At 48.3% G+C, this 139,375-nt stretch overlaps 8 protein-coding genes and 1 long non-coding RNA gene across 17 annotated transcripts in view; 3 read left to right on the top strand and 6 right to left on the bottom strand.

Moving 5' to 3' along the window:
* Positions 1-3,477, bottom strand: part of KAZALD1 (Kazal type serine peptidase inhibitor domain 1) — a 4,741-nt gene extending 1,264 nt beyond the window's left edge. For 2 of the 3 annotated variants that reach the window (XM_054728835.1, XM_008144197.3), the window contains exons 1-3: positions 2,141-2,293; positions 1,179-1,728; positions 1-112 (exon numbers count right to left, since the gene is read on the bottom strand). The exon at positions 1-112 is cut by the window's left edge and continues 49 nt beyond it. In XM_054728835.1, coding sequence (XP_054584810.1) covers positions 1-112; positions 1,179-1,677 — 611 coding nt within the window. In that variant the 5' untranslated portion in view covers positions 1,678-1,728; positions 2,141-2,293. Of the gene's footprint in view, positions 113-1,178; positions 1,729-2,140; positions 2,294-3,423 lie in introns of those variants that run through there. The other variant, XM_054728834.1, reaches the window with a different exon arrangement.
* Positions 3,478-21,583: 18,106 nt separating this feature from the next.
* Positions 21,584-28,762, bottom strand: SFXN3 (sideroflexin 3). Its single transcript, XM_028149257.2, has 11 exons — positions 28,630-28,762; positions 27,223-27,386; positions 26,457-26,627; positions 26,013-26,111; positions 25,581-25,656; positions 25,336-25,421; positions 24,942-25,069; positions 24,712-24,761; positions 23,770-23,819; positions 23,267-23,314; positions 21,584-22,994 (listed from the first exon to the last, which is right to left on the bottom strand). The coding sequence occupies exons 1-11, from the start codon at positions 28,687-28,689 to the stop codon at positions 22,898-22,900; spliced, it is 1,029 nt and encodes a 342-aa protein (XP_028005058.1). The 5' UTR covers positions 28,690-28,762; the 3' UTR covers positions 21,584-22,897.
* A 2,118-nt stretch (positions 28,763-30,880) lies between these two features.
* On the top strand, positions 30,881-47,298 carry PDZD7 (PDZ domain containing 7). Of its 2 annotated transcripts, XM_054728978.1 has the most exons (17): positions 30,881-31,103; positions 33,843-33,983; positions 34,306-34,480; positions 34,963-35,139; positions 35,422-35,569; positions 36,759-36,819; positions 37,224-37,631; positions 38,110-38,304; positions 39,828-39,878; positions 40,460-40,635; positions 43,861-43,952; positions 44,091-44,182; positions 44,336-44,407; positions 44,900-45,505; positions 45,824-45,924; positions 46,315-46,440; positions 46,743-47,298. In XM_054728978.1, the coding sequence occupies exons 1-17, from the start codon at positions 30,881-30,883 to the stop codon at positions 47,235-47,237; spliced, it is 3,339 nt and encodes a 1,112-aa protein (XP_054584953.1). In that variant the 3' UTR covers positions 47,238-47,298. The 2 variants fall into 2 exon arrangements, with proteins under 2 accessions (XP_054584953.1, XP_008142627.2); XM_008144405.3 differs by having other exon boundaries at positions 46,315-46,831.
* Positions 47,299-47,316: 18 nt separating this feature from the next.
* LZTS2 (leucine zipper tumor suppressor 2) lies at positions 47,317-57,274 on the bottom strand. Of its 3 annotated transcripts, none has more exons than XM_054728980.1 (5): positions 57,112-57,274; positions 51,380-51,829; positions 50,130-50,777; positions 49,351-49,608; positions 47,405-48,654 (listed from the first exon to the last, which is right to left on the bottom strand). In XM_054728980.1, the coding sequence occupies exons 2-5, from the start codon at positions 51,785-51,787 to the stop codon at positions 47,971-47,973; spliced, it is 1,998 nt and encodes a 665-aa protein (XP_054584955.1). In that variant the 5' UTR covers positions 51,788-51,829; positions 57,112-57,274; the 3' UTR covers positions 47,405-47,970. The 3 variants fall into 3 exon arrangements, with proteins under 3 accessions (XP_054584956.1, XP_054584955.1, XP_054584954.1); XM_054728979.1 differs by lacking the exon at positions 57,112-57,274 and adding an exon at positions 54,386-54,498; XM_054728981.1 differs by lacking the exons at positions 50,130-50,777; positions 57,112-57,274 and adding an exon at positions 54,386-54,498 and having other exon boundaries at positions 47,317-48,654.
* A 2,344-nt stretch (positions 57,275-59,618) lies between these two features.
* On the bottom strand, positions 59,619-64,575 carry TWNK (twinkle mtDNA helicase). The gene is made up of 5 exons (XM_008144192.3): positions 62,818-64,575; positions 62,399-62,639; positions 62,130-62,237; positions 61,723-61,864; positions 59,619-60,819 (listed from the first exon to the last, which is right to left on the bottom strand). Exons 1-5 carry the CDS (start codon positions 64,058-64,060, stop codon positions 60,505-60,507), a joined length of 2,049 nt encoding a protein of 682 aa, XP_008142414.1. The 5' UTR covers positions 64,061-64,575; the 3' UTR covers positions 59,619-60,504.
* Positions 64,576-64,643: 68 nt separating this feature from the next.
* Positions 64,644-65,862, top strand: MRPL43 (mitochondrial ribosomal protein L43). The gene is made up of 3 exons (XM_008144404.3): positions 64,644-64,833; positions 64,941-65,047; positions 65,172-65,862. The coding sequence occupies exons 1-3, from the start codon at positions 64,703-64,705 to the stop codon at positions 65,411-65,413; spliced, it is 480 nt and encodes a 159-aa protein (XP_008142626.2). The 5' UTR covers positions 64,644-64,702; the 3' UTR covers positions 65,414-65,862.
* Positions 65,863-66,365: 503 nt separating this feature from the next.
* SEMA4G (semaphorin 4G) lies at positions 66,366-76,786 on the bottom strand. Of its 4 annotated transcripts, none has more exons than XR_008558702.1 (16): positions 76,332-76,786; positions 76,089-76,237; positions 75,746-75,808; positions 73,031-73,129; positions 72,827-72,920; positions 72,567-72,680; positions 72,194-72,363; positions 71,941-72,110; positions 71,500-71,644; positions 71,115-71,337; positions 70,602-70,717; positions 70,304-70,464; positions 70,042-70,103; positions 68,403-68,662; positions 67,156-67,693; positions 66,366-66,454 (listed from the first exon to the last, which is right to left on the bottom strand). XR_008558702.1 is itself a non-coding variant. In XM_054728747.1 (16 exons), exons 1-16 carry the CDS (start codon positions 76,453-76,455, stop codon positions 67,371-67,373), a joined length of 2,148 nt encoding a protein of 715 aa, XP_054584722.1. In that variant the 5' UTR covers positions 76,456-76,786; the 3' UTR covers positions 67,099-67,370. The 4 variants fall into 4 exon arrangements, 3 of the variants coding, with proteins under 3 accessions (XP_054584722.1, XP_054584721.1, XP_054584719.1); XM_054728747.1 differs by lacking the exon at positions 66,366-66,454 and having other exon boundaries at positions 67,099-67,480; positions 67,606-67,693; XM_054728746.1 differs by lacking the exon at positions 66,366-66,454 and having other exon boundaries at positions 67,099-67,693.
* Positions 76,787-76,868: 82 nt separating this feature from the next.
* On the top strand, positions 76,869-80,691 carry LOC129151992 (uncharacterized). The gene is made up of 4 exons (XR_008558703.1): positions 76,869-77,017; positions 77,785-77,874; positions 79,388-79,502; positions 80,455-80,691. It is a non-coding gene; the product is annotated as an uncharacterized LOC129151992 (long non-coding RNA).
* Positions 80,692-84,319: 3,628 nt separating this feature from the next.
* Positions 84,320-129,723, bottom strand: SLF2 (SMC5-SMC6 complex localization factor 2). The gene is made up of 20 exons (XM_008144190.3): positions 129,451-129,723; positions 126,608-126,651; positions 125,386-126,125; positions 123,544-123,601; positions 118,025-118,980; positions 116,978-117,048; positions 113,973-114,095; positions 113,414-113,581; positions 111,492-111,594; positions 104,061-104,136; positions 103,136-103,277; positions 101,165-101,267; positions 100,176-100,352; positions 98,315-98,412; positions 97,681-97,768; positions 96,180-96,311; positions 95,675-95,752; positions 91,892-91,978; positions 89,568-89,636; positions 84,320-87,617 (listed from the first exon to the last, which is right to left on the bottom strand). The coding sequence occupies exons 1-20, from the start codon at positions 129,588-129,590 to the stop codon at positions 87,582-87,584; spliced, it is 3,489 nt and encodes a 1,162-aa protein (XP_008142412.2). The 5' UTR covers positions 129,591-129,723; the 3' UTR covers positions 84,320-87,581.
* Positions 129,724-139,375: the final 9,652 nt, after the last annotated feature.

Here is a 139,375-nt window from a genome sequence, read left to right as displayed (position 1 = left end):
TCCTTCCTCCACTCGATGGCGGCCATGGGGTAGGCAAACACCTCACAGCCAAAGATCACATCCTTCCCTGTCACATTCCAGATGTCGTAGGGGTGCAACACGATCTGGGGCTCTGGGGATGGAGGTGGGAGGCCTGAGAACAGGATGGCACAGCCCGCCCAGCAAGGATCCCATATATACAAACCACTGTGACCGTGTTTGTGGGGGGACACAATGTATGCAGAGGTAAACACACCTCCATGACCACAACATGACACCTACACTAATGTGGCTGCAGGTACACAAAGAGTGCAAACACAGAGATGGAGACGTACCTGCAAACAAGATGCACAGACAAGCACGTGCACGCGCACGCGCACACACACATGCAAACCTCAGCTTGGCAGCCACACTCTGTCCCTGATTGCTCCCCTGTCCTCATTCCACCCTCTAGGCCCCCATCCCAGTATCTGTAACCAACACTTCCCTCTTCCACCCTCCCCTTTTTCTAGCCAGGTCTGGTTGCCAAAGGCCCAAAAAGCAGCCCTTCCCCCTCCTCACTCTGGGGGAGTGGGAGAGGCGTCCCAAACCGTGCAGGCAGAGAACCTGACACCATCCCAGGCAGCAGGCAGAAAGCCTGGGGTTGGAGAAAGTGGGACCCCCGCAGGGTGTTTGTTTTCCTGGCAGCCTCAGCCCAGTCAGACCCATCAAAGGGGCTCCGGAAGTGAATGTTACTAAAGCCGCCAAGTAAAACTTGAGACTTGAATGGCCCTGAGCTCCCTGGAATGGGGGGAGGGGTTAGAAGTGCCCCCTCCTCCACTAATCCCTCAGCACAGAGGGGGGTTGGGGATGGGGAGGTGGGGAGCCTGGGGTAACAGCTTGCTATACTAGCGCAAATGGAACCTGATTTCATCACAGGAACCCAAGTCTCCCTGCCCGGCTCCAGCGGTCTAGGGGAAAGTCTGGGAGCCTCCCACTTTCTCAGCTTTGAGGCCAACAACTGGCTATGTGTCTGCTCCCCCAGAGAGCTGGTCCCTGCAGGTGGGTCTGGAACCTTCAGGCGAGTCGGCCTCAGCGGACCCGCAGCGAGAATGGGCTCTATTACTGGACTCCAGGCCTCACTTTTTCACTCCGCGGGCCAAGAACAAATGCCGTCGGGGGTCAGGGAGAAGTGCCTCACGTGAGGAGGAGACCCGTACCCGATTCGCAGGGCCCTGGATGCACCACAGTGAGGTTGGCGTCCGGCCGAGCGAGGGCCGCCTCCTGCAGACGGCAGACCTGCGAGTAGGTGCGGCCATCGGAGCCGCAGAGCGGGTGCTGCGAGCGGCACACACACAGCGGCTCTGGCACCTCTCCGCGGCTCAGGTCACCGCCTGTGTCCAACCGGCACTCGAGCTGCTCGCCGCAGCGCCCGTAGAAGTGGGCGCTGGGGTCCAGGTCGCAGAGCTGGCCCTCGAGGTTGGCGCATTCCCAGCAGCAGCCGCAAGCGTCGAGCACGCGGCCGGCCAGACAGCCCCGCGGCGCGGCGCACTCCTCCGACCTGCAGGGAGCGCAGCCCTCGCCCTCCGCCAGCAGCCGCAGCCAGCCGCGGCGCAGGTAATCCGGGCCCGGCGACGGCCTCGCACCAGTCGGGAGCGGCGTGCGCACCACCAGCAGTAGCAGGGGCAGCGCCAAGGTAGCTGCGAGCGGCGGCGGCATGGTTAGCTGGAAGCCCTGCGAGCACTTGGGGCGTCAGCGGGTTCGTGCGCCCTGCCAGGGAGGGAAGCCAGGTCAGGAGGTCAGAAGCAACCTCGCTGTTCCTCGTACCAAAGTTTGACTCTAGCACTGTCCCCTCCACTGCTAGCCTGGGGTCCAGTAGACCCTCAATGCCGAGGCACAAGGGTCATCCAGTTATAGTGGGTAGTAACTGATTGGGCTGTTCTTGGGGGGATTAGGGAGAGGTAAGAGGATGGGGTGATAACGCTCAGGCGTGCATGTACACGCATGTACACACACACACACACACACCACACACCAGCACCACCAATACACACCATCCAACTCTGAAGCTTCCTGCCCTAGAACTGGATGGGAATGGATGGCCCCACATGAAGTGAGGAGTTATTAATAAGGGGGGGGGAGGAGGGAGGAAGGGGGATGTCCTGCGGTCCAGAGCGCTCACCTAGTGTCCGGGACTAAGTGCTTCGGAGCAGCCGTGACTCCAGTCCAGAGGAGCAGACAGTGGGAGTAAAGCGGTGGAGAACTGGCTGGGCGCGCCGGCCACCTCTGCTCCGGCTTACGGATCTCTGAGAGAGCCACGGACTTGGACTGGGAGAGCTGCTCCCCCGCCTCTCTCCCCGCCCCTAGACGCCGCACCCCACCTCCCCACCCCCAAGCTACCCCCTATTTCTGAAGCTGCCAATTTTATGCGGCTGCACGGGATCCTCCTGGACCACTTCCCTCAGCCTGGACCAAAGTCACAGTGAAAACAGAGGAGCCGTAACCAGACACCAAAGCTGGGAGACGGCCAGAGACCGGGGGTGGGGTGGGGTGGGGTGGGGGGCGGTGTAGGGGTGGCTGCGAAGCTCGCTGTTGGCTGGCCGGCTAGGCCCTGTCCCATCTGACTTTACAGTCCATGGGGTGGAGGTTCGGGTGCCATGTGGGGCGCTCCTGTGTAGAGCAGGGCCTCGCAACGTCGTGTCCCCGCAGCCCCAAACCGGCTTCCCGGGGGTGATTGAAGGCTTGTCCGTCCAGCTCCCTCACCAAGGCGCCGACCAGAGACTGGGCGCTTACATCAGCCTCCCCACATCTGGCCTTCTCCTCCCTCCCTACATCCGGCAGGTGTTTGAATCGCGGATGGGCATGGTGATTAGAGGTTCCAGCGACTAGACTAGCGGCCGCAGGAAGCGGTGGGCGGGGCGCCTCCCAGGTCGGGATTACAGGTTGTGGCTGCGAAGCCAGCAGGGCCGGAGGCTTACGGTTCTCTAGCCGCCACCGGCGCCACCGTGGCACTCTGGGCTCGGGACAGGGAGGAGAGCATTTCTGGAGGCCCGCCCGCCCGCCTAACCGGGGGTCTGCCAGGCCCCGCCCCCCCGGCCCCAGGCGCTTTACAGAAGCCTGGCTGAAGTTCTGTTCCCCGGGACGAAAACTGAGGTCTGCAGGGGGAGGGGACTGCATTTAGTCAGGCTCCGCCCCGAAGGACCTGGCCAGGGCGGAGCCACTGGAGCTGGGGCCTCCAGACCAACCCCGAAGTTCGGGGCAGGTCTGCGGCCTCGAGACCGCCCAGGGGATCGGCTCCGCACGCGCACTAGCGGCCCCGAGAGTCACGTTCCCGAGTGCGGCCGGAACTGTCCCTCCCGGCCTGGGCTCGTGCAAGCCCTTCCGCTTAGGGGCTCCCTAGCAGCGTGCAGGCCACTCCTGGCCGGAAGGGTCTGACACGGTGTGCGAGGGCCAGTACCCTGTTACCTGGTCTCAAACTCAGAAGAGGGACCAGGAGCGAACTTCACGTGTTGTCTCGAAACTGTCGCGAGAATTCAAACAGGAAGTCTAGAAATTCAAAACAGGAAAAGCCCGCGGGTTTTAAACCGGAACAAGAATGGGCGGAGCCAGCTTTGGTTGGTACTTGTGGGTAATTCCTTATTTTTGGCCTTAGGGCAACTGAAGTGTGGACTTGGGGCAGAAGTGAACTGTAGAACTGCAGGAACCCCTCTGGGGGGGGGGGTGGGGGGGGGTGAAGGGTGGGGGGGTGGGAGAGATTGAAATTGCGGAGGCGGCTAATGGAGCCATTCACCCAAGGAGACGCCTCTGGCTCTGACTTACACAAAATACTTTGAGACGGAGATCGTTGCCCGGGATACCGAGCAGAAGCAGTCCGGCCTCTTAATGAATGGTTACCCGCTTCTAACGCTTGGCGCCAGTATTTAAACCACAAACTTTACAGACCTTGAACCTCTTCCCTTACCGCACTTTATTGTAGCCGGTTGTTTACTTTCAGTCTTCGCTATGCTCCAAGCGTCTGGTATTAGGAATCGTGCCTAACTCACCACTGTATCTTGAGAACCTGGCCCCGCACCTGACAGCCCAGAAAGTTCTTGGTAAATATTTGTGGATTAAATGTGAACGACTTCCGGAGTGTGAAAGTCAAGGTTAACCAGGATTTTCTGTGTCGCTGATGAGGACTGGATAGACAGGGACCGAGCGCCCTCTGGTGGGCTTGCGGTTAGTGACGAGAACATTATCTTGCATACAGTAGGCACCAAAGATGTTGATTGAGTAAATAGGAAATCTGTTTTTCTTAAGTAGAGATTTTGTTCCAGGAAAACACCACATGTTGTGGAAATACTTTTAGAAGGGAATTATTTGCTTAAGACACAATTCAAAAGTTTAGATACGTTCTCAGATCCTCATTATCTCTCACTATCCATTAAGGCTCCAAAACACATTCAGGAACATCTATTTACATCATAAAGTTACTAAACATTTTGCATATTCATATTTTGAGAATGTTGAATCAGTTTGACCGGGTCATGCAAAATTGTAGGGCCACAAAGAAAGGATTCTGTAATCTAGACGATGTAAGTACTGCAAGGAGGGAAGCCAGATGGCAGTATCCTTTGAGTGTCTGCATGAGGGAGACTAGATTCAGACTTAAAACTAGAGGGTGAAGTTAAAGTTTGTTGAAGAACAGATGGTCTTGCCTCTCTTCCCTCCGCACCCTTTCCTGTAGATGCTTGTACTGAAAAAGGAGTGAGGTATAGAGTGTAGTTTGCTTTCCACTGTGAATCATAACCTGGAGTTCACAGGTTTTCATACCTGCACTTTCTTTCAGCTACTGAAATATGACAGATTGAAATGGGTCCTGTAAAAATGAACAATATAAGATGAAACAAGGCATAAAGAATCAGTGTGTAGATTGACCCATTAGAAATGGATACAGAGGAATTGTGCTTCCTCTGAACATAAGAATCAGTTAAGTAAAAAAACAAAAAGGCTCAACTAGATAATTAAGACAGAATACCTTATAGCTACCTACTATGACAAATAGTTGAACTCAGTCAAAGTGAAAAATACTAGTATGTGTAGGAAAATAAGGTTAAGTGAAAAGGAGAAGTATATGGATATTGATCACAACCATGTAAATATTTATCATATATATCATCAATAAGCACCCTAAGAGAATTTGGAATGAGGCATATGGTTGAGTATAATATTCACTGTTATTTTGTAAAATTATTTTTCATAATAAAGTAGATGATGTTTTATAGGTAAATTAGGATGTTGAGATAAATGTAGAAAGTTGGAACAGCCAGGTAGGAAGATAAGCATTATAATTCAGTTATATGTTACTAAATGAAAGCTGGAATACCCAGGAGACTAACTCTCTGGAATACCTAGGCATTAAGTTGAACAAGCTTTAAAACATGCATAAAGAAATCAGGTAAAAATTTCCTCAGTTTACTTTTCTTATATCCCAGGAGGCAGCTTCCCCCTTTACCCCCAGTTTCCCATTCACCTTTGAGATGGAGACTTGTAGATCCATCTGACCTAATTACTTGGCCACATTTTGTATTGATAAACTTAAAAAGGATGTTTATATCATTTAGACTCTTTCTACATTTCGTTTTGAACTATAACAGACAAGCAGAAAATTGCACAAAATTGCTTTATAGCTCAATTAATCATTATAAATGAACACTCATGTGATCATCACCCAGGTCAAGAAACAGAACATTGCTAACACCTCCAAAAGTTCCCATCATGCCTCCTCCCAATTATTAATCCTTTCTCTTTATTAATTAATTCACTTCTAATTCTATAATTTTACCTTCTTTTAACTTTTATATAAATTGAGATACACCTAGGAGTAGAATTACTGCTTCATGTAATATGTGTACATTCAACATTAGTTATTAGTATATCATAGATACAGAGAACATACAAACAAACGTAGGGTATAGCCAAAATGCAGAGACAAACACACACACACACACACACACACACACACACACAGGTCCCAAATGAAATAGGAGAAATCTCCAGAAAAGAACTAAATGAAATGGAGTCAATCAAACTGTCAGATACAGAGTTCAAAACAATGGTTATAAGGATGCTCAAGAACTTACTAAGAACTTCAACAGCATGAAAAAAGACATAGAAACCAGTCAGAAATGAAGGATACATATAACTGAAACAATGAATAATTTACAGGGAATCAAGAGTAGAATAGAGGACGCTGAGAATCAAAGCAGTGATTTGGAATATAAGGAAGAAAAAACACCCAATCAGCACAGCAAAAAGAAAAAAATCCAAAAAATAAAGATACTGTAAGGAGCCTCTAGGACAACTTCAAGTATACCAACATTTGCATCATGGGGGTACCAGCAGGCAAAGAGAGCAAGAAATTGAAAACCTATTTGAAAAAAATAATGACAGAAAACTTTCCTAACCTGGTGAAGGACATAGACATACAAGTCCAAGAATCACAGAGAGTCCCAAACAAGATGAACTCAAAGAGGCCCACACAAGACACATCATAATTAAAATGCAAAAAGTTAAAGAATCTTAAAAGCAGCAAGAGAAAAGCAGTTATCTACAAGGAAGCCCCTATAAAACTGTTAGCTGATTTCTCAACAGAAACTTTGCAGGCCAGGTGGAAGTAGCAAGAAATATTCAAAGTGATGAAAAGTAAGGACCTACAACCAAGATCACTCTACCCAGCAAAGCTATTGTTTAGAATTGAAAAATGTATAAGGAGTTTTCTAGACAAGAAATAGATAAAGGAGTTCATCACCATCAAAGAAGAAATAATGAATAAAATGGCAATAAATACATATCTATCAACAATTGAATCTAAAAAACAAAATAAACAAGTAGAACAGAAATAGACTTATAGATACAGAGAACGTTTTGATGGTTGCTAGATGGAAGGGGGTTGAGGGGATGGATGCAAAAGGTGAAGGGATTAAGAACTACAAATTGGTTGTTACAGAATAGTCATGTGGATGTAAAGAACAGCATAGGACCCTAGCTGGTTTGGCTCAGTGGATAGAGTGCTGGCCTGCAGACTGGGTTCAATTCCAGTCAAGGGCACATGCAGGGGTTGCGGGCTCGATCCCCAGTGGGGGACATGCAAGAGGCAGCCAATTGATGATTCTCATCATTGATGTTCTATCCCTCTCCCTTCCTTTCTGAAATCGATAAATACATATATATAAATTATTTTTAAAGCTCAGAAATATTATCTTTTAAAAAAAGAACAGCATAGGAACTATATTCTAATAACTACATATGGTGTCAGATAGGTATGATATTTCTCAGGATGATCACTTAGTAAGTTATATAATGTCTAATCACTACAGTGTACACCTAAAACTAATATAATATTGTATGTCAACTGTAATTGTTTTTAAAAAATGGTTTTTAAATGAAAGGAGGGAGAATTATATACTATGTAGTACAAAGGGGGAATAAAAAAAGAAAATAGATCTTTAAATTAGGAGTTGAGATCTCCAGGGTCCTGGGACTTGACTGGCTGTTACAGTGCCCTCTACAACATTTTAAAAGAATTTGGATTTGCCCTGGCCAGTTTGGTTCATTAGATAGAACTTCGGACTGAAGGGTCCCAGGTTTGATTCCGGTCAAAGGCACGTCCCTTGGTTGCAGGCTCCTCCCCAGCCTGGGCCCTGCTCAGGGTTTGTGCAAGAGGCAACCAATCGATGTGCTTTTCACAAACCAATATTTCTGTCTTTCCCTCTCTCTTCCACTATCTCTAAAATTCAATGGAAAAATATCCTCGGATGAGGATTTAAAAAAAAAAAAAAAAGAATTTGGATGTATCAACAGAGAAAAGGTTGCCATGACCCAGGACTTGTGCTTTGGTAGCTGCCAAATACTAACACTGGGCACTGTGGGCAGAGCAAGCAGCATCTGCAGTGGATGGCAGCTGAAAAAGCCCATGGTCTAGGAAGGGCCTCTTAGGAGTTCTTATTTGAATAGAATCCAGGCTTCTAGTTAGTTTTGCCAGCAGCCGTGACATATCAGCACCTCAGTTTTCTGAGTAACAAAGGGTGAATTCTGCCTTCAGACATCTTGTATTTGGCAGTGTTTTAAATTTTTTACTTAATTGCCAACATTTAAATTGTGTGAAATTTTATAGAAAAATCCAGAATTTGGGGCCAGAGTTATCAAGCCAGGATGTTCAGAGCGGCTTTGAGAGAACCCCCAGCTGCTCCTGATGCTGAGATAGGGAGGTGAGAGGTAGGAAAAGTCAGAGCTAATATCTAAGCTGCCAAATTTTCTTAAGAAAATAAAAATAAAAATCAGGAATCTGACTGCCTAGCAACAATCAAAGATGTACTGGTTGCTGTTTTAGGTGGGGCTGGCACTATCCAGCTTACCACAGTCCTGGCCTGGCCTAGTTCCCTCATTTAGGATTCCTGCCTGCTCCTGTAGTCTTTGAGTTTATGATCCTTGAATTAGATGATTCCTTCAGCTCTAACATGCAATAATAACAATAATAGCTACTACTTATCAAATGGCTCTAGTGTGCCAAGCACTGTGGCAAGCAATTTACATACATTATCCTATTTTAGACTTACAAAGGTAACATTATGAACCTTATTTTCTTTTTCTTTTTTAAATATATTTTTACTGATTTCAGAGAGGAAGGGAGGAGAGAGATAGAAACATCAATGGTGAGAATCATTGATCAGCTGCCTCCTGCACGCCCCCTACTGGGGATGGAGCCCGCAACCCAGGCATGTGCCCTTGACTGGAATCAAACCCGGACCCTTCAGTCCCCAGGCCGACACTCTATCTCCTGAACCAAACTGGCTAGGGTGAACCTTATTTTCTTAAATGAGAAAACGGAGGTTCAGACCTGTAGGTAAGTTTGCCCCCCGTCACACTGACCGGTAAGAAACAGAGGCAAGATTTAAACCTGGGGCTGCCTAGGTCCAAGGCCTGATTCTAACCATTACACTATTCTAACACTATCGCTGTGTTTGTCAGCCCAACTTCAGTGCAACTGAAGCCAGAACTGCAGCTGGTGTTTTATAAACTTAAATACCGCAGATTCAGGAGCCAAGCAGGATTGAGGGTTCGATTCCGGTCAAGGCACGTACGTACCTCGGTTGCAGGCGGGATCCCTGGCCCTGGTCGGGGAGCATGAGGTAGGGGAGGCAACCAATCGCTATGTCTCTCTCACATCGATGTTTTTCTCTGTCTCTCCCCTTCCCACTCTCTAAAAATCAATGGAAAAATAAATCCTCGGGTGAGAATTAACAACAATTTTTTAAAAAGAGAGAGAAGAGGAGAGATGCCATGGGGCTATGGGGTTGGCCATGGGGGCTGGCAGGTTAGTCCTCTGTGAGGCTAGGACGTTTGGGAGGCCTTGTGGGGACCCTCCAGCTGCTCCTAGTGCTGAGCCAGGCAGGTGGGCGGTGAGAGCAGTTAGGGCTAATATCAGTTGCTGGTGTTGGCAGGAACTCTCCTGGCCATGGGGGTTTGGGGAAGTGGTGAGTTGGAAATCAGGTGGCTCTCTGAGCTGGGGGGCAGTGTGAGCCTCTGAGCAGGAGACCTAGGTGTCCCACCCCAGCCTTCCTTATTCTTGACCCTCTCCCCTCCTTGCCTGGGGGGTCTGCAGTGGTCAGCCAAGTTCCTTTGCAGGAGGCAGCTCAGCTACCTCACAGGGAACAATATGATCCCAGCTCTTCTTAGGTTCATAAACACAGCACTTTACCTAAGACCTCGGGGCCACGTCAGAAGGGAAAGGAGAGAGAGCTTGTCCAGAGGCCCTTCACCTTGGCTAGGAGGCTCAGACAGATCCTACTTGCCTGGCTGGCTCCGTTGGATGGAAAGAAGGATGAGGCGCCATCAGGGGGCGAGGGCACCGCGGGGTTCTGAGGTTCGGTCGGATGGATGACCCGGAGCCCAGAACCCAGAGCCTTGGCTGGGATCCGGCATCCCAGGCCTGGAGCGTCCCCTGCGGGGCCCAACACCACCTCGGGCACCTGGCGGCGGCCGGGCGAGGAGACCGCGGAGGGAGCTCCAGCCGCCCGGCCCGGGAGTGGGGTGAGCCCCGGCCCGGGAGTGGGGTGAGCCCCAGCCCACCTGTGTGAGGGCACTCCGCCCAGGGAGGAGGGGCGGGAGTCCGAGGCAGGTCGGATTCCCAGCCAGCTCTCTCCTCACAGGAGGCGGCCCATTATCCGGCGTCGTTAAAGAGCAATTAGATGGAAATTAAGCCGAGAACAAGTATTGATTATCTCATTAAGGCCGGGGGAGCCCTCTCAGTCGGTGAGAGTTTACCAACGCTCACCCCATTATCTGCAAGGTGAAAGCCTGCGGTCATCAAAGCCCAGTGAAGTATCGATCTTACCCTCATCCCCCAAACCAAGTCTCCTCCCACCCCCCTAGAGTAAGTGGGTTCTAAAGAGGTAACACCAGGGGTGTGATGACGTGGAGGGAAGAGCTTATGCCCCCACTGTCTCCTCTCAGCAGTTCCTCTGTAGTTCCCCACATTTTCTGCTCCCAAATCATTATTTTTTTCCTGATGCTACTGGAAGTGGGGAGGGGGGTGTGGAGAGGGATCAGAGACAGTTCACATCCCTCTGGGGCTGGAGAGCTGGGGCTCCCCTGGTTTTACATCCAAGGAAGAGAAACTAGAGTTGAGACTTAATGGAATCTACCCCTATGGACACAGAGTATAGGGCACCCCTGGGCCCCAAGTTCCTGGAGGGAGGGGGAAAGGTTTAGTTCTGGGTGACCACCATCACCAAAGAAAAAGATACCTGGGACCACCACACACATTTCCCAAGGTTTAGCAACCTCAGAGTTCATCATCTGTTTCCTCAGGGTCTCAGATGATGAGACCTTTGGAGAAAAATCACAGTGTGTTGGAAGAGAAAAGTTATTTTCATCCTGGCTTTGCTTCTAGCTGGCTGTGTGACCTCAGGCAAGTCATTTTGCCTCTCCAGGCCAGAAATCCTCAAAAGAATGGTGTTGGAAGAGTTACAAGGCTCCTGAGCCCTCGCACGCTATCATCTGTTGGACTAAGTGCTGCACTTCCTGATGGCAGTCTGAATGCAGCTGTGTGCCCAGCCCTGGCCTGCCTTCCTGGAGCTTCTGGCTTCAAGGGGGAGAAGACATCAAACTGATAATCAGAGAAATAATGTTACAATTATGATATGAATGCAGGTGCTCTGAGGGTGCTGAAGAAGGGGGTGGGAGAAGCTAGCACAGGAAGCAGTTATTGCAATAAAAACAAAACAGGGCCGAAGCCGGTTTGGCTCAGTGGATAGAGCATCGGCCTGCGAACTGAAAGGTCCCAGGTTTGATTCCGGTCAGGGGCATGTACCTTGGTTGCGGGCACATCCCCAGTGGGGAGTGTGCAGGAGGCAGCTGATCGATGTTTCTCTCTCATCGATGTTTCTACTCTCTATCCCTCTCTCTTCCTCTCTGTAAAAAAAAAAAATAAAATAAACTATATTTAAAAAAAAAAAAAACAGGTAACAAGCCTGTTGCCCACTCATTCATTCAATTCACAATTACTGTAGGTGCTGCAGAGCCGTGGTGAACAAAACGGTGGTCCCTAACCCTGGAGCCCACAGTCCAGTGGGGGAGACAGAGATCAATGATACAACCACACAGATAAAGGCAAAAGCACGTCTATGGGACATGTACTGAAAATATGACAGAAGCAATGAGCGAGAATAAGAGAAGTGACTTGGAGGAAAGGGGGTTAAGGATGCTTCTCCATGGCTTTCACAGTCATTCCCTCAATTAAGATCAGTTCTTCAGTGGAGCCCGTGGGAACGCTGGGAGTGTATCCTAGAGAGGGCGTACCTTCCTCCCCCACTCGCCTCGCCTCAACAGGGAATAGGGTTCCGGTCTCTGACACTCCGGACCCCACTGTGGGGCTCACCTGAGACACTCGGGTGCGCCGGAGGCCGGAAAAGGAGGCGGAGGTTGGCGTGGCGGCAGCAAACGGTGCGTCCGGCCCGCACCAGCTTGGCCTGGGCGGAGTGAGAGACGCTGCAGCGCTATCTGGGCTCCTCGCCCTGCCCCGGAGCCAGGCAACTATTAATCTTGGTTGACGGTTTCTCAGGTCCTAATTGGGAGGTGGGGAGAGAGGCCCGGTCCGCCCTAAAGGTAGCAGCGGCTAATGGGCCTCTTCATCACCGCCAGGAGTAAGTCCCTGGCGGGGCGCGAGGGGCGCTGCAGCAGGTGAGGCGCGGAGCAGGCGGCCGCCCTTAATGAAGCCGCGGGGCCGGGCGGACCGAGAGGCGAGCTCAGGGGAGGAGGCGGTTCCAGGGGCGAGAGGATGGTTCTGACAGCCCAGTTCGGGGGAGGGGGGGGGAGGTGCGGGGGGCTCACCTGGGCGCCCTTTACCTGGGGTGTGGGGGTGGGGAGGGTGCTGGGTTAGACCAGCATGGGTATGGATTTTTTCAGAGGTAACCAGAGATAGGGGGAGAGAGGGAGTGTCAGAGTCCGACTTTATGTCGAGGGCATAACGTGGGCGCTCCGATGTTTGCAGACCTACAAGGCCTGTGCCCGACGTGTGCTGGGCCGCGATGTTGGGAGCAAATGTGAATTCGTGGGCCTCCGAGACCCCAGTGAATGCAGAGCGCCTGGTCATTTCAGAGCCGGGTCGTTCCAGCTCTTAAGCATCATCCCCTCCAGCAAAGGCTAGGCGGACCTTTCGCTAACCCCCCCACTTTCAAGGCATCCCCCTCGCTCCCCATCCTGGCCCAAACTGCCGGGGACGGGGGGAGGGGTGCTGGGCCGCTCCTCTGCCCTCCCCTGGGATCCACTGCGTCCCGGAGCCCCCACTTCCCTGCGGGCTTCGCTGTCTTTCTCTCCCGCCCCCGCCCCCTTGCAGCCGCCTCGGAAATATATTGTATTCTCACCTAATCCTGTTCAATTACAGCATAATAAAACACATAATAAAAACCTAATTCATTTTTCTCCCGCGCCCCCATCTCCCGGCATCTTCTGGCTCGGGATTAAAAATTTGTCTTCATGTTTGTGGCACCAGAGTCCCGGCGCCTCCACATCTTTAATGTATGAGCCGGGGAGCTGGGGACCGGCCGCTTCTGCCCGTCTTAGCGTCGCGAAGGCGCCCGCCAGTCACCTGAGGATGCGGGCGGGGAAGGAGGGAGAAGCGTGGACCTGCGGGGGGCTCCAGCGGTGGCCACCCCCTCCCTTCCACAGGATGGGATTTCAAAGGCCCCTAGATTTCCAGCGGCGGGGAGAGAGCACTTGGGTCCAGTTCAGAAGACCCAGTGTGGCCTCCAGGGGGCGCAGCGTGGGGCAGTTCTCTGCGGATGGCGTTTACTAAGGAAAGTCAGGTCCTAGTGCAGCCCAGGCTGAGAGGTAGAGCAGAGCAGGGCAGGGAGGGGGGCCCACTGTCCTCAGCCTCCATTCTCTCTTTTGCTTCTGATCTTCAGAACAGGACCAGTCAATGCAGCTCTGGTTTCCAAGTTACCACCACCATTTCCAGTCCCTAGCTCTACCACCCTCTGATCACGTGAAAAACCTGGATCACTGAAACAAAATTAGAACTTCCCAGAGGGAAATATTAAGAATTTAGCCCTGCCGAAACTGGTTTGGCTCAGTGGATAGAGCGTCGGCCTGCGGACTGAAAGGTCTCCAGGTTCGATTCCGGTCAAGGGCATGTACCTTGGTTGTGGGCACATCCCCAGTAGGAGGTGTGCAGGAGGCAGCTGATCGATGTTTCTCTCTCATCCATGTTTCTAACTCTCTATCCCTCTCTCTTCCTCTCTGTAAAAAATCAATAAAATATATTAAATAAAAAAAAAAAGAATTTAGCCCTGCCTCTGTGGTTCAGTGGTTGTGCATGGACCCAGGAACCAGAAGGTCACGGTTTGATTCAGGTCAGGGCACATGCCCAAGTTGTGGGCTCGATCCCCAGTAGGGGGCATACAAGAAGCAGCTGATCAATGATTCTCTCTCATCACTGATGTTTCTATCTCTCTCTCCCTCTCCCTTCTTCTCTCTGATATCAATAAAAACATTTTTAAAAAGAATTTAACAAAAGAAAATTTCTTACAAAGGCATAGAACCTGGTGAATTTACAGAGGGTTGGTCTGAGACCCAAATACAACCCAGTGGTATTCCCTCATTCCTTCACTTCTTTCTTCATTCATTTAGGGCAGGGAATCCCAAACTCTCTACATTCATGGAACCCTCAATTTTTCAGTAATTTTGTCACAGTACCCCAGGACATACTCAAAAAAATCTAACAGTCCCCTTTAAGTACTTAATAAGTATTTATATCCTAACTGTGTTGTAGCTGTTTGAAAAACTAATACACATAAACTGGAAGAAAAAAAAGAATATTTTTATGTCATTCTTAACCTCAATTATTTACTAACTAGAGGCCTGGTGCATGAATTCGTGCATGGGTGGGTTTTCTCGGCCTGGCCCACGATGGAGGCCTATGGGGGGCCGGCCAGCTGGGGGAGGGGCCACGGGAGGTTGGCTGTGGGAGTGCACTGATCACCAGGAGGCAGCTCCTGCATTGAGCGTCTGGCCCCTGGTGGCCAGTGCGCATCAAAGTGACTGGTCAACAGGTCATGGTTGTTCTGGTCATTCGGTCGTAATGGCCACTTAATCTTTTATATATATAGATGAGATGTGTGCGCCTGTTGGGCTCTGCTTAACTTCTCAAAACTGGGAATCAGCCTGGATACTGTCATCCTCATTTCCTGCCCCACATGACTTCTATGTAGCTCTTGCTTTTTTGTCACAGAAACCATAAAAAATAACAGGTTTGCAAAGACATTGAGAGTAAGGCATCACAAACTAATTTTGAAACTGTGAGCTCAAGCTAGTAGCTTATGCAGTATCCAACAGATGTCAAGTATTGCTGGACTGGATTTCCCTCAAAAACTTAAAATGTCCTCTCAGGTCACTCTGGGGTGCCTCAGTACATAGTTTGGAAATTGCAGATTTGGGGAGTCTGCCTGTTTTCCTGTAGCAACAATCCTCCTTAGTGGTCTTGGAAAGTTTGGGACAATTGAATAGAGGTCATCTGATATGGCGTAAGGAAAATGATGAATCTTACCCACAACTCGGGGATCAGATATAAGCAAGGGAGTCTGAGAGCTTGGGGTCAGGTGTTAGAGGCCAGCTAGCAGAAATGAGGCCCTGAAAGAAAATCACTAGCAGTGATTAGCAAGTCCAGCAGGATGAACCAGACGCAGCAGAAGTATCATAAAAAGCAAGGCTTCCAGGTATATTATAGGGTGATGCTTAATCTTACATCAGCACCACTTTCCACTTCACTGTGCTCTAGAAAGGAGGTCACGCAAATGAAATTATATCACTAGAGGCCCAAGCAACTCTGTTGTGGGACCACTTGATAGGAACTGGACTAGAATAAGGTAAAGGTGTCTCCTTTCTAGCATGCCTTAAATGATTATAGCTCAGGGCCAGCCCCAAGAAGCTGCAGAGAGGGAGGGTAGGTCAGCACCACAGGGAACTAACTGCCAAAGGGAAAAGGCATTGACATGTGCGGGGAGGCAGACAGACATCAGAGTTAGAGACAGTAGCTCTGATTACAGGTGAGACACTCTCCCTCATCCCCCTGCATTGGGGACTCCTAGAGAGACACAGAGAGGAAAGACTGAGCTGTGGGAACATATCTAGGGCCAAGCTTCACTTTGCCTGAGGCACTTTTCAAGGCACACTACCCCAAATTCTTTTTTTAAAACATCACCTGAGGACAACACACTTAGAGAGAGGAAGGGAGAGAGAGAGAGAGAGAGAGAGAGAGAGAGAGAGAGAGAGATTGATCGCTTGCCTTCTGTACATGCCCTGACTGGGGATGGAACCCACAACCCAGGTATGTGCCCTGACTGGGAATTAAACCAAGAACCTTTCAGTGCACAGGACGACACTCGACCAACTGAGTTCCTCCGGCGGGGCCTTTCCCCAAGATTCTGAAATGCCTTCCTAGGAGGATATGCTCCCCATCCTCCAAGCTGATTATCACTAAAGCTGTCAGCCATTGTTTTTGTTGTGAATATGTCACAATTTTTTTTGTTTGTTTGCTGAGGAGTAAAACAGATTGAGAACCTGTGTTAGTGACCTTACAAGATAGGACCAACAAATGAGTGGGGTTTAGGGCACTTTGGATTCCACATCCATTTATTCAGCAAGTATGTATTGAGTAACTACTGTGGGCCAGCCACTATTATAGGTGCTATGGGCATAAAAGTGAAGATAAGAGTTCTTGTTTAATGGGTATAGAGTTTCAGATGTGCAAGATGAAAAAGTTATGGAGATCTATTTCTCAACAATGTGAATACACTTAATACCACTGAGCTGTGCACTTAACCATTGGTTTAGATGGTGAATTTTATGTTAGGTGGTAGGTGTTATTTATCACAATTAGTAAAAAAAGTGAAGATACGGTGCCTGCCCTCAGGGGTTTTCATTTAAACCAGAGAGACTTATCTTTATAGGACCAATAATAACACATGCAATAAACACCAATCAGGGTGATTCCCAGCTCACAATGATTGTCTTACTTTGGGAACAGCCCCAACCACGGAGGTGTATCTGAAGTAATGATGTCCCATGTCCTTGTGACTTGACCCTGGCCTCTGGCTACCTCCGAGGGGCAGACAACTAATCTAAGCTTTACCAATTTTTGAAACTTGAATGGGGAGATCAGGGACTGCAGTTGGTTAAAGCTGTACCTTAGTGGCAGTGCCCATAAACTCCAGTTACTGAGGCCCCCAGAACTGCCCAGTTTTCTGCCCTTTCAGAGGCCAAGTTGGTTAACTCCATCTTTGGTCCTTAGAGCTACGGACAAATCCTTACAATACATCCCCCTGTTTACTGAAGCTGGCCACAATTATTGTCTGCTGTTTTCCACAAAATAACTTCAATTAAAACCAAACCAGAAGGACTCCTTCTGGGAAATAAAAGTTGTCAATTTCCACAAAGCAAGTTTAACAGAGTGTGGAGAGAAAGAATAAAATTATTTTCATTATTTGCCACCACCCCCATAAAGAAATAAATAAGATGGAGAACTGGCTGGTGATAGAGGAGGGGAGGTCTTCAGTCAGAAATAATATAGGTGGCCCTGGCTGGGGAGCTCAGTTGGTTAGAGCATCATCCTGATATGCCAAGGTTGCATGTTCAATCCCTGGTCAGGGCACATAATCAATCAATGATGGCATAAATCAATGTTTCTCTTGCTTTCTTTTTTACACATTTTCTCTCAAATCAATAAAAAATTCCAACTTTAAAATAAATAAAAATAAAATCTTTTTCCAGTAATTATTTTTAAAAATAATAACATATGTGGTATTGGTTAATCTATAGAATAACATAGCAAAGTCTTGCTCCATAAGCAAGCGTCACTCTGAAGCTTGTTGTTTGGGTTATTTTCCTACTGGATGTATGAAGTAGCGGGGAGGAAGGGGTGTTGTGTGTAGCCCAAGTTACGCAGGGTTCCTCCCACATTCTCCTTGTCGTTAATTCAGTTGCAAAACCTCCCTTGTCTGAGAAGACTGAAAAAAGGAAGCTGAAAGAGGCTGTGGCCAGAAGCTGAGGGTGCCATTATCCCTCTGGCAGCCACTGCTGGGGCTGCCTGCAGGTAAAAAGACATTGTGTACATAGGAAGAGAGAAGGAAGCTCCCTTTTGGGAAATGATCCAACTAGATAAAGATTCCCCCACAATTTCTAGCAAAAGGTTGCCCCCCCATGAGGACCCGAGGTCACTGCAACGTGTGGGGAGATTGACATAGAGGGGAGAGGGAGAGGCGCCCTAAGGACTACTGGGTACAGGCTGTGTACCTGCAGACGGGAAGGGAATCTGTTCACCCAGCAGGTCATTTCTACCCAGCGCCGGGCACAAAGGCCCTCTCTTAACAGCGTTCAGTAAACGTTTCCTGAACTTGGGACGCAAGGGCGAAGAGAAGGAGGCGGGATGGACGACGCAAAAGACAGGACCAATAGTCGGAGGCCGCAGGCTTGGGACCCAGGAGAGGCCTCGCGTGATTCCTTGAAAACCTCGAAGATTACCGGGCAGGAAGTCAAAGGGCGGGCGCTGAGGCGCTTCTGGCAAGGAGAAAGGGGACTTGTTGGATTTTCGGTGCAGGACCGAGGTCACCTGGGACGTTGATCTGAGACGTAGGATCCAGGCTCAGGTAGAGAAGATGAATTGTATTTGAGGCCTACGACGCTAAAGCCGTTGCCCGGGAAACGGGAAGAAGGTGGAGTCAAGCCTAACTTTGACTGACAGGCTCCACCGCAGGGGCGGGACTCTGCTCCTGATTGGCTATGTACTAGAGGTGTGGCTTTTACCGATGACTGACAGACTCCCGGGGCGGGGCTGGCTTGAGATTGACAAGCTTGACTGGGAGGAAACGGGGGCGCGAGGGAGGCTTGGCTTGAACCCGTAGGGCACCGAACCCCGCGGGACTAGGCTAGTCTGACTCACATGAGCCCACGGGGCCCTGAGTTAAAGCTGGCCCTAACCAGTAGGGACTAATCTTGGGGATTAACCTCTCCCTAAAATGCCGGTCTCATTAGTCCCAGTGACCGGGGAAGATAGCAGGATACATGGCCCCCTTCCTATGGCCAGGCTAAACCAGGGCTCCAGAACCAAGCTATTTTTCCCCTTAGACCTTGGGTTGGGAGAGAGAGAGGTGGACTTTTGTTGTTGTTGTTAATCCTCACCTGAGGATTTTTTTTCCGTTGATTTTTAGACAGTGGAAGGGAGGGGGAGAGACAGAGAGAAAGAGAGAGAAACATCAATGTGAGAGAGAGACATGGATTGGTTGCCTCCTGCACATGCGCAGACCCCAGACAGGGTTCAAGCCTGCAACCAAAGTACAAGCTCTTGACCAGACTCGAACCTGGGACCCTTCATTTGGCTCAATGGTTGGAGCAGGCCGACGCTCCAACCATTGAACCAAACCAGCTAGGGCTGGACTTTCTTTTTTCTTTTTTTTTAATATATTTTATTGATTTTTTACAGAGAGGAAGGAAGAGGGATAGAGAGCTAGAAACATCGATGAGAGAGAAACATGAGAGAGAAACATCGACCAGCTGCCCCCCGCACACCCCGCACTGGGGATGTGCCCGCAACCAATGTACATGCCCTTGAGCGGAATCGAACCTGGGACCTTTCAGTCCGCAGACCGACGCTCTATCCACTGAGCCAAACCAGTTTTGGCTGGACTTTCTTAATAATGGGCTGGGTGGGGGCTCTGAAGCAGATGAGGCCAGGCCAGGGAAAGAAGGCAGGGGAGGGAGGCCAAGGCCACAGATGTGGGCTCCCATCGGAGTCTGAGCACAAGGAGGAAGAGGGGAGGCCCAAGAACGGGGAGATTACTTTCCAGTGAGAAAAGTGCCTCCTCTGCCCAAATGCTGACTTCCATGGAAAAGTCTAAGTAAGCGGAGGCAGTTTGGAAAAGGTACCTGGCTTGGATTTGCCCCTGGAGAGCCTGTGAAGTTAGCCTACAGCTAGTTTTTTGCTTTGAGAAGCTGGTGTGGATTTAGGAACGACGGCAGGAAAGCATTCCTTCCTGACTGGTGCCCTGGTCAGTCTTCTCTCTGAGAGGGTGTGGTGTTATCTGCAGAGCACAGGTCATTCTGTCATAAAATGTCCTTAATGATTTTGTTTTACAGATTCCTGCACCTCACTCCCCAAGTGGGTTTATATTACATAGAATTTCCAGTAAAAGCGCAAGGCCTCTTTTTAAGGGGATTACCAAAGGCCAGAATGGAAACTGCAGAGATTTCAAGAACTGACCCAGGGCTCCAGTAGGCTTGGTGGGAGGTGCTGACAAAACAGAATGGAATTGAACTGGTTCTCCATTTAATCAAGAATAGGAATCTTGCCCTGGCCAGTGTGTCCAGTGGTTAGAACGTCAGCCCACACACTGAAGTGTCTCGAGTTCGATTCCGGTCAAGGACATGTACCTGGGTTGTGGGTTCACTCCCTGCCCCAGTCAGGGCACCGGTGGGAGGCAACCAGTCGATATGTCTCTCGTATAGATGTTTCTCTCTCCCTCCCTCCCTCCCTCCCTCCCTCCCTCCCTCCCTCCCTTCTACTCTCTCTAAAAAGCAATGGAAAAAAATATCCTCAGATGAGGATTAACAACAAAAGAAAATTAAAATAAAGAATGGGAAGCTTTGCTTATGCTACTTCAGGTATAAAACCCTCAAACTTGGAAACCCCTCAGTGGCTTTTCAGTAAAAAGCTCCATGTACACTTGTGGGCCTATCAGTTTTGCTGGCCTGGAATGTCAAAGGGACCAGGAAAATGACTTCACGTTTGGCTAGCAGCTGGCAGGTAAAGAAGCATAGCACAGTGGGTTCAGTCACACAGCTCGGCTTGCATTCTGCCTCCACCACCTCCTAGTTGTGCAGCTGTAGGCACCTTTCTTAACTTTGCTAAGAATGGACACAATGTGTCTGGCCTCACAGGAGTGGTAGTGAAGACTGAACGCAATAATGGACTTTTACTTCATTAAGCCTGTCACCACACAGTGGGACTCAATGACCAGTAAGCAGCTGGTGTCACTCCCACTGCCCATACAAGTAAACTTCCCAGGAGGAGTGAGCGAGCCCAGGCCAAGATAACAAGTTCACTGCAGGCTGCTAAGGGACCATTCAGCCCTAAAGATGTCTCCCCACCACCTAGTTTGAGCTTTGGGCTGAAAAAAGGGAGATGAGAGGTATTTCGTACAGTGAATAGGGAATGGATTTTAATATAGATTCATTCATGTTTATTCTTTTGAATCTTCCAAAGCCAAGGCTTAGGGTAAAAGAGGCAACTATAAACTGTTTAATAGTAGCTCTCACCAGCTGTACATTGGCATGAACTTTTAGCCTCATATATCCCAGGGGGAAAAAGGGGGGAAGGGGGATTACAGAAGCAGGGAGGGAGAAGAGGGCCCTGGGGTGCTAAGTGGCTAATGGTCCCTGTCAGATTTGTTTCCCTGTTGTATCAATGGGGGCAAGGAGGGGTCTGGAGGGTGTGTCAGTGCACTATTTCTATCTGATGATGCTGGGCAGTCCTTAGCTCTCTAGCCTTCCTCTATGCAGGGGCCTCCCTGGGGCCAGATGCTACCGCCCCATACCAAATGCCTGAAGGGAACCCAGGTGTGATCAGCACCCCTAGCAAAGAAGAAAACGAAGCCAGGACTCCATCTGCTGAGGGAATAGGAGAGCATCTACTGCCTGTATTCCCCCTCCTTTAGTACTCAGGGTGCTGATGGAAGACTGATTTTCTAATCTCAGAGTGCCCTCTGCTGGGAGCTGAGGCTCCCTACAGGAGGGGAGGGAAGAGACCAAGACCTGGACTTTGTGGGGAGAGAAGGAAAGGCTCTTCCTAGGTACTCAGGGCCTAGAATCAAGTGAAGATCAAGAAGTAAGAGTCTGGCCAGCGTGGCTCATTGGTTGGGCATCCACCTTTGAACCAGGAGGTCGCAGTTCTATTCCCAGGTTGCGGGCTCGATCCCCAGTGTGGAGCGTGCAGGAGGCAGCCGATCAATGATTCTCTCTCATTGATATTTCTGTCTCTCTCTCTCTCCCTCTCCCTTCCTCTCTGAAATCAATAAAAACATATATTTAAAAAAAGAAGTATACAAGTTTTCAGTTTATTGAGTAACAACAGCATCATAGCTTTTGTTATTGGTGGCAGCTGGTTGGGGGAGCAGGAAAATGCTCTTAGAGGATCCTGCTGGGGCCTTCACCCTACCACTTCACCAGAGGTCATGGGAGTGGGAGTCAAGATCCAACTCTGTACTCTTAGTTCACTAGCACCTAGCACATACCCCACCCCCAAGCCCACTTCACCCTTGGACTAGCCATTGATGCTTGGGCCCCTCCTCCTCTTGGGAATTATGGGTGGGAGCAGGGCCAAGCCTTCAGAAAGAAAAGGAGCTAAGGTGGGGGGGTCCTACTGAATGTCTAACAAGGGTCAAAGGAACACAAAATTCCCTGTCTTAAGATCGTACGCTTGTGGCCTTAGTTGCCCTTGAGAGTGTACTAGTTACACCCATTCAGATACCTGTGGAGTTTAAGCACTTCCCACAGCCGTGTCCCTCTGTAAGAAGGTGCGATGGGAGCTCTGGAATGCTTCTCTGCCTTGGTGACTTTTTGGTTGAGGGTTTGGGAGAGGGTTGGGGTTGTAGGTTTAGATTTGAGGTTATAATGTAGAGGGGACCAAGAACTCCCAGCATTATGCCCGAAGATGGCCACACTGCAGCGGAGGGGGGAAGGGAAGCTGGCAAGAACAGTACAGGATGCTGGCATTCCTTTGTTCTGGTAGAGCAGCAGAGAGGAAGTGATCTATTCCAGGATGTGGGGATAGTATAAGCCCCCTGCCTCCCTGAGCCTGGCAGGTCTTCCTCTGCCAGCCCAGTTCCCGAGTCAGCTTTGGGAGCCAGGAAGCAGAAACCTGGAGGATTCAACCCAGTTAGTTTGGTTTGCTAATGTCCCTCAGTCTGTCCTGAGATCCTGGGGCTTCTCCTATGTCCAGAAGGAGTGAGGTGCTGTGAGAAATGACTTGGCCAGTGGAACTGTCTAAGTCCCATAGCCTGGCTGGCTGGCTGGTGGCAGGAGGCCAAGAGGAGAAGCCAGACCAGGACATCCCAGGACAGCATGTCTGCTCCTAGCTTCCAGGACAGCGTGTACACACATATCACATGTGCATATACGAAGACACACTAGTGCAGCAGAAAGGGGTTATGTGAACCTGCTCTTTGGAATCAGAGAGGAGAGAAAAAGACTTATTAGGTACCTTTCCCAGCCTAGTGGATTGCTGGTCTCAATGGCTGCTCCCCACCAAGCCCCTTGCTTAATATCAGGCAGAAGAGAAAGTGGCAGGATGGCAAGGCTCCAGAAATGCAGCAGCCCAAGGAGATGAGGGAGGGCCAGGGCTGACTCTCCTTCAGAGCCCCTTGTTGTAGTAGACCACTTCGATGCTGGGGTTTTGCTGACGGATCTGTGCTCTCAGCTCTGGCTCCAGCCTGCTCACGTGTATGGAGCTGCAACAGAACAGCACAGCCAGGCTGAGTGTCCTCTCAACCCAACCGCCCTCAAGCTAAGGGATCACCATCCCTCCTCTTCCCAAGCTGAAGAATCTCCATCAAAGGGCAGAAGGCCCAGATCACTGCCACTCCCCCTCCCCCAGAATAAGCTGAGTGCCTGCCAGGCCTCTTCCTGGAACACGATGAAGGACCCTAAGGTCAGCTTGTTCCAGAGATATGGAGACCATACAGAGCTCCCAGCCAAGCCAGGGTAGGGGGAGAGCACTTACCTTCTCTGGGGGAACAGGGCACAACACAGGGGGGTGGCAAATACCAGGCTGGAGAGAAGAATGTTGGAAAGGTTTGTGAAGCTTTGACCTAAGGGTGTTCCCTCCCTGCACCCCACCCCATTTCTGGACACTGCCCCTAGGGGTGGTGACTGAGAAAAGCCAACACTGACAGGTTCTGGCTGAGGAAAGAACCCAGAGTTCCACAGCCAGAGAGCGAGAATCAGAAATTCAATGTGCATGAAACTCCTGGATGGTACCAACATGTATATTCCCATGGTTTCCTCTCAGAGAGGAAGACTGGAACCCTTTCAACTAAACTCTTGACCTTCAAGGACAGGGATCAACCCCTCACACACACAGTATGCCCTATGGGTGTCCAACACCCCTACCTTCACAATGTATGAATGAATGATGTATATATAAACATCTTAAAAGCAACACCCACCCACATCCACCATGGAAAGGACACTCCCACACCCCTAGCTAACTCCCTGAGCACTTACCAGAAGCCCACCAGTCCCACCTGCAGGGGCGCCCCCAGCCAGGGGCGGCGCTGTGGGAGACAGAGACAATGGAATGACAGGAGCCCCCTGCCCTCGCTGCCCCCACCCCATTTCACCCACCATGGCTCTATCCCATCAGCCCTGCCTTTCAGCCACTGATACATGGTCTTTTTCTTTCTCCCAAACGTATGACAGGGTTGGGTCCTTTAGATCACCGCCTTCCACTCCAGCCAGGCCTGTTTGCTAACACCCCTCCTAGTGTCCCCTCACCCAGTCTGGCCTCAGAATTAGATCCCATGGTACTCGCAGCCCCTCTTTCTCTTCCCTCACTTCCTCCAGGAGCTGCCATCTTTAGGTGGCCTCCTCTGACCCTCCACGCATTTCCTCCCATCTCACTGGCATGAATTTGTCCCTTTTCAAACATCTCCTGCTCTGCACACTCTTCTCCATTTGCTCCAGCCACATGGATCCTATTCTGTTACTCAAATGTGCATAGTTGGTGTTACTCAAATGTGCATACTTGTCAATAAATGATCCACTGAATGAGCCAGAGCGTGTATTCCTGTGCCTTGCTTCTCTGTCCTGTCTGTGCGTGTGCACGTCTCGTTGTTGTCATTATGTGACAGCATGAGTGCGATAGCAAGTGTGACTATGATAGTCCATCCTTGGTGTGTGTCAGAGGCTCCGAGTGACACCAGTTTCCTTCTGGATAGAAACCATTTCCCTCCTTCCCTTATCTTCTCCTCTAGTTCGCTCAATGCTCCTTCACTCCAGCGCAATCCGTTCTTGCTGAATGAATGAGGGTGGAGGAGGCAGCCCAAGGGTGGAGCAAACAGGTGGCAAGTCTTAGACTCAGGCCAGGCTGGAGAGGGGGTTAGGGATTGGTCACTGCTGCTCCCAGTCACCACTACTTCCAGGACAGGAGAGGTGAGAGTGACCTACCTTCAGGAAGTCTTTCTTCTCCAAAGTGTTCATGATCACAGGGGGAATGGCTGAGGGGAGAGCAGGGCAGGGAGGGAAAGAGTAAGCAAAGTGACAGAAGGGACCCTAAGAAAGGGGGAGCCCCCTTCACAGTTCTTCCCACTACCACCAGGAATCCTCAAAACCCTGGAGGAACTACACCCCCTTTCTCCCACAGCCTCCCGTGCCCCACCCAGCCACCTCTGCCTCACCCATGGCAGGAATCGCCATGCCGATTCTCGATATCACCACCTGGAATATTCCCTGTTTGGCCGCAGTCACTGACTGGCCAAGCTTCTGGCCCGCCTCATCAGTCACGGGGATGCCCACCTGCAGCTCCCTGAGAAGAGAAGGGGGTGAGGGTCAGATCGCAGGCCCCACATCCCTCCCCCAGTGTCCTCATGGGCAGCTGTTCCCAGGGCCCCCTCAGACATCCTAGATGGAAAGGCTGGTTCTCTCCTCCCAGATCCTAGGGTCAGACTGAGAGTAGGCCCAGCAGCTCAGGCTCAGGGGGAAGACAGCCCCCACTCAGGCTGGTGTGCACCACTAGATGGTGTGCCCACACCCATGCTGGGCGTGCACAGGCCAGGAGTCGGAGCCACTCACCTCTGCCTCATCAGAGGGATGTTGATGCAATTTGCAGCTGCCACAGCTGCAAAGGGCACAAATCTGCCAATCAGGGGGGGCAGGTGCTGGGGGAGGAAAGATGCCCGTTAGTGGCCCTAAGGGCCATGGGGTGGTGAGGAACTCTGGGAAGAGATACATGAAGCCTGTCGGGTGGTGTAGAAGGGTAATAGGGAAGGAGGTGGATAAAAGATGATTGGGGACCAGTGGAATGGGGGGTCATTTACCTTGGTGAGGGATTTGAGTCCCAGGGCCGTGGCCACAGCCCCGGTGGTGGCGCTCACGTAAGCTGTTCCCAGCTGCCTGTGGGTGGAAAAGCCAGGACATAAGAGGGGAGGTGAACAGTCCAGCATGTGGTTTTTTTCCTTCAGGGACATGCCAAATCCTCAACCCATGAGGCGTGGGAAGGTGGCCTCACTGCAGAGAAATGCCTCCCATGCTCCAGTGTAGCCCCAACCCCTCTCCCCCTGAAGAAGAGTGGGCCCCCCAAAGCATACACAGGAGGACCTCATGTCCTCAGGCCAGGAAAGTGGGAAGGAGGGCAGGCTGAGAGGAGGCCACGGAGACACTGGCTGCACAGGCCCTTGGTGAACAGGATCAAACAGGAGAGAGCAATGGTGGGCGGGGAGAAGAGTCCCCAGATACGGACGAGTTCTCACCCCACCGTGATGGGAGCATCGCCACTGCGGTTGGAGTAGTTAACGATGGCATTGAAGGACTGGTTCACCCACTGCCAGAACACCACAGTTGGGGTCTTCCTGAGGGAACAAAGACACTTACTTCTTTCCCCTCTATCGGGTCCCTCATCCTTAGACCCTGATAATGAAACCCCAAAGGCTATTCCCAAACCTTCAGGAGGGAGCCAGCTGATGAGCCTAAATCCTGCTCTGGTGACCCCTCCCCACTTATACAAACACACCGACTGTCTCTGGGGTGGCAGGGCCCCGGGGCTGAGTTCTGCGGAATGGAAGGGATTCTAACACAAGCTGGCACCCACCTACTATTCTCTGCCCACACGGGCCCAGAGAGGAAGCACCTCGTCATCAAGCTACGCTCTAGTTTGGACAGAGTGCTCAGGGAGGGAGCCCTAGCACAGGACCTACCTATAGAAGGTGAGCATGCAGCCGGTGATGGTCATGTTCATGGGCACCTGGGCTGACATGCGGCCAATCAGGACCACCTTCTCCCCCGTGTCGGGATGGAAGGCAGAGTCGTACACATACTTGGCCCTCCACAGCTGGTCTTCGGTGAGCCCTGGAATCACCACGCCAGCCCTGCGAAGGTCATCAGGGGACATACAGACAATGCTAGGGGGCAGATATGCCCTCCCCAGCCCACCTGGCTCAGGGGAAGACTTTGGTCCCCCATCTCGGAATAAAGGACAGAACCAGGTGTGTAGAAGAGAATCTAATCTTCCTGAAGTGGGAGCTCCTATTCCTTTTTCCCTTCTCGCCACACAAAGAGGCTACCCTGCATTTCTGCCCAAATACTGGTGGTTTCCAATGGGTCAAAAACGGCTAGGGGTACTGCAAGGGTTTTTCCTCCTGGAGACAAAGGGGATGCCCTCCTACCTCCTTGGGACTCAACTTTGAGCCCCTCTGTTCTTGCAGAGGGTGGCCCAGCAGTGGGATGGGTCCCTGTAGAGGTTTATGGGGCATAAATATCAAGGCCACTTCCTCAACCCAAACACCCTAAAATCTTTTGGGTTAAAGCTCTGTGCCATAGTTGTCTGTGATTCCAACAGATAGGGACAGGGAGTGAGGGCTGGGACAGGGTCACTCTCAAGCATGGGGGACAGGTGCAAAAGGTTCTGTATTAACGGCAGGGAATGAGACCTGAGGTATAGGATCAGATGGGGAAGGGGGTCACCTGTAGTTCTGCACGATGTTCCGGGAAGCTTCCAGCTGTGCCCCAGACAGCAGCAGATTTCGGGGGTCAGTAACAGTGAAGAAGTGCCGGGCTCTGCCCAGGAAAGTGCTTTGATCCCAGCGAGGTTCCTGGATGTTGATATCTAGAGGCAACTCACCCATTTTCTGCAGGGCAGGGAGCAGGGTCAGAGGACTCCAAGGAGGGGGTTCAAGGGCTCCACCTGGGGGAGCCTTTGGTGGCCCTGCTCTGGTCTCTGGGCCTCTGGCCAATCCCTTCTGGAGCTCAAGGTGACTCCAGGTCTGTAAGCAACCGTGGGGGGAGGAGCTGTTTTCTAGGCAATGTCCTGGCCCAGGGACCTGCCACCACTGGAGGAGGCTGAGGGTGGAGGGAGGTGGGTGGGGGCAGAACCAGGAAAACAGATTGTGTGCTCTGGCCTAGTGCAGATTTTCATGAGTGAGAATTTACATGTGTGTGGTTGATGCATGAGCAACAACTAATCCCATGCAGCTACTCTTGTGCTCTGTTTGCGCAAAAGTGCATATTATATGCATCCCACATTTAAGTTCACATCAGCTTCAGGCCCCAGCTGCCCTGAGACCTGGATACAAACTCCCAAGGCTGCTTGGGAAGGTAGCATAAGCCAGCCCACAACCCAGACCCAGACTGGAAGAGAGCAGGAGCTCATTGGCCATCCTAGGGCTTATCTATCTTAGATCTCAAACAGGAACTCCGATGCCAGCTGGGTGGGTGGGTGTGTATGTGTGTGTAAACCACACTGAATGGCCCAAGGCTCTCCTTGTTCCCTAGCTGGGCAGGGCTGGCACAGAAAGCCACCCCCTCTATCCCAAAGCCACCTGCCTCGGGAAAGAGGTGAGATTCTGTAAGTGCCCCCTCCTCCAGCACAGAGAGGAAAGCCTGAACCAGCCATCTGGCTGCGTTTGAGCAGAATCCGACAGAATGACTAATCCTCATTACCCACACTTCCTCCCCCACAGGCAGACACACCCTCCCCTCTCCACACACTCACACTCACATACCCACACACAAAGGCACCGTCCTACTCGCCCTACACAGACATACAAACAGGGTGGACACACCCTGCATGCACTGGCCCACAAAGACCGTTACTTGCACGACACCACCCCCCACCCCCACAACACACACACACACACACACACACACACACACGCACGCACCTACAGCCCATATCCATCAGTTGCAGACACTTGAATGTGTGGCCACACAGAGCCCCACCCAGACATTTTCCTCCCAATTAACCTCTCCTCCTGCCCCATGGGCTTTCCTACAGACGAATAAACTGAATCCGGAAAGGACAGGCCTTCATCTCCTACTCCCAGCCTTCAACCCCCTACTCGCCGCACCCCGAAACCCTGCCCAAACACTCACATTTTCCTGGGCTCCTGGCCTCTGCAGCTCTCCGCGCTTCACCCCCGCCTTCCCACCCATCACGTGTAACGTCACGCGTGACGCTAACCATCAGGAGGGGCGGGGGCTACCCCCGGCGCGTCCGCCCTGCGTGCCCAGGGATTGGCAGAACCTGAGAGCAGTGGGTGTCGTTTGGGGCGACGCCCCCAGACTGGGCCACCGGGATCCGGCCCCACGCTACCTCCCAGAGCCAATCCGGGCTCAGGGATCGGTTCTGGCCGCGTCCGCAGCCAGAAAGAGGAGGGGAGGAGCCGTGGGTGCTTGCAATCCCCTGGCTGGCCTCAGGAGGCTCCTGGCCTCGGCAGCAAGGGGTCTAGGTGTCCAGGGCGAACCCTTTGCAGGGTGCAGGCGGGCGGCGTGGAGGGGCCGTCCTCTGATGGTGCACCCAGAGGGGCTCGGGTTACCGCCCGGTCTGTTTACTGGTTGGCAGCCTTGGCAGTGGCTTCTGTCTCCCCGGTCTCCTGGGCTCCTTCCTCGAAGCATCTCGGCATCCACACCCCTCACAGTCCTGTTCCGTTCGTGCCTGTGCCCCTTCTTTGCACCCAGTCCTTTCCCCATCCCCATCCTCGTTCTCCTCTGTGACACCAGGCCTCACTAGGTCCCCAGTTTCCTTATGCCCCCAATCCCTATCCCTTGGCCTTAGCCACAGACCTTAGCCCTGGCTGGGGAGGGACAGAAGTCTCAAGGTTCTGTCTGCATCAAGCAAGTAGATCAGAAAGATTATTCCTCCCCCTAGAGTCCTGGAACCAGCTGCCGCTCCCTGCCACCTTGCCATATAACTGGGTGGCCAGAGAGACACTTTCTGGCATAGAAGGAGGATGCATGTGAAGAAAGCAGCTCTCAGACACACACACACACACACACACACACACACTCACTCACACACAAACACTCACACTCACAACTCACCCAGTCACAGGACAGAGCCCCACACCCAGGCTCCAGTCCACTCCTGCCCACCGCGGCTCACGCCCCGCTCTGCCCAGGTGACATTCCCTCCCTGAGGCCTCGGGGCTGACCGCAGAGAGCTGGCAATTCCATGAGCCCTGGTAGCTGGCTTGGCCTGGAGAAGTCAAGGTTCTGGGCTCCCCTGTGCTGAACCGCTAGTGGGAGCCGACCCCCGCCCTGAGTTCGCGGTCGAGGTGGACATCAGAACTCCAACTGGAGTGTCTTGAGCCCAGCAGCCCCAGCCCCGGAGAAAAAACGGCTGTCCTGGGTGCCTGAGAGAGGTGGCGGGAGGGAGTGACTGGCGGTGCCCTCAGCCAATGGGAGCGCGGGACTGCTCAGGCCCGCCCCGCTCCTGCAGCCTGGCCGAGGCGTGGGCGGGGTCCCCTGCTGCTGCAGTCGCTCGCGCCCGCGGGCGGGCGAGGCCGGCGGCCGCGCACACACTAGCAGGTGAGGGGCTCCGGGGGCTGAGAAAAGAGAGGTGGGGGCACCAGGAGGACCGATCCGGGGGTGGTGCGCTGAGATCTGCTCCGGGTTTGCGGGGGATGTTGTGGGGCTCTCGCCAGCAGGTCCTTTACAAAGCCTGGGAGAGGGCCATGCAACTTCTTAAGACGGGAGAGGAGGGGGACAGAGGGGACAGCACTCTGGGCCAGGGGGTGTGGAGGGCGGGGGTCTTTGGGCCGGGAAATCTCTGCGGTACTTGGCTGCAGCTGTCCCAGGTCCTGAAGCCCAGCCCTTGAGGCCTGAGCACCAACTACTGGCTGACCCCCTACTCCCAGACACAAGAGAGGTGTGCAATAAACTGCCTAGCCCCAGTTTCTCTCACACCGCTTGAAGCCCCAGGGCCTGCAGTAATCCCGTCTTCTCCGCTCAACCTCCTACGAGGATAGAGGACCGAGTAGATGACTCAGCTGAGAGCAGGAGTGAGGGGTGAAGGAGGGGTTCCCACCCGCCTTGTGTGAAGAGCTCCCAAAGTCCATGGTGGTGCCTGGACTGGGCAGTTCTCTGGCCTAAGGCAAGGGAGAGCAGGATGCTCAAACCGGGGGGAGGAGTGGAAATGCGGGGGTGGGGGGCAGCATTCACACCCCTCCTCCATTCCCTCTCTCTTCCTGCGCAGGCCTAGTGCACACTCCAGAGAGGCAGCGGAGGTGAGGGGTCCCGTTCCCTGGGAACCCAGTCCTGCCCAGAAGGCCCATGGAGCCCGGCGCACGCAGAGCCCTCCCCTCGAGGGCTAGCAGGTTCCTTCTGGACCTGTAGTCTAGCCGCCATGGCGCACGGTTTCTCGGTGGGTTTCGACCCGCTGGGCCTTGGAGACCTAAGCTCTGGCTCTCTGAGCTCCCTCTCTTCCCGAGGCCACCTGGGCAGCGACACGGGCTCCGCAACGCGATACCTGCTGAGGAAGCAACAGCGGCTGCTGAATGGGCCCTCCCGCGGAATCCGAGCCTCCTCTCCCATGGGCCGTGTCATCCTCATCAACTCCCCCATCGAAGGTGGGGGTGGGGCCCAGCCACAGGCCGGAGCGGAGGGTGGGGGTTGAGGACATATGGCACTAAGTAGAAAGAGGCAGAGCCAATATGGGTGGGGGAACTCAAGAGATGGGAGCCTCAAGGATGGAGGGTGGGGCTTCTGGGAACCCATACACTCTTCCTCATCTACTTCTTTGCTCCTTTAGGCCAATCCTTTAGGACTCCAGGATTGCAGAGAGGTCAGAGGTGGGAAATAGGGCATAGCCACCGGGACAGTGGGAGTGTGTGTGTGTGTGTGTGTGTGTGTGTGTGTGTGTGTGTGATGCTAGCCCCAAGTGAGCTAGGCAGAGTCTGAAAAGTCCAGTCTAGGATTCAGCCAGGGCGCTGGCTGAGGGACAGAAGAGGAGCTGGAGATATCTAGTCCTGCCTATAGGAAGCCCAGGCCCAGGGAGCCCTCACTTCCCTGCTGTCATTCAAGGTCCTGCTTTGCTCATCCGCTGGTTTTATTTTTGTTTTTTCATAGACGCTACCTTTGTCCAAACCCATTTGTGTATGCCTTTGGGGCCTGTGCAGGATGGAGGGCATCCTCCATCCACCAGCCTTTTGTGTGTCCAGTTCTGTGTTGAGCTGGGAGGAACCAGGGCCCAGTTGGGCAGACGGAATGAAAGGCTCCACATGCAAAAGGAAGGAAATGAAGATAGAGTAGCAAATGTTTAGAAGAGTGTGGAGAAAAGGAAGGTGGGGGTAAGGGAAGGAGCCCCAGGGCTGGGCCCTGAAGGAGAGGGGGAGGCCTAAGCTTATGTAGATGCTTAATGCCACTTCATTGCACCCCCGTTCTGTACCAGCCCTGGTTAGGTCCTGCAGGGAACCTAGAGAGAAAGCAGGCTCAGTCTTCCCTTTCAGAAATTTACAGTGTAGCAGGGCTTAGAGACGGCAAGGAGAACAGCTGGTGATGGGGTGGAGGCATCCAGACAAAGGATGGACGTAGAAAGCATGGAGCATGATGGGGCGGCACTGAAGAGACAGCCTGGCTGCAGTGACAGGTGTGAGACAACAAAGAGCAGAAGAGCAAAGCAGGACCTTGAATGACAGCAGGGAAGTGGGGGCTCTCTGGGGCTGGGCTTTCTGCAGATAGGACCAGATAACTATCTCCAGCTCCCCTCCTGCCCCTCAGCCAGCAGAGTGCCCTGGCTGGATCCTAGACTGAACTTTTCCGACCCTGATCCTCCGCCCTGACCCATCTGGGCATCCCTGTTCCTCTACCCGGGCCTCTGGGGCAGGGGTGGAGCATGTAACTCGGGGATCAGTCTTTCCTCCACCAGTGGTCCAGCACACCCATCATCCACACACTCAGCCTCACCCTAGGTGAGCAGCAGGGCACTGGTGAGGGTCACCACTATCATTCTGGTCATGGAGCAGAAGTCCCCAGAGGGGCTACAAGACATGGGGGCGGGGGGCACTGTGGCACTGCCCTGGAAGTCCCAGGATCCCCCACGTCTCTGTACTGCACCACCCCTGCCCACAGGCTGCCCTTGGGGATTTCTCCCTGAGCTGCGCTGGTTTCTCTTAGATGAAACAGAAGTGTGTGTGTGTGTGTGTGTGTGTGTGTGTGTGTGTGTGAGAGAGAGAGAGAGAGAGAGAGAGAGAGAGAGAGAGAGAGAGATTGATTTAGAGTGCTGGAGTAAGCCCCAAGAAGAAATCTCACCTTCTCACCCTTCCAGTCTTCTCACTTTTCTCCAACAAAAAGGCCTTCTCAAGGACCCACCTCTGAGCCTTTGCTCACTCCATCCCGTCATCAATGTCTTCCCTTCCCTCCACCCACCCAAATTCCACCCATCTGAGTCCTCCAAGAATCCTTCCCTGACAGCTCCAGCCCCTGGGGACCCTCCTCCTCTGGCTTCCCCAGCACTGATGGAGAGGACCACTCTGGGATCTGGGCACATGCTGCACATGGTGCTGTTTTGGGTTTCTCTCTTCAGATAGTCAGGTAGCTCTTAGAGCCCTCACTTCCAGAATCACAGAGTGTGAGAGACAGAAGGCACCTCAGGGATCCTTCCACAACATCCTAGACAGGGATTTACCACGTGTCAGCGGAGGCACCACTTGTATGCCTCCAAAAATGAGGAACTCGCTCTCCCTCCTGGAAAACTCATTCCATGTCTGACAGCTGAAAGTATCAGAAAGTTTTCCCCTGCTCAGTGGGCCTCCGTATAATCCCGCTATGTGGGTTTTGTTCTGTCCTCTGGGTTGCACAGTCAGAAACATCTAATGCCTTGCACAGAACAGTTCTTCAACTATTTAAAGATGGAGCTGACATACTTTCTTCCACTGCAAGCTGAAGAGCCCAGACTCCCTCAGCTGTGAGCCATAGAACAGATTCTTAAACCTCTTTTCTATCTCTCTGATCCTCAGAATACCAATATTTTTAGGTCTTTGGCCTATCCTAGGCCTGTGGGCATGGGAAGCTGAAGCTTGCTAAGTATCAGACACACACACACACACACACACACACACACACACACCTGTATTATGAGAACAGTGTCTTCCCACATGGAGTCCTGTCCTGTCTACTCCCATCCCCTCCCTAGCCCACAGTCTCAAAGTCACCCAGAGGAAACTCAGAAATTGGCTGCCCCCCTCATGTAGGTCCCTAGATGCCTGTGACCAGCAACCCAGCTTCTGCAGGCCCCAAGTTGGGGAACCCAGGGGTCCACTGTGCTCAGAATAGGCATGGGAGTCATGCCTGTGTCCCCATCCCCACAGCCAACAGTGATGAGAGCGACATCATCCATGCAGTCCGGGTGGAGAAGAGTCCAGCAGGGAGGCTGGGTTTCAGCGTGCGTGGAGGCTCTGAGCATGGCCTGGGCATCTTCGTCAGCAAGGTGGAGGAGGGGAGCAGTGCAGGTGAGCAGGATCCCTGGGGGTGAGGTCCTGGGATGTATGTGACCCCACCTTAGTGAGGCGCAGAGGTTCTATTGTCAGGGATGGGAGGAAGAATCCTGGGCTTTGGAGGACCTGATCTAATGGGGAGATGGGGCCCCCTCTCAGAGCAGAGTGGACTACTGGACAGGTCCCTAGTCTAATATGGAACACACAGACCCGACCTGGGATCCCACATCTCAGGGAAGCAGTTTCAGCCCGGGGAGCCTGGTCTGATGGGGCTCAGCCTCACGCTGGAGGACTTCTCCCAAGTGGCCCACACCAGCCGCCCCTCTCCCTGGTGCAGAGCGAGCTGGCCTGTGTGTGGGGGACAAGATCACGGAGGTGAACGGGCTGAGCCTGGAGAGCACCACCATGGGCAGTGCCGTGAAGGTCCTGACGGGCAGCAGCCGCCTGCACATGATGGTGAGGCGCATGGGCCGTGTGCCCGGCATCAAATTCTCCAAGGAGAAGACCACGTGGTGAGAAGGCCTGCCCTGCCTGCCCCTGCACCCCGACCCAGAGCCACGGCAGGAGAGGCTGAGGGCACAGGGCTCTGCGCAGGTCTGGCTGGAGTGGCTCCTGCTTCTCCCAACCCCTGGGGCTGGGTCACAGAGACCGTAAGGCCTGACCCTGAAATGAGAAAAGGCCCTGTCTCTCCCCTCCTCGCCGCAGCTCTGCTATCCCAGACCCCAGCGGCCCTGCCCCCTAGCTGCTGCTGCTGCTGCTGCTGCTGAGTTTAAGATAATAACAGCGCCTCTTCCTCCTGGGCCTATGAGGATTCGAGAAAATTAGGATGATTTCTCAGATTTGATTAATCCTTGTCCCACTGAAGATCTTAGACCTGGGAAGTCCCCCAAAGGCAGCCCCACTTTTCCCCTGCAGTTATGGGGGCTGCTGGGAGGTGTGGGGGGGGTGGTGGCAGATGGGGGCCCAGGCTGAAGGCTCCTTGCTGCTGCCCCAGGGTGGACGTGGTGAATCGGCGGCTGGTAGTGGAGAAGTGCAGTTCCACGCCGTCAGAGAGCAGCTCAGAGGACGGGGTGCGGCGCATCGTCCACCTCTACACGACCTCCGATGACTTCTGCCTGGGCTTCAACATCCGAGGGGGCAAGGAGTTTGGCCTGGGCATCTACGTGTCCAAGTGAGGAACGGGCAGGGAATGGAATGGGTAGGGTAGGGAATGGGGCTTGGAGTTTGACCTGGGCTGGGACCTGGGGATGGGTTAGCAAGGGAGGCCCGGCCAACTACAAGTTCAAATGAGGGCTTAGGTCAGGGGTGGGATCAGCAGAGGGGGGCTGGGTCACCAAGAGGAGGGTCAAGGAGTTTGACTGGGGCCTCCCTGTATCCAAGTGAGGAGGGTCTGGACTGGGGTGAGGGAGGGCAGGCCTGGGGGCCCACCAGACTGCTGCCTGTCTGCCCCTAGAGTGGATCATGGTGGGCTGGCCGAGGAGAACGGGATCAAGGTGGGAGACCAGGTCCTGGCGGCCAACGGTGTCAGGTTCGATGACATCAGCCACAGCCAGGCCGTGGAGGTGCTGAAGGGCCAAACGCACATCATGTTGACCATCAAGGTGGGCAGAACTGTGGGAGTCGGGGAGAGGCCAGACTTCCTAGAGCACTCTAGTTCTTAACTACGCCCATTGCTCTGCAATTGGACTTTTTCACGGCCACATGAGAGGTAGGGCAGGCATTGTCCTCTTTTGCAGAAGAAAGTAAGGCTCAGAGAGGCAAAGTAACTGAGGCACCACAGGCAATTACTCGGGTGGTCAGTAGCAGGGCCTGTTCCAGGCCTGCTCCCCAGGTGTCTAGGGCAGTGTGCCCCTTTGTATGAGTGGTGGAGGCCTAGGACTAAAGGGGGGGGGGAATGTCCTGCTCAGAAAGGTGGGGTGGTAGCTGTGGCTTTGGGTAGGACCTAGGTGGTGGGCATCCTCAGGGTACAGGGCAAGAAGGGCTGCGCTGAGCCAGAGATTGGGTTTCAGGGGAGGTGGCTGGATCCATTATTCATGTGGGTCTCACACTTGCCTGAGGATCAGGTCCTTCTCACTCTGGCTCCTGGAGGATGTGATGCCTCACTCTGCCTAGTGCCTCGTCCTGGCCCCTGCTCCACCCTTCTCCCTTCTCCAAGCCTTTCACCCATTTCACCATCCAGTGCCTCCTCCACCATTCCCCGCCCCCACTGCCTTTATTCCCCACCTCTCCCACATTCCACCCTTCCTTTCCTTCCTCTCAAATTATCCCAAAAGCTCCTCCTTACTCCCACTCAGCCCCTCATTCATCCATCCATCCATTCATTCAATATCTTTTAGTACCTACTATCGGATGGCCAGTGTGCAAGGTACAACAATGAACAAGACAAGGTCTTTGCTATTGGCAGAGGCAGATAAATAAACTAGATCCGTGCAGATTGTGACAGATGCTATAGGAAATTAACAGAGAGAGGGGCTGAGGTGATTTAGGAAGACACTTTTAGTCAGGGGATGTCAGAGGGGGCCTCTCTGAGGAGGTGACACCTGAAGAGGGGGAAGGAGCGGGCCACAAGATGAGCTGAAGGAAGAGAATCCAATCCGAAGGAACAGCAAGTGCAAAGGCCCTGGAGTGTGGAGAAACTTGGCACGCGCCGAAATACAGTGGCTTGTGTGGTTAGAGCAGGATGGAGAGTAATAGGGGTGAAAAGTTTACTCCTGTCCCATCACTCCTCATTGTTACTCTCCCTTGTGACCCCCTCCCGATGCCCTCCTCTGCCCACCACGCCCGCCCCAGGAGACTGGCCGGTACCCTGCCTACAAGGAGATGGTTTCTGAGTACTGTTGGCTGGACCGACGTAAGTGGCTCAGGCCTCCAAGGTTGAAGGGAAAGAGCGGGGCCCGAGGGTGGGGCCAGAATATCTGAGGAATAAATGGGCAGGGGGACCAAGATCGTACTGGGATTTTCACACTGCCCAGAGCTGTTTTGGGGCCCTCCTCTGAGAAGTTGCAGGTTCTGTTTCAGGCTCTCCTAGGATCCGGAGTCCCACGGGGGTGGGTGGAGGAGAAGTGACTTCCTCAAGGTCTCATCCTACTGGCAGGATGCTGAGCAGCCGGGTGCCCAGATCCTGAGCTTCCAACCTTGGCTGCTACCAAATCCTCCCCAAACCCCTCAAGCCCAGGGGTAGTCTGCAAGCCTGGCAGGGCCCTGAAGCAACCTGCCAGTCCCCCCGAAATGCCCCTGCCTTCCCCATGCCCGCAGTGAGCAACGGGGTGCTGCAGCAGCTGTCCCAGGCCTCTGAGAGCAGCTCCAGCGTCTCCTCATACGCCTCCAGCGCCCCCTACAGCTCGGCGGAGGGCTCCAGCTCCCTGCCCTCTGACCGCATGGATGTCTGCCTGGGGCCGGAGGAGCCGAGCGGCCGAGGCCCAGGCTGGGGGCGAGCAGACACAGCCATGCAGACGGACCCCGATGTGGGGGGCCGCGTGGAGACCTGGTGCAGCGTGCGGCCCACAGTCATCCTCAGGGACACAGCCATCCGCTCCGACGGACCCTCACCCGCCCGCCGCGTTGGCTCTGCTCTCTCTGAGTCCCCCAAGACTGCTCTGCTGCTGGCCCTCAGCCGACCCCGGCCCCCCATTACACGCTCCCAGAGCCACCTGACCTTGTGGGGTACGTGGGGGATGGGTGGCTGCTGCTCTTTAAAGCCCCTGTTCCAAGACCTCCCTTAGACCCCATCCTGGGCCCCAAACCTCCCTTTGCCCCAGGCCTTGACCCAGCCTCAGCCCCAGAATACACTCAGACCCAGACCCAGCTCCAGTCCCTCTGAGCCCCAGAAGTGCCCTAACAAGCCCCCTCCAGCCTGGAGTTCCCAGACCTGTACATACACACACACACACACACACACACACACACACACACACTCCAGTCCTCATGGCTTCCTCACATAGCTGTGGCTGTGGGTAAAGGAGGGGTGAAAAATTGGAGGAGGGCCCCTGCCCCCCCCCGCCCCCATCCCCACCTCCCCTCATGGCTGCAGACCCTGTCTGTCCCCTACTCTCCCTTCTCTCTGCCCCTCCCCACACCCCTGCCCCTGGTCCTTCCCTTCTGCCCGCCCTCCAGCCTCCCGGGTGCTCCCTCGTGTCTGCAGAAGAGAAGAAGCAGCGGAAGAAGGAGAAGTCGGGGTCCTCTGGGGAGAAGGGGGCCCTGCAACGCTCCAAGACACTGATGAACCTCTTCTTCAAGGGAGGGCGGCAGGGGCGGCTGGGGGACGGGCGCAGAGAGGCCTGGACACTGGAGAGAGGGAGCCCGGCCAAGCCCCGCCCTCGCCTGGACATGGAGAAAGGTGAGTGCTGGGCTGGTGAGACAGGGAGGAAAAGTCCACTTTGCCATCCGGCCCCACATGGCCTCTTACTTGCCGTGAGTCACCGCTCCACCCTGTGAGCCTCAGCTTCCCCAGGAGTAAAACTGAAGTAATAATACCTATCTCTTTAGGAATAGTGAAGAATAAGTGAATTAGTGTATGTTCATCACTTAGGACATCATCTGCCACACAGGTGCCCAGAAAATGTAGTGGTCATTCTTATACCACCTCATCTGCCCATTTTACAGAAGGGAAAACTGATAGAGTCACAGCACAGACGGAAGTGGAGGAGCTAGGGTCTGAGGGGAGGGAAGGGCATTCTTTTCCTAGAATATTTGGCATCACCTCCCCTGGCCAAAACTCCACAGGCCCTACCCACTTCTAGAACCATCCCCGAGCACAGCCGTTTCTAGATCAGGGCCCCGGTGGAAGGGCCAAGGCAGGCTTCCCTCGTGTCAGGGGCCTCCTAAGGATCCTCACAGAGGGCCCCTCCTCTCCCATGTGAGGTTCAGAGACTGGACCAAGAGTGGATGGCTTGACTGCTGAGGTTGCCTGTGACAGAAACTCAACTCAAAGTAGCTTTAAAAAGCACCTCTTGGCTCAACTGCTGATTGAAGCTGGACCTAAAGATGTAAACAGTCTCATCGGACATCTGCCCCTCTCATCTCTGGTTCCCTTTCCCTGGATTGGCTTCATTGTCCCGCAGGCTTTGGCCACTGGAGCTAAGATGGCCACTGTCGCTTAGCAACACAAAGAAAAGAGAGCTTCTCCTCAAAGGGTCTCCACTGAAGTCTCGGGCTCTCACTGGCCCCACAGATCACTGTGATGTGGGAGAGAGATGCTGTCATCACCTCCCCTGGGGAACGTGCACTGAGGATGCGGGTCCCTGGGTGAAATCAGAGTGTGTTCCAGAGGGGAGAGTGGATGTTGGGTAGGCAAAAACAACCAGAGGATGAGGAGCGGGGCCCTGCACACACACACACACCCCGCCCCCTGCCCCGGGGGTTTCAAGGTGACAGTCCCATGGGAGAGACAATCCCTTCAAATAAGAGCAGGCCAGCCCCCCTCCCTCAACTCATCTCTCTCTCCACAGCCCCCAGGGCCCTGCTCTCTCCTGGTTCTCCTCCCACCTCTCAGGCCTCTCCTCTCTCTCCTTCAAAGGCTGTCCCTTTTCTCTTGGTTCCCTCAAGGTAAGTGCTCCCCCAGACTGTGTCCCTAGGGTTCTTGCCTCCATCCATTTGCTTCCAAATGAATCTCTATAAGCAGAGCTCGGACTGTACCCTCTCTTGACCCAAAACCTTCCCTGACTCACCACTGCCTGTAAACAAAGTTCTTGGCCTGAGCATGGCCTTCAAGACCCTCCTGGCCTGGCCCCTTGCCTCCCCATCCCACCGCCTTCCAGCCTGAACTCTCCATACCAGCCAGTGATCCATCCAGTCCTGAACCCCCCAATCCCCATTTTCAGATTGGGGACAGGGCCTGCTGCTGAGCCTTTTTCTTCTTAGCAGGGGGAGTGGGACCTGTGCAGAAGTTTGTCACCTGGAGGCTGAGACGCGGTAATTCATGCATCTCTTTACCAAAGAGATTTACAGCAGAGCTGCTGATGGGGTGGGGTGCATGCTGGGGGCAGCTAAGGGTCTTTGGGCTAAACTCAGTTGAGATCAAGCACAAGGGGCCAGGCAGATACGGAGGTACATATTGGGGGCAGCTAAAAGAACTGGACTAGGAAAAATAGGGTTGCAGACAGATACTGCGGTACAGTTTTAGGTCTCTGGAGTTTGAGTTGGGACTCCCAAATACAGATTTGGGGGATATGAGGAAGGCTTGTGAGAGCTCCAATGAGAACCTCGACAGTGTATGTTCAGGGAATCCCAGGGCCACTGGGCCAGGACTCCATTAAGGAACAGACTGGTAGAGGGGTCTGTGATGTGGGGCAGAGGGGCCTGGGGTAGAGCTCCATTGGCGGGCAGATCACTATGGGAGACTATGTTGGGGTGCATGGCTGGGACTCCATCAGGGGCACCTGGGCCTCTCAGCCAGAATGTCCAGGGGTTTGACCCCCCTTTAGGGAAGCCCCTACCTCCTCTCCGGATGGCTCCAGGCTCCTTCATCATATCCCTTTGCTCCTGCCCTGCAGACCGGGAGAGGGGCCGGGCCCTGCTCTCTGCCAGGTCTGGGAGCCCCTCCAGCCAGCTGCCCAATGTGGATGAGCAGGTGCAGGCCTGGGAGAGCCGTCGGCCCCTTATTCAGGACCTGGCCCGGCGGCTGCTGACTGACGATGAGGTGCTGGCCGTCACCCGCCACTGCTCCCGGGTGAGCCTCCAGCCGGCCCCCAGCCCCAGCACATGGTCACTCAGTCACCCAGGCCCTCATTCATGCAGGCTACTGTCTGCTGACCGGTATCTGGGCTCAACACTGTGAGGCCAGTGGTCATTAAAAGCGGAAGTCACCCCTGTCACATGCACACACCTGCACACATACTGAGCTCACAACCAGAAAGGGGAGCTGGACACTAGAGCCTAAACACCCACAGTGACAACTCGTGTGAAGTGCTGTGAAGGAAAAGGACATGAAAAAGGAACCCAAGAGCACAAATCAGATGTGGCCTTGGAGGGCCTCTCTGAGGAGGTGATATTTAAGCTGAGGAGAGAAGGAGCCAGGCAGGTGATGAATTGGGGTACAGGAGTCCCTGCAGTCACCTGCCTCTGTTCTCCTCTAAACCCCAGCCCATCCCCATGCCTCCTTCTGCTCCTGGGTCAGCCAACAGGCCTGGCACAGGTAAGTAATCCCTTGTCCCTTCCCCCACCTCCCAGCCCAAACCTCTCAACACCTACACGGCTATTCTGTGTTCCCTTCCACTTCAAACAGCCCAGAGGGTCCAGAGTGGCAAAGAGGTTAGGTGTGAGGGATCTTTGTAGCCTGAATGTTGGTGAGACTACAGAAGGCACATGTCACCCCCTCTAGGGGGACTGGAAGGCCCTCTCCAGTAGCTAGGCTTCCCGCTGTCTCGGCCTTCAGGTTTCCGTGATGGGTTCCCTGCGATGAATCTGGGAACTCGAGCCTGTGTCCAAGGGCTGTCTGAGGAGTTTTAGGAAACCGTTTGTGGATCCCCCCGACTCCGACACCTTGGTCAGGGTGGGGCTGTGTTGTATGTCTGGGTGATGCGTGCATTTGTCTGTCTGTGGAATACCTGGATTTGTGTTGACTTAGCCGTACGATTGTATCTGTGTGAGTGTGCATGTGTCTGGCTAAGGCATGTGTCACCTGGAGACTGAGGCGTGGTAACTCATGCATCCCCTTACCAAGGCCTGGTTTACAGCAGGGCCCCCTGTGATCTGGTGCATCATGTTGGGGGCAGCTAATGGCTTTCGCTAAATTCAAGTGTCATCCTCATCTCAGCGCTAAGTGGGGCTGGCTGTTGAACCAGCCTCTGTAAGCATGCAATTCTGGGCTGTGGCCACTAGGTGGGCCTCCGTTCCTTTATTCGCTCCTTTTTCCTAAACCCTCGCTTCTCTCTCCCCACCTCAACGAGGATGCCTCTCACTGTGTCCCCACAGCACCTGGGGAGCTCCCAATACTACCCAGACCTGACCCAAGCCCTACCCACACCAAGAGATCGGACCCTCTGGGGTGGCCTGAGAGATGAGTAAAGCTCCCCTAGTGATTCTGATGTGTGTCCCTGAACCCCTTCTCTCTCCCCCTCTTAGCCACCTCCTCACAGCCTCCAGGCCAGGCATTGTAAACCACCTCTCTGATCACTTGACACTCCCCAAGCCCCTGGTAACCTCTTTGACAGGATGGAGTGCAAGTTCCTTGTTCTCACCGTCAAGGTCCTCCCTGATTTAACTCCCCAACCCACTAACCTCAGCTTTCCCATAGCCACCACATCACCCCTGGTTTCCACATAGCTTGGTACAGGTTTTGAATTGCACAGCTCTAGAGCTACTACTCACACTGCTGTCACAACCTGCACAGCCTACATGGAGGCCCTTTATGTAACTCACGATCAAGTCAAACTTCTGTCTGCCCATTAGTCCACATCACCCTTGGAGCACTTTCCTCCCAACACTCATGCTGATCCCTGAATTTATCCTTAAGAGTCGGTGTAAATGCCACCGCTCCCATGAAGCCCACTCTGACCTTCCCACCCTCCTCCGAGACTCCCTCTGTGAGTGGTTTATAGTTCACTGGGGCATGTGGCTCATCCTGCCCCTCGATCCGACTACACTGAGTTCTTGAAGATCTGGAACAGGATTTTTATTCTTGTGCCCCCACTGCCACCCTCCAGCACATAGCCTGGCACTTAGTGGGTGCTGAATGCAGGTGTGTGAACTTGAGGCTTGTGCACATCTGTGACTATTTGGGGGTATATTGTCCATATATGTGGGTGTGTGTGTGTGAGTCCCTATAACTTGGTGTGTGGTTTAGAGCCACACACATAGTTTATCTTTCATTTATTTCCAGATACGTGTGAATGCCTTGCTCTGACCACCAGAGCATGCTGTTTCTCTGTGTCTGTGCCCATACCGGATGCTCTGTGTTTGTGTCCCTGACTCAGTACGTGTCTCCCTTTCACCACCAGGGAGCGCTATGTGTCCACTAGGGTGGCTCCCAGGGTTCCGTTTGCCAGTTTGTCTGCGTAGGTGGGTGTGGTCGGTGACATCCGGGCAGTGCCAGGCAGAAGGGCCTCCTCCGTCCTGAGTACTGACTGGAGAAGCTTTCTGCAGGGCCACCCCGTCCCCAAGGTCCTCATTCCGGCCCTGGACAAAGGCTAATTTGTAGGTCTGCGTGCAGACAAATGATGGGCCAGCCAGGCCCACGGCCTAGCGTGTGGCTCAAATTCCTTCCTTCTGCTTGGAAGGAGGGGGCGGGGAGGAGAGTCCACTCACGGCACATCCTTTTCCCGTACAGCGCAGGCCAGAGCCAGACCTCTCAGGTTTCAGTCCCTCTTCGTACTTCCTCATCTGTGTGGCGTCGGCAAGGTCCTTTTCTCTGAGCCTCAGTTTCTTCATCTGCAAACCAGGAATAGATAATGTCATCGCTCAGGGTGGTTGGTGGCTAAATGAGAGACATGTGTGAAAGGCTCAGAAAAGTGCCTGCCCCGTAGCTGTCTTCACTATTACAAGTCTGTTGTTATTTTTTTTAATATATTTTATTGATTTTTTACAGAGAGGAAGGGAGAGGGATAGAGAGCTAGAAACATCGATGAGAGAGAAACATTGACCAGCTGCTTCCTGCACACCCCCTACCGGGGATGTGCCCGCATCCAATGTACATGCCCCTGACCGGAATCGAACCCGGGACCTTTTAGTCCGCAGACCGACTCTCTATCCACTGAGCCAAACCGGTTTCGGCCAAGTCTGTTGTTATTGTTGCAGGCTTTCACCTAGTCACCAAGATAAGACATCCTGTGGACAGCCCGGGGATGGGGAGAGCCCTTCCTAACATGGGGGCCCCCCCTGACATGCCCAGGCATCGCCCCGGGCCCAGCTCGGGAAGTCCCCGCTGCTCTCTGACCTGTGGTGCCTGTCTCTGCAGTACGTGCACGAGGGCGGCGTGGAGGACCTGGTGAGGCCCCTGCTGGCCATTCTGGACAAGCCCGCAAAGCTGCTGCTGCTGCGGGACATCAGGTGGGGAGGGGCTGTAGGAAGGAATCTGGGCAGGAGGGGGACCCCTGATACCTCCCCCAACCACCCCAGGGCCGAGGCCCCCACCCCCGGCACCTTCAGAACCGAACCCTCGCCCACCCCCATCTCGCCCTCTCCCAGGAGCGTGGTGGCCCCCACAGACCTGGGCCGCTTCGACAGCATGGTGATGCCTGTGGAGCTGGAGGCGTTTGAGGCCCTCAAGAGCCGGGCAGGTCAGCAGCTGGGGGGCAGGACTTGTGGCTCCTGAGCCCCAGGTGGGGATGGGGGTGGCCTATCCCAACGGAAAGGGGGCAGAGCCCTTCCAGCGGTGTCCACCGGGGAGCCTGTCAGCCCGTCCCTGCCGCTGACCTCTTCTCTCCAACCAGTACGGCCCCCGGCTCTGCGACCAGCCCGGCAAGACACACCACCCAAGCGTCACCTCATCACCCCTGTGCCTGGTCAGTCAGAGTCCCAGGGCCGGGGAGGGGGCACTCCCAGGGGGGACTGGGGGAGGGAGGACAGGCCTCCTTTCGTCCCTGCCCCAGGGACTGTGGGTGTTGTGGTTTCAGAGGTGTGTGTGGCTCCCGAAGGAAAGCCCTCATCCACCAGAACCATTTCTGCCACATCCGCTCACCACTATTACTTACCTAATAATTGGTTTTAAACCCACTTGCTTTTTAAATCAGTCTGTGCAGTAACCTCCAAGAAATTACCAGTTTGGTGTGTGAGTCATATTTTTTCTTAGACACATTAAAAAAAGCTGTAACTATTACAATAGAAAGTATGAAAGTACTCTTACAATGGCACACGGGCAGTGGCCCTCACTGCGGGGAATTGTTTCCAACAAACCCAGGCCTGGTCTCCTAGGCCTTAGAAAGGCAAGGACTGGGGGTTGGCAGGGTGGCCTGGGCTGATGAGGGGGGCAGCCTGACCTTGGCCGTCTTCCCCAGACAGCCGTGGAGGCTTCTACCTGCTGCCTGCAAATGGCTTCTCTGAGGAGGAAGAGGATGGGGAGCTGAGGGAGCGGCTGGGGGACCTCAAGGTCTCCCTGGGTACCTCTGCCTCCTGCCACCCTCACAAAGGGATCCCCCCTCTCCAAGACGTGCCAGTAGATGCCTTTGCCCCACGCCGAAGCACCTGCACACCCCCTCCCCAGCCACCCCCCGTTGCTCCCCGGCCCCCGAGGCCTAACTGGCTGCTGACAGAGCCCCTGACCCCAGAAGGCCCTCGCCAGAGCCAGGGCCAGAGCCAGGGACCGGCCCAGAGCCGCAGCCGCAGCCGCAGCCGCAGCCGGGGCCGAGGCAAATCACCTGGACGCAGGCGTTCCCCATCCCCAGCGCCTATCCTCACCCCCAGCATGGCCAACGGGCGCTACCATAAGCCTCGGAAGGCCAGGCCCCCTCTGCCACGACCTCTAGATGGGCAGGTAGCCAAGGTGAGAGGCAGTCAAGGGTCCAGCGAGAATGGAACTGGCAGGACAGCTGAGCAGGCAGCCACGAAGGCCCCCAGTGGGGAGCTGAGGACAGTCACGCTGTCCAAGATGAAACAGTCCTTGGGTGAGTCCGGGTGGGACTGGGCCTGGCAGGGGCTCCTGGGTTTGGGTAAGGTTGGTGGGTTTGGTTTGGGGATGTGACTAGGGGCCTGGGCCTAGGAAAATAATCTGAGTGTTGGGGTACAGTTGGGGGAATCGATAGATTTGGGGGCTTTGAGATCTAGAGGATTTTGGAGTGAGTTGAGGATTGAGTAGTAACAGAATTGGAGTTTGGGGAAAGTTGGGGGCCCCGGATTTGGGGATGGGGTCCTGGGTCTATCCTGGGAGCTCTGGGCTGTAGGGGTATGGCACACTCTTCTCCTGTGTTCCTCACTCTCTCTAGGCATCAGCATCTCGGGGGGCATCGAGTCCAAGGTGCAGCCCATGGTGAAGATAGAAAAGATCTTCCCTGGGGGGGCCGCCTTCCTCAGCGGGGCCCTGCAGGTGGGTGAAGCCAGCCCCGTCCACTCCCTCAGCCTGGAGCTGATCTGGCCTCTGGCCGGGGCAGGCTGGTTCATGCGCATCTGCCAGCCAGGCATGTTCAGACCAGGTCGTGGGAGGAGAGGGGTCAGGGTGAGCTGGCCAAGGGAAAAATCTGTCCCCTCATGCCAGCCTGGGCCTGAGGGCGGCCCATCCTGTTCCACCCCTTGCCCCAAGGGACAAAGGGCCATTGTCTGTGCCCCACCCAGCCCCCAACAGCTCCAGGCACAAAAGTCCCATTGTCCATCCCCTCCACCCAGAAGGAGAGTGTCCTCGCTGGTGGAGGTGGAGGTTGGATGCTGGAGTAGGGGGTGACCTGAGGAGCAGGGCTGTGATCTCCCACTCCCATCCTAGGCTGGCTTCGAGCTGGTGGCAGTGGATGGAGAGAGTCTGGAGCAGGTGACCCACCAGCGAGCAGTGGATACCATCCGCCGGGCGTATCGAAACAAAGCTCGGGAGCCCATGGAGCTCGTGGTCCGGGTCCCCTGGCCTGACCCGCCACCCTTGCCCTCTGACGCATCAGCACCCAGCGGTCAGCTCCTTCCTCCAGACCATTCCCCTGCCCGCTGACCCCTGGGTGGTACGCCCATTGGCTGCCAGAACCTCACAGAGCCCTTCCCCACCATATCCAGACCTCTCCCACTGTCGCCACACCCCCAGCCCAGTCCCCTCTACAACCTTCCAGACTCCAGATTCTAACCCGGCTCTCCCCGCCTATCCCGTGACCCTTCCCACTGACCTCCGATCCTCCCACTGACCCCAGAATCCTCCTGCTCTCCCAGACCTCGCCTACTGACCTTCTGACTCAGGAACCTCCCAGGCCTGCTTGCCTTGCCTACTCCCAAAGCTCCACGCCGGTGGCTCAGATCTCCCTGCTTTCTTCCCTCCCCCGAGGCTCTGCCCTTTCCAGACAAACTTGGTGTCAAGGACAAGGTGCTACTGGGCAGCCTGTGTCCCCTACTCACTGCTCTAACCTCCCAAGACAGGAAGGTCGAGAAGCCCAAGGTCTGGAACTTGGGATTAGAGGGTACTTTCTCAAGATGCCCCCTTCGATTCTCCCAAGCACTGGGGGGCATGGACTCTCAGAGGTAGCCCTCAAGCAGTCATTGCATCCACCTCCCAGCCCCACGCAGTGTTCTATGCAAGGAACAGGATGGAAGTCTTTTCTAATTTCTCAGACCCAGAGAGACATTTCATGTTGCGGTCCACTAGCTGCAGACTTTCTGCTGGATTCGTCCTTTCCCAGCTCCCTTTCTCCCCCCAGAACACCTCCATGAGGGGTAGGGGAACAGCCAGCAAATAAAGAGGGGTCGGGTTCGGGTCAAACAAGTTCCCATAATCTTTATCCAACACACTCACCTTTTTTTTTAAAAATCAAAAAAAATTTTTTAATTTTTTTCTTTGGGTTTGTACAAGAAATTTACAGTGTGAAAAATATACAAGTGAAAACGAGGCCATACCCCAGGGTGTAGGGAGGGGCAACTTGGTCACAAACACAAATAAACGAGACATTTCTGAGTTCTTCCTTTGGTCTGACTATAGCCCCCCTCACCACAGGTGAGAGGCTGCAGAGCTGGAAGCTGGGGATCAGACCCCGTCCCAGCCCTGTCCCCCAACATGGGCAGGGTAGGGCAGGCACATCTGGAGCAGCTGGCGCTGTCTGGCTCTCTCTGGCTTTGGAGTGTGGAGACGAGGGAGCTCCTTCCTCTCCCCAGTCCCCTGGCTGGTTGAGCTGGTGAGCGTTTGGGGTGAATGGGGTGGGCAGAGTGGCGCTGGCAACAGGTGGGGAGTGAAACAGGTTGAGTGAGCAGGAGCCTCTGGGTGACAGTGAATACAGGGACCTCCAAGGGGTCTGATCTTGCTCATCCAAGTCACGGGGCAGCCCTGGGTTCTCGGCAGAGGCCCGGAGGCCTGGATCCCAGGGGACGAGTGGCTCTGGGGCCCTCAGTGGACCTGAGGCAGCTGTTCCCTTTCAGTAGAGCTCCCTGCAGAGCTGGGACCCCAAGGGCCCTAGATTTCCGTGGCAGTGATCTCCTCCAGGCAGATGCAGGGGGCTGGCTCCGCCAGGCCCAGGTCAGCGAGCTCCCGGGCCTCCAGCTCCAGGCTGAGCTGCTGCAGCTCCTGCTCCAGCTGCCGGTTCCGCCGGTACATCTGGATGTAGTTGTGCTGCAGCTGCTTCTGATAGCGGATCACCTGCTCCTTCTCCGCCTGCCAGGCCAGCCGTTCTCCCTCGAAGCTGTCCCTCTGCTCCTCGCCTCGCCGCCGCTCCTGCTGTAGTTCGGCCCGCAGCCGCTCCACCTGGGCCCGCAGGCTGCCCCCAACCCCGGCTGCCACACGCTGTGCCTTGGCCTCATCACTCTCTGCCAGAAGGAACGGGTCAGCAGTGGCAGCTGGCACAGGGGGTTCCCGGAGCCCAGCTGCCTCGGTGTCCAACTGCCCAGCTTTCTCCCGAAGCCGCTCAGCCTCCTGGCGGTGCCGCTGCAGCTCCTGGGAACAGGCCTCCAGCTCCAGCTCCCGGGCCCGGGCTGCCTCCTGGAGACCCCGCACCCAGCCCTCACTGACCCGCAGTGCTGCCCGTGCCTCCCGCAGGGCCACCCGCAGGGCCACCAGCTCACTGCCCTTCTGCACCAGCTCTGCCTGAGATTCCTTCAGTTGTTGCTTCAGCAGGGAGATCTCGCCCGACTTCTGGCACACCTGGTGGTGGGAGGCAGGCAGGAAGGATGGTGAGAAGGGGTCTCCCAGGGGGTCAGGCCCTGACAGCATGCTGGCCATTGTGGAGAGGAGGCTTGATCCTTATACCCATTTTACAGATGAAGATACTGAGGCAAGCCTAGCGACTTGACCAAGGTCATACAGTTAGTCAGCGGCTAAAGTGGATACAGACCCCGATTTTTTCCCTTCAAAGTGGTGTCTTTAAACCACTTTGGTTAAAAGCATACACAAAGGAGTCAGATTGACTTGATTCAAATCTCAACTCTGCCACAGCCTGGGTATAATTTTGGGCTCCAGCCTTTCTGGGCCTCAGTTTCTGCATCTCTAAAATAGGGGTATTGACAGGACCCACCTCTTAGGACTGTTAATGAAGACTGGATGATATATAGTCCATGTAACATGCTGTGAGCAGTGCCTGGTGCATAGCAAGCACTACATTCTTATCACTGGCTGGAAGGCAGTGGGTGGGAAATGCCAACGGCTATGGGCACCGGACCAGGCTAATGAGGAGGCCACACACGGAAGCCCAAGGAGGCTCCCTCCCAGCAAGGGAGGTCAGAGGGGGATCTTCAGCTCACAGAGGTGAGGAAGGGGAGGCCCTCCTGGGGTGTTCCTGGGCCCCTCTTTCCAGGGCTTGTTCCTGCAGGACCCCGCTCCTTCCCCCCGGGTCTGACCCACCTCCCACTTGGTCTCCTCGAGCCGGGGCCCGAGCTCCCGCTGCTCTCGCTCAAAGGTAGCGCAGCGCCGCTCCAGCTGCTCCCGTTCCTGCAGCAGCTGTGCAAAGTCATCCTGCAGCTGCCGCTTCTCCTGCTGCAGCTGGAACACCTGCAGCTGCAGCAGCTGCTGAGCTCGCTGGGCCCGCTGCGCCTGGGCCGCGCCGTCCTCTCGCAGGGCCTCGCGCTCCCGCTGCCAGTGCCGCTGCCGGTCCTCGTACACCTGTGGGCGAGAAGGCAGGCCTGGGTCCTGCAGCTCCCCCAGGCTTCGAGCCCTAGCTGCCCCCAATCCCTGACTGCCCTGGTGGCCTACTGGGGCTTGAGGCGGCTAGATTACACTAAACAACTGTAATAATTTGACAACAGTGACAAGTACTTTTAGGATAATAGAAACAACAACAATAGCAAGCACTTATGTGGCACTTCCTAAGTGCCGGGCATTATTCTAAACACTTCCCACCCTTTGCCTTACTCATTAACGCTGAGAGAATAAAGATATCCCCATTTATAGCTGAGGAAACTGAGGCTTAGTACTGATAGGTAAAGGGTAGTGCTGGGTTTGAATCCTCACCACGCTACAGTTAAGCCAGATAACTGGGCGGGAATGGGGTCACGAGTACAACTGCCCCCCCACTTGCCCCCACCCTGAAACACACGGAAATGCTCCTTGGATTCCCAGCACCTCTGGGTGTCCTGCCATGCCACCCCCACGATCACCACTGACGACACCTGGCACACGGTCACCTCACTCTCATCCAGACTGTCCCGCAGCTGCTGCAGCTCTGCTTCGCGGTCACGGAGCTTCCCTTCCAGGGCACAGTGCAGCAGGGCCTCGTCCGAAGGGGGTGGAGGGGGTGGGGGCGGTGGTGGGGAGCGCTCCCCACAGGAGCTGCTGTCAGGGGAGGCCCGGGGACCGCTGCCCAAGAGGCCTCCGGCCATGCGGCCTCCCAGGGAGCCTGTGCTCTTGCTGGAGGAAGACCGGCCACTGTCCGAGTGGGAGGGCCCAGTAGGGGCTCCTCGGGCTGGCCCTGGCAGGACTCCCCGCCCAGGGCCGTGGGAGGGCAGGTGCCCGCCTGGGGAGCTGGTGGCTGGCTCGGCACCCCCAGTGCTGTAAGTGGGTAGGCTGGACAGTGAGTTTCGGCCGGAGTCGGACAGCGTCCCTGATGGGCAGCCGCTGGCCCAGCCACTCAGTGCCAAAGGTTTGTCAGCAGCTGAGGAGGAGGAGGAAGAGGAGGAGGAGGCAGCGCCCCCGAACAGCTGCGTTAGGCTGCCCTGGCTCCCAGACAGTCCGGTGGCCCGAGGACCCAGGAAGCTGGGGAGAGACGGCGCCCCTCGAGGTTTGGGCAGGACTGGCTTGAAGGCTGTTGGGCGGATCAGGATTTTCTCCATGTTCTGAAATGAGGTGCCACGAGACACTGGGGATGAGCTACTCAATCTTTCAAAGCCCTTGTCACACTCCCTGTCTTCCCATCTGGGGTCCCCCATCCCCATATATTAATAATTGCTACCGAGAGCCTCCTGCGTGTCAGCTTTATGTCAAGTAATTTAAAAGGTTCATCTCTAGTCATTACAGAAGCCACATGAGTAAAACATTATCACTATCCGCATATTACAGGTGAGAAAATGGAGGCTGAGCACAGTTTTGCTCAAAGTCAATCACACTGCCGTTGTACAACAACAGCAATTTCAAATAGCTAACATTTATCGAGTGCGTAGTATATGCCAGGTACTAGGCTAAGCACTTTACATATATTAATTTTCACAACAAACTTATGAGAGCTGACCTATCACCTCCATGCCACATATATGGAAACAGGCTCAGGACAGGTAAGTGACTTCCTTGAGGTCATATAGCCAGAATGAGGCAGAGCTGGGATTAGAACTCAGGTCTGGTGAATCTGGAGCCCACACTCTTACATAGACCTCCGAATTCCTCCAGCTTCTCCGGGGGGCTCCCGATTCCACCCAGGCCCTAAAGGAAGGCTGGTCCTCACCTTCTCCAGCTTCCCGGAGACAGGAATGAGTTTTGGTGGGGGGCCACGGAGGTGGGCATTGCGCGCCCGCTGCTCTCGGGCATCCTCGATGTCACTGCTGGGGGTGGATGGTGACTCTGTCCGGAAGTCCTCGTTAATGTAGGTGAAGGTGGTGCCAGGAACGGTCTTCCTGGGGGGCACAGCTGGGCACAGTGGCTCCTGTGCTTCATAGCCACCCCGCAGCAGTCCGTCCTGCTGGCGGAAGAAGGTGGGCCCGGGGGGGCCGTGGTGGCGGGAAGGAGCTGGCCCCCCAGGGCAGGGCCGGCCTGAGATGAGGCTGCTCACGCTGCCCATGGCTGGAGCTTGTGGGGTCGTGGTGGCCTCAGGAGCGGGCTCCAGCGGCACCGGCAGAGTCTGCACAATGGCCATGGCGGCAGCACCTCTGGCCTGGCCGTGGGCCTCCGGGGGAACCTGCAAGCAGGGCAGCGGTGTCAGAGTCCCTCCATCTTGAGCCCCCTCCCTATGAAAGGTTCCAAGTCCCGCTCCTGACCCCTCATCTCAGGTCGAACAGCGCCCTGATATCAATAATGTTAGCTACTTGGTGCCCCCAAGGCTCCCCCTCCGAGCACTGGCACGAACCGTGGTTCTCCCTGCACCCCAGACCACTGCCCAGCTTGGCTCTGAACAGGGCAGAGGACTGAGTCTACTGAGCAGGGGTGAGGGGAGGGGAGGCCTAGTGGTTCTGCAGGGCCCAGCCCCAAACGGCATCCCCCACAGAGGCCAGGACTCAAGTGAGGAAGGCTGTTGGGCGGATCAAGTCCCCTGGGACAGGTGGCCTCATTAGAGGGCAATTTGGGCAGAAGTAACCTCAGGGACGAAGTCAGCAACTCAGATGGTAATTAGGGAACAAAGAGCCAAGGCCAGGCCGTGCCCAGCCTCCCCCAGCTGGGCCTCAGTTTCTCCCAGACACAGAGGCGGCAAGGGTGAAGCTGGCCAAACAAGAAACTCAGAGCTCTTAGGGAAGCCCAGAGGTGCCCTCTGGGATCTCCTGACTCCATGCAGGTGCATGCTTGTTGCCATGACAACTTCCAGCCTCACCATACCCAATCAGTTGGGCCTAAAGGAATCCACACAGGCCTGCTGCCAGCTTCTATGAAACCTTCCAGCGTCAGGTGGTCCCCAGCGTGATCCCAAAGGGATGAGGGTAGAAGCCCTCCCATCACCTCTGGCAGCGGCTTCAAGATCTCACTTCCCCGAAGCCCAGGGAAGAGGGCTCCACCTCCCAGGCCCTCCTCCTTCCTGGAAGGGGCCAGCGAGTCTCCACCCGGAACTCCCTCCATCCTGAGGCGAGGACGAAGACCAGGACTCAGGCATCTGCTGAAGTCATCATGCAGAGCGGGGGCCAAGAGGTGGACAGAGAACTGCGTAGGAGCAGGAGCGTGTGCCTTTATTTGTGTGTGTGGGGCTGGATGCGCAGCAGGAAAACGAGCACTGTGTATATGAGAAGGTGTGTGAGGACATCATGAATGAGGGAACGTGATTAGACATGGGTAGGAAGATACATTCATATATACCTGAGTACATGTGTGAATTCATATGGGTGTATTTTACAAGAGTAAGTATGTGCGTGAAGAGGGGGGTCACTCTTAGAAAGTATGTGAACGTTACAAATGCACACAGAGTAAGTGAATTTGTGGCGTATGAGTGTGACTACATGAGAGAATATGTTTGGACAGATGTCCACGCATATATACCTGAGTTTGTATGTACACTCACATTATTTTACACAAGTGTGTGAACAGGAAAGTGAGTGTGTATAAGTGTGTACAAAGGAGTGTGTGTGTGTGAATAGGAGCATGTGTGAGAGGGGGTGGGGGCCTGGGTGGCATGCAGGCAGGGCCAACTGGGTGAGTGGGAGCTTGGTTTTTGTCACTCACTGGAATGTGGGAGAGGAGAGAGGTTATCTGACTCCTTTGCCTGATCTGCTCCCCTTCTTTCTTGCTTGTGTTCCATTAAGTCCACCCCCACCTCCCTACTCAAGTCAAAGACCCTGAGACCCTGGAAGATGTCCAGACGGAGGCAGGAGGAGCTGGGGGGAGGGGGGGGGGGGGTGGTGAGCACTGTCTCCCACACAAGTGCCAGCCCTGAGCAAAGTGAATGGAATACCCCCTCCTCTGCCCTCTCCCAGACGGCTCCAGAGCATGAGAAAACCGTGGGGAAGGGGCTGCTTAGGGGGCAGCAGGGGCTGGCACCTCTGTCTGCATGTCCCCACTTCAGTGAGCACTGAGAACGTGAAAACTGAGGGGAGGAGACTCAGAGACAGGGCCCCAAAAGACCAGAGACAAAGACTCAGAGGCCCCAGGGTGTCAGGTAGACAAGGAGACAGACAGACTCAGTGAGGCCAGAGCCCTGAACCCCACGGAGCCAGGGGCCCCTAAATCCAGAAGAGACATAAAGTTGGGCCCTGCGAACCAGACACCCACGGAGCTGGAGCCAGAGCCAGGCGTCTGGAAAGCCAGGCCCAGCCAGCCAGGCTCCCGCTCTTGGAGCCTGAGAGAGAAGGAGGGGCAAGTAGAGGCTCCATTTTGAGAAACGCGTCTCTGGCTGTGGGAATGGGAACCCCCACTCTCCCCAGCACTCCTGGAGTGACCCCTCTGGCACAGCAACCCACCTTGGTGGGCCGGGGGGAGCAGAGGGCAGCGTTCAGCCACGGCCCTGGAGAGGTCTGGCCCAGGTCTGAAGGCCCACAGACCCGATTTGGGGGTGGAAGAGTTGGGGAAAGTCTCCCCTCACCAAATTCCAAGGAGCAGTCAAGTGGGAACGCGTTTGGGATCACGAGTTCCCATTCTGCAACAGGAAGCCGGAGCCCCCATTCCACCCTTCGGAGCCCCCCCCCCCCCGCACTCCGCCACCGCCTCCGCTTCCATAAAGTGGGGGCCGCTGTGGAATGCTCCCTTCCCACTGGCCCTCCGCCACGCAGAAGTTGGGGGCGCCCCCAGATCACCTCCCCGCCTCGGCCCCCCTCACCTCCACCGCTCTGCTCCATGCTCAGCCCCGGGCCGCCCCCCGCGCTCCTCCGGCGAGCCGCCCGGCTTCAGCCCGCGCGCGGCCACTCGCAGCCGCCGGGCCCAACCCGCCCCGCCTCCGCGGCGCCCCCTGCGGGGCAACCCCCGCCCGACCGGAGTGGGCGGTGCAGCGCGGGGGTGGGGTCCCAGGGGCGTCCCCGCCCCCGGGGCGCGGCCACGCGCTAACACTGCGCGTCACGCGTGTCCGGGCGCACGCGGGGGCTGCAAAGCCGGGCCCCCTCTCCCCCAAGCCGGTGGCGGTGTATCTGGGGGTTCGATCGGCCTAAGACTCGGCGGCGGCGGCGGGTCACTCTCTCTCTCAACCCCGACCGCGGGGCCAGCGGCAGCTGGTCATTGTTCAAGCACAAAGGGCCCGGAGCCGCGGCGGCCGCCCTGCCCCCTTCGCTCCTCCAGTCGAAGCGTTCCCCTCGCCCCACCTCCCCCCCGCCAGACACACTCTCCGATTCAGAGTCCAGAGGGGGAGGCTGAGGGTCAGCTGCCGCCCACTCTCAACAGCGACCCGGGCCCTGCGCCCCAGCGCCCGCCGGGGACCAAGGCTCGGTCGGTGCCTGCCCCACCCCCAGCGGCCAGGAGGAGGCACACTTGGCTTGGCGGAGGCGGCGCCACCTGGTGGCAGGTTCGGAAAACACACCCAGTAATCCCGCCCCCGGACCTCGGCGTGGCCCCTACTCGACTCCACCGCACTGTACCCTCCCCACCTTGAGCCCAGGCCTGCCCCAGGGGCGGCTCTGTGCTCTTCAGCCTTCCCACAGACTCATCTGCTAGGAGGACGGTCATTGCTCGGAGAGGTAGCCCCTGGCCCTTCAACAATCACCGGGGTAATTACTGGACCAAACCCACACCAGCCTCACAACATTCCACTGTCTTGTCGGGGTCACCAATATTCTCAACCTCTGGCAAAGAACACAACCTTTCCCACCTTCGGTTTCACGCGGCCACAAATCAGAGCCCATTCATCTCCTGGTGCCACGCTCCGACTCTCCGTCATCTTTCAGGCCGACTCACACAGAGATGCTCGGAGTCACACAGCTACTTGTGCACAGGCTTTCACAACTCGCAGTCCTTGCACCCAGTCACCATCTTAAACACACTTCCTCTCCTAAGCATCTTTCACACACCGACGGTCTTATTCAGTCACAACTTCTTACACGTACACGTTTCTCAAACATTCTACCACACATACTTCCCTGTAGGGGTCTCTGTGACCTGGGCAGGTCAGCTGATGCCAGCATCCCTGGGCAAGGACAGCCTCCTGCCCCCAGCCCCCCACCCCCCTCAGGGCCAGGCCTGCCAGAGCTCCTCTGCCCCAGGAAGGAGCATTTGCCCCCACCCTCCCCTTCCAGGCCACAGACCTGGCCGACTCTCAGCTCTATTTTTAGCTCTATGGAAAGGGTTGTTTTTCTTTCTTTTTCCCTGGAAAGGGAAACATAGCCCAGCCACCCTCAGGCTCACCCCAGATCCTCAGCCTCACAAGAACAGACGGGAGCCCCTCTCTCCAGGAGAGACCCCCTCCTCTGGTCTTGCCCAGATCCCAGCCTCCTGGGGCACCAGGAGCCTCCTCCCCTTTCTGGCAGCAGGCCCAGAAGCTCCAGCCGCAGCTGGGCTCGGCGTGTGCGTAGGGGTGGGGGGTGGGGCAAGGAGGGAGGCTGGTGGCCCCTGCCCCCTCCCTCATGGGGGCGGAGGACTCGTCCTCCCTCGACCTGAGGGGTATAGGCCCACTCCAGTACTGAGGGGAGGATTATGCTCCTGCGTGCTTTGGGGGAGGGGGACTCCCACGCTTGCGTGAGTGGGTTTTCTGCTCCTACCTTGGGGGGAGGAGCTCCCAGCTCTGCTACCCAGGCTGGAGGTATGGGACCGGGAAAGGGGGGCAGGTTGCTGTCCTCTGCCATCAGTAGTGCCCGGCCTCCATACCTTCAGGGTTGAGTGCACCATGAATGTGTTCGCGGGAAGGAAGGCAGGAGCCCAGGTAACCCCACCCCAGTCCGTCTCCCGCTCTCCTGCGCTACCCCGACTCCAGGGGGCATAGTGCTCCAGTTTCTGGAGGAGGGCTGATCACCTCTCTAGGCGGAGAATGGAATACAGCCCCCCGCAAGGGACCCGGAGAACTCGCCCTAGACTGGGGAGGGACGTCCTCGCTTGGCCGGGGGCGGGCGGGGGGGCGGGGGGGGAGAGCAGCCCACGTGTCCGTAAAGTGATCACGTGCTCGGCGCCTGTTTACGTCTTAGTCTTCACCTGCAGGCCTCGGGGAAGTAGGAACCGTGTGAGGTGTCCCACCCGGCCCACCCCCTTCCGTGACCGGCCGGCCCTTTTCTCCCACCCCCGTCAATTGTCAATTACGGGACAACAGAGGTCCCTGTCCGCTGGGGTCCGTGCGGGCCGGTAACGCTGCTCCAAGAACTGCAAGAGGGACCCACTGGGCGCGTCCTTTCCGGAGTGCACGTGTGTTCGCGTGTCCCAAGTGCGTGCATGGGTCTGAGTGCACGCGTGTGTGGGCCCCGTGTGTCAGTTTCCGTGTCGGTTTCCTGTTCAGACACTTCGCCTGCGTCCCGGCGTGGGGAACCCCCCTCCTCATCCCAACCCCCAGCTTCGCCAGACGGGAAAGTTTACTCCGGAGCCGGGATGTGTGGGAGGCGCGAGTTCCTACACCCCTGCGGCCCCACCACTCACCCAATGCCACCTGCGTCGCCGCTCCAGCTCCTGCCCGGCTCCAGCTCCAGCGCGGGGGGCACCTTCTCGCTGCAGATTCGCCGGCTTTCAAGCCCGCTCCGGGCTCCGGGCGCCCGCCAGGTCCGGCCTGGTGGAGTGGGGCGGGGCCGCTGAGGCCGCGCCCCCGACCCAAGGAAGGGAGTGGTCTGCCCGGCACCCCCTCCACAGCCGACCCAGAACCCAGCCCAGCAGTAGCTCGAGGTGGCCCGAGGCTGCCCTCTGGCTTCACAACTTAACTGGATTTGGCTTTAGACCTGGGGAAGGGGCCAGTAGTACGTGTTTGAGAGCTAAGCTACCCACTTGGCTGTCCTAGCCAAGCTGGCTACAGGGCTTTCCTGCCGCCAATCCCTGCTCTGCCAAACCTGGTCCACGCTCGGCCCACTCCCCAGACACAGGGAAAACCCCTGGGAAGCAGACAAAGAAGGCTCGGGTTACGCCAAGACAGACCTGCCTCTCCTCCCCCCACAGCTCGGGTTGGGACTGCCTAAGCAGAACCAGCACCGAGCTCGCCCTTGGTGTAGGTGTCTGCCCCGGTGAGCAAGCCTGCCAGTTCTGGTTCCTTACAGAGCATAGCCTGGCTTCCCTTAAACTCATAAAGTTCCACCCACAGGCACAAACAGGAAATTGGCCTGTATTTCAGGGAGGCACCTAGGGCTCCCTCCCTCCATGGCACCCAAGGCAGCCCGTGGGAAGGCACGCTGTGATGTCTACAGGTACCGGGGCCATATTCATAGCCTTAGTGCTTGGACAGCAAGAATCCAGTGAGTTTAGTCCCTTCTCAAACACAGCCACAGGAAAGAAGCTGCTGGAGGACCAAAACGGCCCCCTCACAGCCAAGTCTGATACTGAAGCTGAAGAAAGGGCCGCAGAGCCCCTGACCCTGCTTGGCCAGGCCCTTCGGGAGCTCTCAGGGAGATGCTTAACCTCCAATTGGATAAGGGCGGAGGACTTGGCCTCAGTGCACTTGGGCTGGGTACAGGGACAGTGGCTCCCAGGGATCCCTCCCACTGCTTTCCAGGCTCCAAGCACTCCTGAACGCATTGTGGGCTCACCTTGATGTGAAGAGTTTGACAGTTGTGAAATGCAATGTGTTTGTGTAAAGTGTGGGGTCAGGGGAGCATTAGCTTCCCCTCCCTACCCACCATTCTGGTTTGTGCTATGTGGGGGTGTCTGCTAGAAGAATGGGGCAAGACAAACAGACAAGTCCTCTATCCCCAATTCACAGAGATCTCACAAAGTTCCCTTAATGCAAACCCCTAGAGGATTTCCTGAGAACACGTCAGGCATTCTAGGGAGACCAGAATGTGGAACCCATGTCCTTATAGGTAGGACTGACCTGGTAGTGTACATCTGGAAGGCATGGCTGACATTCAGTGTTAGAGACCTTGGATGAGGCCTAGACCAGCCAGCGGCGGCTGGGAATGATTACCGCAGGATTAGGAGGCCTGGCTCCAGCCAGTCTGGGAGAGACCCCCAAGAAGGGAGGCCCTGGAGGAGCTCTCTCCTCCCTTCCCCCTGGTTCTTCCCCCACAGAAAACAGCTTTGCTCTGTCTGTTTCAGGAGACAATTGTAGCCATAGTTCTCACACATAAAAGACCAGAGACCCCAGGGTTCCTTCTACAGGGTTCCAGAAGCCCCTTCTTAGGTTGACAGGGAAACCTTGATAAGGCAGCCCTGCTTCAGAGAGGGAACCAGTCTCCCAACCTTACAAAAGGATTCTTTCTCCCCAGACCCTTCAGAACGTCTTGCATTCTCACACTTGCAGGCAAATCTAAAGGGAAACTGGGACTTTAGGGTATCAGAGGAAATGAGATGCAGGTGTCATCATTTAGGAATATTTCTGACAGGGTCTCTCATATTTTCCCATCTCCTTGTTAAAAATGAGGAATCCTATACCTCTCCTCGAACTTCTATAATTAGAAATGTCTGTGTGTGTGTGTGTGTGTGTGTGTGTGTGTGTGTGTGGACTGGGATGAGAGAATGGCCAAGTTTCCGCTTTTTCAAACAAGAGCCCTATGTGTTTCAACACACACTAACAAGAGATACGCTAAGAAGGTACAGGAGGGTGAAAATGGACGGGGGCCAGATAAGAATACGTTGAGCCTGAGTCCACATTGAGAGGTCAGTGAGTGGCTCATGTCAGGGAGAGACAGCAGGTCAGGCAGAGCCCAGGCATATGTTCTGGTGACCTACACCTCTGAGAGGGATATGAAGATCCTCAGGGGAAATAGGGATAAAGAGGCACCATCCTGTCTTCCCTAGGCCAAGAAGAGGTGGAAAGGAGTGTGTGTGTGTGAAGGCCCTTTCATGCTTTTGCTTCCTTGGGAGCACACAGCTCAGACAGGAGGGGACCCATCCACTCCCAATTCAGAGTGAGAAAATCCAGTTGACTGGGGAGACACCTAGTGGACAAATAAGAAGTACAGAAACAAAGGCAATGAGAAAAAAAAAAATTATTTTTTTTTTTTTTCAGTAAAACTGGGCAAGGTTCTACAAAAAGTTAAGCCTGCATCCACTCAAGTGGTCAGAGGCAGCATCCCATACGATCAGTGTCCAGGCGGCAGGCGCTCTGGGCTCACAGCTTCCTTCCATGGCTCTCTGGCCAAGCTTCCCCTTCCATTACAGGGCCCTGAGGTTACAGAGCCAAGGACCTGGGATCCAATGATAGTGAGTGCACCACACAGCAGGCTCCAGAGGGGGAGCAGAGGAGCTTGGCACCCACCATGTCACCCTTTGGCTCCGAGAGCCTAAGCTGGAATTTTGGCAAGACGTCTCCTATTCTCCAGGTTCAGGGGGCCTGACTTCACTGCTTTGAACTCAACTTGCTCATTCCCAGCTCAGGGCCTCTATATTTACTTTTCCTTCTACCTGGGTCCCTCTTTCTCCAGATGTCCACAGGCTCAATACGAGTTCTTTAGGCCCCAGCTCAACTGTCTTCTGTTCAGAGACACCTTTTCAGACCTTAATCTAAACAGCCTGTAAGCACTCTCGCATTACTATTTTATTTCTCAGATCGCATTTTTCACTACCTGAAATGATGTTTTGTGTTTATTTGCCCATTAACTTATCTTGTCCTCTCACCAGATTGCATTCTCAATGGAAGGAGGGACTTCATCTCTCTTGTCAGTGCTGTATTCCCGGGATCTAGAACAAAGCCTGGCACACAGTAGTTTCTCAAATATCTGCTGAACTGAATTCTCACTAGGGGACCCTGCCCTAGGCTAGGCCCCGCACACTGAGAAGGGCCCATAGTTTAGGACCACAGGACAGGCAGTCCTAGCAGAGGGCCAAGACAGAGTCTATGCCCCAGCCTGTCCTGTCAGGCTCGCTCCAGTGTCCTGCTCTGTACCTCCTTCATCTTGAGAGTTTGGAGGGGTCTGGCTGGTTGGGGGCCTCACCCGAGCAAGTTTCAGAGTTCTGGGGGACAGCCCCCTTTTTACCAGAAGAGGACTTTTTGGCCACCAGGCCGTTGTCATCCTTGATCTTCTTGAGCCGGGCCTTGCTCTTTGGTGGTATGGAGAAGGTGAGAGAGCTCTTGTTGAACTCAAGTGGGAAGACACCTACATCTCCATCAAAACGGTTCTTGGACACCTGCAGGTATCGTTTCCCTGGCCCAGTTACCAGCTTCCTGTCCTGCAGGATCAGAACATTGTCCGCTTCCTGGCTTGCCTGAGGGACAGGGAGCAGAGGATGAAGGAGCAGTGAGAAGACGTATGAGAGAAGCAGAAAGGAAGGTTGAGCGTGCAGGGAGAAGTGGCAAGAATGGGGAAAGGAAATAGTACTTTCCCTTTTCATCAAAGCTTTTTGAACTATTGACCATGATACTGGGGCCACTTGAGTTTCAGTTCCTTAGCAATCTTGCTACCATCCCCAGATTTTGTACCTGCTGTTCCCTCTGCTTGTAACACTTCTCCTGCACAGCCCATTACCCCACTAAACCCCAGTTTCTTATCATTGAGGTCTTAGTCTAAATGACCATTCTTGATCCCCATAAATAAAGAAGGCACCACCATCTTTCCACTTCCGTGTTATTCTCTTCCCCGGCTCCATGTCTGTTTCACCGTAGCACATGGTCTGTGCTCCTCATCCTGTATTCCCTGTGCCCAGCCCAGGCCTGGCATGTAATAGGCATTCAGTGTACCTCGGAAGCTCCAGGATTGGGCTGGTCCTGCTGCCCAGAAGGCCCTCCTTTTTAGTTATTAAACACCTACTATTGGCCAAAAGTCAACCCAACCTTTACTGACACCTCCTCTGGGAAGTCTCCCCAGATACCCCAGGATGACTCAGATGTCTTTTCTCTTTGTTCCCCAAGTACCTGTACCACCTATCATAGCTTTTGTCACACTGAGTTGTAATCACTGTCTCACTGTTTTCCCCTCTAGATGATGTGAGCTCCTGGAGGGTAAGGAGGGCAAAGGACCAACAATTATTCGCCTTTATATTCCTCCTGTCATGGCCCCAGCTGCCTCTTGCAGATGAAGTCAAGATGATTTAAGGCTGACTGAGGACTATGCCTGGTCACACGTGCCCCCTCTACTTTCCAAAGCTTAGGCTCCTCTAAAGGTCACTTACTTTGGCTGAACCAAAAATGGATGCTGTCTGCAGTTCCTTATCATCATCCTCCTTCCGGGGATGAATGACCAGTGTCACATGGCAGCTACTGTCTGTCGCAAACTTCCGAAAAGCCCCAACGATGTAGTCTTGAGCTGCAATCCTGCACCCACCCCAACAAAGCAAAGAGGTTATCAGATATCGACAGGACCAGAATATACACATACTCTTGATTCATTCACATCTCCACAAAGCACCACCACCCCACTCCACTCTTCTTTACCCAAGGACCCACACTTAGGTCCCTGTCCATACTTTGTCTGCACACGTGTCAGAAAACAAGAGAGTGCAGTGTGTGTGCCTAGGGGCCAGCTGCCTAAGAAGACATGTGTGTTCAAGTGGGTTCCAGATAGACAAAAGGATGTCACCTGTCCGTGGACAGCTGCTCGTGACCCATCATGAACTGCAGATTGTCGATGACTACATGACAAATGTCATAGACATAGACTGCATGCTGCATTGTGTCTATTACAGTCCTGGGAAGAAGAAGAGGCAATGAAATCAAGAGTCAATTACAAGTAGTCTCCCATCCAACCCAGGCAGAAAGCCAGCATTCTGAAAACCCCAGGGTCTGTTCTCCTGCTCCACCCCCCGCCCCCCCGCCATTCTTTGAAAACCCCAGGCCCGGGAATCTTACCTGATGCTCTGCTGCCCATGGAAAGTCATAAAATAGAGGGGTAGGTCCTCGAAGCGGTCGGCCCACTCATCGTATTTGTCCAGTTGCTCTTCCAGCCGCCCCAGAGCAAACTGTGTTAGCATGATCCGAGCTAATCTCACGTTGCTGATCTCAAAGCTACCCCACAGCGTGTTCACCCCCTGGGTACACAAATCTAGGGCATACTCACTGATGAATGTCGTCTTTCCACTGCCTGTTGGCCCTGCAGGGGGGTTGAACACAGACCTGGGTGAGGGAGAGAAGTCCCACCCTTGAAACCAAGACATGGAGCAGGGCCTCAAAGTTGGGAGGAAAAGCCTCCTCAACATTTACAGCAGTCCAAACCCACATGTCCCCTGATCCTCTGCCACCACCCAAGCAGTGATTTCCCAAAGGGTAACCTGTAAAGACTGTCAGCTCGCCCTTCCGATGGCCCTTCAAGAGACGACTGAGGTCTGGGAAGCGGCTCCAGCGAACGCCAGCTGCCTGCTCCACATTTGACAGTTCTCCTAGTACCTCCTCCCGAAGTTGCCGGAAAGACACAATAGACTTGTGCCAAGCGGGCAGGGCAGAACGCAGAATTCGAGAAAGATTTAAGCCTCGGTTTAGGGCCTCCAGGGGACGGGGATGCTGGTCCCCAGGCCGCACCAAGGAGCATCGCTTGGGGTTCAGTTTTCGGGCAAACAACTTGGCAGCTTCCCAGGACCGAAGGTCATCCCCAAGCCAGAGCACGATACGTCGGAACTGTTCGAGGTAAGGGAGTAAGGCAGGGGGCAAGCAGGCTGTTCCTCGGGGAAGGGCAAGGGTGGGCAGCCCTGTGGCTTGGTTTAAGGCCAGGCAGTCCAGCTCACGACTCGTCAGTACCACCTCAACATCTCGACGGCTGATCAGCGGTAATCCAAACAGATTGTGGTAGGCACCAGGCCGAGGAATGGTGGTCTCCACATAGTGCACTCCATCCCCTTGGCCTTCAGCCCCTAGGAGCTTTAGGCCTCGTAATCCCAAACCTCCAGGGGAGAACCAGGGGAAGACAAGGCTTCGAGCGGGCCGCAGATACCGCACACTGAAACGCTTGAGTGTGTCGTCTGTCACTTTGGTAAGGCCAAACATCACACGAGCCAGCTGTGCCTCCTCCGGATCAGGCAGTTCCCAGAGAGGTACTGCTCGGTCCCAGATCCTCCGGATCTCCTCACTGTCCTCAGCTCCCGGGCCTTCACTGAGCAGGATTCCCTCTCTATCTCCATCCCCACGCCCTTCCACGCTAGCCTGGAAGTCTTCCCAGCTCCCCTCCGCTAGGCTGGTCATGCAGAGGAAGCGGCCTGTGGTCTTGTTAATGAAGAGGCTGAAGGAAGTGGTAGCACCAGTCTGATCCTTGAGCTGCGAGGCTCCCAGAAAGGGGCTGGGTGCCCGCAGGCAGCTGTGGCCATCCTGGAAGGGGATCCCATGTGCCCGCAAATACTGGCGGATTTCAGTTGCAGTTACAGGCAACACTGGTACCTCCGGGGCTGGGAGAGCCTCCTTCCTGTACCGCCTTCGCGGAGGGCCTGGGACCAAGCTTCGAGGCAGGCCCCTCCAACCCATCCACTTCCCGCGCAGGGACAGCAGGATACGGAGCGGGTACACGCTTCGGAGAAGGACCCACATTCCTGGTCAAATGGAGGAAGCCGCTACTTCAAAAATGCCTTAGGTGCCTGGTCCAGGTCCCTTCAGTGATCAGACCCTAGGGGTGCCCCACATAGCACTCCTAAGAGCTCACTCCGGGTGGCTTCTCTCTTTCTTCAAACTCCTCCCTCATAAACACCTCTCTGGATCCTCTTCGGCCCTTCTACATGGCTACCTCTACCCGAGGCCATCTGCACGATCCTTGCACGTCTCTGCCCCTGTCTGGCTCCTTCACAGCTTCTCCCATCGCAGCCCCTCACCGATTATGGTTCCTCCAGATCAGATCTCCACCACCACTGCCCTCCACAGAGTCTCTGCGCCGTGCTCAGCTCCACAGCCCTCTGCGTCCTTTCTGTGGCCCCTCCGCTCTAGATCCCCAAAGTAGTGGCTCTCTTCGTGCCCCCCGCTCCGGTTCACCCGCGGGAATCTCCGCGCTCCGACCCTGGCACAGGGTTACCACCCCCGTCCCATGACTTTCGCTCGCAACGTGGGTCACTCGCACGCGCCACACGCCAGGACCTCGGAATCAAAACTCCCCGGGGCTCGTGTCCCCGGAACCGGAAGCCCAGGGTAGCCCCGCCCCCTCCCCTCGAGTCGGGGCTCGGCGGCCTGGGCGCTGCAGGCATGACGGCGCGCGGGACTCCGAGCCGCTTCCTGACCAGCGTGCTCCACAACGGGCTGGGCCGCTACGTGCAGCAGCTGCAGCGTCTGAGCTTCAGCCTCAGCCGCGACGCGCCCTCGTCCCGCGGCGCCAGGTGAGCGCGCGAAGGACGCGGGGCGGGGGGGGGGGGGGGGGTGCGACTCCCGGCAGAGGTCGCCCGGGTCAGGGGTCACCGTGCTCACTCTTTCGGGGGTTTCTCAGGGAGTTCGTGGAACAGGAGGTGGCCGACTTCGCCCGACAGAACCCGGGGGTCGTCATATACGTGAACGCGCGGCCGTGTTTCGTGCCCAGAGTCGTGGCCGAATACCGTGAGTGGGCCGGGCGGGGGCTGCGGGCGGCCTGCGGGGGAGCGGGGCGGGGCGGGCCCGTTTTCTTCCCCTCCTCTGAGGTCTGACCGGCCCGCCGCCTCTCACCCCACCTCCCTTCTGCCAGTGAACGGGGCTGTGCGTGAGGAGAGCCTCAACGCCAAGTCGGTGGAGGAGGTCACGGCACTGGTGAAGAAGCTAGCGAACCAGTCGGGCTTGGACATAATCCGCATCCGCAAGCCCTTCCACACGGACAGCCCTAGCATCCAGGGCCAGTGGCACCCCTTCACCAACAAACCGACGACGCGGGGCGGGCTGCGCCCCCGAGAGGCCCAGGATCCTGCCCCAGCCCAGGCGCAAGCGCAGTGAAGAGTTGCCCCGACTCCAGTCGCGGTGAAGGTGGTTCCTCCTCGTTTGGTTCAGGGGGTGACCGCCCAGACAGACAGATGGAGCCCACGAAAGAGAAAGTTGATGCCAAAACTTTTGCTTGGGACAGAGAGCTGCCCGTTTCTTTTTGGTGCCCACTGTGAGGGGCAAGGACTTTGTGTCTCTTAATTATCCAGTTGGCATTACTCAAACCTGAGAGTCTTCTAGGCTCTTCCTGGGCCCTCCTTTTTGAAATCCAAATTGATAATCGTGATCTCAAGTCACAGTGAGGGATGTCCAGGCTGGCTTCTGAAGAATCTCTGATGTCCTATTTCTGCAACCACTGAGCTAGAGAGAGCTAGCACCTTCTCTGCTGTGAACCTGGCACTGGGCTAGGCTATATGAGTGTGTGTACATTGCAAAACTGAGATTAATAAACTTGCCCACAGTCACACCTGTCTTACTTCAAAATATTTTAAGTATATATTTTAAGCACAACCCCATTTTTCATTATCATAAAACCAGAAGCGGGGCATATAATAAACCTTTCAGGATGCTTAATATCAAAGGCCATGTAATTAATCTAGGCCTGACCCTTGGAGAGAATGATTCTCAGGGTTACTGGTAAATGGGGAGCATCTTCTAGGGGTTTAGCTAAAAAAAAAAAAAAGTGGGGACGATGGTGAGGATAAGAGGTAGGAGGTAAAAACCTAGAAACCTTTATATGAATTCTTGAACCACTCTATACTTTTGTTATGCCCTTAATGCCATGATCAATTACTAGTGAGAGCCTTAACAAAGGACAGCCAGGATGGAAGCTGAGGATCCCAATTTCCTCTGCAAATGGTTTTGTGGGGAGCAGACCTAACCCTGCTGCAGCACTATCCCATAGACTCAGGAGCCTGTCCCCTGGTGATCAGGGGAAGGCCAGTTTAGACCAAGCAGACTGCTCATAGTCATGGGGAAAAGAGGGTATTTATTAACCAACAGAGGGTGGAGGAGCGGAGTCCAGGCTCCCCACTGTCACATGTCCATTCCACCCACCTGTGGGGGGGAGGGGGGATTGGGGACATTCCTAAAGAGTATAACCATCTCACAATAAATACATTCATTGTGGGGGAGAGGTGGGAGAGGATGGGTGAAGGGCAGTAAAAATCCGTGGGATTCCACGTTCTCAGCTACAAAAATAACAGTCATCCTCACCCAAGGGAATGGGGGAGCTCAGTCAGGATTTGATTGTCCCATTTGGGCCTGGAGACTTCAGAGGCCACTGGACCCTAAAAGTGCCCCGGTGAGGTAGGACAGGGGTGGAGCCAAGCATCCAAACTCCCAGCCTCTGCCCTTTGCATAGTTCCAAGAACAGGCTTCATGTGCCAGGTGAGTTATCAGATCTTTCTTCCTCCTGCTCTGATCTAGGGATAGCACATGCTTGGTCCCCAAAAGGGAGGCTGGCTCATTGAGTGCAGTGTGGGTTGCCCGTCCTAGGGAAGTGTCTACAAGGACAGCTACACCAGAGAGGGCTCTCTCTTTGAAATGTCCAGGGACCAAACCTGATAGACAGGCCTGAGGCAGCAAGAGGAGGCTCAGAAGGTGCATGTGAGTGGAAATGTAAGCACGTGTATGTGAGGGACATGCCTAGAACTCTGCCTCTGTCACTCTCGAGAGTGACTAAGGGCATGGGGGTTAAGGGGGAGGGCTGAGGCATAAGGGCTGCACATTAAGGGAGGAGAATGATGCAGTCTTACCTCCCGCCGCTGGCCTGTTCCCAAGTTCTTGACAGAGGTCACCATAGGGGCTGGGACTAGGGAAGAGGACTAGATAGGATGGGATGTGGCAATTGGGAGGGAACCCAAAGCCCAGAAAAAGGGATGAAATAAGAATGCACCGGAAGGTGGGGGTGGGGGCCTGCAGCCCAGCTGGTAGACATTCTTCCATGTGTGCATGTGAATGTACGTAGGGCTCAAGTGGCTCTTTTGGCTACAGAGGTCTTGTCTGGTGTCAGGACCATCCAGCACATGGGGCCATGCGGAGGATGGTGACATTGAGGCCATCTGGACCTGCAAGCCCTGCCTGAGAGAAAGAGGAAGGATTTGAGCAGATGAATGGGGCAGGAGGGTGGGGTCCTCTCCTCCCAATGCTCAGGTTAAAGGAATAGGAGCTGGGGCTGGGGCTGAAGAACCTGAGGGAGCACCTACCTCTGAGGAGAACCAGTTGGCCTGGGCTGCTCACAGATGGGTCTGTGGAGACTGAGGGGACTTTGGCTGGGCCTGACTCTGGCCAGCCCTATAGGGACATCAAAAGTTAGAAGGGTCTGGAGTTGGGGGGCGGGGGGCGGTGAAGGTAGGGCTGTGTTGGAAGGCAGCAGCCCAGCCTGGGCGGACAGGCTGGTGGGAAGAGCATTTGTCCTGGGACGCTGGGCTCAGACAGAGCTCTCATCCAGGTGCTCTACGAGCTGTGTGTGCTTCCTCTTCTCCAGAATGCGGCTGAGCTCCTCAGCGAAGGAGCAGGGCCCTGTGGGCACTCCATTGTTGCTCTGCCTCAGGAGCATGTAGCTGTTGCCATTCATCCTGCGCAGCCGGCTGGGCAATGCCACCAGCCCATTGGTCAGCTCAGCTGGTGGGGGTGGTGGTGGTGGAGGCGGTGGGGCTGGGGCTCCTTCCCCCGGAATGATTTGGAGACAGCCACTCTCTAGGCCCCCAGCCCCCTCCCCATCGTCACCCTCATCTTCCTCTCCTGGACACTGGCCTGAGACTGTCTGCAGCTGCACAGCAGAGCCCCCTGCCCTGCCAGCCCGACCCAGTGAGTATTTCCGTCGGTGCCCTCGTCTGCCGCCCCGAAGACAGGCCACATAGAGGAGGGAGGAAGCCAGGATGAGGCAGAGGCCACCAAGTGCAGCGATGGCTAGCACATAGAGCAGCCTTACATCAGGTGCCAATTGTGCCCCAGGCATGGCAGGGGCTTGTGGAGCCGGGGCAGGAGTGGCAGGCCGTACCACGAGGCTGTAGGAGGTCAGCAGGGTGCGGAGGCCATTCTCCTCAGCGTAGCACTCGTAGTTGCCACTGTGCTCAGGCTGTGTGTCTGTCACCAGCAAACCATCCACGCCTACACGGTAGCCACCCTGCCCATCACTCAGGCCCATGCTTCCATTGAGCAGCCACAAGGCCCGGGCCAGGTTGGATGGCTGGTCACAGGGCAGGAGGACATCATCACCCCGGAGCACAGTGCGTGTCTTCACTGGTGGTGGCGGCGGCCCTGGAGAGAGGAGGGGACAGGAGGAGCAGTCAGTGCCTGCCAATCCTAGGGAAGGCACTGGAGGTGGCAAGCCAGATGGCGCACTGCTGTGTCCCCAGCACCAAGCACAGAATCTGGAATCACGGTGACAACTGGCCAAGCTCTGCATTTTTGCTCACACAGAAGGCACACATTGGCCCTTCCCTGTGGTTTCCATTCCTGCCATCTGCTGGTGATGCCTAATCTCTACCTCCAGCACAGAGTTCTCTCCTGAGCATCAGACTTGAATATCTCCCACATGCTGGGCATCAACTTGAGTCTCTTGTACATGTCACAGGAACTAAGGCTAAAGCCTCTGTCTCAAACTACACCAAATCTTTTCCTCGAATTGTTATCACTGCGCACAGCATTACCAGCTACCAGGTGCTTCAGTCAGAAACCTGGGGGTCTCCCTTGCCTCTCACCTGCCCCCACCCCCTCACCTTTGTATTAACGCTCACCCAAGATCCTGCTTATGGAATCTATCCCAGACCTGTTCACTCCTCTCCTTCCCCATCTGCTGGCCCACTCTGGTCCCCATCTAACCCATGCAGCAGTGGGGTGACCTTTTAAAAACATTCAACTGGTCATGCCACTCCCCTGTCTTCGCGTGGTCCCTGCCCACTTCTCCAGCCTCTCGTTGCTCAAACACACCAAGCTCACTCTGGCTGCTGTTCCCTCTACTTGGGTGACATCCCTCTCCCAGTGGCCCCCACTTGCCTGGTTAACTTGAGGGGAGAGCATAGCAGTGATCAAAAGCACAAACTCCAGTCTGACTGCTGGGCACAGGTTCCAATTCTGACCCTGCCGCTTAACACCTGATTGACTTTGGTCAGTTTACTTATTCTCCCTGTGCCTCAGAGAGGTTGTCCCTTGTGGGGATGATGATAATGGCACCTCTCTTATGGGAATGCTGAGAGAATAAATGGGATTGTATATGTGAATGCCCGGCACACAGTAAGTACTCAGTACATATTAGCTATTATTATTAACTTTTGCTCTTCATATATCATCTCAGTCATCTGATCTTCCTTGGGGAAGTACCCATTATCCTTCATACCCTTGTCATTGCTGTAATTATTTCTTTTGTAACAAAAACCAGTGGAAATAATTATAATTAATTGTGTGATTGAGGGATTGCCAGCCCCTCCTCCCTCCACTTGGCTGTAAGCTCCTGAAGTGAGCATGTTTCCTCATTTATAATTCTTTTGGGCAACAAATGTTTGTTGAGCACTTACTCTGTGCCTGAATCTGAAAGCACACAGACACAGCCATTCAGATACATACATGTACATACATACAAGTTGTGTAAATGGTAAGGAGGACAGCAAGACCCACACACATCCGTGAATATCACTTACCTGTGTCCCTGTTGCCTTCACAGCCTCGGTTTCCTCTCTCTATATCCTGTATCAATGCTGTCCTGGAGACAGAAGACCAGGACTCATGAACAAGGGAACTGGGCTTCAGGTCCCCCAGTGGAGGGGTCAATAGGGCTGTTACCAACAACTGGTTCCCACTCCCCCTACAGCTGGCAGGCCTTCCTGTTCCCCTCAGGTTCTGAGTCCCTGGGCACATGGGACCCTTACATCCCCTACCACTTCCCACCTGCTACCCTGAGACCTGTTCGCTATGATGGTGGTCTCCATGCAGGCATGAGTGCTGGGGTCCCAGCCACAGTAAGGGTCCCGGGCCAGGATGCAGTCGTAGCAGGAGCGATAGCGGGAACAGCTGGACAGTGGTAGTTGGATGACTCCACTAGGGGCCCCCACATAGAGGCTATGCTGGGAGCCAGAGAGGACAGCTAGTGAGCAACAACCCCACTCCCACTTACAGACACATACACAGCCAATGCCCAGCCCCCCCCCCCAACCCTCCTATTCTGGCAAGACCATTTTGAGGGTCACGAGTCAGGGGTTACCTGCATCGGAGAGATGACCAGATTCTCCACAGATTGGGGTTCCTTGAACACTTGTGTCTCTTCGATAATGTGCATCCCAGAGCCCAGGACCACAGCCTTGTGGATCCAGCCATCAGCTGGTATGAAAAGGAAGGTCAGATCCCAGCAATGGAATCTGCTCTTGGCCCCCTGCAGTAGCCTAATGGGACCAGCTCGGGGGTCATGAGGTCAGGGACAGGATTCAGCCAGTAGCAGTGGGCCCTCAGGACATTGGGAACTCTGGGCTTGTCATGGCAGGAATTGAGTTAAGAAGCATTAGTGATCAGGGTCAAATATCATTGTGGTTGGTGACAGGAGTCAGAAGTCACCAAAACCAGGTGTTCACTGGGGGCCAATAGCGAGTATTCACTGAAGAATCAACATAAATGGTTACCAGGGTTTTGTGATCAAGGGTCATCAAGGGACTAGAGGTCAACAGGGATCAATGGACAGGTCAGCAGTCACCAGAGGGCTTAGGCCAGGGGTCAGAAGCACCTGTGCTCAGAAAGAGCAGGTCATAGGTGGGTCCAGCAGGCGTGGTGACAGGTGTCCCTGTGAGGTGTGTGTAACGCACGCTGCGCTTGAGCAGCAAGGGCCGTCCACGTGTGGGCACCACGGGCCGAGCCATCAGTGGGTGCAACTTCACAAAGTCCAGGACCAGCGATGGCAAGTCCTGGGATGAGTTGTAGCCTTGACTGCGCAATGAATCTGTGATGCACTGGGGTGGGGGACAGAGGTGGTGAACTTCAGGACTCCCCACAAGGATCCTACTCTCCCAGGGGTTTTGTCCTCCTGCCTGTGCTCCCCACAGGGCCAGACCCTCCAGTCCCTCCCAGGGGTTCTGTCTACTGAGCACCCTACCCCAGGCCTGCTCCCTCACCGAGCCAGGCCGGGGCTCCGGCACCCCACCCTCATAACGGCCCCAGCGCCGGACACCATCCTGATATTCCATGTAGGGGCCTGCAAAGACGGCTTGCACCTCCGTCAGGTCATAGCGGCAGATGGCTGAGGCCTCCAGGGTCTTCCTAGGGATAATACATAGGGGAGAGGGCTGAGTCACACTGAGTGGAGCCTGCCTGTCTGCCACCTGCCCAGCCTGTAGCCCACTGTTACCCTGGTTAACCCCAGCTCCAGGCCCATAGGGCCTCCTGAGGGTCAGTAGGCCACTGTGGCCTCCAGCCCCAGGCTAGCTAGACATGCTTGAAATTCTTTCTCTGCAGCCAGACCTCCCCACAATGGATCCTGTCTTATCCTCAGTAACCTCTGCTCCAGCCCCTGTGCTGTCCCCAGTTTCTTGCCTCCCCACTGTCCCTGCACTGACCACTGTGTGGTCAGCGTGAAGGCCGCATAGAAGTGTGTGCGGGCTGAGGTGTCAGCGTCCAGGCTGCAGACACCACGTAGTGTCTCATACTGTGGAATGTGGCAGATGAGACGCGCCTTTAAGAAGGAGGTCCACTTCTTCTGTAGGATCTTCCTCCCTCCCAGATCTCCCTGGTGAGGCAGGGGCATGGGGTCAGGGGCCAGGGTCAGTGGTTCAGCCTCTACACCCTTGCCCCCACCTCAGTCCTACTCACTTTGCACACACGGGCCACACGGGCCACACGATGGCTGCTGCGGCTCTGAGCAAAGCCGCCAGAGCCCTCCTCCGCGGCCCGCTCCGTGAAGAAGTAGTAAACTTTGTCATCGTCACCCACCGCACTGGCCTTGCTCTCCCGCACCAGGATGGAGAACACGAACTCAGCATCTGTGGGTCGGGCGGTTCAAGTGGCTTCAGAGACATCTCACGTGTCTTCCCCCTCCCACCCTGGTCCTAACCCCTCACTCAACAATACACAGGAATAGGCAGGCTCACCTGGGGATCTGGGGATAGGATGGTCAACTGCCCAAGGGAATAAAGATGAAGAAATAGTCCCTGCCCCCCATCATCCTGAGCCTCATCCTCCTAACCATTGAGCCAGTGCATGGGTGCCTCCTCAGTCCTCAGGGAGTGCGGATGGCGGCTCCGGCGGATGTCAGGAATGCTCCGGAATTCATACCGTGTGGCTGTGTAGAGGCCTCCATCTGGGGTAGGGACATACCAGGCATGAGACATGTCACATACAACAAGGCACATAACGCACATGGTGGCAAGTCCTAGCAATGACATCTATGTCCATCACACAGCATGCATGTGGATGAGGGAGGAGTGGGGAGGAGGGCATGCTCACCGATGATGAGGCCTGTGAAGCCACGGGCTGGGTCATAAGGACACTTCTCCTTCCCCTCCTCGAAGCTGGTTGGCAAGGTGAAGGCCTCAGCATCCTGGGGGAATGAGAGTTCAGAAGTCAGTGGTTCCAAGGAAAGGCAGGGCCCAAGGTCAGACCAGTCTGGGGTCAAGGACCAGTGATCATGCCTGGGACAGGCATACTCACAATGGCTGCACAGAGGGGCTGGAAGGCATGAGTCCCACACGCGTAGAGGTGGGTGGCATTGAGACGCTGTAGAAACCGCACATGGTTGAAGCACTCGGTCTGTGGGGTAGGTAGGGGAGGGCCGTGAGCCCTGGGCCTCCCTAGAGGCCTCTTCCATTAGTCCAGCTTGGTAGTCTGGCTCTTATCCCCACTCACAGGACTCACAGTTCTTTCCAAGATCCCATTGCCCAGAACACAGAATATTCCCTGGAACTTGCTCTCCTTTGGCCTCCCAAGGGCATGACTCCTCTTCTCCCCTCTAGCTCTTTTTTTTAAAAAATATATTTTTTATTGAGTTCAGAGAGGAAATGAGAGGGAGAGAGAGATAGAAACATCAATGATGAGAGGGAATCATTGATGGGCTGCCTCCTGCATGCCCCCTACTGGGAATCGAGCCTGCAACCCGGCAAGAGCCCTTGACCAGAATCAAACCTGGGAACCTTCAGTCTGCAGGCCGATGTTCTATCCACCAAGCCAACCAGCTAGGGCCCCTCTATCGCTTATATTACACTATATACTCTACCATCTTCTCCTGAACCATCAGTTCAGGTACTCTCGGGCTCTCCCCACCCTGACATGCTTCTCTCACATCTCAGCAATGTCCCCCAATCCTGGAGCTCCCTTTTGGAGTGAACCTACCCTATCTATCCTCAGGCTCCAGCCCTCTCTCCACCTGATATTTCCAGACACATCAAACTCACCTTGTCAGAAAGCAAGTTCATCCCCTCCTCCCTAACCTGCATCTTCCCTCCTAAACCTGCTCATCCAGTCTTTCCCTCCTTTCTTCCTCCCTGCATCCTACTCAGTCCAGAAACCAGGAGTCATCGTTGCTGCTTCCCATTCCTTCACCCCCACATTCAGACCTGCTCCCTCATGAAACGTCCCTTTGTCCTAAATGTCTCTTGACTTGGTCCACGGCCCCTACCTGAGTCCAAATTACCACCAGCAACTCTTCCCTGAATTACTGCAGCAACTACCTGACAGCACTGCCAACCATCCATCACTCTTTATAAGAAAATGACTCATTTATTCAATGAAGAGGGAATATGTGCACACAGTGTACAATTCAAAAGGTACAAAGGAATATGTTGTAAACAGAGTCTCCTTTTTATCCCTGTTGCTTCAAAAGAGACTGCTGTTACCATTGTCTAGAGTTTCCTTCCAGAGATATTCTACCAATCAGCATATTCTTGCAACCCACTTTTTCCAAGGCATTTTTAAACATCTAAACCAGATCATGTCACTGCTATATTTAAAAAGCCTTCAATGGCTCACCAGAGTCCTGAACATAGGGTCCGACATGCTCCTGTCGCTGCCCCTGACGCTGGCCTCACCCTACTCCATCCACACCCTGGCCTTCTCTGCCCATCAAATGCCTTAAGCTACTACCCCCTTGACTTCTTTGCCTTGTTAATGGCTCCTCCTCCTGCCTCTTAGCCGGGGTTTGAATCCACGCAGGCGTCTTTGTCTCATCCGGCTCCCTCACTGGGTGCAGTATTTTGGCATCCATCCCTCCTCTCCACCAGCCTGCTCAGGCCTCCCTCCTCTGACCCACACCATGCCCCCAACCTCCCTACTGCCTTTCCAGCCTTCAGACTCCATTTGAATCCATCTGAGGCCTGGGGCTGGATAACTATTCCTATAGTAAGTAATGCTTCCTCAAGATGTTTACATTAATAAAGGCAGGGCGGAGGAATTCCGTAGTCAAATAAGGTGGAAACCACAGGTTAAAACCTACCTTTACCGGGAACTTCCTAGAGCCTTAAGGGTGTTGCTATGCATTATGGGATTGAGCATGCAGCATTTCCCAAACTCATCTGACAGTTAAATCCCTCTTTTGAAAATTAACGTTCCCCAGCATATGTTTTGGGAAATGTTCTGTAGACCCAAAGTGTGGTCCAGGGACTAACAGTGTCAGCTTCACCTGGGAGCGCGTTAAGAATTGCAGAATCTTGAGCCTTCTGGGTGAGGGTGCCCACTGTCCCAGAATAAAATCCAAATCCCCAGCTGGGCGTTTGCAGCCCTTTGTGACCTGGGCTCCACCTGCCTCCCAGCCCCATTTTCCATCCACGCGGCACCAGGAGGCAGCCTGTGATGAAAGCTCCAAGAGGCACCTCTTTAAACACAGCTGCCCCGGAACCACTCCTGACTCACCGAATCAGAATCCCTGGGTCAGTGGACCTTGGGAATGCATATTTTTAAAAGCTCCCCGGATGGAACTGTTACATAGTCAGACATGGGACCCCTGCAGACAGAAAGAGCTGACACTTCACCAACACCCCTCCATGGAATACTGGGTACTTGAGCTATTCCTTGACCAAAACCTCATTTTCCTCATCTCTAAAATGGAGAACAATACTATTTCACAGGGTTATTTTAGAATCAGGTGAGATAATAGCTGTCAGCACTTACTAGAGATTAATTATTGTTATCATGGTTGTTATTTTGGAGCCCAGAGGAAATTAAGATGCCATCACAGACCAAGCTAATAGGTCACCAGATGTTTGAATCAGAAGTGCTGTGCCCAGGGCTTGCCACTCCAGTAGCACTTACAGTGTTTATTGCGGTTGCTGCAACTGACTGGCTGATTGTTACCTCTCCCTCTGTGTTCTCGACCCTGATATCCCCAATGGAGGAGGAGGAGGAGGGGAGCTGGGGACGGGGCAGACCACATACCTGATTGTTTTTTCCTTTTTGATGACATTTGCTTTGCATCTCCGGGGAGGCCTCCCAGTGGATCTGGAGAGGGGGGAAAGGGGACAAAGGCTGATGCACTGACCCCAATACCCTTGCCCTTCTCTATTACCTGTGAGACCAGGTGATAGGACCCCAGGAAATGGGGGACATTGGGGTGGGGGTTTCAGGAGGAGCATTGGGTGTAAAAGAGACCTGGGCTGGGAAGGGCAGGACTGTCTGACCAGGGAGCCATGGAAGGCTGCAGAGTTTTCAGGAAATTGAGGCCCTGGGGAGCTGGATGAAGCTGGAGACCCTCTGGGTGGTCCAGGTTTCAGGGGCTGACCTCTTTGTGAGCCCCGTCTCCTATGTCGTGGGCATTGAGAGAGAACAGGGCGCCCCGGGCTCCCACCAGCAGCCTTGCTGAGGCCTCTTCCAGCAGCAGTGTTGAGTAGTTCTGGGCGGGGCCCTTGAAGTGCCGGGTCCCAGAGAGCTCTGGGGAGAGCAGGAGCTGTGAGCCCAGTTCTTGGCCTGCCCCCAGCCCCAGCCCCAGCTCCTGCTGCCTTTTGAGGTGGGGAGTTGGTCTAACCTTCATAGGGGATAGTCATCCGCGGGGTGGCATCTAGTTCTCTGGATGGTCTTCGTGGCGAGGGTCCGGGGACTGCAGTTGCTGTGAGGACACTCAGGAGAAGGGGCCAGAGCCTCCCCCACATCTTCCTGGGGAAGCCCAGACCAACAAGACCCCCAAGGGGAGCCAGGGCCAGAGTCAGTGGGATGATGGGAAGAATAGTCACAGGGGTCAAGGTCCAGGGAGAGCACTTGGAAGGTCAGGGGTCAAGGGGCCAGGGAGGGTCCTGGAATCGGGGGGACATGGAATCATAGGGTTGTATGGCCATGGAATCCAAGGTAAGAGGTCAGAGGATCACACGCTGCCTGTCTGCATCAAAGACAAACTCCATGGTGAGAGCGAGTTGTTGGGTCATAGAGGGGTTGTAGGTCACTGATGAGGTTTCCCTGCCTGGACAGCAGGGCTAGTCCGGGTTCTCTGAGATCTGGTTTCTGAGGAAAGAAAAAAAAAAGAAAGAAACACAGGAAAAAAAGCCCTTTGATCTGTGTGTGGGCGGGAGGTAGATGACATTACCCCCAGACTACAGGGAGGTGGCCAAGCATCCATAGAACTCCCACGTCAGGACTGACTCAGTCATTCTGACACAGGAAGTTGGGTGGAACTCGCCCTCTTTACAAGACCCTTGACTCTCCCAACCCAAACCCAAGGTAATAGCCCTTCTCTGGCCAAGTTAGAAGCTTAGCTAGACCTCCCTCTTGGTGGAGCTTGGGTTCTCAGGGAGAATGCCTTCTCCTCCCAACAATGAGACCCAGCTGGGCAGCAGCTGCCCTTGCTGCCTGCGGGGGTGCTTTATGCAGGAAGGCCTGGGCACAGCCGGTTAATGGGTCTTTGTTTATTTTGTCCCGTTTCTCTTTGTTTTTTCTTTTCCCGGGCCTGAGAGCTCCCTCTGGAATTTCTCTTTAATTAGACACTTCTCCTCAGCATTCCTCTCTGAGGGGGTGCACCTCTCCGCCCTGCCCATTCGAGTCTGTACTGGACCCTCTGCCTAGGCATCTACACATGCCCCTGCCTGCAAACAGGCACTCACAGGCATTGGGGGTATCTGCCCCCGCTGGCTGCATGAGTGTAATGTCTATGCAGGAGGCTCCAGTGTGCAAGGCCAGTTAACAGACATGAGCAACATGGAAAAGGCAAACAATGGGATCCCTGAGCTCTTGGCCACCTCCCCAGGCATATCTTGGAGACTATTCCCACACCTGGACCCTCCTCCAAGCCAACCAGCTGGGGATGGGATGGGGTAGGTGGCCTCCTCTGAGCCATGTAACAGGCCTGATCTCTGAGGTGGCTCCTGAAGACTTCCTGAGCTGGGCTATGTGTGGAGGAAGCCTGACACCGCCCCCCCCCCCCCCCCCAATCTCATCAGATGCTCACAGACGGGGCCAGAAGGGTCACTGGCCTCTCCTTTCCCTTCCAGGTCAAATATTAACTATGTGGCCTTGAAGAGAGGGGAGGGACCAGGAGCTGGCCAGAGGAAGAACAGGAATTTGGAGCGTTTATTTAAGAGGTAAAGGACAGCACTGTAGTGGGCAGAGCCCAGAGGGGGAGAATGGCGTATGAATAGAGAGAAGAGGGTCCCTGGACCACAGAAAGGGCATCACCTACTGGTTTAGGGGCTGGGGCAGCAGGAGGCCCCAGGCAAACTGCCCATGCTCCACTCCTCACTGTGGAGGCACACCTATTTACCTTTGGGGCCTCTTATTTGCTTAGTGCAGAAGGAGGGGGGAGCCCTATGGTGAGGAGGAATCAGTCCCCAGGATTGGGCAGGAGGAACACAGCCCAGGTCAGAGGAACCACTCAGAGTGTGATGCATGGCACACTTACACAGGTTTACACGAGTCACATGTGTCCAGAGGAGGGTGATGTGCATGCAAACAGGTACATACACATATACATATGCAGAGGAGGGCTGTGAACACATGTACTCAGGAGAGTCATGCACACACACATTCACAGGAAGGTTTGTGCACACATATGTTCACATAAAGGGCCTACCACATGTATTCATATGTATTCACATGTAAGGTTATAATTACATGCCCATTCATTCAGCAGGTCACACAGCCTTAGAGGTTGACAAAGATGCTATAAACCCACATATGTGCATATGAAGAATTGTACACCATTCACAGTGGGTCCTGCACATATACACATATGTGGAGGGACATGCACACAAACTCATTGATACAGTGGTTCAGGCACTGTCATGTTCACAGAAAGTTCAAGTACGTGTATGTTCACAGTCCTCAAACACACAATTACATCCATGCAAATGTACATACAGATGTACAAGCATATGTACATACAGGGGTCTGGTTCTCACGGCAGGCTTGGAGGCTGCAAGTGTCCACGGAGGGTGAGATTAAGAGCAGAACCCCAACTTGCTCTCCAGTGTCCTAATTCTAAGGCCAGACTGTGTGTGTGAGATGGGGGGAGGCTTCTGACCTCAGAGGCTCAAAAGGGATGGGTTCATGAGTCAAGGCTGCTCTGCAAGGGAGGGAAGAGGCCCCTAGTTTAGTCAAGGAAAGATGGGATGGCACAGGTAACTCGGCACTCCTCTACTCCCCTGTATGCTGCAGTTCTAGATATGGGAGTTGGGCCTAAACTGTTGGGAGAGAGGGCGGGGTTAAGGGGCAACAAGGCTTCAAGGTCTCCAGTCCACACCCCACACTCCACCCCTGGTTCCATAGTTTGGGTTGCTCCCCAGGGCCAGCCCCCTTGGACTCTGATCACCTTCCCACTAAGGCAGATCCTAGGGCAGAGGGAACTGAGGAGGGGAGACCCCTTCCCCGCCCCCCAACACCCCCCCCCCCCCCCCCCCGCAAGATCAATGTAGGATCAGCAGGCTCTCAATCTTCATTCCAGAGGTCCACCTGCTTAGGGGGGAGGTATCTCCCTCTGCCCAATGGGATGGTGGTCTCTCCTGGCCTGAGAGCCCCTCCCCCCTGCCTCCTTCCTCCACCATCTCCTCCCGTATTCTCTCCTTTCCTCGGGTCTAACCTCAATCTCTACTGCTGCAGCTCGAGGACAAGCTCTCCTATCCCGCCTGACATCAGGAGACGTGACCCAGATCCCGAGAACACTGTTCGCCAAGCGGCCCCCGCCCTGCACCGATCCCCGACTCCACGTTCGCAGGTCTGCGCCCAGCGCGGCTGGAGGCCTGGCCCGCGCCCCTCTCCAGTCTTTATGAGGGACTGGGGGACTTGGCGGCGAGAAAGGCCTGGCCCAGCTTGGAGGGTGGAATGGATGTGGGGAAGGCCTGGCCTGGCCCGTGCCCACCTAAGCCCAAGCACCTCCGCCGCCCGCACTCCCTGCCTCTCTCACCTTTGCGCTCGGATCCCGGGCCATAGAGACAGCGACGCACAGCTCCGCGGCCCCAAAGCACCAGCTGCAGGATCAAGGGGCCGCGGTCAGACGCGGGGCGGGGTGGAGGCGGAGCCGGGGGTGGGGCGGGGACCTGGAAGGCGGGGCCGACCGGGTAGGGTGCCGGGCAGGTGCTGCTGTCTTCTTTCACTCCCCCCACCCTACACACTTTAAAGCCAAGGCTTACAAACAGCTCTCCGGCAACTGGCGCCCCCGCCCCCAAGGCCCGCAGCCCCAATGCTGCCCCCTGGTGGTAGCCTCCCTACCCCCAGTGCCGTCAACGGCTTACAGTCCCCCTCTCCCTTCTGGGATTTCCTCCTGCCCCACCTCAATCCCCTCTTTAAGCCTCCTCTGGGGGCTTAAAACTCCCCCAAAGCCCGAGAGCCCGAGGCCTGTCCTCACTTCTTGCGCCCCCCCCCCCCCCGGTGCTCTCTGCCTTGGGTGCGGAGGGCCACAGCACGTGGGGACCAAGCATTGGGTCAGCTCTGAACACAGAACTGGGTCTTGATTCTCAGCTCCAGGTCCCCATCGCCTGGTCTGGGTGGGTGAAGGTCAGGTCTGGAGGGATGAAGTAATAGCTTGACCAGAAGTGCACTCAGAAAATGCTGTTTTTTGGGATAAATACGCCACAATCATTATTTGTACCTGTCCACTCAACCAGATCTTAACTGGGGTGCACCTCCTCAGGGACTACTGGGTCAGAGACACCTGCCTTCCCTTTCAGCTCACCTTGGACATCTTTCTCACTCCAGACCTCTCAGTGAACTCCTAGGCAGTGCAATAGCCTGTCCTTCCCAAGCTCAGTCACCTTCCTCAGCAGCAATCTAGGAGGCCCTCTCAGAATCAACTCCCCAACTCCTTTACTTCAACTAGGATGGTCCTCCCACACCATCTTGGGCCCTTCAGTTTCCCCTCAATTGAGGCCGTGCCTTCTTCCCAGCATTAAAGGCCTTTCTAGGGTTTGACTCAAACCTGAGCTCTAGCCATGACCTGGCCTGATCCTCTCGCTCTCTCATCCATGACAGTATTGATACGGGCCCAAGAGCGGGACCAAAATGATGAGGGCCACAGGGACATAGGTCACTGACTCTTGCATGTGCCTAGGAGTCTGTGCTCTGGAAGGACAGTGGGTGGGGGAACAGGTGAATGAGCACTGGCTTGAGAGCGGGTGAAGATTTAAGAGGCTCTGTCATTATTTAACTTAAGGGACCCAGGGAGACACATCATCCTTCTTTTCCTGAACTCCCCAGAGCTCAGTTTGGCACTTCCTCATATGCAATCTCATAGTTCGGGCTGCTGTGTGTGACTAGACAGCAGGGCTCACATCACACTTCCACCTCCCCCAGCACTCTGCAAACAGGATGTGTGTATATGTGGAGGGGGAGGTACCTGGAGAGAAATGCTTAAAGTGTACATACACATTTACATAGAGTGTCCAGCTTAAAAAAATTGTGCATTCATTCTATCCTGAGGGATTAATAGCTTATTTTAAAAATGGGAAAACAGGGTCTAAGAAGTTAAGTAACTTGCCTTGAAATTATTCTTGTGCTTACAGAGGGAGCAATCAGGACTGGGAAAACCAGAGAAGGGAGCAGGGTAGCCTGAATGGGGGTTGGGGTATTACCAGAGCAAAGGCAGAAATGTGAAGGTTTGTACTGGGGGACTAGGCAGAAGAGAAAGAGCATGAGCGAGGAAGATGAGTTTGATTTGATGAGATGGGAGGGTTCCTAGTACTAGTAGGTAATAGAAGGGAAAAGTCAGCAAGTAGTTTGGAAAAGACCACAGAAGAAAATCCTGAAAGAGCTGAGAAAGGAAGTCCACGTTGGGAAGACTGGGAAAGACATGGCTAAGAAAAATAAATCTGCAGTCCTTGTGGGAAAGTGGGTTGGGGGTGACAATGGAGGAGGGGCAGGAAAACTGTGAGCCCCATAGGAGAGAAATTAAACTGCAGGGGTGCCCAGTGGGCTAAGGGACACATCTCCTCGTGGTCTCACAGAACTTAGTGCCGACTTGACCTCAGGAGGTGGCAAGTAGGCCAAAGTGATTTGGTGGTAGGTTCAACATCCCCCTCACCTATACTACATGAGGCAAGCCTTCCTCCTCGAAGGTGCTCCGATGGCAGACTCAGAACCTCACCCATTTTCATCTGAACAGAATGTATAAATCACAATGCTGAGTTCCAGCGCGGCACTTGCTACACTGTAGCTGGGCAGATACTTCAGTACCTCTGATAATATTCAGGCCACAATGCATTTCTCTCTGCTGTCCTCCCACTTCAATATCTGAATCTAATGAAATGATCAGATGTGATGGCGATTAATGGAACTTTCTATATAGTAAGCCCCTGTGATTGATAATACTCCTTTTTGCAAATCAAGCTGATGAAATATGAATGAAAAGAAGAGGGACCGTGGAAGAGACTCGAAAGCAAACCAAGAAATTAATCCTAACCTAGCTATGAATTTGTGCCACAGGCAGGGACACAGGAGGTAGGTCATTCTTGGAGCAGGTTGTTACTCATCCTTAGTCACCACCTCGGCTGTCTCACAGGGTGGCTGAGAGGATCCCATTTGAAAACCTGGTGTACTTCCCAAACAGAAAGCACATGTAGGTTTTGTTTTTGCTAGGCCTTTCTTCCCAGCTCTGTTGAAGGAGAGCGGCTGAGGGTAGTGCGGTTGTCCTCAGCCACCTACACACAGCATTTGGCTCCAGGCTTTGCACAGAGCAGTTACTCACTGTAGCAGGGATCCTAGGTGTAAGGGGTAGGTATGAATTCCTGAAACTTGAGCAGAGGTTCCCTGAGGCAAAAAACTAACTGGAGCCTAGTCAAGTTCTTGTGTTTGCTGTTCACTGTGGCAGCATTTCTGTTCCTGTGTGGTCATCTTCACCTCTGGTTTGCCCAGTCCTCTCCCTTTAGGTGGTGTGATCTTTATTTTGGCCACATTACCCCTCAGGTGCTTCTTCAGTAGGGACTGTCACCAGTGCAACAATGCTGTAGTCTCACTGTTCCCCAGTGCCTCCGAAGCCTGTTTTGCCTGTTAAGTTTTCCTCCCAGCCAGCCGTCTTGGAGTCAGACCCAAAGCTGGGCCTTCTGGTTTGACCTCTCTTGACTCCAGCCTGGGGAATGGTGAGCAAGGAAAAGGGAGTGTCAGCACATGTCCACAAAATGCTGGGAAATCACCACCCACCACCTTTCTCAGCTTTAGCATACTGGGTTTTAAAAAGTCACCACCTTAATTTTTTACCAGCAGAGACAGAGCTGGACAGAGAAGCCTCTGGGCTCACTGTATCAGAAAGAACAGAGCACACAGAGTTTCAAGAGATATTTGCTCAGATGTCAATGAAGCCCAAGTGCCTTAAGATCAATTTTGTCATGAGAAGAGCCTCAACTCAGAGCGAACAATAGCTAGTATTTATTGAGTTCTTGCTATATGCCAAGCATTTTGCTAAATGTTTTTCATGCATTAGCTCATTTAGCCCTCACAAACTCATTATTACTCTTTAGCAGATGAAGAAACTAAGACGCAGAGAAGTTAAGTAACTTGCCAAGGATCAAACAACTGTCCTGGTGAATCTGGGATTTGAGGTCAGGACTGAGGGCAAGGGCAAGGACCTTGAACAAGGCTGTGCTGCCCGTCTCCCCGTTAAGTTCTTAGGCAATGTCTCTGCTTTTGCCTGTGCTGTTACTCCTCCACTGGCAGAGAAAAATGCTTACAGGCTGTCTCCTTTTAACTAGCCTGTCAAAGGGAGAAATATTGACATGGTTCTGGGACTCAAGGCCCCTGGCAACCATGTTTAGCCCTTCTATGACCTCATAACTCCTGTGAGGTGGTGTCAACCAATGTCCCCACAGCTGGTATATCCAGAGCTGCATCTGCCTGGCAGGTTGGAGGTGATCCTGCCCTGCCTCCACATTGTATGGCTTTTCCTGGACTCTAGAACAGGGGTGTCAGGCCAAGAGTTCTCTTTGCCCGATAACAGAAAGTATTTTCACTTGAATACCAGAAGGTAAGATTCATGAGAGCTCTGTTTGTGTTGTTCATCACTGAATCCTAAGAGTGCCTAGCAGGTAGTAGGTAGGGACTCAACAGTTGTTGAACATAGTGAATGAGATAATGTAAGAATGAGATTACCGAATTCCTAACTGCAAAGTATATAGCAAATTATTAATTGGTTATATAAAAATGAACTGTATACAACTATGGCTTTAAGTATTTATTCCAGAAACAGGAGACATCAAACTAAAAGACTGCCTGGAGAATCCAAATCAAGAGGAATAAAGAAGCCCTAGCCAGTCTGGTTCAGTGGATAGAGTTTTGGCCTGAAAACTGAAGGGTCCCGGGTTCGAGTCTGGTCAAGGGCACATGCCTGGCTTGCAGACTCAATCCCCAGTGGGGGGCGTGCAGGAGGCAGCCGATCAGTGATTCTCATCATTGATGTTTCTATCTCTCTCCCTCTCTAAAATCAATCATATATATATTTTAAAGGAAGAAATCAGTTTAAAAAGCAGGGAATGGGGCAGGTGAAGAAACAGAATATTCCAGATACTTAACCATCCCCATTCCCAAACAAATATTACTGAACACATGTTCAAACTGAGAAAAAGCCATTTTAATAACACACACATACATTCATAGGACTTTAAACAAGATGTAGTATAAATCTTAAAAAAAAAAAAAAAAAAAAAAGGAAAGGAAAAGAAAACCTGTATCTCTCTGTAAACTGCCTCGGAGCTGGTGGATTAACTGGCTGACAGGACTGCCCAGGGAAAAGAAACACAGATAATGAGGTGCACCCACACTGGTAAGAAGTAATAAATAACCACAGATCATGCTCTGCATGCCCAGCCACCTGCACCCTAATCTTGCCTCCGTGGAGGCAAATCAGGACAGTCCTTCCCTAATTTTCAAACTCACTTGTTGATGGATCAATTCTTAAAAGTTTTTATTTTAAAATGTAAAAATTATTCTTGGTTTAAAGACTTGACACATTATTACTGGCCAGTCCCCACCAACTATACTTGCTTGACAGAAATAAAAATGCAAATGTTCCAACTGAGCCTGGATGAGAACACACCACTTTCTATCTTTTACATCTGGGGAGATATTTGTGAAGTCAAAAGCAAGCTATTACTTGTACCTCAAAACAAAAACAAAATGCCAACCTTCCAAAAGGTGACAAAGGCACCACTGCCATCAGGAGATAGACAGAAAATGTACAACTGCTGTTACTGTACTGCTACATAGATGCATTTTGTGCATGGAGAGCATCTTCACTTAACATGATACAACTAATAGAATTGTATTTTCGGATAACAAGAAAAGCAGTTTAGAAAAGGCAAACAGTTACACACAAAAGCATAAACACTTACAAATACCTTAAATTTTAGCTTGCAACAAGGGTAATAAGTTTGACATACATATCCAGAAAATTAGACAAGGTGATTTTTGGCACAGTAATACTGCCAAACACACCACCACTCAGTGCAAGCTTTGTTTGCCAAGACCCAAAAGTGGCCTGACATTCTCTGTGCAATGAACAATTTCTCCCCCACTACCATCCCATTCACTGGGTGGGCAACAACAGCAGGAGGGAGACAAAGCAAGGGGACTCAAGAGGGAGAAGGGTAGTACTTGATTTGGGAGAAAAACCATGGGCTACTTGTGCTAAAAGAGAATCACACAATTTTTATGAGAACCTGAATGCAAATACTGACTGAAATATGACCTGGAGACTGAAGACGTCTACCAGGGTCATAAGTACGAGGGTCCAAACCGATGTTTGGCCATTTATTTTAAAGGGACACATGAAGCATATTTCTGTAATGGAGAAAGATAATTAAAAATAGAGACTTTTCTTACTGGAACTGCTAAATAAAAATGTATCAAAGTGGTTTTAAATTTGATGGGCAGTTACCTGTTGAAACTGCAATACAAAAGGGTCACTTAAAAAAAAAACCTGAATAACCCACTTGTCCCCCCCATCAATGTACACATTAGAAAATATTTACACACTGTAATTACAAGCAATATAAGCAGTATTTTATACTTTTGAGATTTTGTACACTTTACACAATGCAAAATGAGAAAAATATGAACACTTATAAAATTACACACAAATAATGTATCTACAAAGTATTAAATTACAGAGTGAAAGCCCCCACTGTTGGGCAGATAGATGCCAGAGTTTCAAGCTTCTGTCAAATATAACTCTTTGTATCTATCTCATTAACCATAAGTGGCATTTTCTAACAATACCCTTAAGAGGTAGTATCAAGTTAATATTCTTACCAGTAAACTCAATACAGAATAAAACTTTTGTTGGTCTGACAGGGTTCTTAGGAACTGAATTTACTTAGTCTTCCCTAGAAAATCTCTAACTGCTCAATGCTTGACATGGGCTCAAAAGTTACTTATGCTATTTTAAATGATAAATTAAAGATAAAATGTTTTTTACTCCTAAGCCTCAATTCAGAGTTAGAAAGCTAATTTTCCAAAATTTATTTTCTCCTCTATCAAACTACAAACATCAAGTCCAATTCCCTTCCCCATCATCTTTCCCCCCACAACTGGAGACCTCAGAGTGCTCAGGATAGCTAGCAATGTCATCCAAGTCAATACTGAAAGAAAAAAAAAAAAAAGTTGGCATTTTCTTTTACGAAAGAAACCCTCCTAAAAGGGACGCTCAGTCAACAAAAGAATTTTTCTATTACTACCAAGGGCTTCAAAGGGCCCTTGGGCTAAGACCAGCATGTGCATTTCTACTAACCCTCCACCATTTAAACTAAAGGGTAGCTTTCCAGTGTTTAAGAATTTAGAGCAGCTGTGGTTTTTAAGTGCAACAACTTTAAAATACAAGCACAAACACACGTGTATGTGCACACACACGTGGCAATGTTCTAAAGAATAAACACCATTCAGGTTTCTGCCAAGGTGATATACTCATGAAAATAAGGTTTTGGAAACTTGTTCAGATATTTAAGCTTTTACAATACAGACACCTCTGTAATATGGCTACTAAGGGGCCAGAATTCTAAGATTTAGCCAAGATGCTATGTTTTAACCAGTATTTTAAAAAATGCACTGGAAATTAAAAACAAACCGCATATGAATGTTTTGGCATGAAAACAGAGCCACTGTTTTATAGCTTAACCTTTGCCCCTTAAGGGGATCTGACAATATACCTTCTATTTCTCAACCATTTAAATGTATTTAAAAAACCTAACAGATTTATAATCTTGAATAGTGAAGGAAAATGCGTGGATTGGAACCTCCTATGGTTTGTAGGAGTTACAAAAGAGATTTACCTTTTTTGTTACTAAACTCATTTGTAAGCTTTTCCATTAAGTTTTAAAATAACCAAAAGGGAAAATTAAACCCAACTAGAACTTGGTCTTGGTTTCCATGTACAACTTCTCACATTGGTCCAAATCTTTTCTTACATATTTCATGTGATTATCCAAGTGCCACAAATACAAAAAACAAAACAAAACAAAATAAAAAAAACCCAAAAACAAACAAACAAAAAAACACACTACTGGCTTATAATTTAACAGAGGAGTTAATAGGGGCGATAAGACATGCAACTATAAGCTGCTTCTACTCTTCCCGCCTGTTATAGGATTCTACTCTTTTAAAAGGCCAATTGCCTTAATTAAGCAGATTGTGTTTCATATCTGCTCCAGAAATGGCAATTTCTTTTATTACCAGCCTCATACTAGTTATTCAAGTGGCACACTTGCTGCCCATTTTCTTAGCATTCCACTGGATTTTGTAGTAATCCTTTCTACTCCTCTAGGAAAGGCTCTTATTGAATTTCTCTTGGTTCATATATTTGCTGTTGCATCTCCTGTTAAGAATCTGGAACCCAGAAATCATGAAGTTGCCCCTAGAAAACAGAAGGGAGAAAAAAACAGAATAAAGAAAAACCAAATTATGAATTAATCTTTATAAAACATATCATCATCAAACAATGAGTTTTAATAACAAAAGTAATAAAATCTTTATACTGTATAATTCTCTGAAAATTTATGATAATCAGATTCAAGTTTCATATTTTGTGGTCTAACAATTAAAAAATATAAAGTAAGTACAAGATGATTTCTCTTCACCAACATACACATTTAGAGGGTGATATTTAAGAAGATTAAGTAAAATGTTGAGCAGATTAATATAGCTTAAGATTCCTCAAAGACTTCTCTAACAGGGCATGCATATCTTACGAAGGACACCAATAGCAAAAGAGTCAAAATGTCATAAAATAGTGAGACTGCTTCCTAATTAATATTCAGTGTTCCTGTTACTTTGATAAAAAATATAAGCAACTCCTAGGCCCTGGACCAACAGCACTGGCATTAACCTGAGAAGCTGGTAGAAAGGCAGATATCTGAGGTCCAACTCCAGACAATGAATAAAAATCTGCATTTCAACAAATTCCTTGTTGATGCTTATGCACATTAAAATCTGAGAAGTTTGTTTGTCAACAAGCAGGATGGCAAACTTAATAGCAGGTATTTAAACAATGCCTCTCTCAAATAAAGTCTCCTTAGATATGACACCAAAAACATGACAAAAGGAAAAGAAAACAGATAAAAGGAAAAAGGAGATAAAACTGGACTTCATCACAATTAAAAACTTTTGTTCTACAAACTACACCATCAAGACAATAAAAAGACAAGACTCAGAATGGGAGAAAATGTTTACAAATTATACCTACTAAGGGACTTGTATTTAAGACTATAAAGAGCATTCTTACAATTCAATAATAAAAAGATAAAAACCCAATTAAAAAATGGGCAAAGAAGTTGAACAGACATTTCTCCAAAGAAGCTATATGAATGGCTAATAATCACATGAAAAATGCTTATTAGTCATTAGGGAAACGCAAATTAAAACCACAGTGGGATTCTACTTCCCATCCCCTATAATGGCTTTAGTAAAAAACAGATAACAAGTGTTGACAAGAATGGGGAGAAATTAGAAACCTCAAATATTCTAGTGGGAATATAAAATGGTGCAGCCACTTTGGAAAACAGCCTGGCAAGTTCCTCAAAACACTTAACAGAATTACCATATGACTCGGCAATTCTACTCCTAGATATATGCCCAAAATGGTTTCAGTTGAGAGATATGTCCACATAAAAACCTGTACACAAATATGCATTAAAGCATTATTCATGATAGCAAGGAAGTAGAAACAACTTGAATGCCCACCTAATAAGTGGGTAAATGTGATACAGCCACACAGTGGAATATTATTTGGCAATATAAGAACATACATGCTGCAACATGAGTTCACTTAACATTATGTTATGTGAAAGAAGCCAGTCATAAAATATTATTAGTATATTATTTCATCTACATGAAATATAAAGAACAGGCAAATCTATACAGACAGAAAGTCTGTAGTTGTCTAGGGCTTCATGGAATGGGGATAGTTGTTGGGGAATGGGAGTGACTGCTAGTGAATATGGGATTTATTTTTTAGTAATAAAAATGTTCTAAAGTTAATTTGTCGTGATGGCTGCACAACTCTATATATACTAAAAACTACTGTAAACTTTAAATGGCTGAAATGTATGATATGTGAATTTTGTCTCAATTAAGCTGTTAAGAAAAAAGATTCTTGTGAAATAACCACCACTTGATGCACTTACACTTCTTTAAATAAATTAATGAATACAAAGCAAACAAAAAAAATACAAACTATTATACTGGAGTTTTCAGTTTATCTTAAGATACACAGAAGCAAGTGCTGTCATATTTTTTCAAACAATATGAAGAAATACCAGTTAGCAAAACTATTAAGAATAAATAAGACTGCTTAATAAAATGACACCTGAGTAGGCCGACAGTTCTGGATAATTTCCTGCCATTTTCCATGTATCCTGGCAACCAAGTCTTTTACCTTAAAAATATCAAACAGGGGAAAAAGGATCAGATCAAAACATCCTTACCTAAAATCAATTTAAGGCTTGATACAAAAGATCTGATAACCGTGACAGGCCTACACACAACAACTCAATTTGATTTTGTCAAGAAATGAAAAATAAACTACTCATCTTCTGGAGGTGTTTTAAAATCAGTGATTAATAAGACTTCATCACCATAATCTAAAATAGTGAACACTTAGGACTCCATTTTCCAATTAGTTACAAAAGATCATCCACAAAAACATATTCCCTATCTTCAAGACACACACATTTTCAACTTGCTGGCTTTTGAAACTCAGATAGAGAAGCTAAAGGGGAGCCTTTGTTATTGGGGTCCAAGGCTTAGGCTGTTACCAGCTTCTATTTGAAAGTCTGAAGGCCACAAAGAATGGTTGTCATTTGTTCCTTTCAACATGATGAAGCTTCTTTACTAGTAAATACATGGTACATTCCTACATTTGGAGGTTTAACAAGTTTTTATGTAAAACTTAAATTTTCCTACCACTCTAGAGATTCTCAATTAGCTCTTGAACATAACAGCCTGAGAAAAATATTTTAAACAAGTCAGGAATTTTATAGCTACTTTAAGTTTATAAAGTAAATTGCAAGATCTTTATATATATATATATATACTTTTATTGATTTCAGAGAAGAAGGGAAAGGGAGAGAGAGTAACATCAATGAGGGGAGAGAATCACTGACTGGCTGCCTCCTGCACGCCCCCACTCGAGCCTGCAACCCGGGCATGTGCCCTTGACTGGACTTGAACCCGGGACCCTTCAGTCTGCAGGCCCACACTCTTATCCACTGAGCCAAACCAGCTAGGGCACAAGGTCTTTCCGCTCCCGCCCCCCTCCATTTAGAGTTCAGTAGATTCAGTTTCTCTAAAACAATTACCACCTTTCTACTAGAGGCTTGTGGAGAGGCTCTCAACTATTTTAACTCAACTATTTCAGCAGGGCCATCCCCTAAGCAATTTCCACAGACCTCTATGTTATTCTCCACTTTCAGTAAGAGGAGCCCTGGCACCAATCTATGTCCTGCTCTTGGCTTTAAGAAAGAAAAACCTTGGGTGGGCTCCTTTTACCATGTCTGTCAGCAGCAGCCACTACCACTGAGTTCTACAGGCCAGTAACTCCAGTTAGTATTCCAAAGAATGAGTGCTTCTGAAACTTTAGTTTCCACTCGAGGCCAAAGAGCTATCCCCTACGTGTATTTGAAAATCTGCAACCTGATACAGCTTTCTTAGTTGCTCATTTTTGTATTTAACTTAAATCTATTAAAATAAATACAGATACTAAATCCAAATGGGCTAACCTTTACAGCCAATTAATGTAAGATATAAAGTTACAAAGCTGATAGTCAACATTCAATGACTATTCAAACACAGGGACAAAAGGAATCAGTTTTGCATTATAAAAGCTAAAAGATAATTTGGAATAAAAAATTTCTTAGAAGAAAAAGTTCTTTAAAAAGTGTTTAGTGTTTCAGGAAAAACTGCCAAATCATTTTATTAATACTAAAGTTGCTTTCCTAACTCTATACTCATATACTTAGCTTTTTTTACTCTTTGAATATACTAAACCTTTAAGGAAAAAGCTTAGCAAGCTTACTGCTAAATCATTTCCATCCTAGAGCTCAGACTGGATGATGTGTAGGACTGAGAAATTTGAAGAGTCCTTCTTCTTTGAACACATTCTCAGATGGAATATTCAAAGAGAAACACCTACCTTATTTCTTCTCTATGAACAAAACAAACTTTTATAACCACCATTTTAAAGCTTATATATTTACTTAAACAATGCTTTCTTTCTTTCTTTTTTTTTTTTTTTTTTACAGAGAGGAAGAGAGAGGGATAGAGAGCTAGAAACATCAATGATAGAGAAACATCAATCAACTGCCTCCTGCACACCCCCTACTGGGGATGTGCCCGCAACCAAGGTACATGCCCTTGACCGGAATCGAACCTGGGACCTTTCAGTCCGCAGGCCGACGGCTCTATCCACTGAGCCAAACCGGTCCCGGCTTAAACAATGCTTTAATCCTTCAAGTCTACTTAAACATAAAGGTCTTAACTTGTACATAAGTTTCATTAGTAGTAGAAGAACTTTTCTCCTTATCTGTCAGGAATTTTAGAACAGAAAGCATAGTAAAATTTCTTCCTCAAATATTAATGTAACCAATGTTAAATAAACAAAAAAACATGTAAAAAAATGAAATGCACACTTACCTTAGTTCTATAAAACAGTCTTGCATCTTCCCTAATATCACACTTAACGTGCTTTTCCAAAGCCCCACAGAGGTGCACAAAGTGTTTCTGTGCAAAACAAATGCAAGGAATGAAAACAACTCTGAAGCATTACAAATTACTAAAACTCAAAAGCATTTAAAAATTTACCATTCTCCAGTTAGCAATTTCTGATTTAACCATCCAACACAATAACAGTCGTATGAAAGTAATAACTGCCACAATAAGACTGTTATGGTTTATTACTAATGTTAAAAGATATACACAATAATAGCCTGGCCAGTGTGGCTCAGTGTTAACCTATGAACCAGGAGTTTACGGTTCAATTCCTGGTCAGGGCACATTCCTGGGTTGCGGGCTTGATCCCCAGTGTGAGATGTGCAAAAGGCAGCTGATCAATGATTCTCTTTCATCATTGATGTTTCTATCTCTCTCTCCCTCTCCTTTCTTCTCTGAAATCAATAAAAATATATTAAAAAAAAGATATACACAAAAATAAAAGTAGTTTTTTTGCTACATATTGAAGCACATTAATGGAAATTAATCCTAGAGCCCAGATTGTGATGTAATGTGTTAAAAGTCCTTCCTTTAACACATTTTTTCATGAAATATTCAAGTAACAGCTAACATTTTTCTCTATAAACTATTCTAATAGTAGTTTCTGGAAAAATTAAGTGTCTTACCACAATGAGGTATCACCTCACACCTGTCAGAACGGCTTTCATGAATAAACCAATAAACAAGTGCTGGTGAGGATGTGGAGAAAGGGAACCCTTGTGCACTGCTGGTGGGAATACAGACTGGTGCAGCCACTGTGGAAAGCAGTATGGAATTACCTCAAAATTAAAAATGAATTTGCCTATCACCCAGTGATTCAACTTCTGGGAATTTATCTGAAAAAACTGGAAACACTAATTCAAAAAAATATATGCACCCCTGACCATTGCAGCATTCTTTTTTTTTTAAAAAATATATTTTTATTGATTTCAGAGAGGGAGGGAGAGGGAGAGAGAGAGATAGAAACATCAATGATGAGAGGGAATCATTGATCGGCTGTCTCCTGTATGCCCCCTACTGGGACCAAGCCCACAACCTGGGCATGTGCCCTTGACCAGAATCGAACCCGGGACCCTTCAGTCCGCAGGCCGACGCTCTATCCAGAGTCAAACCAGCTAGGGCTCATTGCAGCATTCTTTACAATAGCCAAGATTTGGAAGCAGCCCAAGTGTCCATCAGTAGATGAGTGGATAAAACAGCCATGGTACATTTATACAGTGTACCATACTACTGGACCATAAAAAGGAAGAAAACTTTACCATCGAGACAGCATGGATGGACCTAGAGAACATTATGTTAAGTGAAATAAGCCGGTCAGAGAAAGACAAGTACCATATGAGGAAGTTAATAAACAAACTAAACTACCAAGCAAAATAAAGACAGACTCATAGAGAGCAGGCAGGGGTGCTCTGATTGGCAAGGTTGTTGCGGTGGTTGGGGGGGAGAGAGAGAAAAGGGTTGAGCAAAAAAGAAAAATTAAATGTCTTTCAAGTTTTAGAAGTATAAGTCCAAAACAGTCACTCTCATACATATACTTAGGTTGAATATACTAAGGTAAGAATGCACACAGACACTTTAAAAAAGGTTTTTATTTTGCCTGGCTGGCACAGCTCAGTGATTGAGAGTCGACCTGTGAACCAGGAGGTTGAGGTTCAATTCCCGGTCAGGGCACATACAGGGGTTGCAGGCTCGATCCCCAGTGTGGGTCATGTAGGAGGCAGCCAATTGATGACTCTCATCATTGATGTTTCTATCTCTCTCTCTCCTTCTCCTTTCCTCTCTGAAACCAATAAAAAATATATATTTTTTAAAAAAATTTTTAATTGATTTTTAAAGAGGGAAAGGGAGAGGGAAACATTGATGTGAGAGCAAGACATCAATCGACAGCCTCCTTCCTGCACGCCCCCCAACTAGGGATGGAGCCCAAAACCCCTGCATGTGCGCTGACTAGGAATTGAACTGGCAACCTTTTGGTGCATGGGATGAAGCCCAACCAACTGGGCCACACCAGCCAGGGCTAAATGGTTACTTTTTAGGAGGGAAGTATGATAATAGCTATTTTAAATAATTAAAATTTGAAAAATTTATAACCTTTGATCTAGCAATTCTACTTCTAGGAATTTACCCTACACAAATGCTTACATAGGTTGGTAGAGATGTATGAATAAGCATATCCGTGTTAGTACTGTGTGTAATCACAAAAATATTCATCAATAAAGGTTTTAAAATTATATAGTTTTTAGACAGAAGTGCTAATATCTTAAAGCAGCGCTTTTTCAACCAGTGTGCCATAAGAATTTTTAAAACATGCAATACCTGACTACTTAGGGGCACTGACCCCCTTTCCCTTAGATTATGAAATAAAAAAAGTGACAATATCGAACACAATAATAGCCATCCAGTGTGAATGAATCAAAATTGTACCCATTTGTTTTGTTAGGCTGGCAAAAATATATATATTTTGGTGTGCCGCAGAATTTTATTAATTAGTTTATATGTGCCATGAAATGAAAAAGGTTAAAAAGCCCTGACCGGTTTGGCTTGGTGGATTGAGCATCGGCCTGCGGACTGAGGGATCCCAGGTTCGATTCCAGTCAAGGGCATGTACCTTGGCTGCGGGCACATCAGCAGGAGGCAGCTGATTGGTGTTTCTCTCTCATCGATGTTTCTAACTCTCTATTCCTCTCCCTTTCTCTCTGTGAAAATCGATAAAATAAAATTAAAAAAAAGAAAATCACGGTTATACAGCAAATCCAAAGTTAACTTTTATTAAATTTTCTCCTATATAAAGAATTTTCATAAATTGGTACATGGAAAACAGTATGGAGGTCCCCCCGCAACACACACAAAAATTAGAATAGAACTAACATATGACCGAGCAATCACTCTTTTGCTATCTACCCAAAAAATGTGAAAACGCTTATTTGTAAAGATATATGAACTCCTATGTTCACATGGTGGCCAAGACATGGGAACAACCTAAGTGTCCTTCGATGAATGACTGGATAAAGATGTGGTACACATATATAATGGAATACTACTCGGCCATAAGAAAAGATGAAATACTGCTATTTGGGACAAAATGGATTATCTTGAGAGAATCATGCCAAGCAAAATAAGTCACACAGAAAAAGAAACATATGATTTCACTCATGGAGATATAAAACAGAAAGCAACAAATGGACAAACAAAACAAACAAAAAACTCATAGACACAGACAACAGTATGGTGGTTACCAGAGGAGAATGGAGGTGGAGGGAGGTAGAAGGTAAAGAGGGTCAAATATGTGGTGACAGATGATTTGACTTTGAGTGGTGAACACACAATGCAATATACAGATAATGTATTATAGAACTGTACATTTAAAACTTATATAATCTTTTTAAAAAATGTTTTTATTGATTTGGAGAGGGAGAGGGAGAGATAGGAACATCGATGAGAGAGAAACATCTACCGGCTGCCTCTTTCATGCTTCCTACTGGGGATCGAGGCCAAAACCTGGGCATGTGGCCCTGACCAGGGATCGAAACTGTAACTTCTTGGTTCATGGGTCAATGCTCAACCTCTGAGCCACACCAGCTGGGCAAAACTTATCTCATTAACCAATGTCATCCCAATTAGTTTAATATAATTAATAAAGAATGTTCATTCATTCATTCCATCAATAGTGACATTTATTAAAAACAAAAACTATTTAAAACTACTTACCCGTTGTCCAGAAGAAAAAGAATGGGAACAACTAACTTCACCAACTAAATGAAGAAGAATGTAGGTCAGGTAATATGCCTATTAGAGAAATGAATAAAATGAACACCCATGAAATTAGCTAGCATAGATATCACTCCAGTTTACACATTGGGAAAGCTGCCCAGGAAGGATTAAGGATTTGCTAAAGTAAATTGAGTCAGTAAGTTCGAAAAAGCCATGCATTTAACCCAGGCTTTCCGATTTCTAAGGCAAGTGCATTCATTTTACCTCACAACTGCCCAAGTAAAGGGCTACAAAAAAATATTCCCAGTACTAAATTACCAATAACCATCCTTTTTTTTACCTCAATCTCAACTCTCAAGTTTACTGAAGAATGTTACTGAATGATAGCAACATTCACTTTATAGTACTCTCTAAATGCCTATGCTGTATCAGTCTATGGTTAGGAAGGTGGCATCAGTCATGCTCATATGTACTCTTTTTGAGATGATCTAACTTCAGATACCTGCTTTTCAAGTTCCAAATGAAGACTGTCATCAATGGTGCCATTTGGTTGTTCAGCTCTTTTCTTCAAGACCATTTTCTTCAATAAATCAGAAGGCTTCATTTGTACAAGATACCGATGTAGGACTGATATCTATCAAAAGAAAGACATTGAGTAATATTAAGCAATACAATTGTTCTTTCTCAGGCTATTTTTTTTTAGTGTATCCTCCATTCATTTTGACTTCTCTAATTTTGGCCCTTTAACTGATACCAATTTCTCTTCTATTTTAAAGTCCTCAATTGCTTAAAAGGGATTTTAAAGATTAGTACTTGTAATTGAGGATAAAAGCTTAAGGAGGAGACCAAATGGCATTATAATAGAGATCAAAGAGAGTGTATTTTCTGTGAAATTATTTGAAAGTCAGCAAAATTGAATCTCTCTGTGAGTAGAAGTCATTGAATTTTTTAAAGGATTCCCTTTTGATGGCAGTAAATATCACTGAAAGGACTGAGAAATATTTGATAATGACCCTGGTGACTCAGAAGTGGTCCCCAGGTATCTGGAATCAAATCTACCTCAACTCCACCAATGCAGCTGTTTCTTTCAATCTCTCTGTCCCTGAGCACCTTGTGCACACTAATATCACTGCTCTTACTACACTGTACCACAATGGTGGTTTTTTTTTGTTTTGTTTCAATGACTTAGGTTATGTTTTCAAGGGCAGAGTCTCTAATTCATCCCCCTCCCCTCCAGATTATCTTGTACCAAACTGCAATTCAAACAAGAGCACTACATCTAAATCCGGTTCTATGTTGAGTTTTCAAATATAACTATGAGTAGTCCCATTAGTACTATTAATGTTTGAAAAAAGCCTTCAGGACTTCTCAGAGTAGAACTTGCCTAGGACATGTTTATACACACTCATGTATCTATGTGAATACTTACTACTGAACAAGTACTGAATGAAGGGCAACAACATTTAAGCTCTACAATTTAAAGACTAATATTAAAACAGGTATAAGATGCAGTTAATGTACAAGAGTTTTGCAATTTCTAATCTTGTGATAAAATTGCTAACCTTGATGAGTTAATTTAATAAATGACATCATATACAGCACATTATGGTTTTCCTAGCAGATTTTTTATACTATTTCATCTAAATTAGCGGTCGTCAACCAGTGGTCCGCGGACCACTGGTGGTCTGTGAGGTCCGAAAGGTTGGTGACTGCTGTTTTAAGGAAACCTTTGGTCTGCGGTGGTCCATAAGGTCCAAAAGGTTGGCGACCGCTGATCTAAATGTCCACCACAATCCTATGGAGATAGTAGAGGGTGTGATACCATCTCCATTTCACAGATGAAGAAACGAAATCTCATTAATTATCATCCTAAAGATTACATAAATAGTATTATGTCTAAGAGTTGAGATTTAATCCCAGGACTTTTAACTCAGGATCCATCAATTTTCCCTACACTTTACTACTTCTTCCATTTACTAGGAATACAAAAATGTTATTTATACCTGCAGATTATTGGCGTTAGGGATATCTTCACATTTCTCATCCAAAAGCTTTGAAATAATCACTAGGCTGAGGCACTGTCTCAGTTGCCTGAAATTACAATTTTAGAATGTATTTTAATCAATACTATTTGAGAAGCAGATGAATGAGCCAAAAGTTCTTCTAGTCCTGCTAACATATAAGCTTTAATAGAATAGTAAAAGTTTCATGTAAAATATTTGTACATAAAGTTAGAGTTGCCTTAGTATCAGAATCAGGCTGTCAATGCATTTTCCCAAAGCTAAATATGAAATAAAAGACTCAGACTACACTTAAGGTATGATAAAAGGAAATAAAGGTCCCAAAAGCATTTTGTTAATGTAAACATTATACATTTAAAAATATATTTTTATTGATTTCAGAGAGGAAGGGAGAGGGAGAGAGAGAGAGACACACACACACACACACATCAATGAGAATCACTGATTGGCTGCCTCCTACACACCTTCAACTGGGGGCGAGCCCGAAACCAAGGCAATTCCCCTGACTGGGAATGGAACCGTGATCTCTTGGTTCATAGGTCGATGCTCAACTGCTGAGCCACATCGGCTAGACAACACTATACATTTTAAATGTTTAATTCTCACTTTTCAATACCTTCCACGGGATGTCCAGTTAGGGACCAGCTGTACCAACCACAGAAGGTTGTGGGGATGACTGGAGAGTTCATTTATGGCCAAACAGAGTTCAGGCACCTGAAAACAAAGAATGAGTAAGATTTTTCAAACAGTTCAGTGGAATCAAATATCCAACAGATCATCTACAATGATTTTGCCATAATGGAAGCATTATTATGAAAAGAGCACTCATTTTTAGAAACAGCATGGAGTCTAGTACCTGCTAAAATGTACATAGTACACAGATTCAATTTTATCTTAAACTCTAGAACAGACTGAACAGATACCTATCTATATGTACTTAAATATTCCTTCTTGGAAGAATAAAGTGATTTGAATACAACTACTAGTTCCCAAAAGTGTATAATGAGAGTTGTACAAGACCGTATATCTTCCTGGACCTGGATTCCTTGCATTTTAAGGATCCTTCGCTATTCCAGTATTTCAAGTCTAACAGAACTGCTTCAAAATAATCCGAGTAGGGTAAAGAAATATGGGGGGAGGATTCAGATGAGACAAGATAATGTCTTGATAATAACAAAGCTGGGTGATAGGTAGTTAAGGGTTCATTACACTTTCTTCTATTTTTACACTTTGAAATTTTCCACCAAAAAACTTGAAAAACATAATTTTTAAAAGTCTAAAAAAAATTATATGTTAAGCCTCAATATGGCTGCAGAAGTTAAACTTATATTTTTGTATGTATAACTCACTCCATCATTTCTTTCTTTTTTTTTTTTTTACAGAGAGGAAGAGAGAGGGATAGAGAGCCAGAAACATCGATGAGAGAGAAACATCTATCAGCTGACTCTTGCACACCCCCTACTGGGGATGTGCCCGCAACCAAGGCACATGCCCTTGACCGGAATCGAACCCGGGACCTTTGAGTCCACAGGCCGACGCTCTATCCACTGAGCCAAACCGGTTTTGGCAAACACTCCATTTCTTTTCGGTCTCTGCTCAAAGGACACTCTAGAAAGGCATTCCTTGACTGCCTTGCTATTCTCTATACTAATGTCTTGCTATATTTTTATTTGTAGCCCTATTATAACTTGACATAATATTATATTCTACATTTACTTTTTATTTATTTTTAAAATATTTTTTTAATTGATTTCAGAGAGGAAGGAAGAGGGAGAGATAGAGACATCAATGATGAGAGAGAATCATTGATCAGCTGCTTCCTGCATGTGCCCTTGACTAGAATTGAGCCTGCAACCCTTCAGTCCGCAGGCTGACACTCTATCCACTGAGCCAAACTAGCTAGGGCAACTTTCTTTATTATATAACGCTCTGACTAGGGTAAAACTACCATGAGGTCAAGGGCTTTGTCTTTTTTAACAGATGTATCTCTAGCATCTACATTAATGTTTGGCCCACAGTAATTCCCCAATAAACACATTTGGTGTGTGTGTGTAAAAAATAGTTTTAGAGACGATTCACTTATAATGAATTTAAATAATACAGTCCCAGCAAAGACAGTCCCTTCCTCAGTTTATTTTTCATCTGCCCAAGATTTTTAAAAAAAATATATTTTATTGATTTTTTACAGAGAGGAAAGGAGAGGGATAGAGTCAGAAACATCGATGGGAGCGAAACATCGATCAGCTGCCTCCTGCACACCTCCTACTGGGGATGTGCCACAACCAAGATACATGCCCTTGACTGGAATCGAACCTGGGACCTTTCAGTCCACAGGCCGACGCTCTATCCACTGAGCCAAACCAGCTAGGGCCTGCCCAAGATCTTAACTGAGCTTAGAAACTGTTCTGCATGCTCTGTGAAAGTCAAATTTTGATGTTACACAAGAAAACCAATACTAAACTTTTAAATAATATTACCTTTGTGTTCCAATCTCTGATGTTTTTCATCAGGTTTATCAGGAGACTTTGAAAGTCCACTAGAGGAATCTGCTTCAGCTGTTTTTCCAAACTCATTTTAAATAACATTAAAATCAGCAACATTATTTCGTGATCCTGGTAACCTTCTGGATGTATTGATGTACATAAGCCTAGAAACTTTGACACAAATGCAGAGACAAAGCTACTTGAGATAATTTTTACTTAAATAGTTTAAAATAACAACTTTTAAATAAAAAATGCAAGAGAATTGTGTAGAAAACAAAACATCAGTTGCCTAGGAAAAAAAATACTCATGTTAGTAGTTGAATTAGGTGATAGGATTAAGTATTTTCTTCCATATTTTCTCATTTTCAAGATTTTCCTTTTTCTTTCTTTTTTTACATATATTTTTATTGATTTCAGAGAGGAAGGGAGAGGGAGCAAGAGATAATAATGACAGAGAATCATTGATTGGCTGCCTCCTGCACGCCCCGCCCCCTACTGGGGATCGAGCCTGCAAGCCAGGCATGTTCCCTTGATCCGAATTGAACCTGGGACACTTCAGTCTGCTGAGCAAACCAGCTAGGGCTCAAGATTTTCTTAATGGTGCAATATCATTGATTTGATCCAACCACTAAAAATGATTTAACACCGTTATTCTCAGTCACTGAGTTATATTGTAACATTTTTTCTTCATACATCTGAATGCTAAAAAAATTATTGATTTAAAGATATTAGTTTCAAAAAGCTTCTTGGTAAAGTATTCCTAGAACTATGTTACATATATACTCTGATCTAAAGGTCCCTTTCACTCCTAATATTAAAAACCAAATTAAAACAGCAAAAATTATCTTTAAAACAAAGTTTTATTGCTAAGAAATTTCAGAGACTGGAAATCACCTGGTAAAACATTAGTTATTTTGTTTTAAAACCACAAAAGTAAATGGTTCCAGCTCTGATTTAAAGACACACATAAGTGTTTTACCTACCTTAACCACATTTAAAATGTTGGTTTCAGGAAGAGTTGAAAAAATCGGCTTACCAGATGAATCTTCACTTTCTTTTCCCCCCAATGTCATTTGTGTTTCAGAACTATCGAAAATGAATAAAGCAAAAATGAAATTAGGTACAATATAATTATAAGAAATATAACATCAAAAATGTATATTATATTGAGGCATAATTTACATTCAATAAGAGGAATATGCCCATTTTAAGTTTTGATAAATATATATTACTAGTGTAACCCCTATCCGAATCAAGAAACAGGACATTTCCATTACCCCTAAAAGTCCCTTCTTGCCAGATGCAAGTCAACCCACTTTCTCTCACTCCAGGTAAATACTAATTTGATCTCTATCTCTATGCATTAAGTTTTTCCTTGAACTACTACTTATTATAAGGCACTATCCTCATTACTTTTGGTGTCAGAGAGTTATGTAGATGATGGCTCTGACTACAAAAAGAACTCTTAATATTTAAAAGCCTCCTATGACTTAAAAAAACTGCCACAGCAATATAAAGAAACTGTAAGCCTCCCCATTGAGGTAAGTGAAGAGGAGACATATGAACTTGGCCTTCAAAAGATAGGTAAGATCTGGCTGGGTAGCTCAGTTGATCCTGTACATCAAAAGGTTGTGGCTTTGGCCAAAACCGGTTTGGCTCAGTGGATAGAGCGTCGGCCTGCGGACTGAAGGGTCCCAGGTTCGGTTCCAGTCAAGGGCATGTACCTTGGTTGAGGGCACATCCCCAGTAGGGGGTGTGCAGGAGGCAGCTGATCGATGTTTCTCTCTCATCGATGTTTCTAACTCTCTATCCCTCTCCCTTCCTCTCTGTAAAAATATCAATAAAATATATTAAAAAAAAAAAAAGGTTGTGGCTTTGATTTCTGGTCAGAGCATATGCCTAGATTGAGGGTTCCATCCCTGGCAGGGCATGTATTGAGGCAATTGATTGATGTTTCTCTCTCTCTCTCTCAAATCAATAAAAAGCATACACTTAGGTGATTTAAAAAAAGATATTTCCTTGTTTAATCTGATTAAAAAGTCAAGAGGTATCAAGATACAGTATGCTGTGAAGAATTATACTCCCAGTCTAGAGTATAAAACAATCACTTCTACTTTTAGTTCTTTTTTTTCACAAGTGTTTTATGCATTTACAAATAAATATGAGTATTTCCCCCCACACACACACCTTTAATACAAATGTTAGCATACTATATACTACTCTGTTGTGCACATCTCTTTTTTCACTTAATATATATCATGGAGATATTTGAATATCTGAAGAACTTTTTATTTTTTAAATATCTGCTTGGTAGTCCTGTTTCCCTTCCTAGCTATACAACTTAGGCAAGTTACTTAATATGTTTCTATGCCTGACTTACCAGTAAAATGGGAATGAAAGTACTAATAGTTGTAGTGATTATTAAATGAAATACTACATATTAAGCCTTAGAACCATGCTTTGCATATACTAAGCAATACGTTTTAGTAGTTGTGATGATTATTATTAATGTACCATAATCTGCCCCCAATAGATGGACTGTCTTTTAAACAGTGTTTCAGTAAGTAAGACAGTTAATATTTTGGCAGAGAAACACTAAGGATGGAACTGAGGGGTCAGTCTGAAGAAGAACTAATGCGATAATGGCTAATGTATAGAAAGAACAAGCAGATATTTTGGCTAGAACAAAGTGAGAGCAAAACAGAAAACAGGTAAAATATTACTACTGTGTTTTGAATTTTAAAAAAAGTTTCTATTTTTCCCTTGTTAAACATGATGGCTTTAGATGAAGATAGAGGTTAATGTATCTATTTCAAGAGCCATTTAAACTTTGAAAGATTTTTAAAAAAAATCAAGAACGGATATTAAAGTTATTAAAAGAATGACTATTAACTATTATATAAAAATTGTTTAAGAGAATGTTTTTTGGCATTAATTATGAAGAGAAAACTTACACTAGATTGTCTTCATTAAAGTCTGGCTGAAGTTTCTCCAGAGGAAACAAAAATCTAAAATCAATTCCCATATTGAAAAACACAGCTGCTATATCCGACAATGATGGGATCCAAGGCCAAACTGGTGAATCACTGAAGGTATCTAGTAGAAGAAAATATTTTATCTCAAATCCTGAGTTCACAAACTCACAGTTGCAAGGTGATAGTCTGCATGTGAAACATGGATTATTATAGTGATTTTATATGACAACTGGTAATGATATGTTAACAATATAGTTGTATAGAATGATCATATAAAAATTACAAAATTTCAAATAAATATCAAAGAAATGACATTTATGAACAAAGTATCTGAGAGAGGATGGATAAAAGGGTGTAACTCAGGAGGAAGGAACACATTTTGAAAAGGCAGAAATAACAATGGTAAAATACCAACTACTATTCGCACTGGGTGATTTTACCATCACCAGTGTCTATGTGTCACAATCCTCAAAACAAGACAACTAGATCACAATGCTTGTTTCATTATAAGAGATCGCAAAGGTTTTGAAAAAGCAATTGTGAATTTTGCAGTAGACACTATCAATCACCTCAGTGCACAATCAGTATAATACTGTTGCTCACCAAGAGCCAATTAAAGTTAATTGACTAAATAAATAAGCTTGCAACTATTTCTACTTACCTAGCACAGTAAGCCATGACTTGGTAAATATTAGGTAAGGGCTGCCACTTGCAACATCTTATACAACTAGAAAAATGCAGATACTCATTTTTGATGGCGTTTCATTATTAAAGACTTTAGATTACAAAAATAACTTTTATTCTATATTCCCAAATATCCTACTAGTAATTTTCAGCAATACAAAAAAAGACCATGTACATATCAATCAATAATTCATACTGCTAATTACCATTATATACTCACCATTTCTAATTGTTATTTCCATCAATGTACTTAAAATCTGCACGGACACAATACAGTCTGTATGAACTGACATCATCTAAGTAGATGAATGACAGTATTAAGGAGAAGAAAGAAAACATAAGCATTTACTATTTGCCAGCCACATATACAACAGGTGTTTTATGTGCATTTCATTTAATACTTATCAAAACCTTATGAAGTGGTCATACATCACACATAGGAGCAAATAGGCTCGGAGAGATTAAATACTCTACCCAACGTAATACATGAGCAGCTGGAATTTAAATCCAGATCTCATTCTGAAGTCAGAGCCTTTTCTATTCTTACATGTTATTTTTAAAACCTTCATTTATAATAAGACAAATACAACATTTGAAACTATAAAATAATAATTTTCGAGTTCATATCATGCCACAAAACTCAAAAACCGTAAAGGAAAAGGCTGATAGCTTGATCAATTCACAGGCAAAATAATCAAACAAAGAACTAGTAAAAATACTTGAAAAGATACAAATATGCAAATTAACATACCAACGTACTTTTAAAAAGATGTTCAGTATCACCAGTAATCAAAGAAATACAAAGAAAAACAAGATGTCATTAGTTGACTTCAAGATCAGTGAAGACTGAAAATATTGATAATACTCAGTGTTCAGAAGTGTACTAAGAAAGAGGTAGTATGTCCAGTGTGAGTGTACTTTGGGAAAATTTAAAAAATAATTTAGTAATTTATGCAAAGCTATTGTCTTTATACTTATTTTTTTTTCAATCCTCACCAGAGGATGCTTATATTGATATTTTAGAGGGACAGAAACACTGATGTGAGAAACATCGATTGGTTGCCTCCTATATGCGCATTAACCAGGAATTGAACCCATAACCTAAGTATGTGCCCGGACAAGGTATCAAACCTATACGGGACCATGCTCCAACTAACTGGGCCACCCAGCCACGGCTGTCCTTGCACTTGGACCTAGTCGGCCATTTTACACAGGAATTTATATGCAGAGGCATGTAATTAATAAAATTTCATAAGATAATTCTTTGGAAATAAAAGCGTAAGTTTAAAACTCCCCCTTTCTCTCTGTCTCTAAAATTAATGAAAACATATTTAAAAAACAAAACAAAAACCCATGTGAATTCCCTCTGAAAACAGTAAAAAAAACCAACAAGTAAACTGTCTTTCTGGTCTACTACATTTAGATCACAAAGATGTAAAACATTTTCACAATTAAATTTACAAAATATTAATTAGGACTATAGCATTAAAATGAATTCTGAGTTTGGCAAGCGTGGCTCAGTGGTTGGGTGTCGACCTATGAACCTGGAGGTCACAATTCGATTCCCGGATGGGGCACATGCCTGGGTTGTGAGCTCGACCCCCCTGGGAGCTTGTGGGAGAGGCAGCCGATTGATAATTCTAATAATTGATGTTTCTATCTCTCTCTCCCGCTCTCTTAAATAAAAATAATAATAAAAAAAAAGACATGTAAAATGAATTCTGACATTTATTTTAAAAAACTTGTAAATTGAGCCGAGACCGGTTTGGCTCAGTGGATAGAGCGTCGGCCTGCGGACTCAAGGGTCCCGGGTTCGATTCCGGTCAAGGGCATGTGCCTTGGTTGCAGGCACATCCCCAGTGGGGGGTGTGCAAGAGGCAGATGATCGATGTTTCTCTCTCACTGATGTTTCTAACTCTCTATCCCTCTCTCTTCCTCTCTGTAAAAAATCAATAAAATATATTTTAAAAAAAATTAAAAAAACAAAAAAAACGAAAAAAAAACACAAACTTGTAAATTGGTCTCTCCATCATGAAAAATGAATTTGGAATTGGGAAGGAGAAATGAGACACAGAAAAAGTTCTTAAAAATAATTATTAGTTTGGTTTTCAAAGAATAAATATGAAGAATATAAAAAACTGCTTACACAAAGACATGCTTGTATGCAATCATTAGGGTTTTAAAAAGGCCATAATGATGGGCACACATCAAGATGAAAATTAACATAAGCTAAATGCAAAGTCTTACTCCTAAGTTTAAGAAAATAAGTATTACATAATTAGAGAATAGAGGCCTGTCATGAGAGCAAATCAAATTCTGAATTGTAATAAATAGAAATATGTGGGTAGAGTAGATAAGTAAAAAGCTTCCTAGAAACTGCTGGTAAGAAGGACCTTATCTGAAGCATAGGTCCATTTATATATGGGGAGGGGAAAAATATACTTTATGAGTGACACTGACAAGCTAAAGGTCTATCAGAAAAACGATCATTAAAGAGACTTGAAATTTAGTGACTGCAGAATGGTTAGTGTGGGGAGAGAGGACAGTCCTGATAGTTATTTAAAAATAACTTAAGGGCCCTGCTGGGTAGCTCAGTTGGTTAGAGTGTCGTCCCTATACGCCAAGGTTGCCAGTTGGATCCCCAGTCAGGGCACATGTGAGACTCAACCAATGAATGCATAAATAAGTGGAACAACAAATCAAAGTTTCTCTTTCTCTCTCCAAAAATCAATAAATAAAAATAAAGTACTGTAATGACAGATGAGGCAAATTCTGGGAAGCTGTAGAAAAGATACTTAGTACCACTAGATAAAAACTGTAGGAAGACAACTTGTTATTTAATTAGGACTGTTAAAGAATTACTGGGGTCCAAGTAGTCAGTTACTGGAAGCAAATGCTTCTGCCCCATAGTCTGCCCCACCTGTTCTTCTCTTTGTCTAGAATGCTCTTCTCTCACGTAGTGACAAGGCTCATTTCACCACCTTCTTCAAGTCTTTACTCAGATCTCACCTTATCAGTAAGGCCTTACTGATACCATATACACTGAGCGGCCAGATTATGATCTCTGAACACATAATAATCTGGCCACTCAGTGTATACGTATGTATGTGTGTACACACACACACACACACACACACACACACAAGGCCCGGTGCACGAAATTCGTGCACGTGGGTGGGTGGGGTTCCCTCAGCCCAGCCTGCACCCTCTCCAATCTGGAACCCCTTGAGGGATGTCCGACTGCCCGTTTAGGCCCAATCCCAATGGGCAGTCAGATATCCCTCTCACAATACAGGACTACTGGCTCCCAACTGCTCGCCTGCCTGCCTTCCTAATTACCCCTAACCACTTCTGCCTGCCAGCCTGATTGATGCCTAATTGCTCCCCTGCCAGCCTATTTGCCTCTAACTGCTCTCCCTGCAGGCCTGGGTCCCCCCCAACTGCCCTTCCCTGCAGGCCCGGTCACCCCCAACTTCCCTCCTCTGCTGGCCTGGTCACCCCTAACTGCCCTCCCCTGTAGGCTTGATTGCCCCCAACTGCCCTCCCTTGCAGGCCTGGTCCCTCCCAACTGCCCTCCCCTGCTGGCCTGATCACCCCCAACTGCCCTCCCTTTCAGGTCTGGTCCCTCCCAACTGCCTTCCCTTGCTGGCCATTTTGTGGCAGCCATCTTGTGTCCACATGGGGGCAGGATCTTTGACCACATAGGGGCAGCCATCTTGTATGTTGGAGTGATAAGTCAATTTGCATATTACTCTTTTATTAGGTAGGATAGAGACCTGGTGCACAGGTGGGGGCCAGCTGGTTTGCCCTGAAGGGTGTCCCGGATCAGGGTGGGGGTTCCCTTGGGGTGTGGGGCGGCCTGGGCGAGGGGCCTGTGGTTGTTTTCAGGCTGACCATGCCCCCCGGCCACCCAAGCGGAGGCCCTGGTATCTGGGATTTTTTATCTTCTATAATTGAAACTTTGTAGCCTTGAGTGGAGGCCTGAGCCCACCAGAGTGTGTGGAAAGTTTGGCTTCCTCCATTGCCTGGGAAACCCAAGCCTCCTGCTTGCTCCGTGGCTGCAAGCATCTTGGTTGGGGTTAATTTGCATACTTGCTCCTGATTGGCTGGTGGGCATAGTGGTATGATGGTTAATTTGCATATTACTCTTTCATTAGATAGAATATATATATATATATTAGAGCCCAGTGCATGAATTCGTGCATGGGTGGGGTCCGGCCAGCCTGGCCAGGGGGGAGGGGATATGGGTGGTTGGCCTGCCTGCCTGCTGGTCGAACTCCTGGTCGAGGGGGCAATTTGCATATTAGCCTTTTATTATATAGGATATACAGTGAGTGGCCAGATTATTATGCGTTCAGCGATCATAACTGGCCACTCAGTGTATATAACATACATAGAAAAATCAAACTTTCTTTAGCCTTTTTCTTCATAGTACTTATCATTTGATATACCTATAAATGTGCACACACTCATTTATTGTCTGTCTCCTCTATACTAGAATGTGGGTTTCATAAGATCAGAAACACCTTTTTCATTGTTGTTCTCTCTTCACTATCTGGAAGAGCTGGCACTCAAAATTGCCAGCTTTATGAAAAAATAAATAAAAGCCTGTACTGGAATATCTAGTTCTTGCCAAATATAAGATTCTTTGAAATACTATCTTAAAGCCCAGACTAGAAACTCCATGTTTGTCCCACTTCTCACTTCACATATCATAAAGTTCTCTGATACCACTAAATATTTATAAAGTTACCATATAGATAATACAAAAATTGAGATCATTATTTGAGGTGGATTTAAGAGTTAGATATGAATGAGGAGAAACATTCCATTTGATTTACATTAAAAAGAAATGAACGGGGAAAGATTAGTCAAGTCAAATCCTAAAAATGTATGCAGGCACCCCTATAAAAATGGGGGCAAATACCCCCAGGTTTGTAAGCATTAGATCTTTCTGAAACTAAATATAACAGTGATTTAGCAATGTATGTCCCAGGTACAACATTTTTGACTATCCTACACACTACCTGCATTAGTATTTTCTTTATAATCTTTTTATATTGATTCTTTTTTAAAATATGTATTTTCTTTATTTTTACAGAGAGGAAGGGAGAAGAATAGAGAGTTAGAAACATCGACGAGAGAGAAACATTGATCAGCTGCCTCCCGCACACCCCCTACTGGGGATGTGCCCGCAACCAAGGTACATGCCCTTGACCAGAATAGAACCTGGAACCCTTCAGTCCGCAGGATGATGCTCTATCCACTGAGCCAAACTGGTTAGAGCTATATTGATTCTTTTGCCTCATTCTAATCCACTGAAATTATGGATCTGATGTGCTATATTAGTTTTTTCTCTAGTAATCATCCTATCTAATAAAGGAGTAATATGCAAATTGACTGTACCTCCGCTACAAAGATGGCGGCCCACATAGCACCAGGGTGGGACACTAGCGTCCCACTCACAGGCTGCAGAGGGAGGAAGAGCTGCAGACAGAACGCTGGGCTGCTGGGCTGGGGGCATGCTCAGAGCTGCCGCCCACGCAGCTTGGGACACGCCCCCGGCCCAGCAGACAGAAGCCCAGCTGACAAAAAGCAGGCAGTGGGCTGGGGGTGAGCTCTGAGCCGCCGCCGCGCGACTTGGGACATGCCAAACAGACAGACGCTGGGCCAGGGGCTGCTCAGAGCCAGGGCTGCTCAGAGCCGCCACTGCGCAGCTTGGGACACGCCCCCGGCCCAGTAGACAGAAGCCCAGCTGACAGAACCGGGCTGCTGGGCCGGGGGCTGCTCAGAGCCGGTGCTGCTCAGAGCCACTGCTGCGCAGCTTGGGACACGCCCCTGGCCCAGCTGACAGAAAGCGGGCGGTGGGCCGGGGGTGAGCTCTGAGCCGCCGCAGCACGACTTGGGACACGCCAAGCGGACAGAGCCACCGCTTTGGGACACGCCCCCGGCCCAGCAGACAGAAAGCGGGCGGTGGGCTGGGGGTGAGCTCTGAGCCGCCGCAGCGCAACTTGGGACAAGTCAAGCGGACAGACACTGGGCCGGGGAGCGATGCTGCGCAGCTTGGGACACGCCTCCGGCCCAGCAGACAGAAGCGCAGCTGACAGAAAGCGGGCATGCCCCCAGCCCAGTGGACAGAAGCCCTGCGGACACAATGAAGGGGGTCCTCTGTGCATGAACTGCAGAGGAAACACCTTTTCCGAAGGCTCATTGGCTAAGCTCCCTATAAGCTGCCTCTCACAGTGTTCTTGGTAACTTGAGTAATAAGAACCTAAGAAGGTGTTCTAAGGTTTTTCCACCACACTCCTGGAGGAAAAACGAAGGTCTGCTGCTGGAGGGCTAAGAAATGTCATATCCTGCCCTAGCCAGTTTGGCTCAGTGGATAGAGCCTCGGCCTGCCCACCGCAGGGTCCAGGTTCGATTCTGATCAAGGGCATGTACCTAGGTTGCAGGCTCCTCCCTAGCCAGGGTCCAGGTCAGGGCTCATGCAGGAGGCAACCGATCGAAGTGTCCCTCTCACATTGATGTTTCTCTGTCTTTCCCTCTCTCTTCCAAGCTCTGTAAAAATCAATGGAAACATATCCTCAGGTGAGGATAAAAAAAGAAATGTCATATCCTATGAAAGACACATCTTGAAAGTGCCTAAAGAAAGCTGTCATTTTTTCATGGTGAAGGGACTGGAGTCCGTGTTGGTGAAAACACCTTGGCGGCTGTGACAGTGGCAGCAGCAGCGGGGTGATGGGGCTGGTGCCTTCCCCTGATCAGCCCAGTCACCTCCCGCAGGGGAAGGCCAGACTGCGGCTTAGGCCCGCTCCCCATCACTGGACATCTCCTGAGGGCTCCCAGTCTGTCAGAGGGGGCAGGCTTGGCTGAAGGATGCCCCCCCCCCCCGTGCACGAATTTTGTGCACCGGGCCTCTAGTATATAATAAAAGGCTAATATGCAAATAGACCAAACAGCAGAACAACTGGAACCACCGAACAACTGATCGCTATGATGTGCGCTGACCACCAGGGGGCGTGCACGGAACATGGCAGGCGTTGGCCGTGGCAGGATGGTGGAGGTGAGCAGGGGCGCCAGACCAAGGCGGGGCGCGCCAGTCACTGTCATCCGGGTGAGCCTCTGGTGGTTAGTGAAAATTCTTTGTTCCCGCATGCCACAGTCCTACCCAGAGCTTGCACCCGCTGCCAGTGCCTGGTGCCAGTCCCGACCACTTGGCGCCATCAGCAAGTGGGAATGGCAGCTGCCAGCCCTGATTACCCCTGAGGGCTTCTCCTCCTCCCCCTGCTCCTGAGGGGCGATTGGGGCACTGATGGCACTGTCCCCACTTGCACCTGTTGCTGGCGCTGGCCCCAATCCAATCACTTCAAGCCCCCGTCAGCGGGTGCGAGCGGGGCCTGTCAATGCGTGGGAGCTGTGGTGGCGGGAGTGGGGCTGCTAGCAGACTGTGGTAGGAGGGACCGGGAGGGGTCACAGAGGATGGGCCGAGACCCAACCCTGTGCTCACCACAGCCTCTCGGCCCATAGTTCCTTTCAAGATGCACGAATTTGTGCACTGGGCCTCTAGTGTTCAAATAAGATCATATTTTAAAAGTTTGCTTTTGACTAGGAAATACAGTTGGAAGCAATACCCCTCAAACATTTTTCTTACCCGAAACAGCCACTTTAACACAGGTACAGGACACTGGACATAGTGATAAGCAGAGGTAAGAAAGCCTTGTGTCGTCAAAAAAATCTGATCGGTTTTTCCTGATCTGAAAAAAATAAAGTAGACTCAATATGACTGTTGACAAGAAACTTCTATCACCATATCTGACATAATCAGGGAAATGAGCAAGCAAACCATCCTTAAGTCCATTCTTGGGTGGATTTCACTCCAATGGATAGATTACTTATAAAAGATATTCAATCGATGGCCTAAAACTGATCCAATCTGTTGGTTTGGCTCTAGATTTATTTATTGGTAAATCTACATTAGCTGGCAGTGTTTATCAACAGGAACAGCCTATCAAGTCTCAGGACATCATCTGCTTTTGCAAGCTTGGGTTTGTACTTTCATAAAACTCAGCACCAGAATTAATGTGATCTCTCTGGATCTGAGATATCATGCACTGAGAGAAATTAGCTTTGTGGTAATTCGAGAGAAAAGCATGGTGATAGAGACTGCTATTTGCCTATCCCAATATCTATCCTTGCCTTTCCTCTTGGTATCCAAACCCTGATTTTTAGCTGGGCACACTGGCTGCCTGAAATAAAAATCATTCCCAGCCTTCCCTATAGGTAGATATGGCCATGTTGACTAAGCTCTACCCAACTAACCATAAGTAGAAATGTTGTGTGGGATTTCTGAAAAATTGAATACAAAGACTGGAGCTCCAGGAACACCTAAAGAAACCAATTGCAAAGGATGGTGAAGAAGAAAGATTATATGGTGAAACACCAGCTCTGGACTTCCTATCTTTGAATTCTTTCACATAAAAAAAAAAAATTCTTATTTAAGCCCCTGTTAATGTTTCAAATATAATTCTTTATTATTGAAAATATTACTTATGTCCTCATTTTTCCCCCTATGGACCCCCTCCAGCCCCTCCCCTGCCTCCAGCCCCAGGACCTCACTGAGCCCTTGTCCGTGCCCATGAAGCCCCTATTATTTTAATAGTCACTGTTATTATATACTGACTGTAGGCCCGATGCACGAAATTCATGTCAGGGTAGGCCTTCGCAGCCCCTGCCGCCTTGGCCGCCTCTGAGCCCTCATGGCTCCACTCCCCTCCCACTGGTCATTCTGCTGTCCGGTCTAATTAGCATATTAGCTCTTTATTATATAGGAGGATCTTATCCTAACTAATAAAGGCATGTGATGTGCCAAACGACTATATTATACTGCATCCTATCCTCCTATATAATAAAAGCATAATATACAAATTGACCAAACAGTGGAATGACCGGTGAGTGGGGGGGGGGGGACCCCCCGCTGTGGGGCTGGCAAGCAGGTGGCGCCAGGCCAGCCAAGGCACGTGCCAGCAGGCAGATGGAGGGGGCGACAGGGGCTGGCACCATCACCTGATTGCCTGCCTGATGAGGGAAGCCATGGGTGGTGGCACCAGTGAGGTGATACAGGGCGGGGCCGGCCGCTCGCTGTCCTCAGGCCCGCTGGGGTTGGGGTTGCCCCCCACAGAGGGAGGCTACTGGCAGTGGTGGCACAATGGGGGGTGGGGCCGGCCATTCGTCGCCTGCACAGTCCTGATCGGCCCTCCAATCACCTCCTGCAGAGGGAGGACATGGGGAGTGGACCTAAGCCGTCAGTGGGACATCCCCTGAGGGCTCCTGGACTGCGATAGGGCACAGGCTGGGCTGAGGGACCCCTTCCCCTTCCCCCTCAGTGCACAAATTTTCGTGCACCAGGCCTTTAGAAATTAAATAATAAAACACAAAGGGCAATAGTAATAAGGAAGAGAATTAAGAAACTGGATAGGTCATTAACAGAAATTAACCTTTTAGAAGGTTACATTAATCAGAATCTTAGAGTAATTTTTATATGTGAAAAAGTAAAATGTCTGTTTTTCTACTTACTTAAGAATAAGCTTTTCTGCAGCACTTTGTCCAATAAAACCAGAGTCTCTTAAATCCAAGGTATACTGATTGAAAATTTTTCCGGAATTGAGTAAATTAAATATTTCTTCACCTGGATGATGATCAGGAATAGCATCAATTGTAATTGAAAATTTCTTTAGAAATTCCCTGAAATTACAAAAAGTTACTGATTAACAAACAGTTATATTGCATTTAAATTTATATTTAAAAGTTGAGTGTAAAGCAAACTTTTCTTAGGACCAATGTAATCCTAGATTAGAAGACTAGCATGAAAACAGTTGTTCTGCTCCTCACACTTTTTGCTAGTTATTAGTCCAAAGCCACTAAACGTGTGTGAAAAGAAACAATAAACAGGAGAAAAGACAAATGATGTAACGTGGCCTTAACATTTGCCTTTCAAATCCATCACAGATGGATTAGAAACCCATCAGAGATTATCCACCAAGTAAATAACCATCAACTGCCCATTTATTTCATAAAGACAAAACTTAAAAATGTATAAACTTAACAGGGTATATATTATGAAAAAACGGTATACCTGTGCTCTTCTAAGAGGCCATCCTCATCATCTGTACTGTCTTGATCTCCAATTCTGATTGGGGATTTAATGCCTCGGCCCTGCCTAATATCTTCCTGTAGTTGCTTCTGTAGTTCATCTAGCCTGAGAATTGAAAGAATGTTATAATAAATGGTTTGCCCTAAAAATAAAAACACACTTTAGTAAAACTCTTATTAAGTACTAGAGGCCTGGTGCATGGATTCATGCACTGGTGGGGTCCCTTGGCCTGGCCTGCAAGGATTGGGCAAAACTGGCTCTCCGACATCCCGAGGGGTCCTGGATTGCGAGAGGGTGGTTCTCGGGTGACACACCCTGGGATGGGGCTCCCTTCATTCTGGTTCTGGGTGTGTCACCTGAGAACAGCAGCTGCTAAGTCACCGCAGCTCGGCAGCTCCTGCGTTGAGCGTCTGCCCCCTGGTGGTCACTGCATGTCATAGCTACCAGCCAGTCGTTTAGGCTTTTATATATAGAGATAGATATATAGTTATAAGACAAACTTAGTTTACACTATGGATTAAATCATGTCTCCCAAATAATTCATGATGTTTAATATAGTATATATTATTTTCATTATATACACACACAAAAAAAATCAATTTTAGGTCTTAGGCTTTTATCTAGCTACAGTATGGTACTAGAATAGTATTCCATCACATAAAAGACTTGAATGTTACTTTAAAGCGAGGACTTCAAGAATGATGTCCAAATCATTTCGAGAAAGAGAAGGAAAAATGGCAAAGAATAATTCAATGTTTAATCTCTAATGCTCATTTGTCTTCCAGTAGACCAACAACTTGATATTGTTAACTAGGCTTTCTAGCAGCAGTAGTCATTATTATTGGCATCGTCATTATCATCATCATCACCATCATCATATCACCTAATTCTTACCAAGCACTTGCTATGTGACAGGCACTATACTAACCTTATGTATTGACTTTTTTTAACCCTCACAACAACCCCATGTGGTAGTTCATGATTACCCATTTTATACATGAGGAAACAGACATTATAAAAGCTAACTTAATCAAGTTGACAATGTGAGGAGCTGGAATTCAAAGTCAGTCTAGCACTAAAGTCCTTCCTTGCTTATATTACTCACCAAGACTATTTTAACGAGGTCCTTGTTCCCAGCTCCAGCCCCATAGTAGATGAATTTAATATAACAGTAAATAACCAGTAAATGTCCTACTCTATTACCACAGGAAACAGTCAATCATCAGATCAAACTAGCATCTCTACGTTTGGTATGAGCAATGTTCAATTTAAATAAGCAACATCAGATTTGACATCACAAATAACATGAATTCGTGAAACATTTAAATAATTATATAAAAACAATTCCTCTAATTATACTCAGAAAGGGGAACACTTCTGACCTAGTAAGTAACTGCAATTCCTATATCTAGATACTTAACTATCAGGTTTGAGACACATATATAACATCTTCAAGCCAGTTAAGCTTTTAGTGAAGTTCTCTGAGCTCATTTCAAGGATATACTTTGAACTAATAAGGAACATATTTACCCTCTCCCATTAGCAAAAGTAGTTTGCAATTAGTCACATAAATTTCACTGGGGTTATTATTACCCTCAAACTTTTTTATTTCTTTGTGTTTGCATATTGGAGGTGTCAGTCATAACTAAACTTCTTCCTTACAAGAGTAGCTTGGTGTATAAATAACAGGTCTGATTATACTGACGTCAAAACTTGGACTAGGCAGGCATAAACATTTAAAAAAATTTTACCTATGCTAACAACAAAAACAATCTGATTAAAAAAAATGAGTACAGGATCTTAATAGACATTTCTCCAAAGAAGGTACAAAAATGCCAATAAGCACATGAAAAGATGCTCAACCTCATTAGCAAAATGCAAATAAAAACCACAATGAGATAACCACTTCATACTCCTTAGGTTGGCTCTTATAAAAAGAAAACCACAAACAGAAAACACCAAGGCTTGGTAAAGATATACAGAAACTGGAACCCTTGTGCATTGCTGGTGGAAATGTAAAATGGTATAGCCACTATGTAAAACAGTTCCTCAAAAAATTATGCATATAATTACCATATGATCCAGCAATTGCACTTCTGGGTATATACCCCAAATTGAAAGTGGATACTTGAAGAGACATTTGTATATCCATGTTCATGGCAGTAATATTTATAAGTCAAAAAATAGAAGTGACCTCAGTGCCCATTGATGAATGAACAAAATATGTATCTATATACAATAGATTCAGCCTTACAAAGGAAGGACATTTTGACACATGCTACATGGATAAACCCTGAAGATATGCTAACGGAAATAAGCCAGTCATGAAAGGACAAATGCTTATAATCCTACTTATATGAGGTATATAGTCAATTTCATAGAGACAGAAAGTAGAACAATAGTTTTACCAGGGGATGGGAGTTATTGGTTAATGGATATGGAATTTCAATTAGGGATATGAAAAAAAAAGTTCTAGGGCTAAGATGGTGATGATGGTTGCACGACAATATAAATGTACTTGATGAACTGTACATTTTAAAGTGATTGAAATAGTAAATTTTGTTATATATATTTTATCATAATAAAAAAACACAAAAATTCTAATGCTTTAAAAAAAAAGTTTTTATTGATTTCAGAGAGAGGAAGGAGGGAGAGATAGAAACATCAATTGGCTGCCTCCTGCATGCCCCCTCCTGGGGATCGAATGCAAAACCTGGGCAAGTGCCTTGACGGGAAATAGAACAAGCAATCTCCTGGTGCATGGGCTGACACTCAACCAATTGAGCCACACCGGCTGGGCTCTACTAATGCTTTTGATCAAGAATTTCAGTTATCTGTTAGGTACCAGTTGTGGTAAGCAGAAAGAAATTTATGTTAATGGAGTATACCGTAAAAAGCTGGAGCCTCTGATCCACACTATAAACAAGAATACCTTATTTCTGAAACAGCATGTTAAATTTAGCAAGGTAGTCATGATGCTAACTAACCTTTGTGTGTCTTCCATTTCCTTCACTAGACGCTCTAGAGTATTTGTATAAGTTCCACTATGAACATGTTCCTAAAACAAGAAGAAATTTTAGGAATACTTTATAACATATCTTAGTAGAAGAACTGGGATGTTTTAAGTTATTCAGAGTACTAAAGAATATTCTCTCTTTCAATAACCTGGGCCAGGAGAATACCTTTCTTAAAAGAGAATTTTCATCATCATGCTTTAAATCTAGTATTTTGTACTACAGGCAATTTGATTTTTCCATCTACTAGGAAAGGCACTACTTATAAAAAACTCTGCTAGCCTTAGGAACTGACTGCAAACACCCAAAGGCTCCATAGCTACCCTATCTTTATTTTTAAATCCTATTTTAGTGGAATCAAACTGTTAATTTTTAGGTGTTACCATGAACATTAACACCTTCCCCACCAAATTTTACAGACATATTAGAATTTAATTCAGCTTATTCCCAAGATAGAATGAAGCACTTTATAAATAAAATTGCACACCACAATTAACAACATTCTACACTCTACCTTCATTTACAGCAGTGGTCTCCAAAGCAGGGGGTGTGCAAGGTGATCCATTGGGGTGCAGGAAGAAAATAATAGAACTTCTATTTACATGGAACTTCTATAGAAACTCCAGTAGAACTTAGTCTATAGTAACTTCTATATAAAGTCTATAGGAAAATACTTTTTCTTCTTCCTTTAAATTTTTTTTGCATATTCGTTAGAAAGTACATAGTATAGTGATACATGTATTAACCTATAAGTATACATATACATTGGGGTGCATGCTCAAAAATTGTTTTACTAATAGAAGTGTGTGTGATCAAATAAGTTTGGAGACCACTGATTTACAGTAATAAAACTAAAGATATGGGAAACCCATTAACCAAACCAAAACTCTATCAGTTTCAGAGCAATTATGACTCATAACAAATACTGGATTTTAAAGAAGTTCTAACATGCTATCCCTCTTTCATAATCAATCCATCTTTCCCTCTTCAAGTAAAGATAAATGTTATAGAACAACTTACTGTATAGTCTGATGACTGAGATCCAAGCCCCTTGGAAAGAGCAGGAGGCTTTCCAGTAGATGTAGGAGTCTGATTGAAGTTCAAAGCCATTATTTCTTCCAGGGATTTTAATGTTTCCTCTTCCTCATCACTGTCTAGGTTGTAACCTAAACTTTCTTCATCACTATCAAAACCACCCCTTAGTTTTCTTTTCAGTGCATTGCTACCTGCATTAGAATTTCCTGAACTCTCTTTATCTGAAGGGGCTTTATCTGAAGGTGCTGGGATACATGGCACAACTTCCAAAGCAGCCGGGGGAGACTTTGTAGGAGTGCCATATTCTGAATGCAAAGATCCCCCTGAAATTTTCCCTGAAGGTACATTAGAATCAGCCTTATTAGTCTTTGCTTTGTGTTCCTTGTGTTTGGAGGACTCTGTAGAATGCCCAGAACATTCTTTAGATGAAGAACGTTCTTTATCTTTTTTAGAATTTAATGGTACCCGAGAGGAACCAGCACTCGGATCATGGGAAAGTAAAGGTAAAAGTTTTGTCTCCTTTGATGCCACGGAGCTAGCAGTTTTATTTTTCTGAAGGTTGCTAGCTTTTTTAACTGTAGACTTTTCCTGAGGTAAAGGTAAGTGGGGTTTCTGCATCTTAGTCTCTTTGGTACTTGCCACACGAACTTGGTCACTATTCCTTGAAGAATGGTGGCCAGAATTTGAAGGTGCCAAGCCTGCAATGGAGCGGTCAGCTTCTTCATTCGGTTCCTTGGCTATATCTTCCAAGCGCAATACATCACCAGGTGTCTTCAGTGCAATGTGTTTTATAAATTTCTCTTTCTTATGTGGTCCATCAGGACGCTTCTCAAGGAAGGACTCTTTTGCTTTTGGCATTATAGATTCTCTTGTGCTTTTCAGATCTGAGTCCAGAGAGTTCCTTTTTCTTTTGTCAGGGAATTTATTCTGCTTAGAGCCTGCTAAAATTTAATTTTTGCCAGATTAGTGAAAACATATTTTCCTATCTTAGTAAAGTTTACTCAATGTATAGAACAACCTGTCAAATGTTTACATTCTAAAAGTTTAGGCTGAGATTATTCACCACATAAGAATGAAGAAAAAGAGTTAATACTATCATTTCTTTTTAACTGATAAACACTGGTCAGTTCAAGAAATATAAAGCTGATGACAAATGCTTATTTTCATTCCAAAACTATAAAAAGTTTACTACCTAAGTAGGATTAAAGGTGTGACTCTCCAAAACATAAAAAACTGTATTTGTATCAAGGAAAGGGTTACATACACCCTTTTGTTAGACCAAGGACTACCTGATTCCAGAAATGTAACACTTCTATATCTAAATTTATATGACCTTAAAAACACACATATGGTGAAGGCAGACACATTTTAAGTTCTCAATTAAACAAATTAATTTGTCTTTCTCCCTAGTGTTTAATTTTTTATCCTTTCCCATGTATTGCTCTAGTCTTCAGCTATGTTATGGGTTGAACCGTGGCTCCCAAAATGATATGTGGAAGTCCTAACTCCCAGAACCTCAGAATGTGACCTTTTACAGGGGGTAATCAAATTAAAATGAGGTCATTAGGGTGGGTCCTAATCTGACTGGTGTCCATATAAAAAGGGAAATTTGGACATGAAGACATACATGCAGAGGGAAGATGACATGAAGATACATAGGGAGAAGATGATGTGATTGGAGTGATACATCTATAAGTCAAGGAATGCCAAAGATTATAGGCAAACACCAGAAGCTAGAAGAGGCAAGGAAGGATCCTCCCTTAGAGTTGTTAGGGAGACCACAGCCCTACTGATACCCTTAACGTTAGATGTCTAGCTTCTAGAACCATGAGATAATTTCTGTTTAAGCCACCTGTTTTGGTACTTATTATGGCAACCCTAGACAACTAATATAAGCTGTGTTAGCAGTTCCATTCAGAAGCAATTTAATAACCACATATATTAGAGTTAACCAGTTTTTAAAAATTTCTTATTGCTTAAAAATGTGGTTTCATGCCCTAACTGGTTTGGCTCAGTGGATAGAGCGTCGGCCTGCGGACTCAAGGGTCCCAGGTTCGATTCCGGTCAAGGGCATGTACCTTGGTTTCGGGCACATCCCCAGTAGGGAGTGTGCAGGATGCAGCTGATCGATGTTTCTCTCTCATCGATGTTTCTAACTCTCTATCTCTCTCCCTTCCTCTTTGTAAAAAAGTCAATAAAATATGTATTTTTAAAAAAAATGTGGTTTCATTAATTCACTCTTAAAATTCATCATTCAGAGACTAGCCAGTATGGCTCAGTGAATAGAGTATTGTCCCACAGACTGAAGGGTCCGCGGATTGATTCTTGTCAAGGGCACGTACCTAGGTTGCAGGCTCGATCCTCGGCCTGGTTGGGGTGCATGTGGGAGGCAACCAATCAATGTGTCTTTCTCACATCGTTGTTTCTCTCTCTGTCTCTCCCCCTCTGTCTAAAAATCAATGGAAAAGTATCCTCCAGTAAAGATTAACAACAAAAAATTATCATTCATTAAAAATTCACTACTTATATAATCAGTATTCTCAAAAACCAAACTTCCCTAAATCAAGTTTCTTTCTGCACATGGACAGATTCCCCATGTCCCCAAATCCTCAACAAATTAAAAAGAAAAAGAAACAAATAAAAACCACGAGTTAAGCAATTATTTGTATACCTTGATCAATATATAATCTGGAAAATTCATCTTATAAAAATAAAATCAATTAAGGAAATGCTTCATTTTTCTATAGATATCTCCTATTACCTGAAGAAATCATTCATGCCCACTAAGTTTTCTGAGGTTAAATGTCCTATAAAAAAGGATAGGGGTCCCTTATAGTGCAGAATAAGAAATCAAATAACTAAGAAAAAGGGAACACTTGGGACAGATGTATATTGATTACCTTAAGTTTGAAGGTTATAAGAAAGATAGCTAAGACCTGCCAGTTTGAGTTTTGTTCCATTTTCCTAGAGAAGTCAGACATTTATTATAGCTAGTAATGAGAAGAAATTCCTGCTGTGTTCATGAACTGAAAACTTATCCAGGAGAAGAGAAAAAGTATTTGTGGGAAAAGTTTAGGAAAAATTAGCTTACTTAGATCTTTAATATCTAGAATTAGAGGAGTGTGAATTGGTACTATAGGTAGGCTCCCTTTTTGCAAGATCTCTAGGGCAATAGATTTATTGCAAAATTTTCATGGTTCTTTTGTTTTAAATAAAAATAGATATTTTTATTGATTTCAAAGAGGAAGGGAGAGATGGAAACATCAGTGATGAGAGGTAATCACTGATTGGTTGCCTCCTACACGCCCTGAGGATGGAGCCCAAAACCCGGGCATATACCCTGAGAATCAAACCATGACCTCCGGGTTCAAAAGTCGACACTCAACCACTAAGCCAGACCAGTCAAGTTCATGATTCTTTATGCACCCCTTGTATAATCTTCATACTGAATGTTTTACAATATTTCAAATATGTATCTATAAATAATAAAAGCGTAATATGCTAATTAGACCGTACAGCCAAACGACCTTCCAGACATCCTTCTGGATGAAGCCGGGGCTGCAAGGGCAGAGGCAAGCCGCTGTGGCTGCAAGGGCTGAGCCCCTGCATGAATTTCGTGCATTGGGCCTCTAACAAGTATATAAAATACTCAGATAAGACAGCGATTGAGTCTGTAAAGAAAAAAGGGAAAAATCCAAATGCTCGATAAGGAATTAGATATTAATAAATTATGGAATAAACTATCAATGGATTAAGCTGGACCTCAGAATTCAGCCAAAGGATGGGGCTCTGGAAGACCAAAGAGCCAAATGCCTACGCTGCCAACATTTCTGAAACCCTTGAACTTGTGTGTGATTATGCATAGCACCATCACAACGGTGTAATAGTAGTAATATGAACAAGACATAACATTTAGATTATTAATCTCTATTCAGATAAAGATAAGCACTCTTCATGTTATTTAGAGTTTGAAAGAAAAATCCCCTAATATCTTTTATATTCTGTTGACAGTCAACTTAAGTATAAATGTATATTTATTAAGAGTATAATACCACAATTGTGAGGATTATGAAAAACATTCAAACATATTAGAAATAAAAATATAAGTGAAGGCAACATCTTAAGTCTGCCTCTGAAAATAGGCAGTGTTCAAAAACATCAGTATGTGGTATTATATAAATAAAACTACAGTCACCACTGAGGAAATCTATAAATCCATGAACTGAAGATAATTTTTATCTTAGTCATTATCAGAGGGGAAAAAAGGCTGACTAATTTGGTGGCATAAACATCATTAGCAGTCTCTTATACTGGCAGAACTAGCCTAAAAATATTTTGTTCTTCCATTCACCTCAGTGCAAAGAGATCATTTATTTATTATTACAAACACTGAATGCAGGAGTAATCCCATACCTAAGAAATTATTGTTCTTGTACTATTAATGTCAAAATTCACTAAAATTAAATCACCAAAATCAACATTATAAAAATTAAATAAATTTTAAAAATCATATGAAACTTCAATCTTATTCCTGATGCTAGAAGCTCATTAATAATTGTAAAGTATGATTTTAGCCTTGGCTGAAGATTAATTTTAACACTTGAGATCACTTGGTCAAAATGCAGTGCACCTCTAGAATATATAAAAAAGAGTTTTACACAAAACCTGAAGAATGGTAAGTCAGAACTGTCTCTATACCTCCATTTTTTAAGTTTCTAAAAGTAACCATCTTATACAGATATGAGGCTCAAACAAATTAAAAGAATATAGAACAGAGTATGGCACACAGTAAGTGCTCAATAAATGTTTGCTATTATCATTAAGAGTATGGAACTTTGTCAAGTCTATTTTTCAAAGTTTGTAGTCATATCAAATTATTAACAGTTGTTATTTCTGGTGCCTTTCATTTTTTGTTATAAATTTCTGCACTCTTTAAATTTTATACTGTTCTATTTTAAAAAAGAGAAAGATATTTTAAGAATGCTGAATTAACAGCAGCTATTTGCTATTATGTATTTTGTCAACCAATAGATATTAAAAGTACAAACTAGTATCATGTAGGTGCCCTTGAAATTTGATACTAAAAAGGGATCTTTGTATTTGAAATACAGGACACACTATTGTGGATCATCATAACAGTTTCAACCTTATACAAAGCATCTTTAATACACCAAGACTTCAGATAGTCCACAATTCCAGGAATATAAGATTATGCTTCTTAATTGTAGCCAAGGATTCAGAAGAAGAACAATGAATACAAATATGAGAAACTCACTGTTAGGAACTATTGAAGAATGTGGAGAAGAGTGAAGACAAATCACTGGTTACTTATTCTAAATTCTAGGACTATTCCTTTAGAATATAATATTACTAAACCCTAAACTAATGTGACACTCAATTCACCTCTAGGAAGAAACTGCATACTTAAACAGATTTGCTTTAAGAAACAGTGCCATTAAAATGCAAATTTATTTTAAAATTCATAAATTTAATTTTGATTCTACCTGAAGCAGAGTCCCAGGAATCAGAAGATGATCTTTTTCTTGAGAGATGTCCATTTTCCTATTAGCAAAATGAGATAAAATTCATTAGGAGTTGGGGGAAGTAAAGAATGTGAATTTTTCTTTATAACATTTAAACACAGATTTCTAGACTGAATAAAGCAAAAATGTGTATTTGGAGGTTAAATTCAAGCTTCTGTAATAAAATATTTTAAATTCTTAAGCTTTATCATAAAAATAAAGGGCATTTATGTCATAAAAATATAAAAAATACCACAAAATAAAGTCAGTTTTTGTAACACAAATTTAGAAATTTACATTCATACTTCAGGATTAAGATTTTATTAGAGCAGTGTACTATTATTTTGATAAAGAAATAGTAGGCTTAATATTTGCCAATCAAATGGATACAATTCACTTTTCAATACTTTTAAGAACTGATGTAATACCAAACACTGAAATCTTATAAAAATGGACCAAATGTTACTAATCTCTATTGATCATTAGCAAATCTCACTGGTAAAGGCACCAAACTCCTTGCAAACCCTAGAGTTATATATTTTCTTTCAACCATCTCCATTCACTCCCAAAACTTCATAGTTTGGTTTATTTTTGGTCTATCTGGTGTACAAATTTCATAGCAACATTTCATCATAGCACTTACTGTTACCTAATCTTCCTGTATTTGCTCTGTATGTAGAGAAGCTCTCTGAAATAGATGTATTTAACAACTTGACTTCCCAGGGATGAGGGTCATCTTTTGTGCTGATCTAAGTTTGGTCTAGTCTCAAAAGATAAATCTGATGAGGTTAAGATGTGAAGGGGGATGGATGGAGGTGGAAGAGGGCATAGAGGGGATAAATGGTGATGGAAAAAACTAAATTAAATGAAAAATTAAAAAAAAATTTTATTTGGATAGTTTTCTAAGCTTTCTAAGACTCATACTAAATAAGATCTACACTAATAAGCCGAAACCGGTTTAGCTCAGTGGGTAGAGCGTCGGCCTGCGGACTCAAGGGTCCCAGGTTCGATCCGGTCAAGGGCATGTACCTTGGTTGCACATCCCCAGTAGGGGGTATGCAGGAGGCAGCTGATTGTTTCTCTCTCATCGATGTTTCTAACTCTCATCTCTCTCCCTTCCTCTCTGTAAAAAAATCAATAAAAAATATATATTAAAAAAAAAAAAAAGATCTACACTAATAAGAGAAAGATGCAAATTGACCCTACCTTTGCAATGCCCACCAGCCAATCAGGAGTATGCAAATTAACCCAACAAAGACAGCAGGTTAATTTGCATACACAGGCACCAAGCGGCAGCGTTGGGACGCAGGTGTTCCATACTGCCCCAGCCGCTCTGGGCTTCTGGGCAGCATGGGAAGGCGGAAATGCGGCTCTGGGCCGGAGCAAAAGTGGAAAGGCGGCTCCATCCGGAGCGAAAGAAGGCCCATTCTTGCATGAATCTTCGTGCATCGGGCCTCTAGTTTACATATAATCTAAACCAGTGATTCTCAAACTTTAAAGTGCATCAAAATCATTTAGAAGGCTTGTTAATGGCAGACTGCTGAATTCTACTGCCAGTTTCTGGTTCAGTGGTTCTGGAGTGGGGCCTGAGATTTGTATTTCTAACAACTTAAAAAATTAAGGGCAGGAAACATTATTTTACTGAGTTTGATCAACAGTTGGAGAAAATCTAATGAAATCAGCTTCTACTACACAATCTGTGTTATTAGTATTTCTTTAATAAGAGATACCAATATGATGTTAACAATTTTAAAATATATTTACGTTTAGTATCTAAATATGATAAAGCAGTAGCCAAGCTAATTCAGTAATTATTTCACATACCAGGTTTGAAAGATTACTCTTTCCAGGTCTGACATCATTCTGTTTACTTTGTTCCTGCCTTGGTTGGTAATTTCTTTCTATACTAGAGGATTTTGAGGAAAGACTGTTTGCTTCTGAGAAAGAATTTTCTGAGTTGATTCTCTGTTCCATTTGCTCCCTTCTTAACTTCTTTAGTTCTCTTTCTTTGCAGTAAGAAGCTAGTGACAACTGGAACTTAGCTCCAAGTGGGCTTTCTCCTGAGTGATGCCTGGATAGGCTGCTTCTGCTGCTAAGACTTCTGGAGGTGTTCTTGAAGATGTCAGTTTCTGTCACCGTGGTCTGCTTTTTGGAATCTGCATTGGTCTTGCCTCGATCTCTATCATTCTTCTCCCTGCTATTTTCATGAGTGTACAGTGACTTCCTTCTCTCTGGAGATCGATGTTTTTTCTTTAGTGTCTTCATCTCTTTAGACAAGTGACATGAAGGAGGAACATAGACAGTCTTTGTAAGTGTCTTTGGACATTTGGTGGTTAGTGACACACAAGGCCGACATGACTCATGTACACCATGATCTTTAGGGTGCTCTTTAACACCTTTCATTAAAGCCTCTAAAATAGAGCTCTTTTCTGATGACAGCTTTTTGGGTTTAGATATTTTTGGCGAGGATAGTTTCCTTTCAAATTGCTCTGTCCCAGTGATGGATAAACCACTTTCTCCATATTTGATGTTTGATTTTTGTGGAGAATCCAACATATGTCTGTCTAAATAGCCAATTAAAACACACAAATCGCATGTTATTAAAAATATACAAACTATTTTGTATAAATATTTCAAGTATGATAATACTAATCTATCACAAAAAAAAATTCACATTGCTTATTTAGATGATGATACACATTTTATGGGGGGTGAGATTAAGATACAATTTAATTAACAGCCTTACTTTCATAAGCCTTCCTTTTGCTATATCATGTAAGCTCCTTATGGCTCTATGAAATAAGTTACTATATTAGAAAATCAAAACAGTATGCATTATGAAAATTGGCTAGAATAGTTTTAAAATATAGAAGCAAAAAGTTTCTTCATGATGCTTAGAATTGTTTATCTTTGTAAAAAACTGCATTTTAATTTTCAATTTTTAATACTGTTTAATCAAATTAATGAGTTTAGAGCAGATTTAAGAACTGAATCCATTTCCCTCTCCAAAAAAATCCCACAAAAAATGCATCAGTAGTATACATACCTGGTTTTGAAGTTGGTTTGAAGAAATCTATAATTGACTGCTTCCTGAAAATAAAAGCATAACTAATATGGAATCACATAAGCAAATACTCAAACCTCAATAATTCAGAATAAGTAGAGGACACTAGCAGATTTATAGAATATAGGCTGGATTTCACTATCTAGTTTAATCAAAATCTGACAGGGGCAATAATGCTTTGCTAAGCTGATTATAAACAATTGAAAATATAATTCACCACTTCCTGTAGGAATAAATTTATAAGTACAACTGAGGTTTATATAATCTACAGTACTAAAATGAGAAGATTGGAGTATAGATCCAGAGAATTGGTAGAGTGCTTCCTAGGGCTCAAAAGCTCACTACTACATAGAGTAAAAGATCTTGAGGGGATCTGATCCTATTCTTTGATTAACTTCAGTAATTTGATTCAAAATAATGCTTAATCAATGTTTGCTAAATGAATAATGGATATTGTAAAAACTGAGTAAAACCTTAAGAGACTCATCACAAGAGTAGATGGTAGAATGGGTCGATTTGGCTGGTCTAAGGATGCAGCTGAAGAGTGTGCTGGGCAAAAGACAAAGGATCAAGTATTAACCTTATACTACTTTCTTGTACACTACAGTAAGATGCTAATCTAAGTATCAGCAGAAATTGGAATGAGTTCAAAACTACATAGCATTTCAAAAACCTTAATTTATCTAAAAGTTCTTTTTAAAAATATATTTTTATTGATTTCAGAGAGGAAGGAAGAGGGAGAGAAATATCAATGATGAGAGAGAATCACTGATTGGCTGCTTCCTGCATGGCCCCTACTGGAGATCGAGTCTGCAACCCTGGCATGTGCCTTTGACTGGAATCGAACCCGGGACCCTTCAGTCCGAAGGCTGATACTCCATCCACTGAGCCAAACCAGCCAGGGCTATCTAAGAGTTCTTAAGTTATTTACAAGAATAACACATTACCTGGGGGAAATGAAACAAAGAGAAAAGAATTGCAAAACCCAAATTGTTTTCATTTTTTAAAAGAATTTCTGCACCCTACAGTGGACACAAAGTGAAATAGGACCATATTATCAGAATTCATAGTCTGATTTGTTCATGTCTTTAGAGTTGTCAGCTGCATAAAGAGGGGAATTTTATCTAGAACAAAAAAAAAATCAACCTTCTGGCAAATATGGCTAAAATGTAATTATTTTATTGAAAGAGAATAAGCAATAATCTTTGAGTTTCCCTAAACATCCACTAGGAGGTTGGAATGCTCAGAGAAAACAAACAATCCAAGTCCCTTGAAGGTTAAGCTTCTTCATCTTATATACTTTACTGATCACATTACAAGAGCAATGTCCATCTTTAATGGTTTATTGAGAGCCTACAATGTTTGTTTGAGATGCTGGTAGAAAAGTTAAAGAGGTTATGAAATGAATGAGTAATGGAAGAAAGAACCTATGCATTTGTTTTCATAAAATAAATTGGACATGTCACTACATGAGAGTCAAGAAACAAATGCTAGAGGTTCTGTAAAGGGAAGAAGGATGATACCTTCAGTTATTGGTTGAGGAAAGAGAGATGGGACAAGATTAAAAAGCAGTTAATTCAAAACAAGATAATACTAAATGTTTTTCATTAATTACTAAAAGTAACACTATATCTCTTTCCTAAAATATTAGATCCCTGGCTCTTTTTTTCCGATTCTTATACTAGAGAGAAAAATGGTTTTGTAAAACACGCAGGATATTTGCAAAATAACTATGAACGTTCAAGGAATGTCTCCTTAAGTTCACATGCACAGAAATGTCTATTACTTATAACTAGTTAAAAAATTTCTAACAGCTCACAAACCCTTATCTGAAACTTTTGGGGCCAAATGTATTTTAGAATTCTGGATTTTAGAAAAGCAGGTAACTTGGATGCAGTATGTAAAGCCCCCAGTGGGGTCTGATATTGCACCCTGTAGCAGTAAACACATTAATATTTCTCCAGCAAAACTCATGAATACTTACACTTAATGGGATAAAGACCATATACAGCCTTCCATTAGTTCCTAGTCAGGTTTGGCTTCCAAGTAAGATGTGGTGCCAAACTTACTGAATACTTTTGTTTTTCATAGCTTCCTGACTTTCAGAATTAAGATAAGGGATTGTGGACCTGTTCTACAATAGCAGAAGATACATTTACTGTTAAACTTACGTACAAGCTTTTAAACTTAAAATAAAAAAGACAGTACCAAGTGTGTAGAGAATTTAAACATGTTTTATTGTCAGAGGATGTTATTTGAAGAAATTCCCCATCTTTTTACATAGCTCCCACAAAATCTTTACATAAAAACTGGCCTCTTGGAGAAAACATCACATTCCAAATGTGCATGTTCTTTTAAGTATGAATTATCGTTTATACTGAACTAAAAAGTAATTTGTGGGTTTCCCTTATCACACCTTACATAATTTCTCACCTATAATATAGAAAAAAAAAAACGATTTATACTATTAAACCACTAGGATCAGTAGATCTGGCAAAGTACAGAAAACCACCTAGATGTGCATTAAACCGGTTAGGGCCCTGGGTCCAGCTATCGTAAAGGACAAGGATCACATTCTAAGGCGGGATCTCCGTAGCCATCCCGGCGGCGGTCACTAGACCGAGGACAGCGTCCCAACTACAGAAAAGGAAACTCGAACTCCCAGAAGCCGCCGCGCGGAGGCGGGGCGGAGGTTTGCCAGGCCCCAAAACGCTGAGGCCTGAGCTCGCGGAGGATGGCGGGAACTGGAAGAGCGGCCGTCCGCAGTCCTCCCTCATACCCTTGCCCCCGCGACCCGGCCCCTTCTCAAGCCCTCTGCACTGTACCTGTCCCCAGGACTCTCTGTTCTCTTTCCCGCTGCAGCAGGAGCGGTACTACCGGGTCTCAGATGGCAGCGCGGGGGCGACGACCCCGGGGCTGGGGATGAGGGGAAACCTGGCCTAGCGAGCATGCAGCGCCTTGTCATGTCGGCGCCGCTGGCGACGGCGGCATGAGCTGTGGCTGGAGAAGTTGGGTGCGTGGTTGCCGTCTTGTTGCTGGGACTCGGGGAGGCTGTCGGAACAGAGGTGGGCGGCACCCCCTTCTCTCTTCATGGCGGTTCTCTCTTCGGAAGTGACTCTTGTGTGAGCGGGAAGGAACCCGAGGACTATCAGGGGGCGGGTCTTACTTGAAGAGTCGGGCTCTGATTGGCTGATACGGCAGTCATTCCCGTAGTGGCGCAATAGAAAGCCGCAGCCTCTCAGGAGGAGGAGGGGTTTTGGAAAGGGGAGGGGAGAAGGAAAACTGCCCCGCGGTCACGTGCGCGGGGCGGGGGCGGGGCGGGGGCGGGGCGTGCTGCCCAGTCCTGCTCGCGTCAGACTGGGCGGGCGCGCGGGGGCGGGAAGACGCGGGCTGCCGTAGGCGCTGCAGCAGCAGGCGACACCAGGCTGGTCGAGAGCGAGGGGCGAGGTTTGCAAAAGCAAACCCGAGCAGCAGCTGCCCTCCTGTGTCACACAATCGCGTCTAAGAAATCCCCAGCTGTTCATTACATCGTCTGTAACATCTAAGGCCAAAGTGCCCTAAAGCTGTCATCACTTCCTCGGTATTCTGCACAGCCAGATCTGAAGACTTGCCCATTCTGTGAGCGTTCTTGTTAAGTGCTGTGGTGGATTTTTTTTTTTTTTCTTTAAGAAGGAAAAAAACCCCATTGAAATAAACTGATTTTATTCCACAAAAACATTTTGCTTTTCAGCTGCTGAAAGAAGTTGTCCATGAAGGCTCTGCAGCCAGACTCCTTGGAGATTTTGAAAGGAACATAAGGTCAGGTTTCAATTACCCATGTTAAGTGTGGACAGCATAGATTAGTGAAAGCCCCAGCAATCTCCAATCCTTTGTAAATGGCCTGTGCTCTGGAGTCTGTGAGCCAGGGTTTTTCTTACAAACTGAGAGACTGGTCAGAGTATCTGAGCCTCAGTTTCCACATCTATAGAGTGGGTATTCTACTTCTCTTGGTAATTGTTAACTGCCCAGTCCTGCTCGCGTTATAAAATAGATAAGCAATGCAAACTGTACAGTTGAGAGAGTCTCATGTAATAAGCACTGAGTAAATTAGAGTTCATTCTTTAGACAGACTCTTACACTTTAATTTACAAAATCTTCCAGAGACAGGTCACATACTGTTATAACTATTAACCAAAATAGCAATCTCAAGGTTGTCTAAGCTTGAATTGGCAGGACTGTTCAATCAGTTGGATGGAATAAAATCTTAAATGACACAAAAGGATTTAGACAGCTCTTTAAAGTTTATTGCACTGAGATTTAACTGCTTCAGTAGCTAAGGATGCCTGACTGACCTGAAATTCACCTCCTTTCTTTCCCAATTAGCCCTCAAGAGGAAGAATTAATGAGGAATAAAGTGGCAAACAAGGTGACAAAGTGGAGGGTAGAAGACCAGCAGTGAATGTACAGGTCTCACATTCATCCAAAAAGCACATATACACAGCTGTCTATATACTAGCTAGTAGTGATGCAAGAAAGGAAATACTGCCCAGCCAGGTGTGGCTCAGTGGTTGAGGGTTGTTGCAGGAACCAAGAGATCACCGGTTCTATTCCCAGTGAGGGCATATGCTCCAGTTGCAGGCTCGATCTCCAGTTGGGAGGAGGCAGCTGACTGATGATTCTCTCTCATCATTGATGTTTCTATCTATCTCTCCCTCTGCCTTCCTCTCTGAAATCAATAAAAATATTTTTTTAAAAAGAAAGGAAAGACTAAAATGAGGGTCATTTCTAATAACTGAGAAGTTGCTATACCTTGCGTTGTTCCTTATATAAAAAAGAACATAATAGATGCTCAAAATGTGTTGAATGAATAATGGCATACATTGTTTATTAAGGGTTTTTACATGTATTATTTCCCACCTCTTGTGTTAGGGCTTTCTGTTGGATGTTTCTACACTAGTAAATCCCTGCTTCTATAGCAGCACATCTACAAAACATTTAATTTGATTCATTTCATTGCATGGTCAGTCCATAAAAAAAGAGTAATGCATAAAAACACGTTCTGCATGATCAATTAGTTGCTTTTCTTGGATTATAGTATTTGAATCATCCAGCTTCCAAGGTATCACTTTAAAGTCTATACTCATGCTACCAAACAATAGTTTTCACATTTTCTTAATCTGAGCAGCAGATTATGGCGTTAAGTGAGGCAAGAAATCCCTTGATCAATAAATGGAATGGAATCATAATGAAAACACAATTTAAAAAATCTCTTCTTAACAGGGAAGCAGTTATCTAAATCCGCAATAAGCATCAAGGATCTTCTTTGTTTAAGCTGTGTTTGAAAATGATACAAATTTGGGTTGCAGAGTGAAATATGCTCCACATACTAACCAGAACTGCTGGGAATCTCTAAGGCTCTTATTCCCCCCCAAATAGTGTTGGACAATCTATTTTGTGCTTATACATCTTCTCCCATTTTGAATGTGTATATACTGTGTGTGTGTGTGTTTGTGTGTGCGTGTGTGTGTGTGTGTGCGTGTGTGTGTGTTGATATAAGGGCTTTTCACACACCCATTTGTAGAAGGCCAGAAATAGCTGGCTAGGAAGCTGTACAGTAGCGGAAAGAACTTAAAGAGCTCAGGTATTGGCACTTGAGGAGACAAGGGGAGAGAAAACTCCATGTGGAGCTAGGGGGAGAGGATGATGAATAAAGCAGATAAGACTGAATTAGAGACTTAAGACACAACTTCAGGCAGGGTTGGAAAAATAATTTGAAGATATTAAGCCAGACGACTTGAGATTTGGGGGCATGGGGATAAGGACGCAAAGACCACAGGAATGGAGTGGTTTCTATGCATGAAGCTTCTATGGGGTACTGTTTAGCTCAGTTTAGCACCCGAGTTATTAAAGACAATAGAAGGAGCTCTGACTTTGGCCTTGATGGGGGGGGGGGGGAGGGTGGAATGGGGCAGCAGCAGGAACAATGTTTCATGAACAACAGATCAAGTTTGCTGGGAGCGGCAAGCCCAACGTGGGAGTCCTGAGGAGTAGCCATACAGCTGATGCCAGAGATCACAAGGAGTCACAAAGAAAGAAAACAGCTTGGGCAGACTGTCTCACACAGTACCTTATTCAGCAGGGAGTAAGAGAACAAAAGGTTAGATAAGATACAAAGAATGTCACTAAAAAGCAGGGAACTCTAAAAGTAACTTCTAATGACCTATTTTTGCTCTGAGATAGCTGTACTCTGGAATAAACTCTAACGCTCTTGAGGATGGGCTAGGGCAGCTGAGAGACAAAGGTGGGTTTGCTGCAGAGCTGCCTGCAGGTGGTCAAGAGAGTGTGCAGAGGAGAGGGTAGAGGTTACCTGGGAAGGGGGATAAGGAATAGACTCAGAGCAACAGGAAATATTTAACTTGAGAGCCTGACAGAGAAAGGAAGACCACATGGTGATCCGAAGAAGGACAGGCAGTTCCAGCATCTCACGATCTATACAAATCATATTTCAAATAGATGCTGGACTCAAAACTGCCCAACAAGTGCTTGGAAAAAGCCTTGGCTTGGTTTTAAGGGGCTGCTGGGGAAAAGTGAAATGTAATATAATGTCATGTCATGTAACTTAACTTCCTGGGAGTAATTAGTAAAACTCTGAAAAACCAGATCTAATGTTTAGGAAAGTAGGTTTCTTGTTATTTTATAATGAAACTAGAGGCCCAGTGCATGAAATTGGTGCAGGGGGGGGGGGGTGTCCCTCAGCGCAGCCTGCACCCTCTCCAATCTGGGACCCCTCGAGGGATGTCCGATCCCTCGAGGGATGTCCCGGTAGGATTGGGCCTAAACGGGCAGTCGGACATCCCTCTCACAATCCAGGACTGCTGGCTCCCAACTAATTGCCTGCCTGCCTTCCTGATTGGCCCTAACCACTTCTGCCTGCCAGCCTGATCACCCCCTAACCACTCTCCTGTCAGCCTGATTGATGCCTAACTGCTCCCCTGCCAGCCTGATTGCCCCTTAATGCCCTCCCCTGCTGGCCTGGTCATCGCTAACTGCCCTCCCCTGCAGGCCTCGTCCCCCCCAACTGTCCTCCCCTGCAGGCCTGGTCCCCCCTAACTTCCCTCCTCTGCCAGCCTGGTCACCCCTAACTGCCCTCCCCTGCAGGCTTAATCACCCCCAACTGCTCTCCCTTGCAGGTCTGGTCTCTTCCAACTGCCCTCCCCTGCTGGCCATCTTGTGAAAGCCATCTTGTGTCCACATGGGGGCAGCCATCTTTGACCACATGGGGGCAGCCATATTTTGTGTTGGAGTGATGGTCAATTTGCATAATACTCTTATTAGATAAGATGGTGCAAGATAGTGCTTCCCACACTTAAGAACATGAGCAACATGTTTGAGATTTTTGACATGCCTGTTTCCTATACTATAATTTATGTAACATTTTTATTTAAATCACTTTTTAAGCTTAAATACATTTATTAAAATGAAAACTTAACATCATTTCCATAAGTGGAAAATCAGTATCTCTTGGAAAGTGATAAATTTCCAAATGGAAGCCAACTGTAAAAGCTAATTTTAAATAACAAATATAAATATAAGTATCCCCATGTTTTTTCTAGAGTTATCTTGCTTACTAATGGTGGTAGGCATATGTATTACTCATACATCTGAAATAAGAAACTCCTTGGGAAATATTAGTTGTAGGGACTCCAACCTATAATCAGGTGTCTTTCAGACTTGGTTAGCAACCCATTAGAGGGTTTTGAAACTGATATAATGGGTCACAGATCACACTGAACAAACAAACAAACAAACAAACAAACAGAATTGAGTAGAAAATATCGGTGCACTGCACATATTTGAGTATGTGTTGTTTTGCAAAACGTTTACTTCTTCTCTTGTATATATAGTGTATATGGCAGTGAAATAAAAAAAGTATTTCTGTGGTTCCAACTGTGGGCAGCGGTGGAAACGTTTGAAAGTTGTTGCTATAGTCTGTATTCATATTTCATGCTTCTGTGTATTGGTGGCACTGAACAGCAGAAGCTGCTTGGAGGAAACAAGATGGGCTTCCTTTGGTGACTCTGCTGCAGGGAGGGGCAGAGGGGGGGGGCAGGAAACATAACCAGGGCTCTCCTTGTGCCCTTTTAAGGCCATACCTTCCAGGAGTGGGAGGGGTCTTGTAGAAGGAGGCAGATGTCTCTCCAAGAAGCTTGCCTTTACCTTTCCTGTGCTGTCAATAGCTTCGAGATGGGGAGAAGTGGCTAAGGTGGCCCTATCAGGTCCTGCCTTGTCCTCGGTAATCTAGGGACTTCAGATGAGAACTGGGAGAGAAGGGGGGATAGTGCAAAAGATGCAGAAAGATCTCTATCCCTTGTTCAACCTGCCCCTCACATGAAAACCCACCATCCCGGAATTGAAGACAGTCTATAGAGCAGGCGTCCTCAAACTACGGCTCGCGGGCCACATGCGGGTGTTTTTGCCATTTTGTTTTTTTACTTCAACATAAGATATGTGCAGTGTGCATAGGAATTTGTTCATAGTTTTTTTTAAACTATAGTCCGGCCCTCCAACAGTCTGAGGGACAGTGAACTGGCCCCCTGTTTAAAAAGTTTGAGGACCCCTGCTATAGAGGATAATAAATTTGATCTCACACCTTCACAACGCTCTTCTCAGAATTCAACACACCTGTCCTGACCCGTAGGGCCTTTCTTTATCAGGCCCTGACCTGCCTCTTCAGAGTCATTGCTATCAGCACCATCCGTAAACTGTAATCTCCACAACACCAAAATATTGAACTCTTTATGCCATGCATGATAATATGGCCTCCTGAAGATGTTCTTTTAGTTCCCAAAGAGTTTTTTAAAGGTGATGCTCAACATTTGAAAACCAAGAGATTTCCCAGGAAATTCTAAATTTCTGGCTTCAAGAAGTACAAAGAGGGGGGGGGGGTGTCCTCACACTTATAGCTACAGGGGCTAGCTAGGTAATATAAGTACATGAACCAGGTCCATTTCCCCAACTTTTATAGAGTTGGGATCAGAAAAATAATTTCTGACAACAGTGAAGACAATGATGGCAAACACTTAATGGTCCTTACTGGGTCAAGCACTATTCTAAGCACTTTATGATTACTGACCTTTTTAACCACGTTCCTACAATTTAGGAAATGGTGGTGTTTGACCAATGTTTGCACAAGCATGATGATAAATGGCACCTGGAACTCAGCCTTAGTGAGTAACGAGGTGGAACTGTGAGAGAACCAGAGGGCGTATTCCCCACTAAATGGGGACAGCTTCTCCAGGCCACAGCTTCTGTGTGGGAAAGTAGGTGCCATGTTTTCTCCTCTTCTCTCAGCATCAGACCCTGGGAGTGGTGGGGTGAGACATGACATAGACCTGCAGTAAAAGCCTGCAGCACCCTATTTCAGCTGCCCTAGATGTCTTGATATATACTCTAACATTTGTCTCTCTAGTTCGATGAGATCATGCTCTCTTAAAGCAAATGTCACTCGGCTGGCGTGGCTCAGTGGTTGGGCATTGACCTATGATTCAGGTCATGGTTTGATTCCAGGTCAGGGCATCTGCCTGAGTTGTGGGCTCAATCCCCAGGAGGGGGTGTGCAAGAGGCAGCCGATTAATGATTCTCACTCATCATTGATGTTTCTATCTCTCACTTCCTCTCCCTTCCTCTTGGAAATCATAAAAACAAAACAAAACAAATAAATGTCTCTTGGAGCTGAAAGGGCAGGAAATAGTGAGTACTTTTGGTGCCCAGAGGAGTGTTAAAGGGAGTTGGCAGGATTCTCACTCAGGGATTCTTACTTGAAGAAATTGCCATACTTTACCTATAATCAATACCTAGGGGCATAAAGAAATTGCCACACTTTACCTATGACAATACCTAGGGGCATTTGTTTTATGTTTTCATTTTCAATAACATGGCTGATATCTATAAAAAATAAAACCCATATGTCTTGATCCAGCAATTACCCTTCTAACGTATCTTCAAAATATACTTCTATATTCAAAGTTGGCTCTATAAAAGTATTCATTATAGCACTGCCAGTAGCAATAGACTGAAAGAGAACTTACTAGTCTAGCAATAGGAATAGTTAGACAAATTATGGTACATAGTAGAATACTATGCTGTAGTTAGGAAGTCTGAGTTACATATACAGGATGTGTTATGGTTAAATGTGTAGCCCCTAGGGTTCAAGTGCCTGGATTCAAATCCCAGCTCTGCCACTTAGCAGAGCTGTGACCTTGGGCAAGTTTAACCCCTCTGTGCTACTGTCCTCATCTATAAAATGGAATGATGCTAGTACCAGCCTCATACATTTTTGTGAGTTTTAGAAAAGTTAATACAAGTAAAGCACTTAGAATAGTGCTTGGGATATAATAAGAATGATAAGGTTTAGCTATTGTTACTTGTTGTTGTGACTCAGGGGAGTGTTATCTAGGCATGTGTGCGGGAAAGCTAGTCTCAGTTCAAGGCCCCTGCAGGCTCTTGTCACACAATATGGATGCAGCAACATTATAGAGTAGTTGTGCTGAAATCTCAATACTTGTAAATATTATAAACTGGTATGAAATAATCTCTAAGATATAGTAAGTGAAAAATTAAGTTGCAGAATAGTGTATGCTGCAGCATATACATACACTATGTTATTTCTTATATAAATAAAAGGGGTTATTTGTGTGTATAGGCCAAAACTATCTCTGGAAGGATGCAAGTGACTTCCTAACTGCAGTGTAGTACTTTCTGTATGGATGGGCCATAATTTACTTAACAGGTCCTCCACTGCTGGACTGGTTAGTTTCCTTTCAGCCTTATACTACTGATAATGCCGTAATGAATACCTTTATACATTCACCTTTGTGAATATAGAAGTAGATCTCTAAGATAAATTGGGAGGGAAATTGCTGGGTCAGAGGACATGGACATTTTATAATTTTTATAGCCATTGGTCCTTTTAAGTGTCCAACTTGATCATGGGTAAAGAAGCTTATAACAGTGGTTGCCATGGAGAGAGGTTTTCCCCTATTTGTGAAATTTATATTTTGCACATATTATTTTTCCAAAGAAAGACCTATCTATCTATCATCTATCTATCTATCTATCTATCTATCTATCTATCTATCTATCTAGTTTATAAAAAAATAAAAGGACCAATGATTTTAGATGAAAAGTTATGCTAAGTGTTACATTAATTGCTTACAATGAAGACCTTGCCAGATATCCACCACTATTTCTGTTAGCTGCTACTCATTTCTTCATCTCCCTTCCATAGAACCTCAACACTGACACTCCTGTTTCTACTTTTTTTTTTTTTTTTACCAAGGACATATAGGAGGACCTGAACTGTCTGGCATCAGGGCAACTCGGCTTCTACTTTGTGGGCAGGGTGGATGCCACTAAATTATATTACCTGACAGAGATTTGGTAGCACATTTGTTGCTGAATTTTCAAACTCTACCTGTCTTAAAAAGAACTTATCTTTCCCCCCTAACCTCCAAATTTGATGCTCTCGTCTCCTGTATTTCTTTTATTTTATTTATTTATTATTATTATTTTTTTAAATATATTTTTATTGATTTCAGAGAGAAAGGGAGAGGGAGAGAGAGATAGAAACATCAATGTTGAAACAGAATCATTGATTGGCTGCCCTCTGCACACCCCACACTGGGGATCAAGCCCGCAACCCAGGCATGTGCCCTGGACTGGAATCGAACCAGGGACCCTTCAGTCCGCAGGCCCACGCTCTATCCACCGAGCCAAACCAGCTAGGGCCTGTATTTCTTTTAAATATATATATATATATATATATATATATATATATATATATAGATCCCAGAGAGGAAGGAAGAGGGCGAGAGAGATAAGAGACATCAATGATGAGAGAGAATCATCAGCTGCCTCCTGCACGCCCTGCACTGGGGGTTGAGCCTGATATGCCCTGATCAGGAATCGAACTGTGACATCCTGGTTGATAGGTCAACACTCAACCACTGAGCCATGCTTGCTGGGCTTCTCCTGTATTTCTTATCTCAGCAAATCTCTCCTCACCTGTAACTCAAGCCAGAAACCCGGGAGTCCTACTAAGCCCTCCCCTCTGTTACCCTTAGCCTCCACCTGTTATCAGTCACTAAGTCGTCGTGATTTTGCACCTTAAATATCATTTGTATCCTCTCTTCTCTCTAAAAAATGCACATATACACATACATATTTGATTCTTTTAAAAAATATAAAAGATATAGACAAATACAAAGAATACAATTTTAAACATATATTCACCACTCTGAACTCACACACAACTGTTAATATTTTGACCAGTTACTTCTCCTCTTTCTTGGTCTTCTTGTTTTTATAATAAAGCATTACAGAAATAGCTGAATCCTGTTTAACTGACACCCCTAGTTTAATTCCCCTCCCCCTACTATTACGGTTTTCAAGTCCATAAGTTCTGCATGCCTCAGATTTATTTTTTAACACACACATATATTTAGTTATAAAGAATGTATAGGATTATTTTGTATATGTTTTTAAAGATATGCACACATGTACATTTTACTTATGTATGCAGTTTATATGCCACATTTTATCTGTCCATTACAAACAATGCTGTCATAAACATCTCTGTGCATGTTTATTTGTGCCCATGTGCAAGAATTTCTATGGGTTATATAATCAGAAGGGAAATTGCTGGGTCATAGGGTATTTGCATTATCAAGTTTATTGTATACTGCCAAATTGTTTTCCATAAATGGCTGAATT

This window comes from Eptesicus fuscus, chromosome 17 (assembly GCF_027574615.1).
Source record: "Eptesicus fuscus isolate TK198812 chromosome 17, DD_ASM_mEF_20220401, whole genome shotgun sequence".
In the NCBI taxonomy this organism is placed as follows: domain Eukaryota; kingdom Metazoa; phylum Chordata; class Mammalia; order Chiroptera; family Vespertilionidae; genus Eptesicus; species Eptesicus fuscus.
Note: the sequence above shows the minus strand (reverse complement) of the source record. Positions and strands in the feature narration are given on the sequence as shown.

Coding starts and splice junctions, on each gene's coding strand:
- SFXN3 (XM_028149257.2), bottom strand. CDS start 28,689: ATGGGTGGGAAGGCGGGGGTGAAGCGCGGAGAGCTGCAGAGGCCAGGA. Junction 25,070..25,335: donor ATCCCTCTGATGAGGCAGAG/GTGAGTGGCTCC, acceptor TTCTCTTCTCAG/GGAGCTGCAGGTGGGCATCC. Junction 23,820..24,711: donor AGAAGAAAGACTTCCTGAAG/GTAGGTCACTCT, acceptor TGTCTCCCACAG/CGCCGCCCCTGGCTGGGGGC.
- PDZD7 (XM_054728978.1), top strand. CDS start 30,881: ATGGCGCACGGTTTCTCGGTGGGTTTCGACCCGCTGGGCCTTGGAGAC. Junction 37,632..38,109: donor GAGCCACCTGACCTTGTGGG/GTACGTGGGGGA, acceptor TCGTGTCTGCAG/AAGAGAAGAAGCAGCGGAAG. Junction 43,953..44,090: donor CTGCTGCTGCGGGACATCAG/GTGGGGAGGGGC, acceptor GCCCTCTCCCAG/GAGCGTGGTGGCCCCCACAG.
- LZTS2 (XM_054728980.1), bottom strand. CDS start 51,787: ATGGCCATTGTGCAGACTCTGCCGGTGCCGCTGGAGCCCGCTCCTGAG. Junction 50,778..51,379: donor TCTCCGGGAAGCTGGAGAAG/GTGAGGACCAGC, acceptor ACCTCATTTCAG/AACATGGAGAAAATCCTGAT. Junction 49,609..50,129: donor ACAGTCTGGATGAGAGTGAG/GTGACCGTGTGC, acceptor TCTCGCCCACAG/GTGTACGAGGACCGGCAGCG.
- TWNK (XM_008144192.3), bottom strand. CDS start 64,060: ATGTGGGTCCTTCTCCGAAGCGTGTACCCGCTCCGTATCCTGCTGTCC. Junction 61,865..62,129: donor GAGCAGCTGTCCACGGACAG/GTGACATCCTTT, acceptor GGGTGGGTGCAG/GATTGCAGCTCAAGACTACA. Junction 60,820..61,722: donor CCATTTTTGGTTCAGCCAAA/GTAAGTGACCTT, acceptor CCTGTCCCTCAG/GCAAGCCAGGAAGCGGACAA.
- MRPL43 (XM_008144404.3), top strand. CDS start 64,703: ATGACGGCGCGCGGGACTCCGAGCCGCTTCCTGACCAGCGTGCTCCAC. Junction 64,834..64,940: donor CCCTCGTCCCGCGGCGCCAG/GTGAGCGCGCGA, acceptor GGGGTTTCTCAG/GGAGTTCGTGGAACAGGAGG. Junction 65,048..65,171: donor CAGAGTCGTGGCCGAATACC/GTGAGTGGGCCG, acceptor CCCTTCTGCCAG/TGAACGGGGCTGTGCGTGAG.
- SEMA4G (XM_054728744.1), bottom strand. CDS start 76,455: ATGTGGGGGAGGCTCTGGCCCCTTCTCCTGAGTGTCCTCACAGCAACT. Junction 72,921..73,030: donor AGCCCCTCTGTGCAGCCATT/GTGAGTATGCCT, acceptor TCATTCCCCCAG/GATGCTGAGGCCTTCACCTT. Junction 72,111..72,193: donor GTGTGGCCCGTGTGTGCAAA/GTGAGTAGGACT, acceptor CTGCCTCACCAG/GGAGATCTGGGAGGGAGGAA.
- SLF2 (XM_008144190.3), bottom strand. CDS start 129,590: ATGACAAGGCGCTGCATGCTCGCTAGGCCAGGTTTCCCCTCATCCCCA. Junction 126,126..126,607: donor CAAACCAACTTCAAAACCAG/GTATGTATACTA, acceptor TTGGCTATTTAG/ACAGACATATGTTGGATTCT. Junction 96,312..97,680: donor CTAACGCCAATAATCTGCAG/GTATAAATAACA, acceptor TTCTTTTGATAG/ATATCAGTCCTACATCGGTA.